Raw genomic sequence first — 144,179 nt, 5'->3', positions numbered from 1 at the left:
GTATAATAAGATCCTAGGTTCCAAGCCTATATTCAAAAGTTCACCGTATCACTACATAAATTCTATAAGCTTTAACTAAGCTAATAAGTACTCACAAAACATAAATAGATTCCCGGACCATACCTCCGTCCGTAGTTAGCCCTTTGAAGTCGCTAGTCCCGGATGACTATAGCCACACCTTGGTTATTCCAGAACCTCTATTATAACCGATAGGTCGCTCAAGTGTATATCTCACACTATATAACTGAAGAAGGAAACTCGGGAATTCGTATTTCAAAATGAAATCGAACGAGCCCTATTTATAGGCAAAATTCCCGCCAGGATCGGAACTTCCGATTTCAGGATCGGAGCTTCCGATCCAGCTCATTGCGTGCATGCAGGACACGCCAGGATTGGAACTTCCGATCCGACGATCGGAGCTTCCGATCTCACCCCCGATCAACACTTGTCAAAACTCGCGGCTGAGTCATCGGGCAAAGCTGGCAGCCGAAGATCGGAACTTCCATTCCTGGATCGGAGCTTCCGATCTCGTGCTTCCGCTGAGCTTCCGAAGTGGCTGGGATCGGAGCTTCCGATCCGGCCCAAAGTCAAAAGCCCAAATCCTCTTCCGAAGTAAAATAACACTCCGAAATTGATTAATTACCAACCCTTAATCATGTTTAACATATTATTATCTTAAAATGGGTTCTGGGTTACTACAAGCGTACAGTACAGTCCCTTCATCCATATATCCCGATCGAATCAACAACCATTGGTACATCGAGAGTCGTTCGAGATTCGATAACTATGCAACGCATCTTGAAGATCAAATAGTGACATCGCATGTGCTACTAGGAAACCAAGTAACCTAAATCACATCGAGTACTCTGGCCAAAGATTTGTCACACTAATATCTCCTCAGATCGCATAGGATATCCACACTCGCAAGCGTGTGGTGAATCCTTGACAACAAAGCATCGACTCCTATATGTGTCATAACTGTACCCAATCCCGACACCTGATGACCCCTTAGAGTCGGTAAACAAGTCAAAGTACAGTACTAGCATATAGAGTCTCAATGATGTTTCAAGTAGTAAGGACTAATGGTGTACAACCAAAACCGCGGACTTATCCACGCAAATAATAATAACCACTTGGAAAGTCCGAATAGGGTAGTTAGATCATTCATCATATGAATATCTATTTGCATGCTTTGAACATCTCCATGTTCATTACCAATGAAACGTGGTACTTGGCATCACAAAATGTGGGACCTCGGTTCTAAACAACTAATCTCGGCTTAAACAACAATTAAGCATACAAGATCCAAGACCAAGTGAGAAAGAAGATTTTTTTTTTTAAAAGGGGGGGTGCGCTCGGGCGGGTAAAAACTGCCGCTCAAGCGCGCCCTAAACTCCAGCGCTGCTGGATTACTCGAACTGGGGTGCGCTCGGGCTGCTAAAAACTGCAGCTCGCCCCCCCCCCCCCCCCACCCCCCTGCAGCAGAAACAGAACAGAGCAGAAAAGCTTGGCATCTCAAACTAAAAGTTATTCCATACATCAAACTCAAATTCATGCATTAAAAACATAACTTCTCCAGTTATTACATGAAATGCTAACGTTGATCAACTACGAACCAGTCTATAACATGCAACACAAGACTCGCATAATCGATACAACCTAAACAACGAAGTTCTAGATCTAAACATGTTCCAAAACAACTAGGTATAAATGCTGACACGACTTCTAAACCGAGTCTCACTACTAGCTCTCCCTCTTGTTGCTAACCAGGCCTTCGCTGACTTGGTCCTGCCCCACCTGTTGCCAAGTACACAAACAAAACAAAGCAACAGCCGGATAAACCGGTGAGAATGATAATCCCAGTAAAAACAACATATCAAGTAATACAACAATAAACATGCTTTCAAGACAACAACGAAATCAATAACGATGTAATGAAATGCATGTCTTTAAACTGGGATATCAAATATGATAACGAGGGATTGTTGTTGTGATTTTGGGATCCCAAGGGTGAGATTACGTAACGACTCACCGACTCACCCAATCGAGGTGGTGCCACGTATCCCACTCCTCTAGACTTTGAACAACTATAATGAGTATGCTAGCACTAGGCGAAACGACTACGACCTAGGTCACTCAATCATAGTTCCCAAACGTCTAAACAAAAAGGGGCGGTTCTGCCCGCTGAAAACAAGATTGGCTCAAGATGAATGCATAACAGAAACATAAAACATAGCCATATAACAAAAGCTCAATCAAAACAACAAAACACAAGTTCCTCATGCTAGAACGAGTGTAGATGCAAGTATGTGATTTTAAGAGAAACTCGAGAACCAACTGTCCCGAGTATGCTATCCCGCTATCGATGTCTGCTTTTACATTTCAATGCAGTAGTTCCAACTCTGGATAAGCTACAACAAAAGGTTTAATCAAAAACTAAACAATCCAACAACAAAGGCAACGGTTCAAGGTAATCTCTTTACCGTTCTTTGTCCAACTCTTGACGAACAATGCTGCTAACACGGGCTTGACAAACTCCAAACGAATCTGTTCAGATACAAATCAAATATCAATTACCATGATCGACTTACAAGCCAAGTTCAACAACTCAAAAACGGTTCGAAATCCCCAAAACTCAAACCGACGGCATAACGGCTATAAACTGAACAAACCGAAAACGCAGACAGCAGTTCAATACTGTTATCAACTCATATCAAAGCCAATACAACCAAAACAAGGCAAACCCAAAAAATCTCAAAACCATAATTTTTGAAAAAGGCTTCCAAAAATCATAACAAATCCGAACGTCGCTCTAATTCAAAACCGATAGATAATAAACGATCAGAACTCTGTCTAGAACAACATACTCGAATCTCGAACGATTCTAACAACATCCAAAAACTAAAATGTATCCGATCGTAGAAGAACTTACAATATAACAGAGCTCTCACTGCAGTGATCGATAATCTGCCTTCAGAAATAAATTCCAACGGCCGGATCGAGCTCGGATTGAAATCTGGAAGCTTGGAAAAGGTTGGAGGCATCTTCAATGGAGCTCACGGTTAGGATGAGGAAGATGAAGACTTTCCCAATCAATTCCAAGTGTAGATAATATATAAAATCCAATAATTGCGTTTTAGTCCCTGAAAAATCCAATTTTTACAAAAAGGACCCTGATCAAAATCAAGTCAGCTCGTGAAATCTGTAATCCCCGATTAACTCAAATAAACTCATTTAAGATAAAAATGGGGCTTTACAATTCTCCCCCACTAAGAAGAGATTTCGTCCTCGAAATCAACGAGAACCACAACTCATAATATAGAATAAAGAACTAAAGACAGTACGAAGAACTCACGTCATCCGAATAACTCTGGAAAACGCTGTCTCATGTCAGACTCTGTCTCCCAAGTCGCTTCCTCGACTCCGTGACGACTCCACTGCACTTTCACTAACGGAATCAACTTGGTTCTGAGTTGCTTCTCCTTCCGATCAAGGACCTGAATCGGTCGCTCAAAGTAGCTCAGAGTCTCGTCTAACTCGGCTTCGTCAGGCTGAAGGATATGAGAAGGATCTGGATGATACTTTCGCAGCATAGAGACGTGAAAAACGTCGTGAATACCAGATAAAGACGGAGAAAGTGCAAGTCTGTAGGCAAGATCGCCTATCTTCTCGAGAATCTCGTACGGACCGATGAATCTCGGAGATAACTTTCCTCTCTTACCGAATCTGACAGTGCCTCTGAAAGGTGAAATCTTCAGAAAGACTCGGTCTCCCTGATCAAAACTCAGAGGTCTACGCCTGACATTCGCATACTTTGCCTGTCGATCTTGAGCTGACTTCATTCTGGTCTGAATGATCTTAACTTGCTCTGCCATATCTCTAAGCATCTCCGGTCCCAAATCTGGTGACTCGGACAATTCATCCCAAAACAACGGAGATCGGCACTTCTTACCATACAAAGCCTGAAAAGGAGCCATACCGATACTCGCTTGGAAGCTGTTGTTGTAAGAAAACTCGACAAGAGGCAAAGAATTCTGCCAACTAGTGCCAAAGTCTAGCACTACCGCTCGCAGCATATCCTCTAACGTCTGGATAGTCCGCTTTGACTGTCCATCGATCTGAGGATGATAAGCTGTACTCAGATGCAATCGAGTACCAAGTGCCCCCTGAAGACTGTGCCAAAAGTGAGAAGTGAATCTAGGATCTCTGTCTGAAACGATCGACTTCGGCACACCATGCAATCTCACAACATTGCTAACATACAACTCAGCCATCTGATCATGACGATACGTCATCCTGTACGGAATAAAACACGCAGACTTCGTCAATCGGTCGATCACTACCCAAATGGAATCGCATCCTCGAACGGATCATGGTAGCTTCATGACGAAATCCATGGAAATGTGATCCCACTTCCATTCAGGAACAGATAGACTGTGCAACAGACCTCCTGGTCGCTTTCGTTCCGCTTTTACTTGCTGGTAATTCAAACACCGAGATACAAACCTCGCTACGTCGCTCTTCATTCTCTTCCACCAAAACTGAATCTTCAGATCGTTGTACATCTTACGACCTCCAGGATGAATACTAAACCGACTGCAATGAGCCTCTCGGAGAATACGCTGTCTCAACTCCGGAATATCAGGCACAACAATACGGTTATTCACTAACAAAACATCATCTCTAACCTGGAATTCAGACTGATGTCCCGATCTGACTTTCTCTACTGAAACCTGAATGCTCGGCTCAGACTTCTGTGCTTCTCTGATTGCAACAAACAACTCCGGCTCGGCTTGAATGGCAAACACTCTGATAGTCTCCCTATCTGTTTCAAACTCTAAACCAGAAGTGCAACAATCATCGATCAACTGAGAAACACCAATAGTAGAAAGAGATAAAGAACATAGCTTTCGGTTCAAGGCATCTGCAACTGCATTCGACTTCCCGGGATAATACTTGATTTCACAGTCAAAATCTTTCAACAGATCTAACCATCTTCTCTGTCTCATATTCAGCTCTGCCTGCGAAAATAAGTACTTGAGGCTCTTATGGTCGGAAAAGATCTCGAAAGACTCACCATAAAGATAGTGACGCCAGATCTTCAGTGCAAAAACGATCGCAGCTAGTTCAAGATCGTGAACCGGATAACGGGTCTCGTGCGGTTTCAGCTGTCTCGATGCATACGCTATCACATGCTTGTGCTGCATAAGAACACAACCCAAGCCTCGGTTAGAAGCATCACAATAGACTGTGAAACCTCCAGTACCCTTCGGAATAGAAAGAATCGGAGCACTGGTCAGTCTCCTCTTCAGATCAACAAAGCTAGCCTCACAATCTGCAGTCCAGACAAAAGGCGCCTTCTTCTGAGTCAGCTGGGTAATTGGCTTGGAAATAGACGAGAAACCCCTGATGAAACGATGGTAATAACCAGCTAAACCCATGAAGCTTCGGATCTCCGGCACTGAAGTAGGTCTTGGCCAATTCATAACTGCTTCAATCTTGCTTGGATCGACAGAAATCCCATCTTCAGAAATAATATGACCGAGAAAGACAACGCGATCTAACCAGAATTCACACTTAGACAGCTTGGCAAACAACTGCTCAACTCGCAAAATTTGTAGTACGGTCCTCAAGTGCTCTGCATGGTCAGTATGGTTCTTTGAATAGATAAGAATATCATCGATGAAGATAATGACGAACTCATCTAGATAGCGCTGAAAGATACGGTTCATCAAACCCATAAAAATCATTGGAGCGTTGGTCAAACCGAACGGCATGACTATAAACTCGAAATGACCATACCTCATTCTGAATGCGGTCTTAGGCACATCTTCCTCTCGCACTCTCAATTGGTGATAACCTGACCTCATATCAATCTTAGAGTAGACAGAAGAACCCTGCAATTGATCAAAAAGGTCATCTATTCGGGGTAAAGGATACCTGTTCTTAACTGTAGCCTGATTCAATTGGCGGTATTCGATACAGAGCCGCATAGAACCATCCTTCTTCCGAACAAAAAGCACAGGAGCACCCCAAGGCGATACACTAGGTCTGATGTATCCCTTGGCAATCAAATCCTCAAGCTGCTCCTTCAACTCTCTCAATTCAATAAGTGTCATACGATAAGGAGCTTTAGAAATAACCTGACACTAAGTCAATGCTGAATTCAATTTCTCGAATAGGTAGCAAACCAGGAACTTCTTTCGGGAATACATCCGCAAATTCTCTAACCACCGATAAATCTACCAAAGCTGGGCTAGATTTCAGTACATCAACTGCATACACCAAAAATCCTTCTGCACCTTTCTGTAGCAAACGAGTCATAGATAACACTGAAATCAAAGGAATTCTAGATCGAGAACCCTTACCAAAGAATTTCCACTCAACTGCCATTTCAGGTCTGAACCTGACAACCTTCAAAAAACAATCGACTGTTGCCCTGTACTTGGTTAAAGCATCTATACCGACAATACAATCAAAATCTGACAGTCCAAGTACAATACAGTCGAATTCTAACAAATTTCCTTCAAAACACAGTTCACAGTTACTGACTAATCTGACAGAAATAATTCCTCCACCCAAAGGTGAAGTAACAGCTACTACTGTAGGCAACAACTCAGTAGGCAAAGCATGCAATAACACAAATTTCTCAGAGATAAAGGAATGGGAAACACCTGTATCTATCAAGACATGAGCAGAATAACCAAAAATCGAACAGTTACCTGCTATAACATCGTCAGGTGCTGCCTGAGCCTGATCCTCTGTCAATGCAAAGACTCGTGCCTGCTGTCTCGGAGGCTGATTTGCACTAGAGTTACCTCCATGTCTGTTTTGCTGCTGAGGCTGGAAAGAGTGCACTGCAGAAGACTGCCTCTCAGGCTGGGCTGCAGGTCTAGACGAACTCCCACTCTGAGCTCTATCTCTGTTATGCTGTGGGCACACTTTAGAGAAGTGTCCCGGTTGCTGACAGGTGTTATAATTACCAAAGACTCCCACACACTGATCCGGTGAGTATCTTCCTCCACACTTGCTGCAGTACAAGGATGATGACCCAGAACTCGGTCCTGAACCGAATTGCTTCGAACCACTGGAACTGTACGAACTGTTCCCCTGCCTTTTGAACTGTTTGCCTCTTGCCTTGTACTGATCCTTTCTATTTCCCCCACTGTTTCCACCTTCATACCTTTGCTGCTGGTTCTGATGCTGCGGTGGCTGATTCTGATACTGAGATGGTTGGTTCTGATACTGCCTCTGCTGCTGAGGTGCTACCTGATTACCTCTTTGCCTCCACAAGCCTGCTTCTGCTCCCTTTGCGTGATTCATGGCGTCCGCAAAGTTGTCTGGCCTAGCAGTGTTCACCAAAGTGAAGATGTCAGGATTCAAGCCATTTATGAAGTGGTCGGCCTTAGCTTCTTCATCTCCGGCAATTAGTGGTGCAAAACGCAACAGACTATCAAACATGGCAACGTACTCTTCGATGTTCAGATTCCCTTGTCTCAAATTGGCAAATTCTGCTCCCTTGTCCTTACGGTACGAGATAGGGAAAAACCGCTTATAGAATTCAGATTTAAAAAGAGTCCAAGTAACTTCCGTACCTCTATTCTCTATTGCTTTCTTTGTCATGATCCACCAGCTCTTAGCAACCCCACGTAGCTGATGAATGACTAACCTGATTCTGCGGTCATCTGTGTAATCAATGGAATCAAACAACTGATCCATATCATCCAACCAACTCTCACAGTCAACTGGATTTTCTGAACCCATCAACAACGGCGGATTGAACGACTGAAACCTCTTCAGCAAGGTTTCCATAGGAGTCGCTGAAGCATCCAACTGATCAACTTCAGTGCTAGCTTGCTCAGTCGTAGGAATAACTGGCGGTGTGTTTCTGTTTATCACTCGACGAGGACCCATCTGATAATCAAAGGTTAGGACACGAGATATCTCAATCGCTACAATCAGTGCCCTTACAACCGCTTGGAATACAAGATACCAGTCGATAACAGAAACAGTTATATCTCAAGTAGATCATGCTTTATAAATTAAATCACATAACCATGTAATTCAATAATTCTCAATAATAAAGCATGCTCGCATGGAATTAAGTACACAGTTAAAATAATTCAAACACATGCGAGGAGCCAATACACGCAGACTCGATCTACCTGCTCACTCTAGTTCAACCAAGAATCTTAACTCTCTGATACCACTTAATGTGAGATCTCGGTTCTAAACAACTAATCTCGGCTTAAACAATAATTAAGCATACAAGATCCAAGACCAAGTGAGAAAGAAGATTTTTCTTTTTTAAAAGGGGGGGTGCGCTCGGGCGGGCAAAAACTGCCGCTCGAGCGCGCCCTAAACTCCAGCGCTGCTGGATTACTCGAACTGGAGTGCGCTCGGGCTGCTAAAAACTGCAGCTCGGGCGCCCCCCCCCCCCCCCCCCCCCCCCCCCCCCCCCCCCGCCCCCCCCCCCCCCCCCCCTACAGCAGAAACAGAACATAGCAGAAAAGCTTGACATCTCAAACTAAAAGTTATTCCATACATCAAACTCAAATTCATGCATTAAAAACATAACTTCTCCAGTTATTACATGAAATGCTAACGTTGATCAACTACGAACCAGTCTATAACATGCAACACAAGACTCGCATAATCGATACAACCTAAACAACGAAGTTCGAGATCCAAACATGTTCCAAAACAACTAGGTAGACACGCTGACACGACTTCTAAACCGAGTCTCACTACTAGCTCTCCCTCTTGTTGCTAACCAGGCCTTCGCTGACTTGGTCCTGCCCCACCTGTTGCCAAGTACACAAACAAAACAAAGCAACAGCCGGATAAACCGGTGAGAATGATAATCCCAGTAAAAAAAACATATCAAGTAATACAACAATAAACATGCTTTCAAGACAACAACGAAATCAATAACGATGTAATGAAATGCATGTCTTTAAACCGGGATATCAAATCTGATAACGAGGGATTGCTGCTGTGCTTTTGGGATCCCGAGGGTTAGATTACGTAATGACTCACCGACTCACCCAATCGAGGTGGTGCCATGTATCCCACTCCTCTAGACTTTGAGCAACTATAATGAGTATGCTAGCACTAAGCGAAACGACTACGACCTAGGCCACTCAATCATAGTTCCCAAACGTCTAAACAAAAAGGGGCAGTTCTGCCCGCTGAAATCAAGATTGGCTCAAGATGAATGCATAACAAAAACATAAAACATAGCCATATAACAAAAGCTCAATCAAAACAACAAAACACAAGTTCCTCATGCTAGAACGAGTGTAGATGCAAGTATGTGATTTTAAGAGAAACTCGAGAACCAACTGTCCCGAGTATGCTATCCCGCTATCGATGTCTGCTTTTACCTTTCAATGCAGTAGTTTCAACTCTGGATAAGCTACAACAAAAGGTTTAATCAACAACTAAACAATCCAAAAACAAAGGCAACGGTTCAAGGTAATCTCTTTACCGTTCTTCGTCCAACTCTTGACGAACAATGCTGCTAACACGGGCTTGAAAAACTCCAAACGAATCTGTTCAGATACAAATCAAATATCAATTACCATGATCGACTTACAAGCCAAGTTCAACAACTCAAAAACGGTTCGAAATCCCCAAAACTCAAACCGACGGCATAACGGCTATAAACTGAACAAACCGGAAACGCAGACAGCAGTTCAATACTGTTATCAACTCATATCAAAGCCAATACAACCAAAACAAGGCAAACCCAACAAATCTCAAAACCATAATTTTCGAAAAAGGCTTCCAAAAATCATAACAAATCCGAACGTCGCTCTAATTCAAAACCGACAGATAATAAACGATCAGAACTCTGTCTAGAACAACATACTCGAATCTCGAACGATTCTAACAACATCCAAAAACTAGAATGTATCCGATCGTAGAAGAACTTATAATATAGCAGAGCTCTCACTGCAGTGATCGATAATCTGCCTTCAGAAATAAATTCCAATGGCCAAATCGAGCTCGGACTGAAATCTGGAAGCTTGGAAAAGGTTGGAGGCGTCTTCAATGGAGCTCATGGTTAGGAGGAGGAAGATGAAGACTTTCCCAATCAATTCCAAGTGTAGATAATATATAAAATCCAATAATTGCGTTTTATTCCATGAAAAATCCAATTTTTTGCAAAAAGGACCCTGATCAAAATCAAGTCAGCTCGTGAACTCTGTAATCCCCGATTAACTCAAATAAACTCATTTAAGATAAAAAAAACGGGGCTTTACACAAATGCTAGTCTCAATCTCGAGCGATCCTTATTCTTATTAGCGGACGACTCAATTGACTAGGAACTGTTTAGAATATACAGTGACTATAAAATGTGTTTCGTAATAGTGATCTCTCTTTATTCACTATCTCATCTTACTTATACTATAGTATATTCAAGGTCTTGATCAAAACAACAATAGTATATCACAATATAACAATATAAAGAAAGATAAAGAAAATGCCATTAATGAATGTAAATTATATTAAACAAAGATTGTTTATACATAGAGTCATAAAAGCTCTTAGCCATAAGTTGGCTAACCGGGCACCCACTCTTTCACCAATGACTCGAGAGTATTCTAATTGGGAGATACTCTCACCTCGATTCTTCGATAGATGTTGGCTTGTATCTATCGGGATTCTAGTCAATGCAGTGTCATTCTTATTAAATTTCTCAAGAATTTTATCCACATAATGTGATTGACTAAGAACCATCCCTTCGGATGTTCTATGGATTTTAATTCCAAGGATGACTTCGGCTAATCCCAAATCTACGTAAAGACATAAAATGACATATATATTTTTAGTGTCCTTAACGTATACACATTTATCACATTCATTGATTTTAAATCCACTTCCTAGCATGACTTTATCAAATTTTTCATGCCATTGTTTTGGTGCTTGCTTTAAGCCATACAAAGACTTCACCAATTTACAAACCTTATTTTCTTGCCCACGTGCAGAAAATCCCTCAGGTTGTTCCATGTAAATTTCTTCTTCTAAATCTCCATTTAGAAAAGCAGTCTTTACATCCATTTGGTGTACTTCAAGATTCCGCAAAGCGGCAATTGCAAGTATCAATTGGATTGAAGTTATTCTCGTTACTGGAGAATAAGTGTCAAAGTAATCGAGCCCTTAACGTTGACGGTAACCCTTGATTACCAATATGGCTTTATACTTATCTATTGTTCCATCTGATTTCATCTTCCTTTTGAAAATCCATTTTGAACCTAGAGGCTTACTTCCTGGAGGAAGGTCCACTAGTTCCAACGTATGATTTTGCCAAATAGATTATATTTCAGAATTTATAGCCTCTTTCCATTGAGGTCCTTCAGATGAATTCACAGCTTCATTGAAGCTTTGAGGTTCACTTTCCATCATGAAAGTGATGAAATCCGGACCAAAGGATTTTTAAATTCTAGCTCTCTTGCTACGTCTAGGTTCAACCTCATGATTGACCTCTTGTTCCATAATCTCGTCAGATCTTTTGGATGAACCTGGTTCTTCCTTAGATTTGCAAGGGAACACATTTTCAAAAAATGAAGCATTTATTGATTCCATTATTGTATTCTTATGAATGTCAGGTATTTGAGATTCATATACAATAAATCGATAAGCGCTACTGTTGTGTGCATATCCAATGAAAGCAATCAACAGTTTTAGGTCCAATCTTGATCTTTTTCGGAGTAGGTACAACTACTTTAGCAAGACACCCCCACACTCGCAAATATTGATATGAAGGTGTTTTTGTTTCCATAACTCATATGGACTTTTATCTTGATTCTTTCGGGGTATCTTATTTAAAAGATAATTAGTTGTTAGTACAGCTTCCCCCCACATGTTCTGTGATAAACCAGAACTCAATAACAGTGAATTCATTATTTCTTTCAAAGTGCGATTTTTCCTCTCTGCAACACCATTTTGCTGAGGTGAATAAGGTGCAGTTCTTTCGTGTCTAATACCATGTTGAGAACAAAACTCAGCAAAAGGTGATTCATACTCACCTCCACGATCACTTCTTAGCACCTTAATTTTCTTATCAAGTTGGTTTTCAACTTCACTTTTATAATGGACAAATTTTCCAATAGCTTCATCTTTACTTTTAAGAAGATACACATAACAATATTTTGTGTTATCATCAATAAAAGTAATGAAGTATTTATTTTTCCCGCGTGTTTGCACTCTTTTTAAATCACATATATCAGTGTGAATTAAATCAAGGGGTCCATTATTTCTTTCAATGGATTTAAAAGATGATCTTGTTAGTTTTGCCTCAACACAAATTTCACATTTGTGGTTTTTATCAATATGAAATGTGGGTATGTTTTTAAAGTTAATTAATCTACGAATTGTATCATAATTAACATGTCCTAGTCTACCATGCCACAAATTGGAAGACTCGAGCAAATAAATAGAAGCATTCACTTTATTTATTTTCAGCTTAATAGCCATTACATTGAGCTTAAACAAGCCATTACAAACATAACCCTTTCCAACAAACATTCCACATTTAAACAAAACTGAAAGAGTGGGTGCCCGGTGAGCCAACTTGTGGCTAAGGGCTTTGATGACTCTTTGTATAAACAATCTTTTGTTTAATATTATTTACACATTTATTAATGGCAATGACTTTATCTTTCTTCATATTGTTATATTGTGATATACTATTGTTGTTTTGATAAAGACCTTGAATATACTATAGTGTATGTAAGATGTGGTAGAACATGGGGATGTCTATCATGAAACACATCTTATAGTCACTGTATATTCTAAACTGTTCCTAGTCGATTGAGCCGTCCGATAATAAGGATAAGGATCGCTCAAGTTTGAGACTAGCATTTGCGATGCGGAGTACCACGTTTCATTGGTAAGGAACATAGAGATGTTCGAAGCATGCAAATGGATATTCATATGATGAATGATCGAACTACCCTATCCGGACTTTCCAAGTGGTTATCACTTATCGAGTGGATAAAGTCCGCGGTTTTGGTTGTACACCATTAGTCCTTACTACTTGAGACATCATTGAGACTCTATATGCTAGTACTGTGCTTTGACTTGTTTACCGACTCTATTGGGGTCATCAGGTGTCGGGATTGGGTACAGTTACAACACATATAGGAGTCGATGCTTTGTTGTCAAGGATTCACCACATACTTGCGAGTGTGGATATCCTATGCGATCTGAGGAGATATTAGTGTGACGAATCTCTGGCCAGAGTACATGATGTGATTTAAGAAATGGTTTCTTAGTAGCACATGTGATGTCACTATTTGATCTTCAAGATGCATTGCATAGTTATCGAATCTCGAGCGACTCTCGATATACCAATGGTTGTTGATTCGATCGGGATATATGGATGAAGGGACCGTACTGTACGCTAACCAAAATCTACTGGTTCTTTTAGGCACTATCAGTGATACCTAGGGAATCATGGGGCGATGTTGCTAGGCGCTCATACCATGATTCGATGGGCAAGTCGGAAATTGTTGTTCCGAGTCATAAGGAGTTGTGAGCCCACGGCTAGCTGTATCCCTGAACCATTGAGGGTCACACAGTGTAATGGATTTTTAATCCCCGTTGAGATAGTTAAATTTAAAGAGTTAAATTTAATGAACGAAGAAGTTGGACTTCTTATTTAAGAGTAGAGGAGTAAGATTTCCTAAAATGACATAGGGATGGCCATTTTTGGAAATCACTGAATTCGGATTCAGAAAAATTTATCTTGACTTTAAAAGGTGCAAAAATGGTTTCTGTGCACATTGGTAAAATCGGTTTATCAATCGGAGTTACGATGAATTTTATATTAATTTCTGAACATGCGGGCTTTGCTTGTCGGGCTTGAACTTATGACTAATTGGCCCTAAGCTGTTAGTGGCCTACATTATAAATAAGTTATTGCAGTACAGAAATTACACACAACAGGTCACAATTTTCGAAAACCCTAAGTATTTTTCTAAAAGGTGGCCGCCCCCTCCCTCTCTCTGTCAGAAAAATCCAGCCTGTGATTTTGAATTACAGTCTGGTTTAACGGATCAAATTCGTTAATCTCTTCGTAGAAAACTTCTGATAGATTTTCTAGTGCAATCTATCAGAGGGATTAAATCTCTGTTCGTGGACCTGATTGAAGAACAGTTCGTCCATCAGTTCCAGGGATATACAACAAGAGCAGAGAAATCTGTTGGTGTCCAAAATCTCGATTCGAGATTAAAGGTAAAAATTTTATAATTGTTATTTAATTTTTACACACACAATTTAATCGTAAGGTTGATACCCATTATGGAATCGTTCCATACAAAATTTTAAACTTCCGCTGCACCGGGTATCAATCATAATTAATCTGATCGCCGCGTTCTACAACAGTGGTATCAGAGCCAGGTTGCTCAGATCAAGCGATTAAATTAATCGATTGTACAAAAAAAATTTTAGGCCTCGGTTTTTGAAACAAAATAAATATTTTAAAAATAAAAAAAATTATTTTTCCGGGCAAAAACCCCGGGCATCGATTGGATCGCTGCCCGGGGCAGGGGCAGAGATCGTCGCTGCCCTAGGGGCAGTCGGGCTGCCCGGCCCGGGAACGTCCCGGGCGGCCCGCGGGAAAAAATTATTTTTTTAATTTTTAAATTAAATTTTAATATGTTAAAATTCTATTTTTGGTCCGATCGAAAATTGTTTTGATTGGTCCACGAGGCGTCGGATCGAATTGTTCGAGTCCGAAAATTTTAAAATTGATTTTTGGATAAATTTGAATTTTTGGAAAATTTTAATATTTTATCCTTTAATTGAATTTTGAAATTAATTATTTTTGGTACAATTGATGATAAGATATGATCTTATGGATATATTGAGTAAAATATGATTTTATGTATAAAATTGGATTTTATAGATAAAATATGATTTTATTTGATAAAAAGATAAAATATGATTTTATATGTAAAATAAGATTTTATGTATGAAATATGATTTTATCCTTTTAAATTTAAATTGCCATTGCATGTTATCCAATAAATTAATTTTGAATTAAATGTTATTGGATAAGGATGATCGATTGCCATGACCAATTTTGTAGGTGTATGTTAGGAATTTACATTTGTTTTATTGTTGTTGGATTTATTAATGGGCCTGGTTTATGGCCCAATATGAATGTCATATGTAATAAAAGTGGGCTTGGTTTATGGCCCGTTCCCACCCCTTAAAAATGTATCCCCTACTTGTCATTGTTATTTATTGTAAATACATTAGATTTAGTGGGAGATCAAGATTTGAAGATGGAGGTGGGCCCAGCAGACAATAAAGACAGAAGAAATGTAAATTGGAAGAAAATGTAATAGGATTGCATTGCATACTGCATATTACCTAGGATTGGACTAAGACTCGTGATTGGAAACCACCGGTCGATTAGAAATGGAATCGATCATCCTATATAATATGTGATATTATAGTTGTATGCATGTTTTAGACATAATTGTGTGAATCCGGCAAGCATACAAAATTTTTAAAAATGATGAGACAAATTTTTATAATTAAAAATCCCTCATTTTAAATATGATTTAAAATTGATATCAAGATAAATAAAGGAAATTTAAATTTGTTTAAATGTTCCTACCTTCCATCAACGATCAATGTATGAGATGCTACCCGCGGATACGGTCCGGCTCATATTATTGGGGGGGCCCGTTCGTCGGAAAGCTGTACATTGGATCGACACATGTTGTAAGTTGGGTGGAACTCCCATGGGATCGGCTCATATTATTGGGGGATCCACATGGCGACCGTCCATCACAACTTAATATTGATGGGTCATCTTGACATGTCACAATAAACGGCGTCATATTATTGGGCCCTTATTGGACATGAGATAAAAACATGGAGGTTGCTTTGGAAGCAATTGGGCTCTACCATTTGAAAATTATGGTTGGCTGATATTATTCGGGACCATAAGTTTGTCAATTGGACTCCATGTTCTCACTAAGGAAAACAGTTTCCCGTTTTCACTAGAGGGTAGTGAAATCGTTAAAATAGTGGGAGTGAGATTCATAAAATAAAATTCGCCTATTTTATGTCTTAGTAAATTGCTTAAACAATCACTGATATTTGTCTGTTTCTTTTCAGTATTTCATACGATGAATTCGCGTAATCCACTTTTCTCGATCCTCGAACAAAATAAGTTGACTGGCGCAAACTATACGGAATGGTTCCGTAAGTTGAAGATTGTCTTGACTTCAGAGAAGATGCTCTACGTGTTAGAAAAATCTCCTCCGAAGGAAGCACCAGCTGACGTAAGTCCGGAGGAGTTAGCCAAGCTTGATACATGGTGGGACCATGATATCAAGACCAAATGCTATATGCAAGCCTCGATGTCTGATGAACTCCAAAGGCGATTTGAGGACACCGTGAATGCTGCTGACATTCACGTTCAACTCAAGGAACTTTTTGGGGCTCAATCGAGGGCTGAAAGGTTCGCTACTGTAAAGGAGCTAATGACGTGTCGCATGCGTGAAGGGACTTCGGTCCGTGATCATGTGGTACGAGTGATTTGGCTCATACAGAAGTTGGTAACCCTTGATTTGGTGTTGGAGCATGAACTCAACGTGGACTTACTCCTTCTTCGTTTGACGGATTTGTGGTAAATTTCAATATGAACAAGATAGAGGCCTCCCTTGAAGAGATGGTCAATATGCTTGTGACATATGAATCCACATTAAAGAAGGATAAACCGGCTTTCTTGGTGGGCTCCTCTTCTTCTGCTAAGAAGGGGCCAAGTACGAAGGGTAAGAAACGTTCTGCCCCACCCAAGAAAATCGAACCCGAGAAGAAGTACAAGACAAAGGCTTCAAACATGGAAAAATCCAAGGATGTTTGCCATTACTGCAAGAAGCCCGGTCATTGGAAGCGTAACTGCAAGGAATATCTAGAGCAGTTGCGAACTGCAAAGGGTATGTTCTATATTGAAATAAATTTTTCACTTAATACTACTTCTTGGGTATTGGATACCGGATGTGGATCTCACATTTGCAATGATTTGCAGGTGATGACAAGAAGTCGCAGGCTTAGGATGGGTGAGACCCAGCTGAGGCTCGGAAATGGTTCCAGAGTTGAAGCAAAAGCCGTGGGAGATGTTTATTTAATTTTGCAGAACGGTTTTAAGTTACTTTTAAGAGATGTTTTATTTGTTTCGGATTTAATTAAAAACATTATTTCTGTTTCTATGCTTGATAGAGATGGTTATTCTTGCAATTTTGTGAATGAGATTTGCAATATTTACAAGAATGAATGTTTGATTGGAAATGGACAACTTGAAAACGATCTATACAACTTAAAACTAAAAGACGTTCCAATAAATTATGTTGATAAACCGGCAACAACAAACAAAAGGAAAATCGATAGCCAAAACCCGGCAAACCTTTGGCACGCTAGGCTAGGTCATATTTCCTCAAGGAGGATGAACAAGCTAGTGGGAGAGGGCATGTTTGATATGTCTGATATTAACTCTCTACCTACTTGTCAATCCTGCCTAAAAGGAAAAATGACTAAATCTCCTTTTAAGGGGAAACCTGAGCGTAGTCAAAATCTGTTGGATTTGATCCATACAGATGTTTGTGGTCCATTTAGAGTTGGGACTCAATATGGCCACACCTACTTCATTACCTTTACTGATGATTATTCAAGATATGGGTATTTATATTTAATGAAATATAAGTCTGAAGCATTTGAAAAGTTCAAAGAATTCAAGGCTGAAGTAGAAAACAAGCTAGGTAAAAGTATTAAAGCACTTCGATCGGATCGAGGTGGAGAATACTTGAGTACCGAGTTTTTGGACTATCTAAAAGAGAATGGGATTCTCTCTCAGTGGACACCTCCTATGACACCACAGCTTAATGGTGTATCGGAGCGTCGTAATCGAACTTTGTTGGACATGGTTCGATCCATGATGAGCTTCATTGAGCTTCCACCTTCGTTTTGGGGCTATGCGCTTGAAACGGCGGTATTGTTGTTGAACAACGTCCACACTAAAGCAGTGGACAAAACACCATACGAGTTATGGAATGGCAAAGCTCCTAAGTATTCGTACTTGAGGATTTGGGGATGTCCTGCTTACGTGAAGCGGACAGTGGGAGATAAGTTGGATAGTCGATCCAGCTTATGTTATTTTGTAGGGTATCCAAAGAATTCAATCGGATATTATTTCTATTATCCTGCTGAAACAAAGGTGTTTGTTTCAAGGAATGCCACCTTCTTGGAGAAGGAGTTCTTATTGGATAAGAAAGGAGAGATGATGGAACTCGAAGAAATTCGAGAAGAACCCGAAATATAAAATAACGATCCTACACCTCAGGAACCATTGCTGGACACGCCTGTACCTAGAAGATCCGAGAGGACTTCTAGACCTCCTATTCGATATGGTCTTCTTCTTGAAGGGGATCAAGATGAACCCGATGTTGGATGTGATCCAAGAAACTTCAAGGAAGCAATTTCTGATGCGGATTCAAATTTATGGCTTGAAGCTATGCAGTCGGAAATAGATTCGATGCATACAAACCAAGTTTGGTCTTTAGTAGATCCTCCCGATGGAATTGTTCCAATAGGGTGTAAATGGATCTACAAGAGAAAGCTTGGGCCTGATGGTAAGGTATTGACCTACAAGGCGCGATTGGTGGCAAAAGGTTATACTCAAAGACAAGGAGTTGACTATGATGAAACCTTTTCGCCAGTTGCAATGTTCAAGTCCATAAGAATCCTTATTGCCATAGCTGCATGGTATGACTATGAGATATGGCAAATGGATGTGAAGACTGTTTTTCTTAATGGAGACATTAAGGAAGAAATCTATATGAAGCAGCCTGAGGGGTACACATCCATGGGAAGCGAGCATAAGGTATGCAAGCTTCAGAGATCAATTTATGGTCTAAAACAAGCATCAAGAAGTTGGAACCAGAAATTTGATGAAACAATAAAAGATTTTGGTTTCATCAAGAACCCGAAGGAACCATGCGTGTACAAGAAAGTAGTTAAGGATGCTGTGACATTCTTAGTACTTTATGTTGATGACATCCTACTCATTGGGAATGATGTAGGGATGTTGCAGTCAACAAAGATATGGTTATCAGGTAGATTCTCGATGAAGGATTTGGGTGAGGCATCCTATATTCTAGGGATACAGATCTATAGAGATAGATCTAAGAGAATGATAGGACTCACTCAATCAACCTACATCGACACCATATTGAAACGGTTTTCAATGGATGGGTCCAAGAGAGGACATCTACCCATGTGTCATGGAGTTTCTCTATCCAAGTCTATGTGTCCCAAGACTGATGAAGAGATAGAGAAAATGACACATGTACCATATGCGTCAGCCATAGGTAGTATCATGTATGGGATGATATCTACCAGACCGGATGTAGCATTTGCTCTGAGTGTCACGAGCAGATATCAAGCTAATCCCGGTCAAATGCATTGGAAAGCCGTGAAGGACATTCTTAAGTACTTACGAAGGACTAAGAATATGTTCATGGTATATGGAGGAAGAGAACTAAAATTGGAAGGCTATACCGACTCTAGCTTCCAAAGTGACGTGGATGACTCGAAGTCAACCTCTGGATTTGTGTTCATGCTCAATGGCGGTGCTGTCTCTTGGAAAAGTTCCAAGCAGGACACCACAGCGGATTCCACCACTGAGGCTGAATACATTGCAGCATCAGCTGCTGCTAAAGAGGCCGTTTGGATGAGGAATTTCGTCCAAGAGTTGGGCGTTATTCCTGAAGTTGTTGGTCCAGTCCCGGTGTACTGTGACAACACGGGTGCCGTTGCTCAGGCAAAGGAACCAAGGTCTCATCAAAGATCCAAACACGTACTGAGGAAATACCACATCATCCGGGAGATTGTGGAAAGAAAAGACATCACTGTCGAAAGAGTGGCCTCTGCAGACAATATCGCTGATCCACTTACTAAGCCCTTGCCAGGACCATTATTTGACAAACATCGCGAAGCAATGGGTCTACGTAGTATGACTAGTTGGCTATAGGGTAAGTGGGAGATTGAAAGAGTGGGTGCCCGGTGAGCCAACTTGTGGCTAAGGGCTTTGATGACTCTTTGTATAAACAATCTTTTGTTTAATATTATTTACACATTTATTAATGGCAATGACTTTATCTTTCTTCATATTGTTATATTGTGATATACTATTGTTGTTTTGATAAAGACCTTGAATATACTATAGTGTATGTAAGATGTGGTAGAACATGGGGATGTCTATCATGAAACACATCTTATAGTCACTGTATATTCTAAACTGTTCCTAGTCAATTGAGCCGTCCGATAATAAGGATAAGGATCGCTCAAGTTTGAGACTAGCATTTGCGATGCGGAGTACCACGTTTCATTGGTAAGGAACATAGAGATGTTCGAAGCATGCAAATGGATATTCATATGATGAATGATCGAACTACCCTATCCGGACTTTCCAAGTGGTTATCACTTATCGAGTGGATAAAGTCCGCGGTTTTGGTTGTACACCATTAGTCCTTACTACTTGAGACATCATTGAGACTCTATATGCTAGTACTGTGCTTTGACTCGTTTACCGACTCTATTGGGGTCATCAGGTGTCGGGATTGGGTACAGTTACAACACATATAGGAGTCGATGCTTTGTTGTCAAGGATTCACCACATACTTGCGAGTGTGGATATCCTATGCGATCTGAGGAGATATTAGTGTGACGAATCTCTGACCAGAGTACATGATGTGATTTAAGAAATGGTTTCTTAGTAGCACATGCGATGTCACTATTTGATCTTCAAGATGCATTGCATAGTTATCGAATCTCGAGCGACTCTCGATATACCAATGATTGTTGATTCGATCAGGATATATGGATGAAGGGACCGTACTGTACGCTAACCAAAATCTACTGGTTCTTGTAGGCACTATCAGTGATACCTAGGGAATCATGGGGCGATGTTGCTAGGCGCTCATACCATGATTCGATGGGCAAGTCGGAAATTGTTGTTCCGAGTCACAAGGAGTTGTGAGCCCACGGCTAGCTGTATCCCTGAACCATTGAGGGTCACACAGTGTAATGGATTTTTAATCCCCGTTGAGATAGTTAAATTTAAAGAGTTAAATTTAATGAACGAAGAAGTTGGACTTCTTATTTAAGAGTAGAGGAGTAATATTTCCTAAAATGACATAGGGATGACCATTTTTGGAAATCACTGAATTCGGATTCAGAAAAATTTATCTTGACTTTAAAAGGTGCAGAAATGGTTTCTGTGCACATTGGTAAAATCGGTTTATCAATCGGAGTTACGATGAATTTTATATTAATTTCTGAACATGCGGGCTTTGCTTGTCGGGCTTGAACTTATGACTAATGGGCCCTAAGCTGTTAGTGGCCTAAATTATAAATAAGTTATTGCAGTACAGAAATTACACACAACAGGTCACAATTTTCGAAAACCCTAAGTATTTTTCTAAAAGGTGGCCGCCCCCTCCCTCTCTCTGTCAGAAAAATCCAGCCTGTGATTTTGAATTACAGTCTGGTTTAACGGATCAAATTCGTTAATCTCTTCGTAGAAAACTTCTGATAGATTTTCTAGTGCAATCTATCAGAGGGATTAAATCTCTGTTCGTGGACCTGATTGAAGAACAGTTCGTCCATCAGTTCCAGGGATATACAACAAGAGCAGAGAAATCTGTTGGTGTCCAAAATCTCGATTCGAGATTAAAGGTAAAAATTTTATAATTGTTATTTAATTTTTACACACACAATTTAATCGTAAGGTTGATACCCATTATGGAATCGTTCCATACAAAATTTTAAACTTCCGCTGCACCGGGTATCAATCATAATTGATCTGATCGCCGCGTTCTACAACAAAAACAACCTTATTTGACTCAAAAACAATACGAAAACCATGCTTATTCAAAAGCGAACCAGACACCAAATTCTTTCGAATTTCTGGCACATATAATACATTGTTAAGAGTCAGCTCTTTCCCGGATGTCATTTTCAAGATCACTTTCCCTTGTCCTTTGATATCAGAGGTAGCAGAATTGCCCATAAACAATTTTTCACCATTCTCTGATTTATCAAGAGTAGCAAATATGTCCTTGTCATAACAAACATGACGGGTGGCACTAGTGTCGATCCACCATTTCCTTGGATTTGATCCAACCATATTCACTTCAGAAATGACAGCACAGAGGTCCATGTTTGAAACCTCTTTAGATATGTCCTCCATGAGATTTGTCTCACGGTTTCTTTTCGGTTTATTGCATTCAAAGGACTTGTGGCCCGGACCGCCACAATTATAATACTTAACAAGAAACTTCTTTTTGAACGTGTCTTTCTTTGGACCCAACTTGGAGCCTCCAGCAGCAAATTTCTTTGCCTTTGAGCTTTTCTTCTGCTAAAAAATATTAGCCTTAGCGGCACTTGGAGAATACACTCGTTTTTCAGAACTTTTGTTGTCTTCCTCGATACGAAGTCGAACAATAAGTTCAACATTCATCTCCTTTCGTTTGTGCTTCAGATAATTCTTGAAATCATTCCAAGCCGGAGGCAACTTCTCAATTATAGCTGCCACTTGAAAAGTTTCACTAAGCACCATGCCCTCCGCGTGTATCTCATGCAAGAGCACTTGTAGTTCTTGAACTTGGCTGGTCACTGATTTAGAGTCAATCATCTTGTAGTCCAAGAATTTACCGACAATAAACTTTTTAGCCCCAGCATCTTCGGTTTTATATTTTCGATCCAAAGACTCCAATAACTCTCGGGCCGTCTTTTTCTCACTATACACGTTGTATAGTGAATCAGCCAAACCATTCATTATATAATTTCTACACAAGAAATCTGAATGGTGCCATGCATCAACAGCACTAGTAGTCTGCACGTCTCCTTGAACAGATTTGGGAGCATCTTCAGAGAGGAACCTTGCTAAATTCAAGGTGGTCAAGTAAAACAACTTCTTTTGTTGCCACCTTTTGAAATTCAAGCACTCGAATTTCTCTGGCCTATCAGCATGGCTTAAAGCCATCGTAGCAGCAGCAACAGGAAGAGTTACCTTTGGAACATTCGAGTGAGTCAAAAAGACGTCCATATATGAACTTGATTCACGTAACCGAATGACACGAAGAAAATATGTTTTAAGTTTGTAGACCAAAAAATATTACGTGAACTTTCCTTCAGAACAAGAATAACATAACCGACAACCGAGGCCTGTAAAATTACAGTTTTCTTAAAATAGATTCGTCATCTCCCGGATGTGCTCGGAGAATCACGACGGACATCTGTTTCCCAGGATACAACGGTAAAACCCTGTAGTCACCTAGCATGAAGGTACTACACCGGCGAACTGAAATTGTATCGTAACGATATCACGTAGAAAAAGAAAAGACCGATGCGTTAGAAACATGCATTCACGAAGAGTAGTGCATGAATTTTGAAATAAAAAGCAACAAGAGCAAAAGCTAATGAGCTTTAACTACGTAGCAAAGCAACAGAAGGCAGCTATTATTCACAAGCAAAAGAAACGATTCATTACAGATGAGTGCGAGAGCAGAAGACAAAGGAAGAAGAATGAACTAAAGCTTCTGTTTTTCGTGAAAGAAAGCAGCCTTCATATAGGCATTAAAGCACACAGTATCAGACAATAGCAGCCAGACAACTTACATCAACCAGCCTAGCATAATTAATATGGAGGGGAAGACAAGCACATGGAGGACAAAGCTTTTAATTCCATTCACATTGTTTAAACTAAATTAGGTCCAACAACTTACGCGAGCTCTTAAATATTGCAAGTCGTCATCTGCATCCTCCGTGACTAATCGCACCGAGGTCATAGAGTCAGAGATAGCCGCTGTGCATTGGTTTTTTAAAAGAACATATAGTCGATGGTACATTTGTGTTACATATACTTTTGGGATCGATCGAGAAATAATGACATAAAAATGAAGTTGTTTGTTTTGTTTTGTTCTTTCCGATGGGGATTATTCTTGTATTGATATAATATATAATATCTAGCCCCACATGTTCTATGCTTTATTGTGATGTAGTGTATAACAAATGGTAAATTGTACACACACATGCATTAATAATGTAATTAAGTAGGACATTTGTGACGTTACACAAAAAAAAGTTGCAGGAGGCTATAGCTAATCAATGGAAGAAGAAGCCATCAACGAAACATTGTTGAAGAAGGAAGAGAATAATCTGAAGCAGAAGTTGTGGAATGAAATCAAGAAAATGTGGGTGGTGGCCAGCCCCAGACATATTCTTTCGTTTCTCCACATTCGGAGTCACCGTAATCAGTCAGGCGTTTATCGGACACATCGGTGCTTCCGAGCTTGCTGCCTTTGCTCTCATCAAATTCACCAACGGATTACTTGTATGTATATATATATATATATATATATATATATATATATATATTATAATATGATATATATCCTCTCCACGACTTTACTATATATGTATATATATGTTTTTTGATTTATATATGATTAAAAATTAATATTGCTGGTGCAGTTGGGTGCTGCTAGCGGATTAGAAACTCTAAGTGGGCAAGCATATGGTGCGAGACAGTATCACATGTTTGGGATATATCTTCAAAGATCATGTGTTAGGAATCAATCCAAAATTTGGTGATCGAGAATTCACCAAGCAAACGAAACACACAGATAAGAACAATAATCCCAGAAAGCAGATAAAACCAACGCACACAGATCAATCAACCAACTCACGTGAAAGCGATTAAACGACGCAAGTATTTACGTGGTTCGGCAATGAATTTGCCTACGTCCACGGGAGAGCAACACAACACTTTTATTAATCACCAACAGAACAACCCAAGCTCAAGAACAGAGCTTATTACAGAGATGGACTCAGACAAACTATCAAGCTAGATACAGACATGATTCAAGCTATTGATACTTGAATCTTCCCGTCACAATCTACGCTTAGTTTTCTCCTCCGAAATCTCTTCTTCTTCTCTATCAATATATTCTGAAGAATTTTGATTTTCTGTTATTCTCGTTGCGGCCAGCTTCCATCTGCTTATATAGAGAATTACACCGACTTTCATCTTGGACTTTAGGTCAACAGTAACTTACGACCCAAATATAAAGTCAACCTAGTCCAGCCCGATAAGCCTTCATTCATCAGTTTGATCTACCCTCGTATTTTGATCTGCATCGATCTGCCTGCAAGCGTATAGCTTTTCGGACACTTCATCTGACTTCTAACCAACTCACAATACTCGAGCAATCTATCTGCATGAACTCATCCGAAGACTCATCTGACCATTACATCAATCTGATCCCAATATTCGATCTGGGCCATGAACTCATCTGATCTGTACTATTCGATCCGATCTCTTCTCTATACCCATTCAATCTGATAGAAGTATACTACAACAATCTCCACCTTGATTCTTTCAGGTTGAATGCTGCTCTCCATCCTAGCCTCTTTGGCTAATTTTCAATCACCGCATTAACTAAGTCCAAACATTTCTTGAACTTAGCATACGGCAGTGACTTCATCATAGCATCTGCAGGGTTTTCTTCTGATGTTATCTTCACAAGGATCACATCTCCTTTTTCAATCACATCTCTCACGAAATGCATCTTCACATCTATGTGTTTTGATCGTTCATGATAGACTTGGGTTTCGTCAAGTGTATTGCACTTTGGTTGTCACAGTGTACTACAACTTGATCTTGTTTTACACCTAACTCCGCTATCATCCCTTTTAACCACAATCCTTCTTTTATGGCCTCGGTAACAGCTATGAATTCTGCCTCAGTGGTAGAAAGGGCAACCACTGACTGTAAATTTGATTTCCAGGTGATCGTTGTGCCATAAAAGGTAAACACATAACCAGTCAGTGACTTTCTCGTGTCTAAGTTCCCAGCAAAATCTGAATCCACATATCCAACTACCGGATCAATCCCATCTTTCTGTTTTTCAAACTTCAACCCCAACTCAGTAGTATTTATGAGATATCGGAGAATCCACTTCAGAGCTTCCCAATGATATGTTCCCGGATTAGCCATAAATCTCGACACGGCACTGATTGCGTATGCCAGATCAGGCCTAATACACACCATTTCATATATGAGACTCCCCACTCCACTAGCATATGGAATACCAGCCATCTTCATCTTTTCTTCCTCACATTCAGGTGACTGATTCGCAGATAGCTTCAAATGCTTTCCCAGATGGGTCAAGACAGATTTTGCTTGATTCATGTTATACCGCAGAACAACCTTCTTCAAATAGTTCTTCTGACTCAGATGAATCTCCTGTCTTTTCCTGTTTCTCAATATGTCCATGCCCAGAATTCTCTTCGCTTCACCCAGATCTTTCATCTCAAACTCTGTGTTGAGCTGTTGTTTCAAGAATGATATCTCTTTCCTACTTTTACTTGCAATCAATATATCATCAACGTAAATCAGTAGGTACAAGATAACCTGTCTTTCATACTTCTTCAGATAGACACATCTGTCATATTGGCTTCTCACAAAACCAATATCAATCATGAACTCATCAAACCTCTTGTTCCACTGCCTCGGACTCTGCTTTAGCCCATACAATGATTTTCTCAGTAAGCAGACCTTATTTTGGGTTTTCTGATGTATGAAGCCCTTTGGTTGTTCCATATAAATGGTTTCTTCTAGGTCACCGTGTAGAAACGCAGTTTTCACATCCATCTGCTCAAGCTCCAAGTTGAGCTGGTTCACAAATGCTAACATAATCCGGATGGAACAATGTTTGACCACTAGAGAATAGACCTCATTAAAATCTATCCCTTCTACTTGACCAAAACCCTTTGCAACCAATCTTGCTTTATACTTGATCTGATCTGTACCAGGATTTCCTTCCTTCTATTTAAAAATCCACTTGCATCCCAATGTTTTCTGATGCTTCGGTCTGTCTACTAACGTCCAGGTTTGATTCTTCTCAAGTGAGTTCATCTCTTCATTCATAGATTCAATCCACTTGTTTTTCTGTTTACTCGCCATAGCTTCATCATAAGTATTTAGCTCTGAATGCTCCACCTCCTCAGCTACTGTAAGTGCATCCCAAGCCAGATCAGCTTCACCAAACCTCTTAGGAGCTCTGATATCCCTTCTGGATCTGTCCCTTGCAAGATTGTAAGTGCTCAAATCCTCTGTTTGATCTCTTGCTGTCACAATCTCATCTTGCATCTCTTCTGACCCTTCATCTGGCACAGAAGACTCCACCTCAATCGGTAGTTTATCATTCACACTGATCTGACTGTCCTTTCCATCTGTATTCATTTTATATCCCAGTTTGGATTCATCAAACTTCACATCCCTGGTGTTGAAGCACTTTGGACCTCTTGATTCCAGGTTCCAAACCTTATAACCCTTCACACCATCCGGATACCCAATGAATATACATCTGACTGTCCTTGCTTCCAACTTGTCCTGTTTCAGATAAGCATATGCAAGATATCCGAATACCCTCAAGTTTGAGTAGTCTGCATGTGTTCCACTCCACTTTTCCATTGGTGTCTTGAAACCAATCGCATTGGATGGACACCTATTGACCAAATAGCATGCAGTAGATAATGCTTCTCCCCAGAAGGACTTAGGAAGAGAAACATTGATCAACATACATCTGACCCTTTCCAGAAGAGTTCTGTTCATTCTCTCTGCCAGGCCATTTTGTTGTGGCGTTCCTGCCACTGTTCTGTGTCTGGTAATGCCTTTCTCCTTGCATAGCTTGACAAACTTATCTGATAAGTATTCCAGCCCATTATCTGTTCTCAGGTGTTTAACTCTTCGATCACTCTTGTTCTCAACTGCCAGCAGCCATTCTCTAAACTTGTCATATGCTTCATCCTTAGTCTTTAAGATGAATATCCATACTCTCCTTGAGTAATCATCTATCAAAGACATAAAGTATTTGCCTCTACCATGAGTTTCTGTCCGAGAAGGACCCCATAGATCTGAATGAATGTAGGCCAATGGTTGCTCAGTTGTGTGACTTCCTTTACCAAACGATACTCTTTTTTATTTCCCAAGAGCACAACTATCACACAGCTCAAGTGATTCGATCTTATCTCCACCTAACAGAATCTGTTTAGACAGCTCATGTAATCCCTTCTCACTTACATGTCCAAGCCTCAGATGCCATAGTTTGGTTCTGTCTTGTTGTTCCTGAATACTTGCTGTACTTTCAATAATCGTTTCACCTTGTAGTACATATAGGAGGTTCCTCTTGACAGCCTTCATAACTACCAGAGATCCTTTAGACACTGAGATACTGCCTGCTCCTGATTTGAATGAATATCCCTGAGCATCAAGTGTTCCCAATGATATCAAGTTTCTCTTCAACTCGGGCACATACCTCACCTTGGTGAGTACTCTGTCGATCCCATCATGCATCCTTATTCTAATATTTTCAGAGCCCTTTATCCTGCATGATTGATTATTTCCCAACAGTACCATGCCCTGATCCGATTCCTCCAATTTTTCAAACCAAGATCTTATAGGACACATGTGAAAGGAGCATCTTGAATCCAGTATCCACTCGTGGTTCTGATCACCTTTAGAAACCACCAATACTTCTGCTAAGTCATATCCATCTGTATCTACGGCCAGAGTACCATCATCCCTGGGTTTTTCATGTTTCTTCCCTTTCCTTTCAGGACAATCTCTTCGCAGATGTCCAACCTTCTGACAAGCATAACACTTCATATTACCAAAATTTCTGTTCTGGTATCTTCCTTGACTCTTCGATCTAGACTTTGGCCTATATTTCTGTAGTAACCCACATTTCTAATTAGTGGTTAATGAGTAATTAATCATGTGATCATGCCTAGATTAAGTAAAACATGATTAAGTAAGTTTCTGTTGGGATAACGGACTTCAGAAATGGATTCAGAGTACTCGAATTAGTTGAATTGGTTCAGCAAGATCGGACGGTCCGAAGAGGAGTTCGGACGATCCGAAGTGGATCGGAAGCTCCGTGCCAGGATCGGAGGCTCCGATCGAGATCGAACGCACCGTCGGCAAGATCGGAAGCTCCGATCTGGACCAGGGCACACGTCATCGCTTACGTCAGCAAGGTGACATCATGGCTGACGTAATATTGAGCGATCGGACACTCCGAAGGTGCGATCGGAGGTTCCGATCGAGTTCGGACGGTCCGAACCGGGTTCGGAGGCTCCGAACGTTGCCTATAAATAGAGGGTCCGAGAATTCATTTTCTCGCACCAATTTCCTCTCTTCTCTCTGATTCCTAAGCCTTCTAACTCAGATCTAGGGAGATCTAGGCATCCTACGGGGAATCCGGAAGTGGCTTAGTGATCTAGACGTCGTCGCGGAGCTACGGCCTAGTTTTGAGGCTATCGACAGCAAAGGGCTAACGACGGACGCAGGTATAGCTTTGGCATCCTAAAAATATTTAGGAGTATGCAATAGCTTAGTTAAGGCTTTTAGAGCTTAATTGTTGATGCATGGATATTTGCATTGTAGTAGCTTGTAGACTGGACTAGTAGGCTTGGAGTCTAGACCAACAGAGCTAGGTTTGACCAGCAGTGTTAGAGGTACGTAAGTACTGACCGAGATAGCCGGCATGATATATTTGCTTATATGTTGCATGAGTATGTGCTATATGTTTTATTATGTTTTAGCATGTTTTACCGTCTTAGCACATACATGATTTTACGCGTGACTGCATCCGGAGAGATGTGAGTCATTGACAGTCTCCATAGGGAACGATGATCTCATTTTGGACTCGAGTCAGGTATGACAGTTTCCATATGGGACTTGTATCTTGTTTTGGATTCGGGTCAGGATGGGGTTGGCTCAGCCCTGATATGGAATATACGAGAACCCCGCGGAGTAGCTCTCTAGCCGGTACTGTATATTCTCGGCGCCATGAGCAAGTGTTTTCACTTGAGTTTTAAATCATCCGTGTGCGCATATTTGTATTTATATCATTGCTTCGTATTGAGCGTTCTAGCTCACGCCCCTGTGTTTGGGTATTGTGTACCTTGTGGCGGGGCAGGTTTGAGGCTGGACGGTCTAGGCGGCTCTCAGCAGGATTGAGCTTGGGGAGTGCGAGGTTGTAGAGGGTAGGGATTTATTTACCCTGAACCTTCGATTTGGTTGTATAACAGTATTTATACACTTGTGATAGCGTCGGTTGTATTCTGCCGATTGGATTTGTTGTATTTTAATTATCCGCACTTTACGCTTTAAGCTTTTATTGCGTGCGCTTTTACTATAACTCTGATTAGGTAGTGGATCCAGGTTGGGTCACTACATTTTTGGTATCAGAGCGACGCATTGCACTGGGAATATCGTAAAGCGGATTAAGTAATTATCTGTTCTTGTGCAACAGATGGCAGATTACTACAAGAGTCATGGTAGCATAGACGGCAGTCGTTGGGGCGATCCAGATGATCGTAGACGTTGGGGACAGCCCGAGGAGCGCAGGCGAGTAAGCATGTGTAGATTCAAAGAAGTTAGCCCGAAGCCTTTGACGGGTGGGGAGATAGCCGAAGAGGCGGAGGATTGGATGGAGAGGATGGAGCAGTGCTTCCAGGAGTTCCGTTGCACGGCTGAGGATAAGATGGAGATTCTTGCCTTTATGCTTGAGGGCAGAGCGAGGAAGTGGTGGAGATCTACTTCCGCACCATTCATAGCAGCTAGAGGTGCAGCTACTTGGGTGGAGTTCCGTACTGCTTATCAAAGATTTTATTTTCCTCTAGTTCTTCGTCAGGCGAAAGCCAGTGAGTTGTTGAGTTTCCGACTGGGGACGATGACGATCGAGGAGTACCAGCAGAAGTTCTTTGATCTGCTACCCTTTTGTCCTCATATTGCTGATAGTTCTATGGCGAAGTTTGATCATTTTTTTCAGGGGTTGAACCCTGACATTCATCGTATGGTTGCTGTGGGCGGCGATGGGACTTACGAGGATTTGGTGGACCGTTGTCGCCAGGCCGAGGACAGTATTCGGAGGAACAGGGGACTTTACTCTTCTTCTTCCAGGCTAGCGAGCTCTAGTCCTTTGGGTCCGAGAGGACAGTCCTTCAAGAAGCCAGGAGGTACTTCTTCTTCCTCTGGATCTGGTGGAGTGCATCGTTTTGGTGGACAGAGACCGAACCGGTGTATTCAGTGCCGACGCAGACATTCGCCAGGGCAGTGTGGTCGATCGGCCACTGCATGTTTCCAGTGTGGCCAGGAGGGTCACATGAAGAGAGATTGTCCTATGCTGATTGGGGCCGCGAGTGGTTTCGAAGGTTCTCAGGCATCTGTCCAGCCACCTCAGTACCAGCAGCCACCTTTCCAGCAGCAGTATTCGCAGCAGCGCCAGCATCCGCAGCAATCTCAGAGACAGCCTACTCAGACTCCTTCTCGGGGTCATTCTTCTTTGAGGCCACGTACCCAGAGTCAGGTCTTTGCGCTTAACCAGGAGCAGGCAGAGGCTGACAGCGATCGGATGATTGCAGGTATATGTAGTTTATGTGGTTTTCCTGCATATGTTTTAATTGATACCGGTGCATCGCATTCTTTTGTCTCAGCACGTTTTGCTAAGAAGTATAGATTGCCATTTATTCCTTTAGACGTGTTGCTAGTGGTTTCTACTCCTATGGGGAGCGAGGTTTTAGCCAAGCGTTTAGTTGTGGGTTGTATTTTGGATTTCGAGGGACATCAGCTTAGTGCTAACCTAATGATTCTAGCAATGGAGGATTTCGATTGCATCATTGGGATAGATCTATTGACTACCTACCGAGCGATAGTGGATTGGCGTATCTTTTGACGACCCCCGATGCCAGTGGTTTCAGCTCTGAAGGCTCGGCGTGCTTTAGAGTCTGGCGGGAAAGGCTATCTTATCTACGCCATTGACGCATCCTTAGGAGAGCCAGATATCCGAGAGATACCAGTGGTTCGCGACTTTCCAGATGTGTTTCCGGAAGAGATTCCAGGTTTGCCACTAGTAAGGGAAATTGAGTTTGGCATTGAGTTAGTGTCAGGGACTACACCGATTTCCAGGACTCCTTACCGATTGGCACCATCAGAAATGAAAGAGTTGCAGAAGCAATTGCAAGATCTTCTTGATAAGGGTTATATTCGACCTAGAGTTTCTCCATGGGGAGCCCTAATATTGTTTGTCAAAAAGAAGGATGGTTTGATGCGGTTGTGTATCGATTACCGCCAATTGAATCAAGCGACAGTGAAGAATAAGTATCCTCTTCCGCGGATAGATGATCTCTTTGATCAGTTGCAGAGTACTTCTGTCTATTCGAAGATTGATCTTCGGTCTGGGTATCATCAGTTGCGAGTTCGATAGGAGGATGTTCCTAAGACAGCATTTTGTACGCGGTATGGACACTATGAGTTTCTAGTGATGCCGTTTGGTTTAACGAATGCTCCAGCTGTTTTTATGGATCTGATGAATAGAGTTTTCCGCGACTTTCTGGATAAGTTCGTTGTGGTGTTCATCGATGACATTTTGGTGTATTCTCGCAGCATGGATGAGCATGCCTACCATATCTATATTGTACTGCAGGTCTTGAGGGAGAGACAGTTGTATGCGAAGCTGAGTAAGTGTGACTTCTGGATTGACCGAGTTGTGTTCCTTGGTCATGTCATTTCTCAGAATGGCGTATCTTTTGATCCTAGCAAGACAGAGGCTATTTTGAATTGGTCACGACCGACTACAGCTTCTGAGATTCGTAGTTTCCTTGGTTTAGCAGGATACTATCGTCGTTTTGTGGAGAATTTCTCTCAGATAGCTAAGCCTTTGACTCATTTGACGAAGAAAGAAGTTTCTTTCGTTTGGTCTGATGCTTGTGAAGATAGTTTTCGTGAGTTGAGACGTCGTCTGACGACAGCTCCAGTTCTTGCTTTACCGTCTAGATCAGGTGGATTTGTAGTCTTCACTGATGCTTCTCTCCAGGGTTTGGGGTGTGTGTTGACTCAGAATGGCCACGTGATCGCTTATGCTTCCAGACAGCTAAAGAATCATGAGGAGAACTATCCCGTACATGATTTAGAGCTTGCAGCCATTGTCTTTGCTCTTAAGATATGGCGTCACTATTTGTACGGAGAACGATTTGAGATCTTCACCGATCATAAGAGTTTGAAGTATCTGTTCACTCAGGCTGAGTTGAACATGAGGCAGCGTCGTTGGATGGATCTGTTGAAGGATTACGATTGTGAGATCAAGTACCATCCAGGTTCTTCAAATCCTGTTGCTGATGCGCTTAGTCGCAAAGTCTATGTGAGTTCTCTTCGTACCAGTTCAGTTTCGAAGGCAGTGGAGGAGTGTTGTTCTTTGGGATTCACGTTTTGTCATAAGAAAGAACAACAAGGGATTCATGTCTCTTCTGTGCTTGCAGAGCCAGCGCTATACAGACGAATCCGGGAAGCTCAAAATTATGATCTGAAGACTCAGAAGTTGGCCCGGCTGGCTGATGGTGATAATACTTCTGGTTTTCATCTGCAAGGAGACGTCTGTTGTGTCTTTCTGGTCGAGTTGTGGTACCCGAGGATTCTACTTTGAGGGATGAGATCTTATCGCAAGCTCACCGTAGTCGATTCTCTGTACATCCAGGTAGCATGAAGATGTATAAGGATCTTCGCACTCGATTTTGGTGGAAAGGGATGAAGCGCAGCGTTTATCAATTTGTATCCCGATGCCTTGTGTGTCAGCAGGTCAAGGCAGAGTTTAGACGACCCGGAGGGTTACTTCACAGCTTAGAGATTCCTGAATGGAAGTGGGAGCATGTGACGATGGACTTTGTCACCCACTTGCCTATGTCTTCCAGGAATTGTGATGCTATTTGGGTTGTCGTGGATCGGTTGTCGAAGTCAGCGCATTTTCTTCCCTATAACTGCGATTACACCTTTGATAGGATGGCGCAATTGTATGTGCAAGAGATTGTTCGATTGCATGGGATTCCATTGAGCATTGTCAGCGATAGAGATCCGAGATTCACCTCAAGATTTTGGGGTAGTTTCCAGCGAGCTCTTGGTACTACTTTGAGCTTAAGTACGGCTTATCATCTAGAGACGGATGGACAGTCGAAGCGTACTATTTGCACTCTAGAGGATATGCTTCGCGCGGAGGTGATGGATTTTGGTCCAGCATGGCATGATCATTTACCCTTGGTGGAATTCGCCTACAACAATAGTTTTCATCGCAGCATTGGCATGGCACCATTTGAGGCTCTTTATGGATGCCGTTGTCGTACACCTTTGTTTTGGGATGAGGTTGGTGAGCGTCAGGTTGAGGGTCCTCAGATGATTCAGCAGATGATTGATGCAGTAGAGTTGATCCGATGCAGGATTAAGGCAGCCCAGGAGCGACAGGCTAGCTACGCGGACGCCCACCGCAGGCCACTTCATTTTGAGGTAGGAGAGTATGTTTTCTTGCGTGTGTCACCTTTCCGGAAGGTGATGAGGTTTGGTCGCAAGGGTAAGCTAACACCTAGATTTATTGGTCTTTTTGAGATTCTCGAGAAGGTTGGGGATGTTGCTTATCGTCTGGACTTACCACCCGATCTTTCGGAGATCCACGATGTGTTCCACGTGTCCTTGTTAAGGCAGTATGTGGCGGATGAGTCGCATATTTTGCATCCGACCGAGGTAAAGGTAGATCGAGATCAATCGTATGTGGAGAAACCCTTGAGAATTCTTGACAGGAAGGACAAGGTATTTCGTAACAAGCGCATACCGTTGGTTATGGTACAGTGGCAACGCAGAGGGACAGAGGAAGCTACTTGGGAGTTGGAGAGCCGGATGTTAGCCGAGCACCCCGAGTTATTTTGAGGTTTTGTACTTCTTTGTATCGAGTTATACTTGTTCAGTTGTAATAAAGAACATTTGGTTGGCTATTTATGTTTTTCTCTAAGACTTAAATTTCGAGGACGAAATTTCTTAAGTGGGGGAGAATGTAGTAACTCGCATTTCTAATTAGTGGTTAATGAGTAATTAATCATATGATCATGCCTAGATTAAGTAAAACATGATTAAGTAAGTTTCTGTTGGGATAACGGACTTTAGAAATGGATTCAGAGTACTCGAATTAGTTGAATTGTTTCAGCAGGATCGGACGGTCCGAAGAGGAGTTCGGACGATCCGAAGTGGATCGGAAGCTCCGTGCCAGGATCGGAGGCTCCGATCGAGATCGGACGCACCGTCGGCAAGATCGGAAGCTCTGATCTGGACCAGGGCACACTTCATCTCTTACGTCAGCAAGGTGACGTCATGGCTGACGTAATATTGAGCGATCGGACGCTCCGAAGGTGCGATCGGAGGTTCCGATCGAGTTCGGATGGTCCGAACCGAGTTCAGAGGCTCCGAACGTTGCCTATAAATAGAGGGTCCGAGAATTCATTTTCTCGCACCAATTTTCTCTATTCTCTCTGATTCCTAAGCCTTCTAACTCAGATCTAGGGAGATCTTGGCATCCTACGGGGAATCCGGAAGTTGCTTAGTGATCTAAACGTCATCGCGGAGCTACGGCCTAGTTTTGAGGCTATCGACAGCAAAAGGCTAACGACGGACGCAGGTATAGCTTTGGCATCCTAAAAATATTTAGGAGTATGCAATATCTTAGTTAAGGCTTTTAGAGCTTAATTGTTGATTCATGGATATTTGCATTGTAGTAGCTTGTAGACTGGACTAGTAGGCTTGGAGTCTAGACCAGCAGAGCTAGGTTTGACCAGCAGTGTTAGAGGTACGTAAGTACTGACCGAGATAGCCGGCATGATATATTTGCTTATATGTTGCATGAGTATGTGTTATATGTTTTATTATGTTTTAGCATGTTTTACCGTCTTAGCACATACATGATTTTACGCGTGACTGCATCCGGAGAGATGTGAGTCATTGACAGTCTCCATAGGGAACGATGATCTCATTTTGGACTCGAGTCAGGTATGACAGTTTTCATATGGGACTTGTATCCTGTTTTGGATTCGGGTCAGGATGGGGTTGGCTCAGCCCTGATATGGAGTATACGAGTACCCCGCGGAGTAGCTCTCTAGCCGGTACTGTATATTCCCGGCGCCATGAGCAAGTGTTTTCACTTGAGTTTTAAATCATCCGTGTGCGCATATTTGTATTTATATCATTGCTTCGTATTGAGCGTTCTAGCTCACGCCCCTGTGTTTGGGTATTGTGTACCTTGTGGCGGGGCAGGTTTGAGGCTGGACGGTCCAGGCGGCTCTCAGCAGGATTGAGCTTGGGGAGTGCGAGGTTGTAGAGGGTAGGGATTTATTTACCCTGAACCTTCGATTTGGTTGTATAACAGTATTTATACACTTGTGATAGCGTTGGTTGTATTCTGCCGATTGGATTTCTTGTATTTTAATTATCCGCACTTTACGCTTTAAGCTTTTATTGCGTGCGCTTTTACTATAACTCTGATTAGGTAATTATCCGCACTTTACGCTTTAATCCTTGTTGTATCAGGATTGCCCGCATCTTAATTCTCCAGAGCGAGAAATCGTTCTTGCCCATAAACTTCTCAATATCAAACTTCGTTGATCCCACCATCTTTGCTTAGTTTCCCACAGACGGCGCCACTTGTTAAGAATCAATCCGAAATTTGGTGATCGAGTATTCACCAAGCAAACGAAACACACAGATAAGAACAATAATCCCAGAAAGCAGATAAAACCAACGCACACAGATCAATCAACCAACTCACGCGAAAGCGATTAAACGACGCAAGTATTTATGTGGTTCGACAATGAATTTGCCTACGTTCACGGGAGAGCAACACAACACTTTTATTAATCACCAACAGAACAACCCAAGCTCAAGAACAAAGCTTATTACAGAGATGGACTCAGAAAAACTATCAAGCTAGATACAGACACGAGTCAAGCTATTGATACTTGAATCTTCCCGTCACAATCTACGCTTAGTTTTCTCCTCCGAAATCTCTTCTTCTTCTCTCTCAATATATTCTGAAGAATTTTGATTTTTTGTTATTCTCGTTGCGGCCAGCTTCCATCTGCTTATATAGAGAATTACACCGACTTTCATCTTGGGCTTTAGGTCAACAGTAACTTACGACCTAAATATAAAGTCAACCTGGTCCAGCCCGATAAGCCTTCATTCATCAGTCTGATCTGCCCTCGTATTTCGATCTGTATCGATCTGCCTGCAAGCGTATTGCTTTTCGGACACTTCATCTGACTTCTAACCAAGTCATAATACTCGAGCAATCTATCTGCATGAACTCATCTGAAGACTCATCTGACCATCACATCGATCTGATCCCAATATTCAATCTGGGCCATGAACTCATCTGATCACCGAGCTCATTTGATCTGTACTATTCGATCCGATTTCATCTCTATACCCATTCAATCTGATAGAAGCATACTACAACATCATGGGTCGTTTTGCTCTTAACATCGACTTTGATGCTCCCTGTTTTCACAATTGCTGGCTCCATTTTCAAAGCTTTGGGACAGGACAAAAGGATCGCGAACATGGCGGGAACTGTTGCTGTTTGGTTCATCCCCATCATATATTCCTACGTCGCGTCGTTTAGCTGTCAAATTTTCCTACAATCACAGAGCAAGAACACGATCATCTCATATCTGGCTGCTTTTTCGTTGTGCGTACATGTTCTTCTCTCCTGGCTTCTGACTGTTAAATATGAGTTTGGGATTGCGGGTGCCGCCGTATCCACTATTTTGGCATACTGGATCCCCAATATCGGCCAACTTATGTTTATCATGTGTGGAGGATGTAAAGAAACTTGGAGAGGTTTTTCGATTTTGGCTTTCAAAGATCATTGGCCTGTTGTCAAGCTTTCTTTGTCTGCTAGGTGTCATGGTCTGGTTAGTGATCTTTTATTCCTCGATCGCCACTGAACTACAGTTCAAGATTGATAATCTCCAGGGATGTTCAAGTTGGTGGAGTAGAACCCTGTGCGCATCGAAGGTAGCAGCTGCGGATTCCTTAGAAAAAAAAAAAAAAAGATTGATAATCTTATGGAAATGGTTTTATTGACTGTTTCGTTTGTTTGATTTATTGGTGGCAGTCTTGAAGTGTGGTACAATTCCATATTGATTCTCTTCACAGGGAACTTGAAAAACGCCGAGGTCGAAATCGACGCGCTGTCCATCTGGTAGCACTAGTTTTTCCCAGATTCTTTATGGGTTTTGTTTTTTTTTTTTTCCCCTGTAATCATATTAGCTATATGTTATAATTTCTTGCAGTCTCAATATCAATGGGTGGGAGATGATGATATCTTTTGGTTTCTTGGGCGCAGCAAGGTACCAATATGATTTGTTTTTATATATATATGCTCCATACTAATATTACCACATAAAAATCGATTTCGATACCTTCTCTGCTTCCCTTGTTTAATTGTAGTGTTCGTGTCGCGAATGAGCTGGGAAGGGGAGACTCTAAAGCGGCGAAGTTGTCGATTGCAGTGATAGTCGTGACGTCGTTTTCGATCGGACTCGTTCTGTGTGTTGTTTTCTTCCTCTTGAGGGGACAGGTAGCTTACATCTTCACCAATAGTGATGATGTAGCGACGGAAGTGGCTCGCTTGTCCCCTCTTCTAGCATTATCCATGCTTACTAACAGCATTCAGCCAGTTCTTTCTGGTAAAATTAAGCTTTGCGGCTTCTTGTTACATATATATATATATATATATATATATATATATGTCGTGAACAAAATGATGTTCGCACTATTCGTCTCACAAAGTTTAATGAAATATGAATTGTTTAGTTAGAACTGCTTAATTTCAAAGGGGTTGCAATCGGGGCGGGATGGCGGAGCACTGTAGTTTATGTTAATTTGTGCTCCTATTACCTGATTGGAATCCCACTGGGAGTTTTTCTTGGCTATGCTATCAAATTGCAAGTCCAGGTTGGTTACTAATTACAGTTTCATAATATTTGGTTTTTCTTAATATTTTTATATAGAAAAATGCTACATGTACACGCATCGAATTTTTTACGAAGATATGTGTGTTTTGTAGGGTGTTTGGATTGGAATGTTGACGGGCACACTTGTCCAAACTATTATACTCGTTGTAATCACTTGCAAAACTGATTGGGATACACAGGTACTACTTGTTAATGATTGATTAATGACTCGAGCCTGAGATTTTATTTTCGATATTTCTTTTAGTGTTTTGATTCGTCCCTTCTTCCATTGTGGTAGGTAATTATAGCTAAATCGCGAGTTGACAAATGGTTTGTGGATATTGAGCCTAAAAATAGTGGCTCTGAATTAGGGTTAAGTTTATAGGTGGCGTGACGGATTTTGATTGGTTGAAATCAGTGGACCCCACATGGGACTCACTGATTTTAACCAATAATGGGATTACACGTTGAATTAGATGCATGATTGGTCGATGCTACCTATGGGATACTATACTATGGGTAGCGTCGAAGTATTTTATTGGCCAATCATGTGGGCCCTATATCAAATCATGTGGGGCCATATAATTTAAGCCAATAGAAACCTCACACGTTGCAATGCATGATCGAATTTTTCGTTTGGAATACAATAATTTATCTTTACATTATTATTTTTTTCTTTTGCAGGCTTGAAAAGGAAAAATAAAAATTACAAGAAGTGATAGTTGGGGTCATCCTAAACTCGTTATATATTTTTAGTTTAATGATGGTTAATATTGTCTATTTTAAACTGTAAACCCCTGACATTGAAGTTAACATTCAAATTTCAAAGGCTCTGATCCATGTATTATAACACGGTCTCACAGATCAATTTTATAAAATACATCTCTTATTCAATCTAACAAACAAAAAAATACTAAATTTTATATCAAAATTATATCTCTTCATTCTACATAGATTTTATTCATCAATATCACGGATATGGATATGTGACATCATGATAAAATATATACCAACTCTTTTATATTATGTTGAATACGATCATTATATTGATTGTAAAATAATAATCATTGATCTAGGGCTCTAATGATTTTCTTTTTTAAAAGATATTTCGTTAATATTAATGATAATAATGAGATTTAAATATCAAATATAATCGACACTATCATTAAAAATCTAAACTAGAAAAAATAAGTGCAAATTGCTCAAAAATCTCCAATGCAAACATGTTTTGCTCTGCACTCCCTAGCCACTTTTTTGTACCACATTTTTTGTTAATTTGTACCACATCTTGTATGATTTTGTACCACATATTGTATTGTTTTGTACCACATTTTATGACTAGGGACCCCAAAGCAAAACATGTTTGCATTTGGGGATTTTTGAGCAAATTGCCCAAAAAATAATCTTCTAATTTCAAATCTATTAAAATTAAAATAGAGAAAAAGATCAACAGAGGAGTGCGCGCTATTGCAAAATCAATTAAAAATTTCACTCGATTTAGGCCCCGTTTGGTTTCAAAAGTCAGGCCAAAAAAGCACTTTTTTAAGTGCTTTTCATTTAATAAAGTGTTTGGTTGACCAGAAAAGTGCTTAAATAAGCACTTTTTTAATTCAAAATTCGAGCTTTTTCAAAAGCCAAAAATTATAGCTTAAAAAAGTGCTTTTTTTAAAAAATATCTACCAAATCCAAACGGGCCTTATTTGGATAAAGGAATTTTGGAGTAAAGGTTAAAAAGAATTGAAACAATTCATACACTCAATTTACCATTGTTTGGGTAACTTATAAAAAAAATGTTCCTTGACCATTTTTATATATAGTTTTTTATGTTATAATTACATTCACCAAGATATTTTTTCGAAATTTTTCTGAAATAAATTTTACATATTATTTTTAAAACATATTTCCATCACGTGCACTTTATATTGCACGCATTTTTAAAGTGGGCCATTTTTTATATTGATTAAAGCCTAATCCAAATGTATTGCATGTATTATATTTTCACATTTCTAAAACATTTGAGAAATTTTTATTCTAAAAATGTTGGATATACAGAAAGAGAAATAATAAACTTGGGCCAAAATGAGAATTGGGCTCGCTGTTAAATTATTGAAGCCCAACCCAAAGGTATGTCGAATTAATTTATTTATTTAACAGCACAAGTTCTCTTTTTGATGGCGATGTATAAATTCGATTTGATGTATTTAATTTAGTTATTGTTTTCTGTGTTTTGCTGCAGATGGTTCCCCGAAGAAGCAAATGATTTGCCCGGATCTAGTTTTCTCGATGGGTTCGATTATGGCTGATTTTCAGCCGGCCGCCGTTTGCGTCGTTCGGAATTTGGTGATGGATGTGATCGACAGAAGGAAGTTTAAAGATCATAATGATTTTTTGAAAAATTACACATAAAATTTCAAATTTTTTATCTAATGGGATTTTCCCCTGCCCGGCTTAGTACGCCCTACTTGCAGAAAATCGCGAAGTGGGTGTCTGCGCTAATTTTCGGTGGCTTTCATTTTGAAGAGGTAGTTTTTCACAGCTATTTACTTTTTTTAACTCTACAATGCATTTGATTCTGAAGTACCTATTTCTGATCGACATATATTAATTACATGCCTATCTCAATATCATATGGTTTGCTGTAAATTCCCATTTCTTTTTTGGTAAAATTAGAGTAAAAACGAAAATGGTTCTAAATTTCTAAATTAGGCAAAGCAGTGATCCAAAAGAAAAATGACAATTTGTGCATGTGTTTTCATTTGCGTTGTTATGAGCAATCGAAAAAGAAGATATAAATTGACTGTCCTGTTGAAGATCCTTTGCTGATTGTGAAGATATATTTTTTGACAAATTGATGGGAAAAATACATAAAAATTTTCAAATCCCGGATAGGTTGCCATTTAAATTTCTAATAACACTTAGAAAAAGGTTGTAAAAAAGATGAATATTATATTGGGAGAGGAAGGGAATCTTGGTATCTGTATGGTTTAATATCTTGGCTGCATTAAAATATATGTGCATTAAAAGGTTCCCGGAAATTAGTCATATTTACCTTGAATAGATAGCTACAAATGGGGAAAATAAGGCTTCATGTCATCGCATAGCATGACTTGAACTATCCATTTTGTTTATCCACTCATTGAAAATTGTTGATGGTACTGGAATTTCGTAGAGCCATAGCTTTCCTCAAATCTCATGATTGTTCTTTCCTTAGATTGCATGCAATTCCCTAGTTTTTTGGCTTCGATCAAATGAACTTCACAAGGTCTAACGGAATGCTACTATGCCATGGTTATTAGAAACACATAGGAATTGATATGTGAAGGTATATCAAGTGCAAGGTCTAATGTGAGGCACATGTTTTACTTAAATTTATGTGCCAACATCTAAGTATTTTATGAAATTTCCATTACATCATTTACTGTACAACATATTCAATGACTGATAGTCAAATAATCATCAATATATTAGTTCACATCAATTGCAGTTATTTTGCATTTCCTTTTTATTTATTATACTTACTTTGAAAGTCGACTTGATACATATTGCTCTCAAGCTTGGGGATTCATGTCTAAGGCGTATGTTTGGTTGGGTGCTTGCATTTTTCGTGTCAAGGAGTGACGATTGAGCTTCACTGAACGTCGACCTGAAGAAATGCATTGTGGAATTTCATAACTATGCGTTAGGTGTCAACTATATGTTTAGGAAATGAAAAAAACGTGGGACAATACTGGTTGCAGCATCTTGTTAGATGGTTGAATTGATTCAAGTGGTCGAAATATCGTCAGTATCTTGGTCTATTGTCCATGAGGTGTGGTTTACCTGATGGTGCAGATGGAGAGATGGATTTGAAATCAATTGTGTTATTTTTTACAATGAAACAATATATCAAATCTTAAATTCACACATTTGTAGTAGATTGAATGTTTATAGTTTTACTTCTCTCTTGAGTATGTTTGAAGTTCTTTGGGACGTTGGAGTTGAGAATTTGGTTCAGATAATCATATACACAAAGTTCTAATTTTACGGGATTATGTTTGGATGGATAGATTTCATATGACTTTCAAATACAATGATTTCGAATTCTCTATTTGCTCGTGGACAAAGTCAAGTGAATTTCGATTCCAATCTGTATAAAACTAATGCAATTTGAAATCAGTTAACAAGCTTCTATTGGACAAGTACAATGCATACACTTGTGTCTATCTGATCCTTGAGAAATTCAGAATTATGAGTTATGTTGGAAATGTGGTGGAGAGGTTAGAGTCATCATGGATTTGTTAAGAATCGTGCCTATGCTTCGAACATTTTCAATATCCAGCTGGGCCATTCTAGCTTTAGTTTTTGCATTAGACTTTCTGTATAAGAACAATAAAGCCACAAAGTGGTTTTCCATACGGAATGATTTCCTACTCCAAGTGGGGGAAAATTGGGGTTTAACCACAAGGAGTTGTATATGCCATTTTTTTAAAAGAGAAATAGACTAGATTTGCATTATCCATGAGGCTGGAGGTCTCTTCATTCAAGATTTAGTAAAGCTCCGAATTAAATTGAAAAGTACAAAACAAAGCCAAAGGCTCCTCATTGAGATGCACCGGACAAAAAGACAGACTAATGGGTGTATCTTCCTCCAGGTCTTTGTGATCTTATTTTTTCTAGAGGCTAATTTGTTCATTAAACAATCTGTCTTACATTCAAATTTTTACCGTTGAAATTTGAAGGTCATTCCATGGTACATCCTAAATTGCAAATACGTGTCACTCATTCGTCTTCTTAGGACATCAACAATTTGGAAGTTGGGACATTTCTCCCAACAATTCGTGAGCCCAACATTGAACATCATCTTTTAAATATACTTCAATATCTGATATCTCACATCTCACAATCAAATATTTACCAATCAAATATTTATGAGACATATTGTCATTTTATCATTTTCACATCGTCTATATATCTCACAGTTCAAATTATTTAAAATTGTTATTTTATTTATTTTTTTACTTTAATTAATTCAATTTATAATTTTTTGATTAAATTTAAATTTTTTTTCAAAAAAAATTTATGACTAATTTAGCAGTTGTACAAACGTGTACAATTCAACGACCAAATTCATAAAAGTAAATAATAAAAAAAAATTAAAAACTTTAGGTGAGATGTCCACCCACGGAAGCTTCTCACGTGCGCATGCTAGGCGTACAGCCTGAATCAATTTTTTTTAAAAAAAATTATTGGGTATGATGTCCGGGACTACCCGGTACCCTGTGGATTGCGTGGCGGATTTTGATTGGTCCAAATCAATGCACTTCACGTGGGACCCACTGATTTGAACCAATCACGAAGAAATAAGCTGCTCATAGAATACTATCTTATGGCAGCATGTACAAAATCGATGTGAGGACACAAAGCAAGAAATGTTTCCCTTAAAAAAAATATTTATGTCCGGACATTACACCTAAGCAAGAAATGTCCCACCAAGTATCCCTTGTTCTAGATGCCCTTAGCAGACTTGTGACGGTGCCTCAAAATTCTCAACCTCGAAAGCAGCTTTGCAGAGCAGAGCTGTGAGCTGATGCTGACGAATGAGATTGATGAGTCGGGAGATCTATCCCACAAAATTAATTATTTGACATTATTTGTTGAAATATTGTCCCACATCGGTAGGATAGAGTACCGATAGAGTACTGAGAGCCCTTAATATAGACAAAGGCAATCCTTACCTCTTGAGCTAGCTTTTGAGGTGAGTTAGGTCCAAGTCTAATTTCTAATATGATATCAGAGCCCAGGTCCTCCGTGTGTTGGGCTGCCTATAATTAGGCCAAGCTCCAGATGTTCATTCCTGGGCATTTAGATCACCCGTTAATATCTCCACGCTTTAGATGGGCAATCCTCACCTCTTGAGCAAGCTTTTGAGGTGAGTTAAATCCAAGTCTAATTTTATTTAATATGAAATTTGTGATATCATTTTGTATTTTAAAAATTTATAATGTTCCAGTATTTACTTGACTTGAGCTACATGCAGCTGGTGCTTCGTCAGACAAAGATCAACTCATTGATAGTCTTGTGTTTTGTGCCTACCTTAATTTATCTACAAATTTCGCATTAATTTAGAATTACAAAAGTCATCGAAATTTAACATCTTAGAGAAGGGATGTTGCTAGAAATTTCCACGTTGCAAACTGAGGATGAAAAGATCAACTATAAATTTGTACTCCAAAAATACACGAGGCAAAGACGAGAAAGGGGATGATACATTTATTTATTATTAAAGTCCTGGGCTATTCGTTTTTAAATGTTTGAGAACCATCAAGAAAACAAATTGCACCACAAAATTTTTTGTTTGATCTTTAAAAAGTGAGATCCAGCATCCATTCTATCACAATATGTGAACTACAAGGCAAAAAACATGTAGGGGTCCCGACCGATGCTGTACATGTGACAGAACTAACCAAATTAAGTTGGGGCAAACACCAGAACTCTCGGACCTGAGCATATCATATCAATGCTGCATCAATTGAACTCCTCGATCATGGCAATGATGAATTTGGAATATGATCGACACAGATACGCCGAAACATCAGTCATAAAGGCCATTCACTTCCATATTCCAGTGTCCTCTTCATGGCCAACGAGAAAAGTCCATATAGTTAGTAAGGTACCTGATGTGAAAGACCCTCCGTGCACTGCGACCAACAAATAATTTGAATTATTTATATCCATTACTGATGCACGAACACAAGAAACCACACGATGTCTGATGGTGGTGCTTGAAGCGGCAAATAAGAGTGGACCGAAGGGATATCAGAGAAAATGACAACAGTTCAAACCACGTAGTTCCAGAAGTTGAATCACCTCTTAAACATATTATTATTGATCACACTCTTTTGTTATCTATGCTTTTTAAACAATCAAAAGCAATTATCATGAAGCATCAATCACGGGAATCACAACAAATCATGGAAAACAATAGTTTAACACTAACTCGCAAAACTGAAAGTCCCCCAAAATTCTGAAAAAACTTGAGATAAGAAAAATGAAAACTGAAAACCTATTCTACAAAGCATTTTCGAGTTGTACAACTGCTGCATTTTCTACTCAATACCCCTACTGAAATGCTAAACACTGCATGATAAACATCTAAACATTTCAAATGAATACCACCAAAGGTCTAAATCCATTTTGAGATTTGAATATCTATAACTTGTATACTCAGGCATAGCATAAGAGACCGACAAAATTTGGTGTGTTTGGTGTGGTCTTTAATGCAGGCACAACTTTGCCCTTCACTTTTTTCTCTGCCTTCCACTTTTTTGTTTTGTTTTTTTGTTTGGAAAATACAGGGCCACGTGGGAGTTTACATAGGCCAATGGAATTCGCACTTTTGATTAAAATATTTATTATTCAATTTACTAATTGATAATGTGATATACTGATACAAAGTATAACTTTTTTTTTAATAAGAAACGAAGATATATTAATATAAAAAGTTAATAATTACAAAAGGCTGGCAACAAATCCGTCGCAGACAAAAGGGTAAACAAAAGCCCCATCACATCAACAACTTAAAAACTTCCAATCCCTCAAAATATCCGAAATCGAAATCGAACAATTTCTAAATTCTAAGCTCTTCTTTATACTGATACGAAGTATAATTGATAAGTTTTTTACCAAAATTGACTGAACTAAAAACAGTAAAACACTAATAAAAAAACGATTGACTTAATTAAAAATTAATGATAAAAAAATCGATTGTACAAGTACACAACACGTGCAAAAAGGCGCTAGTTTTTATGAAGTAACTGAACACAAAATCAAAAGAGCAACTATTGGTTTTGTAGATTTTTTTAATCATTATATATACAATAATACAAAGTAAAAGTAAATGAAGTGTATTTTCCAACCATGGCATTAATGTTCTCACATCTTGTCACAATTATTTCAACAATAACTTGTTTATTTATGACAACTAAAGGAAGAATTGGTAGGCGAAATAATTATGAAGAACTAAAAATTAATCGGTCTGAGTAGATAGGGCCTAGGGGATGGTCGAGGACTCGAGAGCAAGAGCAACTCTATTATGACTATTTCATAGCAGGAGGATCATCCTAAAGCAAATCGTTACAGCCTTACGGACAATCATTGAAATTAAGATGGAGAGTGTGAAAGGTCATTTACCAAAGAAAGAATAACCAAACTAGGGAATAAATTGATTGCACTTTAAGTTGTATTCGATAGAAATAAAACCTTATTTAACATAAGCAAAACGTAAAAGGATTCTGTAATAGCATTGGTCAGTAACCAACGACTCAAATAAACTAGAATGTCCCCTCCCACGCCATTCAACCACCCATGCTCCAGCCTCCAAATCAGTGTGCACGTTACACATGGAAATGGCAGACAAGATCGAAAACAGAATATAGTGCCACGTGTTTCAATCAAATGAATGTTGGATTAACACTAGAACCCTAGAATTATTGAGATACAACCGAAAAAGAATGAAGCATCGTTGAAACAAAACTCAGAATGGTGAAATGTGTACCTTCAAGTCAACCTGCAGCTTTTAGATTTATTTTGATATTTACAGCTCTCCATATGAGAGGCAACCAATAAATCCAATTTCACTATCCATAACGCAACTGCTGAATATGTATGTGGCACGGTTGAAAAGTCTGAAAATAAGTAGTCTTGGCTGCAATATGAACCAGAAGTATTACTATTTTGATAAAACCAATCTTCTTTGATAGCAGCAACAAAATCAGCTAGAACCTGAAACATTGTAAAGTAGAAGAATTTTATAATTATAGTATTCTGAAAGTAAATATCTGTTAGAGAAAAAGTATCGGATGCATTATTAACCACCTGCAAAAATTCAGCTAAAGTTGAGGCTCGTCGTAACCTATTGACCCAAAGATTGTGAGCAGATCTCTTCCAAGAGCCAAACAAGGCATCTTCAGGTACAATTAACTGCAAAGTCATTACATGCTTAAACTATGTATAAAATTTTGTCCAAACATTTGGTTTGCTCATCTCATATGAACACAAAATCAAGCGGCAAGAAACTAATAAATGCTTCCAACTAAACGTATTACATAGTTTAAGGGAATGGGAAGAGCAAATAATGAAAGAAGTGAACTGATAGGGACAGAAGTTTGTTTTAAACAAGTTAATGGGAAGAGCAAGACAAAAACTGAAAAATAGGTGCATCTAAATGTTTAGAATGGATCTTCATATAAAACAGTTGGGTTGACTACAGTTGCCTTTCTAGAAAACATCTTGGGTATACACTCGAGTCATTGAGAAGTGTGTGAGTCATTGAAAAGTGTGCGAGCACAAAGCCGTAATCTCGAATATACATGGTGAAATTTAGTTGCATGTAATCCACAAACTGCTAAGGTGTGTCCAAGAAGCAGGCTCATGCCAATAAAAGTTTAAGATCTTTGATTGTGTTTTATTCATGTGCATCCTTAATATAAAATAAAATGTTAAGCTTGAAGAAAGCCTACCTCAATTGCATAGATTGCAGCTTTGAGCGCCTGCAATCGGGAAGATAGAACCCTTGGTCGTCGGCATTTACTAGCATCACTATTGGCTTGGCATACTGCATAATGGATTGCATATCTCTCTTCTAGATCAAAATCAAGCTCAAATGTTGTATGGCAAATTCTACAATGCTTTTCATCTCGCCAGTATAAGTCATGGCATTGATCACATCTTCTGAGTGAATCAAGATATGCCTTCTTCGTATTTTTAACAGTTTTGAGTTTATGGTAAAATGACTTCCACAGATATACATCAAAAGCTAATGAATGACCTGATATCTGAGTCTGTCCCCCTTGCAACCCATCTTCAACTAGTGCTGTGCCAGTAGAAGAAGGATTGTTTGAGATTTCATTCAAGTTTAAATGGTTGTCTACGTCAGACACTGGTGAGGAACTAGACTCCCTGGAAGTATTAATTTCAGATTGATCAAATGGGACAAGCTTCCCGTTTTCAACATCATTATGCGTATTAGACATTTCTGGGAAAAGAAATGCTTCTCGTTTCTCCAAAGATGCCAGAAGCTGGGCCTCCCTGGCACCTCTACGGTTCAAAGTCGACATCAAAGTGCACAGAGACTGAAATCAGATGACAAACAAGAAGAGAAGCAATTAAACCCAGTCACGAAAAATATTTGTGTTATAATCTATTTAAGGAGAGAAAGCAGCAAAGTTCACCTCTCGCGTATCAATCACCTCCCAGTGGCCATCCTCAGAAGATTCAAAGTAAATCCTCCTGTGTCCAGGATCTGTTTCATCACAAGGCCCCAAGAACACCCAGTATCTATTGTACCTACGATCAGAACCGAGAAAGATAGACTGCATAGGATGTATATAGTCATCTATTTCGAATTCCTCCGCAATCGTTTTCATGTTTTCACACTTTTCTTCATCACTAATTTTTGACATGGTAACCAAAGAATCAGTAGGTTGCTCTGATGTACCAGTACCAAGGTTACCAAGTGTTTGCCCACAACTTCCTATTAGTGGCAAATTACATTGCTTCGTGGTTGATCTCTTTATTTTTGCTCCAGAACCATAAATATTGATATTTTGAGAACATTCTGTGATGGATGCCAGAGGATCCTGTATGAAAAGTGTAACAAACGATGAAAAGGTAATACAGATGACAAAAAGGCACTTCAACTTTTTTAATCTTGAGCAGCATATTTCCTCGCTAAACAAGAGACACCAAAACAATAAGGTGATGAAACAATTTAAAAGCTCAACGATATTATACAATGCACGATAAATTTAACATCCAAAAGATATAATAACACCAATTCATCTCAATTTAATTTAAATAGAAAAATGGACGAAAACCATTCAACTTTTGTTAGAAGTTAAAGAGCACGTAAAAAATGATACATGCTGCAAAGTTTCATGACCAGTCCCCTTTAACAGAAACATTGAGCAGCATCCAGTCCATTTGGTCAAGAAACGTGGAATTATTCCAGCAAAGTTTCTCCAAACTCTTGATCTAGAAAAAAAGACTTAGCTTCTGGTTCGGTGAAACCTAAGATGTGAATCTACCAATAATTTATTTAATGCAGTGGACCGAGAAATAATTCGCTAACACTTTTTATAGATCATATAATTTATTTTGTAAACAGGAGTCGTGTCTTTTTACCGTGTTTTACCAAAAAACTAAACATTGCGATCACAAGAACTGCAAAACCTCACTGAAACCCTAATATTCTTGCAGTTTAGTTGATCATTAATTTACTCAATCCTGGTCAGCATGCGTGTGAAAGACATTAGGTCAGACGAAGAAACTTCGCGGTTTTAGCTGAAATTTCAAAATCACAACCTCCATTACCTTTCAATCTCTATCCTCCTTGGTACATTACAAAAGTTACAACCATAATGGTCAACTCCTTTAGTTGCACTTAAACCAAAGAATTTCAAATTTCAATGTTGCTCACACGTACAATTATAGAATCAGTTGTTTGGCATCATACCATTAGTTGTAGCTTACGGTAATAGTATAATTTAAATATTTTAAAAGGTAGATCAGACCAAGTGTCATGTCTAGGTAGCTACAGGGTTCAATAAGGATATATGACTTTGGTTTTGATATCGGTGGTTGATTACATCTGTCGTTGTACCAAAAGCAAGAGGTAGTGATAGTCGTACCATTCAAATAATTTAAATGACGACTATCAAGCAACATGGTTCAATTGTTGTGTCGCATAGGCGGCTACACTAAACATGGATAATTGTTGCTTCCACCAACCTTCAAAATCTCATCCTATCCTTAAAATATACTCCCTCCGTCCCAATTATATTGTCTCTGTTTCCTTTTTTATTTGTCCCAAATATATAGTCATATACCATATTTAGTAATATTTTTTTATACTTCTTTACTAATATACCCCTATTAACTATACTTTGAAAATTGTGCAATCATTTTTTAATACATTAAATAGGGATAAAATAGAAAATTTATATAAAATTTGCTTTTCCAATACATTTTTCTTAATCTGTGTGAAAATCCAAAAAAGACATTATATATGGGACGGAGGGAGTATTAATTAATTGAAGGATATTTCTCACCAGTTCCTCCAAAAGCTTTCTCCTCAGTTTTGCTATCTTCTACGCATCTCCACATGATTTATATGATTGTATAACAATTCACAGACGAGGAAGAAAATGTGTTTATTGTACAAGTTCCTTCTATAAAGCCTTTTCCCTCTTGATTGTGTTGCGACATTTGATAACATGTTGATTGATCACTTGACAGCTTCCATCATTTAATCACAGAGATAGATAAACAAAAACAAGCTTATTTTAATTATCAATTTATAAGATAATAAGTTTCTATCCAGTGAATCCTTAAAAGTCAGGCCATGATCTGATTAGAGTGACTTAAAGGATTTTGTACAAATAATCACGTACTAACACACTTGAATGGATAGTCCTTTAACACCTGCAGTAGCAAAGCAAATGCAACAATAAAATACAACAACCGAACAAGATATAAAACTCTGAGGAGCAACTGACTGACAAGGACAGGCATAAACTTTATCGAAAAAGATACGCAAAACAATCCAAGGGATTACCTCCATCCTGACAGTGGATCCACCACTAAGTAGATCAATCAATGCGGATAAGGCACTAAGCTTCTCGTCAATGTTTAAATCTGAATATTCACCCTCCATGAGTCCTAACAACCACACTTCTCCTGGATAGCTCTCATCAATTTCATTGTACATTATCAACATTTCAGATCGATTTCTATAAACATTTTGCCCAAGTTCAAATGGACTGGAATCCCTAGAACCATGCTCATAATCATTCTCATTGTCTTGTCCAATACTGACTTCAGAAATATCATCTACGCTCCCAAAGTCTTCAGAACCAGATGGGCAATCTTCACATTCTTTCGCAGCAGCATTGATCCGCAAACGATATCCAGACGAGGAAATCTTTTCAAACAATGTCATGTCACCCGACAGAGTTAAGGTGATTAAGTTTTCCAAATCGTTTAATGTATCCGCAAGGCTCAACTCAACAATCTGCAAAGAATAACAGACAGTACCACTAAGAGCCACAATACCTAATTATCTGATATTTTTCACTCTATCCAACAGGAAAATGAATGTTTGCTTATAATTATCATGGTTATATACAAACATACAGATGAAGATTGTGCCAACTCTGAGACCATCATCCCACCGTTTCCTTGGTTCAACAAGATATTGAATAGTTCTCCCTTCAATGTACCGGGACTTAAGCTGTACTTTTCCATTAGATTAACTTCCTACAGAGCAAAACCAAGATTAAGATAAAACAAAATATATTCAGGCAGACAAAGGTTCATAAGATACATGATCTCTTACAAAACAATATGCTAAAGTAAATGTTGACAAGTTATGATGCAGATGCTCCATGTCCAAAATGCAAGAGTGAAAAGGGCATATGTATATGCATAGGAGAGAGAATAATGTAGCAATCGATTATTATAAGTTAGGTGTGATCACGCCAGAATATAAGTAAAACCTTGTCGCTCGCTTCCTTAGGTTCCATGCTGAGCTTCGGACCAAAACCAGCAGCAACCAATACCTGACGAAGTATTTCCGCCCATGTAAGGAGGTTTAATGAATTCTGCCACAACTCTAGAACAGATGTGTGATGTTCAAGCTGACAAAAAGTGAAGGACGGAAGGTTACAACAGCGACATTACAATCATGTCAGATTAATTAACTAGCTTTGACAGCAGAAATCACCGAATCTTTAATCCGTACACCATTGCTCAAATTATGATTTTAGTTGTTAATCTAATAGAGTAGAATCCTTCAGCCACTTCTTCAAGTAGGATGTATAAGCATAACAAGCAAATAATTTGAAAACACATTTTGCACAACTGAATACGCACAAAAATCCCTAGGGGTTTGCTATGCTTCAACATAGCGCAACTCACCGAGTGGAGTAACCGCAAAAACTTGCAATTTTTGCTGGCATGAGAAAGAAATCCTCTACCAAGCTCCCTATCAACATCTTTCAAAAGTAGCTTCAGAAGGGCCAAATGTACTTGCCCAAGTAACAAGGAATCCTGAAAACCAGAAGGAGAGTACATAGAAAACCAGAACTGTTAAAATGAATAACCTGTGGACTTAAACATACCATGTTAAATACTAATAAATAGAATATTGCAGTGACATCAAATTACCTTATCATGAAAGGCATGTGCAAACTCCTCTAATGTGAATGAGTACATGCTGATTGTGCAAGCATACGTACAAAGAAACTGGAAAACCTTCAAATAAATCAGGAAAAAAAATAGTAAGGACTGGTGCGCGAAGTCCTAATTGTGGAAATGTCAAGCAAATGATTTTTAAGTCGGTGTAATAAGAGTAGATAATGCAGGAAGGTGATCACAAACAGAAAAACAATTGATAGACTTACTTTCTTTAAATTATCAGAGTCTAATGTTATGCATAATACATATAAAATATGCTGATAGTAACTGGGCATGTAGTTTAAAATGATGCTATAACCCTCAGCTAATTATTGTACATCTTAGCTGAAGATTTCTATTTTCTACAAACACAAACTCAAGTTTCTATTAGCAATCACTGGACTATGCTGTCTTACTTTCTTCAAGACTCCGCAGCTCAAATCAAAAATAAATTCTCTGAATATTAAAGATTCAGCAAAAAGAAAAAAATAGAAAAGCACAGCAGTTTCCTGCTTGTGAAATTTATGGCAACTACTTCCTTTTGAAGAGAAAATAAGGTCTCTCTCAAGCTTGAACTAGAAGCACAGCTCTTTAACCCACAAATTAGCATTCACCACAATAATGGGTAATTTGAACAGATAAATGAGAATGTCGTGAGGTACAATACTTACTGCCCTGCTGAGATAATATGTAAAATATATTTACACATGAAACATGTCAAGGTGGGTCACAAATTCCAGGATTACGAACTGTCTTAAGAATAAAGATATTTTATTCATGTCTTATAAAAAAAAAAGATAATTGCTTTAACATACATAAAAATTGGGTGAAGCTTAACAATTTGCATCCATCCATGGTCAAGTGCAACATGTGATCATAACAGAATTAACAGCTGATACCTTAAAAAGTTTACTCATAAGCTCTGGTGAGGATGCCCAAGGTTGTATAAATAAGGGCTGCTTCATTGTCACGGATCTTGGAGGAAACTTGGCAAGCAAATCTATAAATGTATGAACGTATCGTAAGGATGAACTGAGGGGCATATTAAACTCAGTCTAACTAGAGCGTGTTTATTGCAAGGCAGTGGTTTGTTTATTCAGTTTATTCTAAGTGAAACTGTGATAAACATTATAAATGGAAAAAAGAGCAGTAGAATAACCTTTGCAAAGTGAACAACCACGTGATCCATTGGTCGGAAAGTGTGCAGAACAGGATAAGGGATTTGGTCCAGCCTGCAATTCTTGAAGCTCCAGTTCTTCGTCATCAAGTAGCACTGCAAAATGTTCAGTACTTTCTAGACATTTCACATCTTCGAGAGCAAGATCACATTTTTCTTTACAAGGCTGTTTCTGTTTTTGGACTTTCTGGCATTCCACCTGCCGTTATAGAATGGTAAGTGTGAAACTATAGATCATTGACCAGTCAAAAATGGGTGAATTTCCTAGTAAGATAAATACAAAAGCATGAACATATTTTACCTTTCTACCTCTCAGGGAAGTCTTCCTCCTAGTCTGTTCTTTGCTAGCTAATTTTCTCTACACACGGAATGACTGACTTTTATTTTGTTTTCGAGTGATGTAAAATTCAAATATTTAGATTAATATGTATTTAATCAACTCTTCATAGAACAAGAAAAGATGCATAATCATCACAAGCCAACTGTAAATAGGTAGAATAGTGAGCAAACCACGATAGCCTGTTGTCGTTGCAATCTTTTTTTCTTTTTTTGAATGGTGCTCTCACTGAAATCAACACCATATGGAAAATCTGTATCATCGGGATTTGTCACTCGCCAAACGGTCATTAAACTTTTCCCTTTGCCATGTTTCTTCCCAGGAGCATTGTTTTCAGACATGAAACCTTTGCCCATGCCATGTTTCTTAGTTAAAACACCATTTGCAGCCATCGGACCCTTTCCAGCACCATGCCTATGCCCAAGTGAACTGTTCTCACAACAAAGTTGGTAGTCTAACATGGCATGCATTGAAGCCTAACATAAATAAAAAAAAATTTGTCGAATGAATATAGGTCAAAGAATGTTTGGCCAATCATTTCCTAAAATTTCCTTAAAAATTGTATTTCGTACCTTTCTTTTCCTATGGGTTAAACGCCCATTCTCTTCATGATGAGGCTTTCGGCAATCTGGACATGGAGAATATAATCAATAGAATGATTTTGACAAAATGCACAAATTTGTAATTTGTAATTTTGAAGAGGACAAGGCAGTATAGTGGCACATATGTGGAGAAAAGTTGAGGAAATTGAGAGATTAAACTAGTTAGAAAAAAATATATCGTTCTGTTTCTCACTTAAGACCAAGCTCTCTGAGGAATTCAAATACAATATGCAGCTCCATCCTCCATGAGAATGCTTGCACATTTTTTCTTCCACGTGATATTCCAAATCCAGCTCCACTATCTACAGTCTCATTTTAGTAGCTAGCTCGGGTAAATAAATAATTTTATAACTTTGAATAGAATGGCTCCCTCCAAAAAACCACTAGTTAGGTTCACTTCACAAATAAGACGCAGCTGGTGACAATCTATATACCTTTCCATTGTATGCCAAAAGTTAAGAAAGAAGTCAAATCTAAGCTAATCCAAGGCCACTCATAAACCTTACCATTGGGAAACCTCTTTAGGAGTCGAGAATTCAGATAAGGAAAAGGTGTTAAACATTCAAAACCATCCAATCTTCACTTTATCAACCAAGATTCAGCATTCGATCATAAAAAATAAAAATAAAAGATACTTGATTTTAAAAAACGTTTATGTAACACCTAGTCAAGTGAGCAGAAAATAACAATGCTTTCTACCACCAATCAATAAGCTAGTACGCTCTTTTCTAGAGACCATTTTCACTTCAAAGCAATGCAATTATCGGAATTCATAATTCATTAAGTTCACCCATCATTTTACGCTGTGAACTACAAAATACAATCATCTGGCAACAAACCGCATCAGAAATAAAACTCTTAACCACCTCCAAAACTCAGATTCACACTCGTCACACAAATAAAGAGACGGTTGCTCATGAATCTATTACCGGGGAGAAAAGCAATGGATGGAAGGGAATCAAACTGAGCACCCAGCGTCGGACCATCCTTCCTGAAAATTTTCATCAAAATATGCTCCGGACTGTACAAAACCTCTTGAAGTCGCGTCCTGTAATCATTTTCGGTCATAAAAAGCCGCTGCCGATCATGCTTCCTGCTTTTCCTCTTCTTAGAATCATTTCCATCACAAGTGAATCCATTTCCACATTCAGCGGAATCCTTCCGGCTGCTAATTGGCCTTTTATTAACCATAATTAATTATGGAAATTCCAACTCCTCAGCTCAATCAACCATCGGAGAAATGGGTGAGGAAGATAAGGAAAAGCTCAGTTTAAGAGTGAGGAATGGAATGGAGAACAGGGTTTTAACTTTTAAGTAGTAGGGTTTTGGGTTTCTTGCTAGCTAGTCTGGTGACTGATTATATATATATATATATATATATATATATATCTATATATATATTGCATATTTCCATTTTCTTTTCACCTTTTTTATTGCACACTGGGGAAAATATCTCCCGGTTCTGTTCGACCGGTTTACGTATTTGTTTTATTTATTTTAGTGCTTTCGAGAAATATTGGGGTATGGTTTTGAAAAATAAAAATGTTAAGACTTCGAGACCATTTGAAATATGTTGGGACAAAATTTTTATAAAACGTTTTCAAAAATTTTTTTTAAAGAATTGTTCTAATTTTTAAACAACAAATTAGATGTATTTTTTTATGTTTTTATAATTGATAGCAATGATTAAAAAAAATGAAGCATACTATTTTTTAATTGTGAAAACGATTTTATAAAATAATTGTTCAAACGCATATTTATTTTTAAAATAATTGATAGTATCATTTGATTGTTAATATTGCAAAACACGTGTGATACACTATCATAAGTTTAACTCACCATTTCAAAATCCTACAACACGATCAATCTCATCTCTTAAAGTTCATCGGCCGCAGAACTATAGACTCGATCGAGATTTGGTAATAATACTTCAAAAAAACTAATAAACATTTGGCAAGATTTGAAATTGGACGTGCTTATATTATAAATATAGTGTGGCAGACACGTTAATTAATTAAGGTTAAACTATAAATACAATTGTGTACAGATTTCGTTAAGTTATTTAAATAATAATAAATAAATAAATTTATACATAACAAAATGTATTGCAATAAAAGGTATAGGCTTAAATCTGAATCCTTGTTTAAATTAAAATTATAAGAGGAACTAATTAGTAATTAATATGTCCAAATGATGTTATCGTCACCAATTTATGCATAAATCATGCTCATAACATGTGGAAGAGTAAACCTAGTTTAAGCAGTGAAAAATATTTCCGGAGAAGGACAGCACGCAAGTTTTCCCTAATATACGAGGAACTAATTTGTATTTCATAATTTTTGTTGTAACATGCATATATAAAATAATTGATTTTTTCACATACAGTGTTTGATATGACGAAATGGAGATCATATTATTAGATCGAATGTTTTATTATTTCTGTTTATTCAATTTTATTTTATTTTATTTTTGTAAAGAAATCAGTTGAACAAATTAAAAAAAACACATCAAATCAAATAAAATGATTTTTTTTTCAATTCAATTAATTTTATATTAAATTTAATTTCACATCAGATTTTCCATATAAAACTTCTTTATTTTTATAATTCGGTTGTTTCGATATATACAAATGTATGTAATTTAATATTTCAAATGTTCGTGTTTTAATTTAAAAATTATAAATGATAAATTTTTATAATTATTACAAATGGGTTCTTTAAAAAAGTTTATTAAAAAGGAGCCCAAGTGAAATGGGTTTTTTTTTTTAATATATGCAACCTTGTTTCATAAATCACACGGAAAATCAAATTTTAATAGGGGTGAGCAAAATTTCGGTTAAACCGAATTAACCGACCGAATCGAATCAATTCGAAAATTCGATTCGGTTAATTCGGAAATTCGCTTTTTATGTTATAAAATTTCGGTTAAATCGGTTGACCGAATCGAATCAATTCGAAAATTCGGTTCGGTTAATTCGGAAATTCGCTTTTTATGTTATAAAATTTCGGTTAAATCGGTTAATTCGGTTCGATTTTTGGTTTTCTTAAAAAAAAATTGGTTAATTCGGTTAACCGAATTATAAATAATTAAATTTTAAATTTTTTTATTAGGCCTTATATATAATTTATAATATATTTTAAATGTTTTTATATTTAATATTTTACTTAATTTTTCTTATTTTAATTTTTTAAGCTCAATATATTTTTTATAATGATAAAAATATCATATTTAAATTATTAATATTATAAAAAATTTAATTTTTTAATTTTTTTTTAAAAAATCGGTTAATTCGGTCGGTTAACCGAATTAACCGATTTTTAATTCGTTTCGGTTAAATCGGTTTTAGTATAAATTAGGTTCGGTTCGATTAACCAAAATGCAATTCGGTTAATTCGGTTCGGTTTCTGACCGAATTAACCGAATGCTCACCCCTAATTTTTACAACTTCACGTACTTATATATTAAAAAAAATTTGTTATTTTGGAAACTTGTAAGTTTACACGTTCTAATGTGCATCAGGGGTAAGTCTATGCTACATTCGGAGTGTTTTTCCCCTTATTTCAATATCATTAGATCACGTGGGACTCTTATATTTTTATGGAAATTGACATGCGTGTTGATGATCCAATTGTTGTAATTTGATCACATCATGAAGGGAGAATTACTCCAAGCGTAGCATAGAATAATTCTGTGAATTAGATGACATGTATCCAAATTGGGTGGGCTATTGCTTTGTTGGATTTCTTTCGAAGTTGGCTAGTTTGATATTGGCTAGTTTGATAGGTCAGATTGCTATCCAACTGGTGCCCGGATCAAAAGTTAAAATCAATACAAGAACATTTAAGATTGGATTTTAACGTAGGTTTTGACGAGGCTAAAAGTAATTTCAGTGTTGGATCTATATTACGAGACTTCAAAAGATGCACATAAAAAATAATGAAAGCTTTCTATTCGGCATTCGGGGTCGGTAGGAGCATAGTCATCCACAATTCAGTTTGACATACATTTCTGCTCAAGTAAAGACTTGTCAAATATATGCATATGTTCGGATTCCATTAGAGCGATTCAAGTTGTTACAAATCCATTAGAAGATCTTAGATCGGTGGGGGTGATTGCTTTCGATGTTAGGGATCTCCATGTGCATATAGGGCTGTCAGCAAATGAGGTTACACACAAGTTAGCTCATGTGGTTCTGTCTCTGAATTCAAGTATTGAGTTGTTCATATTTGCCTTCGTGATTGTCTTTTATGATCCAAAGATGACAGTATTTGATATAATGGATGTTTTTTTTATTTAAAAAAAATTAAAAATTACACCCATAATATGTATGGTGCTCTCATCAAACAAGTTATATCTAGCTAATTCATGTGCCACGCCATTGGCATTCCTAGTTCCTACAATGATGGTGGATAGAAGATGAATGTGCGACATAACATTTTTATGATATCTTCAACAAAAAATTTCATCGACTTAGTAAGAATGATGATTTTAATAATTTGAATGACATGATAAATTAAGCGTATGTATCAACAATACAATATTGTTTTTAATTTGTTTTGTATTGTGATTGAAACTCTTTTCTTTATCACAAAAAACTCTGATTAATAAGGTGTGAAGCGTCTTGGAGATACGTCTCTTGTTAACTATGTTCATCACGCCAAGGCGGCCATCGGAATCAGCTACTACAACGTCCACATTGATTTGATTTGCCTGGACATGTGAGGCTGCCAAGAGCATTGAGTTATTAAATGGTGGACCGAGCTCAAATGCATATAAGATTATAAGTTATCTGGAAACTCGCCTTAGCATAATTAGCATGTTGCACAACCAATAAATTTAACGGATTGTTTCCTTAAAAACTCTCATGTTTCAATTACTTCCTATACTCCAATACAATACAAAATTCTCTAGATATGTCACTAACTCCTTGTTTTTTCACCCAACAAAGCATATTAATAAACGAGCCATGAGGAAACTTGGATAACATTCCAAAGTATTAGCATCTTCCATACTTTTTTAACGTTCGAACAATATCGAAGTGTGTGAAAGAGATATCTTCGTCATGATAATATAGACATTGATTGTTCATTTTAATCTTGGTCAATAGAGGTGTCAAAATAGGTTAAAACTGTCCCGTCATACAAAATAAGTGGATTGAGTTGACAACTTCCTAACTCACCAAATAGCAGGTCGATCAGCCCCGTCCTGTTTATTGGTGGGCTGCAGCTAGTTGTGGGTCGACAGTCCAAACCCATAAAATTACACATATACTCGTCAGATTGGCTCGCTCTGCCACTTAAAATAGGTGTGTTTTTTTTCAACCGTCTAAAAGATGGTCAGCATGCCCTGCTCCGCCTAATGATAGGTTGTGACGGGTTGTGAGTCGACCTGTTCCATTATTCTATTTTGACATCTCTACATGTTGAGATCATATTAGAATGAAGAATGAGGTTAAATATTGATCGTCAAAAGTCTTTTATTTTCCCCAAATATTTTATCAAACTTTTTACAATTTATTATATTATTTTAAAGAGTTAATTGGTTAAAAAAATCCTCATATCATATGTTTGATTAGGATCTCGTATATGTCATAATTTTATTTTTCCTGCACTTTCTGATTCATAAAAAATGTGTTTGCATTCCCTGGGCTCACAAATCATTTTCGAAGTAAAACATATGTATAAAAAATTGAAATAAAGTACAAGTATATGAAATTTCAGTATTAACTATTTCAAATATGGTATAAAAACAAATTTTCTAGACATAAAACTTGTTGCATTATATTTCATCTCTCTAAAACTAAAAATATAATCATGATTATGTACTCAATTTGAGACAATTGATCTCATAAATATATAAATCAATACGTAAATTAAATATTTTGTATTCAAATTTCTTAAATTAATGCACACAAATTCTTAATTTTCGTGATGTTCAAAATATCAATGTATGTACTGATTAATAATGAACAAGTATTTTAATATAAAATATTTTGTACATAAACATGTATGTAGGATAATCTTTTGATATTAATAAATATGTTCCAATGTCACTCAAAATTTTAATTTTGTAATAGATCTGAAACTATTAGTAACCAAATATCATATATTAGAAGAATATATTTAAATTTTTGTACACTTTTCATCGATGGGTGACATATCGTACCATACCAAACAATGCATATTATATACCGTAACGAAAATCACGGTATAAAATTTTTTATATTGATACCGTACCGAATATTTCGATATACCAAAAATTTCGGTACATGTAACTAGCATAGATAAGCTCTCAAGGCTTGTTAGTCTAGTGGCACAACAATTAGGAGAGGTCTTGGGTTGATGGGTTCAACAATTTGTAAAACCCCAATATAAAAAAAAAAAAAAAAAAAAAAAAAAAAAAAAAAAAAAAACCAGCGATAATCTTTAAAAATATAAATATAAATAATAAAATAACACAGGACGGAAAAAAAATCCCAACTCCTCATGGAAGCCAACATTAATGACGGCAGCAGCGGACTTCTCGCCTCTTACTACCACCCTCAACTCCACCACCAAACACCGCCGTCCACCGCCGTCGCGCCGTCGAATGGATTACTTTACCCTCACTCGGTCCCCTCATCGGCGATTCCTTCGACTCCGGAGACCGTTAAGAGGAAGAGAGGAAGGCCGAGGAAGTACGGTACCCCCGAGCAAGCCGCGGCGGCCAAGCGCACCTCTTCTTCGGCTTCCTCAGCCGCAGTGGCTTCCGCGAGGAAAAAAGACGCGGGTTCTCCTGGTAGTAGCGGCGTCACTCCTGGCACTGCCGCTCATTCCTCGAAGAAATCTCAGCTCGCTGCTCTCTGTATTTATATTCTCTCTTACTCTGTGTGCGCTTTTAATGTGTACGCATGCATGTATGATGTGAATTGGATTATGTGTACATTTTGTTGATGATGTTAAATTGCACGATGCATGTTGTTCACTGGCACTTAAACTAGTACCAAAGATAAATGGATTATTGTACCAAATTACCAATCATGACATTCCAATCCGAATCAATGTCATCTGTGTCAAATTTGTTGGTGTGATTTCTATTTCATCTGGTTTTGGGATACAGCACAAGTAGATATTTATATCCCGGTGCTTGTTTGTTTACATTTAACCAGCAAGAAAGTAATTTAGTGCTCTAAAATGAATCACCATTTGTGAATACGCGTAATCATCTAAAGTTATGTCATATGTGCTTGCCTGGTTGATATCTTTTAGTTGTTCGGTTAGAACATAATTTTGGAATTTGAAAAAAACTTCGAAGTTCATTTATTTTCTGGGCACTCTACAAACCAAGCATATTTTGAATTGAAATGGACTGTGTTCTCGGAGCTACCCCGCCCTTTGACCTCTATATAAGTTTTTGTTTTTATTTCAACTTTTTAGAAACTTATATGCTGTTTTCTGCTCATCTTTCCTTGAGCTTCACTTTCTAAGTTTGAGGAGACATTACTTTAGTTTGCGTTGCAAGTAAATATTCAAAGTCTCTGCTTGTTTGATTAATTGATTCAGATGTAGGATTTATATTTGACAATCGAATTCATGCAGGTCATAGCCTTCTTATTTGGAAGTTTTATCTGTTGCTGGAATAATTTATATCATTCCATTACTACCACTCTCTTGTAATAAAATTATTATAATCTATTTTGAAAGTTTTAAGCCTCTAAATACATCTAAAATAATGTGTAATAAAACCAATTGCCCTTCTTTAGACGATGACTGACTATTTTTTTATGGTATTTCTGCTATATATGGTTTTTTTTTCCTAATCACACTTTATATTATACATCCTCTTTTTGTTGCCATTATAACAAGCCCAGGCCTTGTACATTACCGTGTCAAGCTATTCATTTCACACATTGCTCATTTTATCTTGATGATGTAGGCGACGTGGGTCAAAGCTTCAGTCCTCACATTATTACCCTGTCTGCAGGAGAAGTATGTTTTTCAATATTGATTTCAGAAACTTCCACACTTTTTTTTATGCTAGTGCAAAATCAGACTATGTGAGTTATTTCATTCCTCAAAGAAAGTGGTAAAAGTCAAGATATGGATTTTTCCAGGATGAATGCATGTTATTGTTTCAATTTTGGAATATTTAAAGTGGGTTTATTTTTAAGATGAAGAGATTTTAATTGCTGTGATCCTAAATCAATCAGACTAAAGTTACTGGTTGATTAACTCATTGTCTTGAATATCTGGAGCTATTATCATATACTTCGCCACTTATTTATGTCAGATTGATTCAATACTGAGCATGGAATATGTTGTGTACTTGTGTATCTTATTAGTTTCTCCACATGTCACAAATAATGGTGTTTTTACAAACTAAAATTTTGAAATGGACAGAACCATCCAAAATTGTTTAATGGGAAATGAGATGTTTAACTTATTCTCAGATACATCTTACTGTCCATTCATCTAACCAGAGTCGGTGTTGGGCTCGATTGAGGGTCAAAATTCGACCTGGCTCAATTCGTGCTTAATTGAACTAATGGGTTTTTGAGCTTCAACTAAAAATTCTTACTCATAAGCTTGTGGCTCAAAAGTATTTTTTGAAATGTTTTTTTATATATAGATGATATAAAACAGAATTTTTTTTAGTATTATAAATAATAAGATTATTATGCAAAATATTGATATTATTTTTGCACATAGAGATTGTGAACTTGGTCGTGATTTCAGGCTCACGAGGTAAACTCATAATTTGAGCACATGTTCATGATCAAATTTTGTAAACACGATCTGAACTCATGGCTCGAGCTCCTTTATTTTGAGTTAGTTACAGGAGCTTGATATCATTTTTTCATAGTCAAGAAACAGTCATGAGTTTGCTTTATTTAGTCCGAGTTTGCAACAGTGTTACGTCACATGAATATTAGAAAGTACATTTTTCCTATTTCCAAGAATAAACAAAGGACCGAGTAATTAAAGTTATGGATCTGGAGAGAAATCAGGAAAGATATTAATATCAAAGCCAACCATATGGCTTTGCTGTTACTTTCTGCTTCAACTTAACTCATTGTCACACATCATATCATCTTTCAATATAACATGCGTCACAAAGCGATTCTCCCATCCAGAGTCTCTATTGAACTTGGGTATTCTCCAGTTAGTGAGTGGTGTAGTCTCCTTGTGGCTACCTTTTATTACTTATTTTCTGCTCTGAAGTTCTAATTTTATAATTAGGCTGTGGTTTACACTGTGGTCTGAGTAAAAGTTTATTTTCTCTTTGTTTCTTATTTTCTCAATTTTGAAAGGCGTTATAGCTTTTGCTTGTTTCACTTGCATTTATACAATTGATGAAGTTTTATTCCTTTTATTTTCATACTGTCGATGTTTTCCACCTTTTTAACAAAAGGGTTTAGGGCATGGACCTGGACCTGGGCCTTAACCAGTTCCTTAAGAACATAAAGTTTGCCTGCACATTTTGTATTTTGCAACCTGACATGGCTGGTTGTTCTTGATAGGATGTGAATAGAAAAATCATGGTGTTTATGAAACAAAGTAAATGCGAAATTTGCATTATCTCAGCATCTGGTTCAGTATCTCATGCAACTCTGTGCCAGCACGCCACCTCTGGTGGTAGTGTTTCCTATGAGGTAAACATATTTTCTTTCATAAACATTATTCTCCACCTTCATCGTCTAAATACTTTTGTTTGACAGATAACTTTATTGTAATAATTTTGTCTGTAGTGCTTTACATCTTACATGATAAACATATCTATCATGGTTAAATTTCTCAGGGGAAATTTGACATCCTTTCTCTATCTGGATCTTTCACCCGCGCTGAAGGTGGAGAGAGAACTGGAGGACTTAGTGTGTGTTTGTCCAGTTCTGATGGCCAGATTATTGGTGGTGGAGTCAGTGGACCCCTGATGGCCTTAGGCCCGATTCAGGTAACTTTTCGAAATGATTATTCTCGAGGATGATATCTCTAGTTCTTTTTTTGTCACGTCCTGTTCTATTTTCTTTATTCACGGGTCTGAAATTGAATTAAATCCTGATTTGATTCAGAACTTGACAGCAAAGATTTGCTAAAACAAAAATCTTATCTTTAATGACTATCAACTCCAGTCATCTACCTCCTATCGGGATGGGATTGGATTTAACTTCTCTTTTTCTTTTCTTGAGTGCAACTGCTCATATTGTGTGTGAGAACACACTAGAAGGAATGAGGAGCTCCCAAAAAATTTGTAAGTGGGGTAATTCCATGCAGATATTATGAATTCATAGGTTGGTGGGAAAAGTAAATGTGTTGGATTATGACTCTGCGATTGTTCATGTATTTTGTTGTCGTCAACAACTGTATTTTCCATGGTCTCAATTGTATTGCTTCCTTTCTATATACCTTAAAGTTTTAATGTATGATGCCATATGTAAACTGCATGGGATGTTTCTCTGTGTATCTATGACTTTGGTGTACAAATAATTCACTTTTTTCACTATTGTCATTTCATTTTCTGCATAAATTTTAGGAAAAATACGGTAAAGGCGTCATCTCTTCATTATTTGCGTTATTAAAGGTGTCATCTCTTCATATTTCACATTATTTTTCGCCAGATTTTATTCATCTTATTTGTGGTGTTTGATTAGTTTGTTAAAAATTTATGTAAGAATGCTATTAACCAGAGTTTTCAGTCCAATTTTTTTTTTTTTTTTTTGAGATAAACAAACTCATTAAAAACCAACCAAATTTACACAACGTCGTCTTTTAACCAAGACGGGATAAAACCTAATGTCCACGACATAGTCCAAAATTTTTTTTACCCAGACAGAATGACAGTGGAGTAGGTCTGGGTGCAGGATATATTTGCTATTGATAGATATTTTCAGAGTTTGCATCATGTAACCGGGTTTTCTTAATGTGGGAGTTTGATAGGTGTTGATTAGGTTTAAAAACTGAATAATTGGCTATGGATGCCCTTGGTTTGAACCTTATATAAAAGATACTTTTTGTGTTTTTTTTTTCTTGAAAGAATAATTTTTGTGTTTTTAAATACACTATATTCACTCGTCAGTGATTGAAATGAGTGATTGTGTGGTTAGTCAGTCAACACATCTTTTATTACGCATGGCAGATAATTGTTGGTACATTTCTTATCGACCCCAAGCGAAGCATCAAAGGTGATGCAGCATCCAGAAAGTTGCCATCTCCAGTTGCTGGCACGTCAGCGCCCGTTTTAAACTTCCAATCGCCTGATAATTCTCCTCATCAAACAGTAGGTAGCGGTCAGTTTTATGGAGCAACACATGACCATGCAGTTGACTACTCTGCATTCAGTGGAACGGAGAGACTGCACAGCTCATGGAACGCTCCAATCTCCTGAGAATGGCGACGAAGTGATGGTCTCCTGCTTAAAAAGTTAAAGCGGAATCGTGTTTATATCCCTAAATATTCTGCAGTTGTAGATTTCGTTTATTCGTTTGTGCAGTTTGTCGCTAATATTTAGTGACAAAAGTTTATTCTGCAGTTTATATCACTAAATATTTGTAGATTTCGTTTATATCCCTACTGCATTTTATATCCCTAATAAACAAAAGTTTATTCGTTTGTGCAGTTTGTCACTCAAAATTTTCTGGTGAACTGTACAGTATGGTAATTTCAAATATTACGCTAGTTTATGTGTTGCATAATCTCCTACATTGATTGGATTGTAACCAGAGATGTTCGTCTGTATTCTAGTTTTGATTAAAAATTTAGAAAATGACTGCTGATTTCAGTGGGTTTTGTCTTTGTCTCTAATGTCTCATGAAGTCATGAGCAATAGCTTGTAGGAGGATTCTAACTCATGACTCATCAAACTTAAATGATCCATTTCGAATACTCAATTTAACATTATGTGTGATAAATATGAAATCCACCTCCTTAATTCTAGCACACACACCACACGTTCTTTTTTTTTTTTGAAACTCAAGTCCATGACTTGGTTGGATCCGCCGGGTTTGATGCGGGGCGGGTCTGGTCTTATTTCTTGGCGGGGCGAGTTTCAAGTTTGGCGAAACCCGTCCTATTGCCATCTATTTGTTATCATGTGAATGTGATAGATCGTTTTATGATTTTTTTTAACTATATATATGAAGTAGAGTGTGATTCTATGAATTTGGTAGTAATATAGTGAATTTTTTCTCTTTATTTCTGTTTCATTTTATTAATTTTGTTTTATTTGTTAAACTAGGATGTCATCGAACCAAATTACACATAAATATCGAATATGATTGAGTTTAAACACAACACGAATTCTATTTATTGTATTATTTTTTTCATATCTAAAATCTTGTCTATAAATAAAACTATTGTACACATATAAATAATTTTTGATTGAATAACACTACTGTGAAACTAGATTCGTGGGACGGATCCATGAGACGGATCAATCTAAGCAAAATATTACCCGGTCCAATTGTCATCTGGACCCTGTTCTAATCTCTCCTCTCACCCCCATCTTCTAATCCCCAATCTGTCGCCTGACTCATGCCCCAATTCCATCGCAATTTCTTAATCGCCGCCACATCGCATAATCAATAGGAAACCATGGATTCACACTCGCCGCTCCATCTCGATTCGATAGGTTCAAAGTGAGAAGCTCGCCGACAACTTCGAAGATGAAGATTTCTGCTTATCGATCCGCTCTCGAAGGTTTAGTTTATATCTGTTTACAATTAATTTTCCAGGTTTTCATAGTTTGGATAGCATATTCTATGTGTAATTTTCCATTTCACTACTAAAATCTTGTGAATCGTAAGAGTGAAAGGATTTCTGGGTATTTGAAACATTTAATGGTTTGTTATGCATCAGCATAGGTTTTTTTAGTGTATCAATGATTAAAAAAAATGGTTTGCTTGCGCTCATGAAGTGTCTTAAATTTAATTCATACTGTAAAGCATCGATTTTATTTCGGAGATGAAGTAGAGTGTCTTGAAGACATGATGGAAAAATCTCATTCGTCCGAGGTGATAAACTTGAGCCAGGCTGCCTATTTTTTAACTAATAGGATCATATGTCGAGCAGCATTCGAGATAAAGCATGACAAATTGGGTAAAGAAAATTCAGTGATGTTTTTAAAGAAGCTCAAGAACTATCAATATCCTTCTTTTTTTTGTCCATCTTGGCTTGATTCTCACGATTATTGATCTTTGTGATTGATTGTCAAATTGGGTTTTTGTGTTTCCTAAAAAGCTCGATCGTTTGGTATTTTTTGGTTGATTTTTTTTAACTATGCACTGGCGCATGGTGTTAGATTTTGGTTTTCTCCTTTTTGATTGAATTTTGTTGTGATTTCTTGATTAGTCTTTCATTTACTCACGTGTACAAATTTTTTAGCATTGCTTGATCTTTTTTTTAATTTACTTGTGGCTTTAGAGTTTTTTTTTTCCTTCTGGTTAGTTTACAACTTGGGATGTTTATGTTTGGTATTTATGGATTCCGGTGCACTTACAAGTTGGATGCGAGAAGTCGGTTGAGGAATTGAAGAGTTTGTATAAATCTCCTACTGTCGTATTTTCTTTTCTTTTCTCGTTTTTCTGTTTCTAAAACTGTAGTTGGATGTGAGAAGTGGATCGAGGAATTGATTTTTATTGTGTCATGTCCGAAGGTGGTACTATGTTTGGCTCTAGCTCGTTACGAAATTCGAGTTCAATAGGTTTGCTTGAAAATTTATGTTTTGTAGACGGTGTATCAGCCCATTCAAGTCTCAAGATTCCTCATTTCGTAAAAAGATAAAATCTTGCTTGCTTCTGATTTTCACATCTCCTATGTTTTTGTAATATTCAATCTTTATCAACTACAAGTCGAGCTTGTGAATTGTGATGCATTTTTCCTGAAGATTAAGTTATCGATGTCTCACTAATGATGTAGTATTCATACATTATTTAAGTGTAAATACTATTGTTGAGGTACTTTTTATCTGTCCAAACTTCTGAAAAACTGATTTCTTACATAGTACTAGAGCGCGAAATCACAAGCTTGAATGAATAACATTGAGTCAGCATTTGGTATTGTTGTCTGGATGAAATCATTCAGTTTTTGAAATGTAGGTGAAGCACTTCAATTTACTCGTGATGCAACTTATTATTCTCTTATTTTTATTTGTACCTTGAATGATTAATTTGATTTTATAATGCGGCTTTGATTCTGAAAACTCGATGGTTCCTTTGCACCTGAGCTAATTTTGGCATATTACTGTTTCTCAAATGATCACACCATAAAACTTACTTATGCCAAACTAAATGATATCTTGGATGCAGGATTCGATAGTCCTCTGGCTTTAAAGGACTAATGACGAGAGTATAAAGTAAGAGAATACAGTAAAATGTTTCAAGAATGGAGAGCAAAGATTAAATTGTTGGTGTTTTAGTAGTTGTTCATCTCTTTTTTATGCTCTTCCTTTTGTAGGAGAAGATACATTAATCATTTATTTATGTGTGCGATTTGGATTATAGATATGCTAGACATGTTTTCGTTCTTTCTTTGGTTCAAAGAATAAATAAGAAACAAAATCTCATAATTTAATAAAGATGGCACTTAGAATAAATTTTTGTGTTTGAAATTGTCTCAGAACACTCGACCACATTCATAAATGTTTTGAAGATTGAGTTATGTTAAATGTATTACGTATAACGTATGTTAATTTGACATAATTATTTTTTATGTGAAATATTATCTTTTATGTTAAGAGTATTAATTTTTATGTGAAAAATATTACTTCTAAAGTACTTAAGCTTAACATAAAAAGCATTACTTTCTTTGTGAAAATTATTATTATTTTGGTCAAAATATTATTTTTTATGATAAAAGTATTATTTTTAACATATGTTAATTTGAAAAAAAAAGTATTTTATTTTTATGTTAAAAATATTAGTTTTAATGATAAATGTATTATTTTTTATCTAAAAAATATTATTTTATGTTAAAAATATTAATTTTTAAGATAAAAATAATAATTTTATCGTATGTAAGTTTGACATAAAAAAATATTATTTATTTATATGAAAGATATTTCTTTTTTGGTCACATGCAAAAGATATATAGAATCTCAATCCTTGATGAAAACATAACTATAAGATACATTTACAAGGCAAGTATGTCCATACAATTGAATTGGTTGCGTCATTAATAGACAGAGTATGATACTCCAACATGCGCCATCAATTTGGTGAAATTTACAGAACGAGCAAATCCACAGAAGCCAAGTATGTATTATTTAACCAGTCCTGAGATATGGGCAGAGCAGAATGGCTTCCGGGGAGGTGATCAAGAACAAGTAGAGTCGTGCAAGGATGTGGATTTGTTTGGTTATGGCACAAGATTCGAGTACGATGCCGCCAATTCTGCACTTCACATCTAAAAAATGCACAGTAGTTATAATCAACATATGCAACGGTATGAAGATTTCGGATGTTCAGATCACTTGTCTCGGGATGTTGTCTGGCCATGGAATTTATCTCACGAGAATGAGTTCAGGCATATTGTTAAGGATAACTCAGAGAGAATCGAACATGAGAGGAAGGGAGCTTTCTTGTTTCATCCAGCATCATTTCAGATTTTGAAGAGATATGAAAGCATGTGCAGAAAGCTAGAAGATGAATGATGCAAAACCCGGAATGTTTTCATGAATAGTATGTGACGTCTTAAAAAGATAAGAAACATAACCAGAATCCAGTTCGCCATCAGAAGTATTCATTTCATGAGACACAAAGGCCCCATCTTTTTTTGGGGGTTTGCGTTTAAGAATAGCAACAGAAACGACGAGTGCTCTCATATTTGCATTCTGCAGCTTCTACACCTATCATATACAGAGATATCAAGTCTGCAAATATATTTTTTTTCCAAGCTAAATGGTAAAAACCAATGGAATAATGACTTCTCTTGTTGATTTCATTTATCACTGCAAGTACACCACGTAAACATGATAAAGGAGCTCTGATATCTGGTTTCCAAAATACCAATTATGCACCAAAAAGGCAACAGTCTAGACCAAGACTAGCAAATTATTAAAACAATCGACCAAGAACAGCTAGAATGAAGCATTTTTTAGATTTTTCCTCATACATGATGACATTCTAAAGAAGCTCATTCAGTCAATTGCTTAAAGTTTTCAATATTCCAGCTCCCGGGTTTTTTTTAAAACAACCAAATTGATGCTATTCAAGCTAATACTACATATAAATGGTCTTCCTTGCTTGGTCTAGCTCTTCTTTTTCAATCTAATTCAATCTTTGTCCAGATATTATAGGAATTAACAAGTATGTGTTTTCAAATGGGGGAAAAAAACAAATCAATGATGATTTACCTGTTCAACTTAAAGCATTCAAACCCATAAATGTCCAGAACTCCAATTTGTATCTCAAAGTCCAGATCTTGCTCAACTGATCTATTAGTCTTGTCAACAAGCCTGAAACGTATAGAACTCGTCCAGACCAACATTCATGTAATTAATTTAATCAAGCGCTGTATCAACGATCCATAAAATATTCAGCCTACCAATCGAACAGTCGAGCATAAACAGTCTTGGCTAAAGCATCCCGGCCAGCTACAGCTGCGTTACAGTCTAGAGCTTTCACTATTATGCATAAGTTTGAATTGAGAGCGTGGCAAAGTGTGTCTAGCAAAAGATTAACATCACATCTGATGAAAGAGAACAACAATTTATTCTGAAAGCCAATGAACCAACCTCATAAAAAAACAATAATACTACACAGGTAACCAACACATAGATAAGCAACAAAGCAAAAAACCGGCAAGAGTACGAGTAACAAAAATATAATCAAAACTATCCAGGAACAAAAAGGCTGCCTACATAAAAAGATCAGCATCAATCTGCAAATGCATAACAGAATTCTGATCCTTCATGACTGATGAATCGTGCTCTTCATGACTGATGAATCACGCTTAATCCAAAATTTAAACTGACAGCAACTAGGAGGAATGAAAAATATCAGAAAATTAGTAGAATTCTGAGGAAGCCAACGCAAACCCACAATACAACAAGCAAAATCAATTACCTTTCCCTGTCTCTCAAGCAATTATTTTATTGAAAACAAGAAGAACAAACGGGAAGCGAGTTTCATTTGAAAAGATCGACAAAAGACAACCAAAAGCTTTGCATCAGATTTCAGTTCCAGCATATTAACATCATACAACAAATTTAATTTTGACAAATGAAATCGATTTAAACATCATACGGGGAGAGAGTTTCAGATTTTTTTTAAAAATGAAATCTTGACCTCGATTTAATCTTCGTTCTTCAATATAGCAGCGATCTTCTCAGTAGATGGCAGCGATCTTTGTTCTTCAATGTAGCCAGAGATTTCAGATGGATGGAAGCGATTGAGAAGCTGGGAAAATAGCAGCGATCTTGTCGGTTGAAAGTAGGCCATTGCGGAAGCTCAAAAATAAGTAGGCCAATGCGAAAAATTGGGAGAAAATAGAGTCAAGAATCAGGGTTCAGACTTGAATACTTGAATCTCACGGGTTAAAAAGAGGGTTAATCCGACCCGGATTCGTTGCATGAACATGCCCCTTAAAACAGTCTCATATAAGTGTTTGCTTTTTTGATTTGGTAGAGAAATTAAAACTTTGGGTCCGTTTGAATTTGATAGATATTTTTTAAAAAAAAGTATTTTTTTAAGTTACAATTTTTGGCTTTTGAAAAAGGTCTAATTTTAACTTTAAAAAAATATTTTTTTAAGCATTTAAATGGCCATCCAAATACCTTGTTAATAAAAAAACATTTTTTTAACTTTGTCTACTTTCTTAATCACCATTCTCCTCCATCTCACCGACTCAATTATGGGAGGGATGTCGAAATACTTTGAAAGGGAGGGGCGTAATGGCAAAATCAGCATACTATAAAGTCTAAAACCCTAGAAAAACCCTATAAGTGTTAAGGCCAGCAGCCATTTCAGTCTGTTCATTTGAAGAAGCAAAAAACGAAAGTTGCATCACTCACCAAAGGACAAAGGTCTTAGGTGAGAATCCCTTTGTTTGCCGCATTCAATTTGAGTTTCAATCGATTTGTATGTGTGGCAGCACATATCGAAGGCCTCATAGGTGTTGATTTCCAGAAGCCTGTGGGGCTCAAAAATTGTGCGACATTAAAATTCATTGTATCTTCCGTAGTTTGTAATCCTCTTGATGTTAAATGTTGATTCATCCAAGAGGAATTTAACATCGGATGAACATTTGTTTTCCATGTGACGAATTGGTTTCGGGAAAAATGTTTTGAACTTTTTTCCCGAAGTTTCGGTGGGATTTTTCTTGGATCTGGTGTATGAATTTGTGATAATATGTGGTGTTGTATGCGATTTGACTACGTGAATGATAATTCTTATTCTCAGTACAACGTTTTTTAAAAAAATTTACGTGATTTTGTATTTTTTTGGGTGAAGTGTTGAATTTGAAAATGGGCAACTTGTTAGTAAATCATGTCATTAGTTTACTTTACATACAAATTTAGTATGTATGCTGCATTGCCGCTGTAGCGCTGTTCATCCTGTTTTTTCTATAATTTCGCCGAAGTTTTACAAACTTAGGGCTGTTAAAGTTGGATGACTAAACCATCCAATTTTAGATGAGCTTCCAGCCTAAGCATTGCAAACTTGTAATGTCTTTTCTTTTTTACACCTCTAATTTCAGAGAGATGAAGAACCCGAAGGTATTCTTCGACATTTTGATCGGAAAGGCGAAAGCTGGGCGTGTCGTGATGGAGCTGTTTGCGGACAGCACACCCAAAACTGCTGAGAACTTCAGAGCCCTTTGCACCGGGGAGAAAGGGGTTGGAGCTTCTGGGAAGCCATTGCATTACAAGGGTAGTAAATTCCATCGTATTATTCCAAGTTTTATGTGCCAAGGAGGAGACTTTACGAGAGGTAATGGAACTGGAGGAGAGTCGATTTATGGGATGAAATTTTCTGATGAGAATTTCAAACTGAAGCACACAGAGCCAGGCCTGCTATCAATGGCAAATTCTGGGCCGAACACCAACGGTTCACAATTCTTTATAACCACTGCAAAGACAAGTTGGCTCGATGGTAAACACGTCGTATTTGGGAAAGTTGTGGAAGGCTATGATGTGGTGAAGGAGATGGAGAATGTTGGTTCTCAGTCAGGTACTACATCGTCTACTGTTGTAATCGAGGATTGTGGTGAGCTATAATGAAGAATGCTATTGTTAATTGCGGGCGATGTTGGCTAGAGAGTAGGGGTCGAAACTCTGTTTCTGTTACCCAAATGCGGAGATGTTAATTATCATTTATCGGCTGTGAAATATGTACTTATAAGTTTTTTTCTTAGGCTCGACATAATAAGTTGTTAAAACAATTTATTCGTATTTAGTAACTTGATACAGTAATAGAAAAAAACTTTCAAAAAAATAATGTTTGAAAAACATTCCACAGATTTTATTATTTAAAGAGAAACATATGCCACAGATTTTATTATAACAAATTTTCATATAAGAATCTGCTTACAATTAACACACAACCTTGTGTTTATCTTCCATACAAAATCAAGTAACCTCATAAACAAGGTGGACAAATTAGCGAGTCTAGCACAAACAAAATAACCAAAATATTATCTTCAGTTTACTCTTTGATGTTTACACAAACATCATTAAAAAGTGAAATTCATCCAAAATTTTATCAAAAGTATAATCTAAAGTGTGACAATAGTTTGCTATAAACCTTTGTGCTCTATTTCCTCCCACAATTTTCCACCACTCCAACGCTCCTACCACATCCTACACCAAATATAGCAGAAGATCTAAGGAGGTATATCCTAATCCCAATCTTGGGGAGCTGATTGATCTTCATAGTCATCTCTAGGTGGCCTAACAATCAAAACCACAGTCCCCAAGCTGTCCCCCACCCCTATCTCCTTCAACTTCAGGCCTCTCTCAACTCTCAACCCCTCCTCGCCGCTCCCATTGCCACCACTCACGACCAAATAATACGCGTCATCCAGCGCCACCTCCCTCCTCCCTCTATCCGCCACCACCAAGATTTGCTCCTCCTCATCCCTCCTCCTGCCTCTCCACTGCAATGCATCACCCGCCCTTTTGAACGCCACCGCCACCCCTCCTCTCTTCAAAATCGCCACCGGCTCCCATCCGGGTAAAACCACCCACCGGTTCCACCCCTTCTCTGCCTCAACGACCCCGAAATCTCCCAACATTCCACTTTCCCATGGCGCCTCCTCCACCTCCACTCCCTTCCCCTCCGCCTTGCAAACAGGTAAAACCGCCACTGTGGTGGACTGTGACACCTCCCCCACTGACATCCTCACAACCGGAACCTTCACAACTTCAGCAACAGCACCATCTCCTCCTTCCTCTCCGGCCTTCCCCTCTAATTCCACCGAGACTCTCTGCTTGGCGGGTGCCGATTCTGACACCTCCAATGCCTTCTCCAATGTAACCCTACTCAGCTCTAGCAAAGACGCCGATTTATGCTCTTGGGCTTGCCTATAATACATGAAACCCAGACAATCCCCCGGTAAATTCCCATCAAAACTCTCCCACCCTCTCTCCGCATACCTCCGCGGGAAATCTTTCATTGATTTAGCCAACTCCCCGGCTCTCCTCCCATCGAAACCATTCTTTATGATGAACTCCGCGGAAGAGGCGCGTTGTGGGGTGCTCAAGATTCGAATCTCGTAGAGAATATCGGGGGATCCCGGGGTGTCAAAAAAAGACACGGTATCGGAATCACAACACTCGACAATAGAGTCTCGAACCTGCGACGCGACAAGGAGTCGGTTCTGCTCGATAGAAGGGATTCCGGTGATCTCTTCGAGAGTGGTGGAAATGAACCCTTCTTGATAAAGAGAGGTGACTAGAGGGGCGTACTCGAACCAGAGCCCTAATCTATTGGAAAGGATATCTAGTCGGGCGCTGGTGTCGAGGGATCGGTATTTGGGTGGCACGGGGGACGGCGGCGGGCGGTAAGGCTGGTAGAGTTGCTGTTGTTGGGACCTGGAGGCGGAGGAAGAGGAAGGAATAATGATGGCGGATATGGATGTGGACTTGGCATGAGAGGGTGGTGGAGGCGGCTTGTGACGGCGGAGGTGGTGGTCGGCGGCGAGGAACGAGGTGGAGAGCATGGCCATTGGAAGGATAGGGAACGTTATCTAGTGAGTTGGATTGGACGATTTTTATGAAATGGGGAATATATGCATAAATCATAAATAATATCTTATTTTAGCATATTCGAAAGTAAAATATCTTCCGGCAAAAATAAATAAATAATAATCGACAAACCAAAAATATATTTAAAAAATCGAATTGAATTTAATTATTTTATCACATGATTTATATTTTAAAAAGTAAATTTTATTTTGAAAATTAATGGTATAAAAATTTAATCGTGGGAATAAATAACTAAAATTTAATTGTGTGAAAAAAAACTTGTTTTCAAATAAAATTAAAAATTATCTTATCCACAAAGATAATCATAGTTATGTGAGTGTCAGTGCTGCAAAAATTAATGTGCTTATGGCCGAGATTGGAAATACCTCAATTTTTTATGTTAGGAGATCGGTTAATGAAGTGGCTCACTCTTTAACTAATTTGTTGTTTTCCCTCATCACCTTTTTTTTGGGTGGTTGGAGATTTTCCTAGTTGGATGATTAAACTTGTAATTTGTAATTTCGGATCTCTCAAGTATGAAATAAAATTACAAGTTTTATTTTTCAAAAAAAAAAAACAAATAATTCATTCATTGTTAAAAATGTATTAATGTTTTCCATTTTTTTATTTAAATTAAATAAATAAAGACCAATTTATATAATTAGCGAAAGATTACTTGTGAGGATCCGAGTACTAATCTCTCATTTCAATACAATTAACCAAATAATCATAATAATTAGTCAAGCATCAAAGACTAAATAAAATAAACAATTTTTTTTTTATAAATAGAGCACCTCGCTCGATCGGTGAAAAACACTCGATCGAGCGAGCCCTGAAGCCAACTTCTCGGGTTGAGAATATTTTGGCCTCGCTCGATCGGTTAATCTTCACCGATCGAGCGAGCCCAAAATGCTCACTCACTGTTTCCAATATAAGGGCCTCGCTCGATCGGTGATAATCACCCGATCGAGCGGGCTCATTTCCAGAAACCTCAACAGATGCCATTTTGCTGTCAACACAGGTTCTTTCACTCATTGATCATCTACCTTCAACTCATACAAGTCTTTACATGCACATAAGCTAGTATCAATACACATTCTATCTTGTAGATCATTTCTAGCATGAAACTTAACATAATATAAGTTGATAGCACAAAATCATGACAAAGCTACTAAGTTAAGCTCAAACTAACCTCTTATATCAAGCAAGAGAGATTAAGATACAATATCAACATATTACATCAAAGAACTTCCATTCAATCATGTACAACAAGTCTTGGCAAAGGTAGCTACAACATAATCATGCCTCTAGTGTTTACACTAATCATTGACAACACAAAGAACATCTAAACTCGAATCTCCACTCTAACTCTCAATCTCTGTTCTTCATGCTCGCGTCTGTCCTGATCCCGAACTACCTGTTGTCATGCACACATACAAACACAACAACAGCCGGATATCTCCTGTGAGAAATACATTTCCCAGTATAAGCAACATATAGCATGCTATTAAGTTCAAGTGTAATTACTATCATAATTAATTCATAAAAATATTCATGAACCACAATACATGCTATAATTCAAAGCATATAACAAAGGCATGCTATAAATCAAAGCGTAGCACAAAAACATGCTATATTCAAAGCATAACATATTCAGCCACACAAAGTCATCTATCAAATCTAAGTAGTGTCTTAGTCTTGACTCTACTTTTGTTTTTGTATGACTTCTTGATCTTGACTCTTAGTCTTAACTCTAGACCAAGACTTGAATATTTTCTCAACTCTCATCTAGGGATCCCGGTTTGAATAAGAACGCAACAAATCTCCCACCTACTCTCCCATTCGAGGTGGCGGTACGTTCTTATTCCCAAACTTTGGTCCACTATATCGATCTTCGGTCATAGGAGTCGATCTACTCCTACGCATATCGATACAAGTCCAAACATTCGGTAATTTGGCACATCTGCCTTCCTAAGACATGGCACATCCGCCTTCAACTCTTTAAGATCTAGTGGCTTATCAAGATGCAACCAATTCTAGAAGCATTAATCTAAGCCACCTACAAGAAACAAGCTAATCTAGCAAGGAAATGCAATAGACTTATCTATCTATGCCATCATCTATCTCATACAATTCATCTATCAATTAAACAATCAAGAACATATATCTATGGACTTGAAAATAAATCAATTCCAACAAGAAACAAATAAGTATGTGGTTTAGGGAAACTCAAGTCAATCTAACTCGAGTTATATATCCCATGGTTCGATGTTGGTTTATACTTTTCTTGTCTTGGTTTCAAGCTCTTCAAGGCTATCAAAATCTGCTCCCAAATCTGGTCAAGCCATACAACATAATCTTGTATAAAAAATCTGCTCAAACACTACTTGATTTTCAAGGCACAACTTCATAAATCTTGGCCCCATTCGATCCCGGTTCGAAGCTGAAGGTTCGAGTTTGATCCCCCTGTTTTCAAAACTGAAAACACAGCAAAAATAACTCATAATATCAGCAAGAACTCACTTCATCCACAATTCCATCATAAGCCATCAAAACAGTTTCAAATTCTAAACCGGCGGAGTAACGGTACAAACTTGGTAACCGAAACTAACTTCTATCAATTCTAACATTCATATCAACTTCATCACCATACCATATCAGCAATAATATAACATATACCAACATAATCAGATGGTAAGAATTTTGAAATAATGGCTGGACATTTATATAGAAAGCAAACGACGCTCGTTCTTCAATCTACCGTTGATATAATCAACATAAAAGCTCAAGAACTCATAATCATGCTCAACTCTAATTCCTGCCCCATCACTCAATTTTGAAACACAATAAATCTCTGCAATACTTACATCAATAGATATCCCTTCTTGCGAGAAGTCCAGAACTCTTTTCGGAATTGAATTCGGACAATCGGAGCAAAAGTTATCAAGTTTTTAAAATGGAGAATGGACTTGGAGCTGAGGTTTCCGATTTCTTGGCTGAAAAAGATAATAATTCTGAAGATACATACATGATACACGTATAAACTCATATTCAGACAAGTGTCCAAGTCAATTTTCTATATTTGCACTTTGGCCCCTCAAGTCTTGCTTAATTGCAAATCGGTCCTCGGCAAATCTTTTTAATTTAATTTCAATCCTAAATAATTTAAGAATATTAGAATTTAATTCAAAACTCCAAAATTTTCAAATTAAATATACTCGGATTAAAATTATTTAATTTCGGATTAAATCAAATAATCCCGGGCCTTACAATTCTCCCCCTCTAAGATCGGATTTCGTCCTCGAAATCTCTTGCAATCGATACACACATAAGATAAGGAATAAGAAAAATACTGAATAAGAACTCAGATCAGGAGAATAACTCAGAATAACACTGTCTCATATCAGATTCATCTTCTCAATAACTTCTTCAGTTCTACGACGAATCCACTGATTCAAATCTGAGTTGCCTTTCTTCCTCATCAAATAGTCATATCATTTGCTCGACATAGATTAATGTCTCGTCAAACTTAATTTCATCTGACTGAAGTACATAAGCAGTCTCATTCTAATATGTCGCAAATATCAGATAGAAATGGAGGAAATAAAAGTCGACAGACAAGATTTCCTACTTCTTCAGAAGTGTCATCGGATTCAACAATTCTCGGAGATAATAGTCGTCGCTTGTTAAATCAAACAATACATTCGAAATCAAAGAATTTGCAAACATACTCAATCTCCCTGTTCAAAGCACAAAATCGGTGTCTAATCTGCGTATGTTTTGCTTCTCGATCATCAACTATTTTCATTTTGTTCTGAAAAAGCTTCTCGTTCTCTACCTTCATTGCGACACATAAAAAAAAATCTGATAGCTGTTCCAGAAATTACCATCTCCAAGTGGCAATATTAGTCAGCTAATACCAAATCAGGTATTAGGATTCTGAGCATCTCCTCAACTTTTGGATAGTCAATTCAGACAATCCATCCATAAGAGGATGGTAGAATGGAATCACATACAACCAATTACTCAAAAATATCTGACAATCGATGCCACAGTCTATCAAATAAATCTAAAGTCTCTAACTCGACAATAGATTTTTAATACTTCCTGACATCTCATCATGTCATTAACTTCTTTTACAGCTATCTTATCCTATCCGTAGCATAACCAATATTGCATATTCGTTTATTTGTCGAAATCTACTTAGGTAAATCGCAAACTCAAAACGATCAATAGCGCATCAGTACCATACAACTCAAAATAGTACTCTGACACATTAGATTTCAACATCTTTGCAACATCATCGAGTCATATCAATTCCAGAAGCAAACCCTTTTGGCAATTTTTCATAGCAAGGAATAACATTTCTTGTATAGATCCTAGCTATTTCATCATATTGTATAACGTCAAATACAACATATCATGCTATCTGTAAGAACTATCAAATATGATACCACAATCTCATACCAATATAGATAGTTTTCAGAATAAAATTCAACGACATTTAATCTTCTTTCGATTCTGAACTACAAATATGTTCATAAAGCATTCAATTGATCTCGCTCAGTCTAATTAATTGACAGTCTAAGCTTTAGAACCAAGAATTCTATTACATCTGCATTCATTTCTCATCTGTTAGAATCGATAAATTCTGTAACTGCTCAAATCAATCAGCTAGTCAAGGCAAACAATAGCAAGTCATCATTGTGGCCTTATTCAATTTTTGATCATTAGCCCAAAATCTCACTGGTCTGTATTTCTTTCAATTCTTGCAGTTCTGTTGGTGCCATTCTAAAAGGTACTTTCGAAGTCAATAAGATACCTGACATCAGTTACATATCGAAGTCCATCTCACAGACTGAAAGTAATCCAAGAATTTCATCTGGAACATATCAGTAATTACCTAACCATTGACAGATTAGTCAATTTTGGACTAGCTTTCATCATATCTGTTGCATAATAAAGAATTACCTTGCTCTTTCTGCAATCATCGATTCACAAATAGATAGATAGATATCAAAGAAATTCAAAATTTCAAACTCTTATCGTAGAATTCCCATCCTTTTATCAATTCAGTTCTGAATCTCATACTTTCTGAATCAATCTACGACATCCTTGTACTTGGTTAACATATCTAAACCGATAATTCAGTCATAATCTGACAAATCAAGCACAATACAGTCTCTATCTCTCACATTACCTTCAAACTGTAGTATACCTTTCCTGACAACTCTGACAGAAATAAGACCTCCCCTCCTAAGTAAAGAGATCACAACTACAGAACATAATGGCTCAGAGGTAATGCAGGCAACATGACAAAGTGCTCAAACAGAACATATGCGAAGGATAGGTATCTCGCAATATAAAACTAGGCAATAGAACAATTACCTGCTAAACATCATCTGAGGTTTGGCTTTCTGACTGAGTCTCAGATTTTGAAGACTCCATACCTTGTGATCTTAGAGAGTCTCGCTGGGGACACACTCTTGAGAAATGGCCTGACTGACGACATATGTTGCAATTACCAGAGACTCCTTGGCATTGCTCAGTCTGATGTCTTCCTCCACATCGATTACAATACACACCGGTATAATTGGAACTCACCTGTCTTCCACTAGAACTAGGGAAACTACTCTCTATTTTCTTGAACTGTTTCCCTTGAGCTTTCAGAAATTTTTTCCTCCCATTGTTGCTGCTACCGCTCTCATATCTGGGGAATGGAGATTGAAACTGAGCTGATTGTTGTGGCTGTAGTGGTGGCTGTGAGACAATCGATGTTCTTCGCTGTCTAAGTAATCTAGCCTCTGCTCCCTTTGCTTGATCAATCGCATCAACAAAAATATTCGGTCTCCCCGTGTTCACCAAAGTAAACACATCAGAATTCAGTCCATTAATGAACTGATCAGCCATTGCCTCATCACTATCAGCAACATGTGGAGTAAAGCGTAGCAAGGTAGAAAACTTTGCAACATATTCTTTAACATTTAAATTCCCCTGGTTCAGATTGGCAAATTCAGCACCCTTGTCTTTGCGATAAGATACTGGAAAGAAACGTTGGTAAAACTCAGTTTTGAAGACTTTTCAGGTGATCACTGTACCTCGATGCTCCAAGGATCTCTTGGTTGTAAACCACCAACTCTTTGCAACTTCATGCAATTGATGGCCTATCAGTCTGACTCTCTGTTCATCACTGCAATCAAGAGAATCAAACAGCATTTCTATATCATCAAGCCAACTCTCACAAGCTACTGAATTTTCCGTCCCCTTCAAAATCGGCGGTTTAAAAGACTGAAACCGTTTCAACAGTATTTCCATAGGTGAAGCTGTAACATTCATCAAATCATCGGATATAATGATCTGTTCTATTCTCGGTGCTTCTGGTGTTTGTGGCACTGTCGGGGCTACATTCACCTGTTCTGGAAATGTCTGTGTTTCATTTTCCTGTTCAGGCTGAGGATCTGCCACTTTCTGTCTAGTAACTGGTCGTCCTGGTTGTCGAGACATATCTGATTATCAACATGGTTAGGATACCATAATCATTAAATCTATCTCAGTCCTCCTCTGATCATCTTACCTCTGATCAAGAATCAGTTCTGATTCAATCTTAAATAAATAATCAAGGTAAGAATACCAAAACATGCTTCCAATCAATTCAGATAGTCGGGTAACATGTCATAAACCACATAACACATGCTTGAATCATGTCAGATATTCCAAGAAATATGTGTCTTTAACCATCATATCATACTTTCAAATAAAATAAATACAACATCATATAAGTAAATAATTGAAAGTAAACCATGCTAGCATTTACAACATATAATTCAATTATGTAAATAAATCTCAACATGATCAAATAAGTAAGCAGGGAATAAGACTCGATCTACCCCACTCACTATCTATCCTAGTCCAGAATTTTCTTGCTTTGATACCACCTATTGTGAGGATCCGAGTACTAATCTCTCATTTCAATACAATTAACAAAATAATCATAATAATTAGTCAAGCATCAAAGACTAAATAAAATAAACAAATTTTTTTTAAAAAAATAGAGCACCTCGCTCGATCGGTGAAAAACACCCGATCGAGCGAGCCCTGAAGCCAACTTCTCGGGTTGGGAATATTTTGGCCTCGCTCGATCGGTTAATCTTCACCGATCGAGCGAGCCCAAAATGCTCACTTACTCGAGAATATTTTGGCCTCGCTCGATCGGTGATAATCACCCGATCGAGCGGGCTCATTTCCAGAAACCTCAACAGATGCCATTTTGCTGTCAACACAGGTTCTTTCACTCATTGATCATCTAGCTTCAACTCATACAAGTCTTTAAATGATATACAAGATAGAATGTGTATTGATCATCTAGCTTCAACTCATACAAGTCTTTACATGCACATAAGCTAGTATCAATACACATTCTATCTTGTAGATCATTTCTAGCATGAAACTTAACATAATATAAGTTGATAGCACAAAATCATGACAAAGCTACTAAGTTAAGCTCAAACTAACCTCTTATATCAAGCAAGAGAGATTAAGATACAATATCAACATATTACATCAAAGAACTTCCATTCAATCATGTACAACAAGTCTTGGCAAAGGTAGCTACAACATAATCATGCCTCTAGTGTTTACACTAAACATTTACAGCACAAAGAACATCTAAACTCGGATCTCCACTCTAACTCTCAATCTCTGTTCTTCATGCTCGCTTCTGTCCTGATCCCGAACTACATGTTGTCATGCACACATACAAACACAATAACAGCCGGATATCTCCGGTGAGAAATACATTTCCCAGTATAAGCAACATATAGCATGCTATTAAGTTCAAGTGTAATTACTATCATAATTAATTCATAAAAATATTCATGAACCACAATACATGCTATAATTCAAAGCATATAACAAAGGCATGCTATAAATCAAAGCGTAGCACAAAAACATGCTATATTCAAAGCATAACATATTCAGCCACACAAAGTCATCTATCAAATCTAAGTAGTGTCTTAGTCTTGACTCTACTTTTGTTTTTGTATGACTTCTTGATCTTGACTCTTAGTCTTAACTCTAGACCAAGACTTGACTATTTTCTCAACTCTCATCTAGGGATCCCGGTTTGAATAAGAGCGCAACAAATCTCCCACCTACTCTCCCATTCGAGGTGGCGGTACGTTCTTATTCCCAAACTTTGGTCCACTATATCGATCTTCGGTCATAGGAGTCGATCTACTCCTACGCATATCGATACAAGTCCAAACATTCGGTAATTTGGCACATCTGCCTTCCTAAGACATGGCACATCCGCCTTCAACTCTTTAAGATCTAGTGGCTTATCAAGATGCAACCAATTCTAGAAGCATTAATCTAAGCCACCTAAAAGAGACAAGCTAATTTAGCAAGGAAAGGCAATAGACTTATCTATCTATGCCATCATCTATCTCATACAATTCATCTAACAATTAAACAATCAAGAACATATATCTATGGACTTGAAAATAAATCAATTCCAACAAGAAACAAATAAGTATGTGGTTTAGGGAAACTCAAGTCAATCTAACTCGAGTTATATATCCCGTGGTTCGATGTTGGTTTATACCTTTCTTATCTTGGTTTCAAGGCTATCAAAATCTGCTCCCAAATCTGGTCAAGCCATACAACATAACCTTGTATAAAAAATCTGCTCAAACACTACTTGATTTTCAAGGCTCAACTTCATAAATCTTGGCCCCATTCGATCCCGGTTCGAAGCTGAAGGTTCGAGTTCGATCCCCCTGTTTTCAAAACTGAAAACACAGCAAAAATAACTCATAACATCAGCAAGAACTCACTTCATCCACAATTCCATCATAAGCCATCAAAACAGTTTCAAATTCTAAACCGACGGAGTAACGGTACAAACTCGGTAACCGAAACTAACTTCTATCAATTCTAACATTCATATCAACTTCATCACCATACCATATCAGCAATAATATAACATATACCAACATAATCAGATGGTAAGAATTTCGAAATAATGGCTGGACATTTATATAGAAATCAAACGACGCTCGTTCTTCAATCTACCGTCGATATAATCAACATAGAAGCTCAAGAACTCATAATCATGCTCAACTCTAATTCCTGCCCCATCACTCAATTTTGAAACACAATAAATCTCTGCAATACTTACATCAATAGATAGCCCTTCTTGCGAGGAGTCCGGAACTCTTTTCGGAATTGAATTCGGACAACCGGAGCAAAAGTTATCAAGTTTTTAAAATGGAGAATGGACTTGGAGCTGAGGTTTTCGATTTCTTGGCTGAAGAAGATAATAATTCTGAAGATACATACATGCTACACGTATAAACTCATATTCAGACAAGTGTCCAAGTCAATTTTCTATATTTGCACTTTGGCCCCTCAAGTCTTGCTTAATTGCAAATCGGTCCTCGGCAAATCCTTTTAATTTAATTTCAATCCTAAATAATTTAAGAATATTAGAATTTAATTCAAAACTCCAAAATTCTCAAATTAAATATACTCGGATTAAAATTATTTAATTTCGGATTAAATCAAATAATCTCGGGCCTTACATTACATTACTTGATTATGTATATGGTTGTATTATAACAATTAAATGATTTTATTTTTATTGCTTGCAAACACAAAATGGTATGTTTGATTAATATTTATAATTACTTCTTACATATCAATCAGCATAACAAGCTCATTTGAATGTTTCATAAATTATTCAATACAGACCTAAGATATTGAAACTCATGAGATAATAAATGTAACGCCCAAAATTATTTAATTTTAATCCGAGAATAATTAATTTGGGAATATTTGGAGTTTTGATTTAAATTCTAATATTCTTAAATTGATTAGGATTGAAATTGAATAACATGAGAATGTGAGGACTGAATTGTAATTATTGCATAGTTGAGGGACTAAAGTGCAAAATCTTGAACTTTAGTGGGACACTTGTTATTTTATTGGATTGCACGTGTGATTATCTTGCAATTCCATCAGATTATTCAGCACAAGGAAAGAAAGGAACCGAGAGCAAGAGCAAAGAGATCTCCAAGTTCAATCTTAATCTTCAAATCCTTATATCTTGAGCTACGATTATCCGATTTCAATTCCGAAAGATGTTTTGGAATCCTCTCGACGAAACCTTTGATTTGATGTAAGTTTCTTCTTTGTTCATCAGGGTTTGGTCATTCGAACATAGCAGATATCAGATGTTGTATATGATTTGTGATTGTTGAGCTTCTATCTTTGATAATCTTGAAGTTGGGTTGAAGATTGATTTGTATATCATGTTCTTATGAATTTCCAACTATGATTTGATCCTTATACCTGCTGATATGTTGGTTGTGAAGCTTCAACAGCTGATATACATGTTAGAAATGTTGTAGATATGTTCGGAATCGCTGAGTTATACCGATATGTCGTCGAACTCTTGATTTGAAGCAATTTGCTATTGTTCTTGAACTTAGATGTTGCTGGATTATTAGCTGATGCTTCCTTGGGTTGTATGCTATGTTTTCAGCGCATAAACAGGGCATGTAAACTCGAGAACGTCGACTCCAAAACCGATTGAAGATAGAACAAGGTTGGTAGAGTTTGCCTTGAAGTCTTGTTGAAGTTTGGATTGAATTTGAGCAGATTTTGAGATGAGTTTTTGGTGATTGATCTTGTACAGACTTTGACAAGTTCGAAGACATCCTAAACACCATATTTGAAAGGTAAAAGTGGACTACTAATTGATTGGGAATACAACTCGAGATGGTTTGTATCGAGTTCCCCTAAATCACATACTTGTTTGCTTAATTGCTCTTATGTGTTTTACCTTGAGTTATTGAATAAGTTGTTGTTATAATGAATGCTTTGAGAATGATATATATATGTTGCATTCATCTTGAATACTTATTCTTTGATTTTGAAATGAACGGAAACGTTCGAATAGACGATTTGAGGAATCGTATATGTATGGCCTGGGTGGTTGTTTTAGCCTAGAGTCTGATTTGCATATATGATTGCTTCAAAGTCTAGAGAAGAAAGATAAGTAACCCCACCTCGATTGGGAGAGTCGGTGGATTAGTTATGATATCTACTTCTCGGGATCCCAACCGACGAATGACGAAATGAACCTTGTTTTGAAAACATGCATTGTACTTATTTTATATCATGATCTTGATATATATTGTTATGCATGTTTAGTTGCTTTTACTGGGAAATCTTTTTCTCACCGGAGTTATCCGGCTATTGTTTTGTTGTATGTGTCATGGCAATAGGAGGGAGTGAAACCGGGCAAAGGCGTACTTAAAGAACAAGGGATGAGATGAACATAATGTGATGATCTGAGTTAGATGAGTTGAGTGAGCTGTCATGTTGTAGAGTTGAATTCTAAACATGAGCATGTTTTAGATACTTGTATCAAGACTTGTAAATGATCTAGTTGTTGTCTTGTTGATGTCTATGGGATTTGAGATTTGATGTAAATCCTTAAAATACCATGAAGTATCTTGATCTTGTTATATAGCAATGTGTCTTGCATATTTTGGAAAGTCTTGATTATTATGATTGTAAGGCTTGTTATGATCTAATGGTATCCATTGTATAGCATGTTAGAATGGATGTTAGATGTTGCTATGGATTAGATCATGAATAAATCCTTGTTTGAGTTGATCTTGGATGGAAATACTTGATGAACCATTTTTTACAGCAGCTGAGCATTTTTTTTCTGGTGCAATGGCCGGCGCACGGGTGAGCAAGTACTCGCGCACGCGCGAGCCAGCTCTTGAGATCTCGGTCTCATTGGCCGGCGCGCGCGCGAGGGGTGATGCCCGCGCGTGCGCAGGGCAATCTCTTTTAAAAAAATTTTTTTTTATTCTTTTGTTTAGACATTGATTGTTGTCTATTATTGTTGATTAATGTTTATTGAGAGATTAGAACTCGGGTCGTCACAATAAATATCAAATATGCAAATAGAATACCGAAGCCTAATAATTAAACGGGGAGCTTGTAACATCCGAAAATTTTTATACGTAAATTTGCATGCATAATTAGGGAAATTTAATTATTTAAATTTTATAAATTCTGTTTAAATGATATTTATGTGTTATTATGTGATTTATATGCATGATTTCATTTATTTTAGCAGTTAACCCGCAATATTAGAATTTCTGGATTTTTGAGAATTTTATTGATTTGATCGCGTAGACGGGACCGTGAACGGACGAGACACCAATATTTTTAGCCAAAAATATTTTATGAGTTTTATGAGCCTTAAAATAATATTTTAAGGTATTTTGTCAAGAAAATTTTAGTATTTAATTATATATTTATTTAAGGGTTGATTTTTAGCCAAAATTAGTCCATGTATTGACTTTTATTGAATTTTAAAAATAGCCCATTTTAATATTTCGGGATTTATACTTTTATATCAGATTAGTATGTATTTTTAAGGGTTTAAAATTTATGTTTTTTATTCTATATTATCTATTTGATTAAATTATATTATCCATTAACCTAATCTAACCAAAATAATCCCAAAAATCCCTCTCTACCCCACGCCTAAAAACCCCATCAGCCGCCTCCACCCCCTGGCACCATCCTTCTCATGTTTCCAAGCAACTGTAGCAGCCTCCATAGCCAAGCTTCAAAGCTTTTCAAAGGGTTTTTGCCGGTTTGTCGTCCCGGAGCCCGAATACGCAATAGTCTTCGTTAAATAAAATAAAAGGAATGTCTATTTCCTTCGTTTGGACACCATATAAGCTATGTATGCATTATTGACAGATTTTTATTGTTTGATATTGAGGTTCATGATTAATATGCAAGAACTTGATGGTATTCATGGTTTGATTCATGTGTTGGTTGTTTTCATGGTTCATACTCACGTTTTTATGGTTATGGGAATGCATGGCTGCTGGTCAGGGGTCTTAGGGGTTCCTTTGGGTCCCTATGGTTGAGTAGAGTGGTCGGTTTGGGTTTGGATGGGTCTAAAACGAAGCCCTTCATTTCTGGTGCACAACTCGCGCAGGTTCAGGGTTCTGAGGAAGAAGACTTCGTTCTCCTTCCTCAGGCCACTATTTTGGGTGAGGTTTGAAGGGTTTGAACCCTATAGATGTTGGATAGGATTAGGAAGTGGTTTCACAGTCATTGGTGGTCGGATCATGGAGAACGATCGAAAGTCCCGGCGTTGCTCAGGTATGCACGCGAGTCGAGGATAGGCCGACTTGCAGAGGTTCGTTCTCCTTTGTTAGGACATGATTTTTTTTGGTTTTTAGTTTGTTGGAAACGTCTTTGAGTGTACTACATTTGGACGGTGGTTTCACGGCCAAAGGTTGCCGGAGCAGGTGGCATGAACGAATCTCGTGGAACTGCTCAAGCTGCTGGCTGAGAAAGGGGTAGGGGGAGGAGTTTTGGGCTGGGCTGATTATTTTCGGGCTGGGGCGGTCCGGGTCGGGTCTGGAGAGTTATGGGTCGGGTCAGTAGGGTCCGGGTCCGGGCTCGGGTATTTTAATTTCTAAGCAATTAATGAGCTTATTATTTTTTTGGGCCAAGTAATTAATTAGAAAATTATTTGGGTTTTCAAATAATTTTATTTGGGCCTTAAATAATTTATTTAAGTTAGCCCAATGATTTTTTTTATGGGCTTGGGAGCCCATGGGAATTTTTGGGCCAGTCGGTTGATTTTTGGGCCAGTCTAGAGTTTTATTGGGTTTAATTAAGTTAATGAGCTTAAATATTTTATTTAGGCTCAGTTAAGTTTAATTAAGTTATTTGTGCTAAAATATGATTTTTGGGCTTAGCTTAAGTTAATGGGCTTAAATGTTATTATTTAGGCCCATTTATGATTAATGACATTTAATTAAGAATTTATTTCTATTGGGCTTTTATTTAAGTTTAATGGGCTTAGAGTGAGTGATCAGCAGTCTGGACCAACCCATAAAAATTACTAATTCTGAAATATATATTTAATTTATTTTATGCATGAAAGTATTTTAAGTATAAGACTATTTATTATGAAAATCAATTATATATATATTACGGACATATTTTCAGTGCATGCATTCATGAAAATTTACTTGTTATGATTATAATCAAGTGTTGAGCAGCAAAATATTTTTTATGATGGGAATTGATGTAGTGTGACATAAGGGTGGTTATCCACCATATGATTTATGAGGTAGTTTACTACCATAGGAGGTGATTTATCACCGCCACGTACGTTGGTTCAGGAGACTGATCTGTTGGCACAGTTAAGGTCACACTTACGGATATGACCATAGACTGTTTCAAAATAATGCCATGCTCAACTATGTTATGTATGACGAAGAAAAGATTATGATTATGTTTAAGATTATGATTCAGCAATTATGTTATGAAAATGTTTCCATGGATGTTCATGTATATGTATTAGTATGATTATGTGATGCATTATTTTAAACCTTGATATTCAAGTTTAGACATGTTTGAGCCCCTAGGCTCACTACGCTTATATAGTGCAGGTGAGACAGATGATTTTTATGTAGCTCCTACCGATGGTGAGGATGTATGAGCTCACGGATCAGTGGCCCCGTGACCGTTGCTGTTTTTAGATGATGTTTTAAGATACATTTATTTTTATGATGTTGAGTCTTTAAACAAATTGCATTTTTCTATTTATTATTTCCGCATATGAGAGTTTCAAACATGTATTACTTACTATTTTTGTTTTATGCATGAAACCTTTTTAAGTTGCTAGTTGTTTATTATTATTTGAGGTATTTTATTTAATAAGATATATTTCTCTTGCATGTTTATACATATGTGTATGGGCATATATGTATAGTATTATTTTTAGTATTTAAAAAAAAAATTCCGCATTTAGTAGTAGTAGGTGTTTCATTTGGTATCAGAGCACGATCCTTGGAGGGTGTCCTACTGCCACGTGAAGCTCAGAAATCTCACTATCGGTCTGTAAGTTTTAAATGTTTTATTATGATTTATCAGGAGCATATGTTATGACTTAAGACTTTATGTTAGCAAAGTTTTAAAATACTTAGTTATGCATTGCGATTTACGTGAAGAATGTGTGGTGATGCAGTATGCCCCAAGACATGTTATACGACAAGTTGTCCACAAGGAATTTCGAATTTGGGAATTCGGTTTTATTTTTGTTGAAACTAAGTTTGATATTTATGATATATGGGTTGTCATTCGAATTTTTGTAGTAACTTATTGATTTTAAGTTAGAATGATTTTATTGGTAAATTATTGGGTTTGTGCTGGTAAGAGGTAGCGGGCCTATCTAGGAAATTTTATAAAGGTATAGCAAAAGATAGAACAATAAAGGTAAATTCCTATAAGAGGTATTAAGTTTATTTGAGAATTATTGCTTGAGGCGAGAGTAGGATTCCTCGCAAGAATGTTTAATCGAGGGTTGTATCATTTTCTTCTTTGGTGAATTTAAAATGTTACTTTATAGAGGCTAGTATATATGTTTGGGAATTAAGCCCACATGAGTCAAATTATGCTAGTTGGGTTCCCAGATATCATATTGTCATTCATTTAACTATTAAGGTTTTTCCTTTGACGAAAAAGTCGTGATTTTCTTGGAGATGACACTTGTACCATGAGGTTATAGTTTGATGGTTTGTGGTTTTAAGTTTGTACTCTTAATTATATGAGGTATAAATTGATGATAAGTATGTTTTGTATTAGGTTCTTGAATCTTTGAGAATAAGAATAATCATGGAGTTAGTTTGATAAAGAATTGGATAATCTTTGATAAGACTTAAGGGTTCGCATGGTTGGTGTTAATTGTATATAAGTATTGGTATTGATGTTCTTTCAATATCCTTGAGTTGTATAAATTTGAATTACGAGGTCATGTTATAGGTGTGTCTCCACCAAGATTTTTGTGATGCATGAGCAAAAAAGTACTAGTTGTGTTTTGACTATACATGGGACCAACATGTAATACTTGTGAGCGGATTATTCAGTTTATTTGGTGATTGACTTAGTATTTTGATTTTGAGGAGTTCAGATTCAATGGACTATAAGTAGAGGCAACTAGGAAACGATATGGAATTAACTACCGAATGTTATATGTTTACGCTATTTAGAGACGATGACATGTAAATACGATTCGGGGAATTTCACTCCTCCAATAGGAAAATCTAAGTGCCTTAAGCCTAAACTATACACAGAATTAGAATTCTTATATTTTAAGCATATTCCTGAGGTTATGAGAAGTTATGTTGTACATGACGTTTGCTACTAAATTCACTTTTTGGGTTTCATGGATTTATAGCACCCGAGATTTAAGACTTTCAAGTGTTCAATAGTTGGAAGTGTAGTGGTAAATGGATGAGTTGAAGAAAATTGCGATGAATGGCAGATGTTTGACTTGTTATAGAAGGCTAGTGTGTGGATAAGTTTTACAAGGTGAATTTATTGGAGTTGATATTGTAATCCTATGCTTTATTAAGCAAATTTGAGAACAAAAGTTCGGCTCACGAGTGCTGGAGGATTGATAAGTAGACTATATAAGCATATAAAATCAGACAAGTTTTGGCATAGTGCGACTATTGTGTTTAGGAAGATGAATAGTAGAGTTAATATTTGAGTTTTACGTATAAGTTGAGGTAAGTAGGTGGTTATACTTTCATTATAGTACTAAGATTTGTATAAAATGTCAGATTTTGTTTACAGTGGAATGCAAGTAAATTGTAATGATTCTCTTTATGAGGTGTTTCAGTAGAGAAAGTTTATAAATGTAGGTTTGATGTAGATGAAGAGGACACCTCGTAAGGATAAAATACTTTGTTTATCAGAGTGCGCAGTAGAAGCATGACTTTTGGGATATTGAAGCTTGGGAACTAGATAGGTAATCATAGATTTAGTAGATTGGGTTTTGAGAGACTCCGTTATTAGAGTTTGATCAGTCGAATTTCGAGGACGAAATTTATTTTAGGGGGTGGGGGGAATTGTAACACCAGAAAATTTTTATACGTAAATTCGCATGCATAATTAGGAAAATTTAATTATTTAAATTTTATAAATTCGGGTTAAATGATATTTATGTGTTATTATGTGATTTATATGCATGATTTTATTTATTTTAGCATTTAACCCGCAATATTAGAATTTCTAGATTTTTGAGAATTTTATTGATTTGATCGCGTAGACGGGACCGTGGACGGACGAGATACCAATATTTTTAGCCAAAAATATTTTATGAGTTTTATGAGCCTTAAAATAATATTTTAAGGTATTTTGTCAAGAAAATTTTAGTATTTAATTATATATTTATTTAAGGGTTGATTTTTAGCCAAAATTAGTCCATGTATTGACTTTTATTGAATTTTAAAAATAGCCCATTTTAATATTTCGGAATTTATACTTTTATATCAGATTAGTATGTATTTTTAAGGGTTTAAAATTTGTGTTTTTTATGCTATATTATCTATCTGATTAAATTATATTATCCATTAACCTAATCTACCCAAAATAATCCCAAAAATCCCTCCCTACCCCACGCCTAAAAACCCCATCAGCTGCCTCCACCCCCTGGCACCATCCTTCTCGCGTTTCCAAGCAACTGTAGCAGCCTCCATAGCCAAGCTTCAAAGCTTTTCAAAGGGTTTTCGCCGGTTCGTCGTCCCGGAGCCCGAATACGCAATAGTCTTCGTTAAATAAAATAAAAGGCATGTCTATTTCCTTCGTTTGGACACCATATAAGCTATGTATGCATTATTAACAGATTTTTATTGTTTGATATTGAGGTTCACGATTAATATGCAAGAACTTGATGGTATTCATGGTTTGATTCATGTGTTGGTTGTTTTCATGGTTCATACTCACGTTTTTATGGTTATGGGCGTGCATGGCTGCTGGTCAGGGGTCTTAGGGGTTCCTTTGGGTCCCTATGGTCGAGTAGGGTGGTCGGTTTGGGGTTGGATGGGTCTAAAACGAATCCCTTCATTTCTGGTGCACAACTCACGCAGGTTCAGGGTTTTGAGGAAGAAGACTTCGTTCTCCTTCCTCAGGCCACTACTTTGGGTCAGGTTTAAAGGGTTTGAACCCTATAGATGTTGGATAGGATTAGGAAGTGGTTTCACAGTCATTGGTGGTCGGATCATGGAGAACGATCGAAAGTCCCGGCGTTGCTCAGGTATGCACGTGAGTCGAGGATAGGCCGACTTGCAGAGGTTCGTTCTCCTTTGTTAGGACATAGTTTTTTTTTTCTGATTTTTAGCTTGTTGGAAACGTCTTTGAGTGTACTACGTTTGGACGGTGGTTTCACGGCCAACGGTTGCCGGAGCAGGCGGCATGAATGAATCTCGTGGAACTGCTCAAGCTGCTGGCCGAGAAAGGGGTAGGGGGAGGAGTTTCGGGCTGGGCTGCTTCTTTTCGGGCTGGGCCGGGCTGGGGCGGTCCGGGTCGGGTCTGGAGATTTATGGGTCGGGTCAGTAGGGTCCGGGTCCGGGTTCGGGCTAGGTGGGCCGGGCTCGGGTATTTTAATTTCTTAGCAATTAATGAGCTTATTGTTTTTTTTGGCCAAGTAATTAATTAGAAAATTATTTGGGCTTTCAAATAATTTTATTTGGACCTTAAATAATTTATTTAAGTTAGCACAATGATTTTTTTTATGGGCTTGGGAGCCCATGGGAATTTTTGGGCCAGTCGGTTGATTTTTGGGTCAGTCTAGAGTTTTATTGGGTTTAATTAAGTTAATGAACTTAAATATTTTATTTAGGCTCAGTTAAGTTTAATTAAGTTATTTATGCTAAAATATGATTTTTGTGCTTAGCTTAAGTTAATGGGCTTAAATGTTTTTATTTAGGCCCATTTATGATTAATGACATTTAATTAAGAATTTATTTCTATTGGGCTTTTATTTAAGTTTAATGGGCTTAGAGTGAGTGATCAGCAGTCTGGACCAACCCATGAAAATTACTAAGTCCGAAATATATATTTAATTTATTTTATGCATGAAAGTATTTTAAGTATAAGACTATTTATTATAAAAATCAATTAAATATATATTACGGACATATTTTCAGTGCATGCATTCATGAAAATTTACCTGTTATGATTATAATCAAGTGTTGAGCAGCAAAATATTTTTTATGATGTGAATTGATGTAGTGTTACATAAGGGTGGTTATCCACCATATGATTTATGAGGTAGTTTACTACTATAGGAGGTGATTTATCACTGCCACGTACGTTGGTTCAGGAGACTGATCAGTCGGCACAGTTAAGGTCACACTTACGGATAGGACCATAGACTGTTTCAAAATAATGCCATGCTCAACTATGTTATGTATGACGAAGAAAATATTATGATTATGTTTAAGATTATGATTCAACAATTATGTTATAAAAATGTTTCCATGCATGTTCATGTATCATGTATATGTATTAGTATGATTATGTGATGCATTATTTTAAACCTTGATATTCAAGTTTAGACATGTTGAGTCCTTAGGCTCACTACGCTTATATAGTACAGGTGAGACAGATGATTTTTATGTAGCTCCTACCGGTGGTGAGGATGTATGAGCTCACGGATCAGTGGCCCCGTGACCGTTGCTGTTTTTAGATGATGTTTTAAGATACATTTATTTTGATGATGTTGAGTCTTTAAACAAATTGCATTTTTCTATTTATTATTTCCGCATATGAGAGTTTCAAACATGTATTACTTACTATTTTTGTTTCATGCATGAAACATTTTTAAGTTGCTAGTTGTTTATTATTATTTGAGGTATTTTATTTAATAAGATATATTTTTCTTGCATGTTTATACTTATATGTATGGGCATATATGTATAGTATTATTTTTAGTATTTTAAAATAAATAAATAAATAAAAATTTCTGCATTTAGTAGTAGTAGGTGTTTCAGAGCTTCTATGCTCCACCGGGTGTTCTTCACCCGGTGGATCTTGGCCCTTCATGGGGCTTGGAGCCCACAAAAATGTGTGGGCCCCATGTCCCATGAAGGGCAGATGCTGCACCGGGTGAAGAACACGCGGTGTAGCATAGAAGCTGCCTAATTAAACAAACACGCACGAAAACAAAACTATTGGATATTTTTGTTCGTTTCATATTGCTGTTGTTAAGTTTGATTCAAAAATCAAACCCCATTTAAATAAAAACACACAGAATCATGTATATAATCATCCTCAATATTTTGTGTTGGAAATGTTGAATGAATTGTGTAAATGGGCTTGAAAGACTTATTTGAATTGTGTTGGAATAGTTTGAATTTGATGAAATAAATTGGAGGAAAAAATTGTTTTGGTTTGTCCCACATTGAAACATGTTCAATGTATTGTTCACCTTATATAATCTAACTTTGGATTATGGGATTGGGCCCTTAGGGCACTGGATATTTTGTAAAGGGGCAAGACGCTAATAAATGCAACAAACACACACGCGCGGCCGGCGCAGCGATGCGAGGTTTTATAATCAATTATTCTTTTTGAATAAAATTTGGTTAAAAAAAATTAAATAAATAAAATTTATTATTTTTAGTGCGCTCGATCGGTGGATTTTTACCGACCGAGCGCAGCCCTCACCTTGCGAGATAGTGGGCTTCAGAAAAGTTGGGCGCTCGGTCCGCCAAATTTTACTTACCGAGCGCACCTTTATTTTTCCGAGGCAGAATGTTTTGCCAAGGTAGGGCGCTCGGTCGGTCAAAAATAACCGACCGAGCGCGCCTTCTGCAGACTGAAAAGTCACGACTTTTTTCTGTGATTTTTCTGTCATGGGTTGCATCCTTACGCCTTCAAATGTGTTGTTTCGTGTATAAAACTATATATACGGTGGTTATAACACAGAAAAGATATACAGAAACATCTGATAACGTATACATCAGATTTCTGAAAAATCTCTCCCTCACTTTCTAAAAAAAAAAGTTGAAACGTATTTTCGTTCGCTGAAGTTCGTGATATTTGTAGTGCTGCTATATCACGATAGTTAGTCGTTGTATCTTAGGGACGATTGCCGCCAACGTTGAGCACTGTTAACGGGCAATTTCGTCTTGCGGATAGAGAGTTTCTCTCGCCTCGACTTTGTTCATCTTTGTTGCTGCTGTTATTGCTGTTGACGTACAAATTTTCAGGATTCGGAGTACACCCTCATTATATTTTGTGGATTACAAGTGGTTAGTAAGTTGCGGATTTCAAATTTTTTATTCAAATGTATCTTTCTTGTTTAGAAAATTAAATATGTTCATAGTCTTTAAATATGATATGTTTATATAGTAATATTTTATGTTAATGAGAAGAATTTTAAATTCCTCCAATGATATCATATTATTTATGCGTAAAAATTAAAATATGAGCTTAGAATTTGATGAATTTGATAAATTGTTTCGCCGTAAACCATTTAGTTAATTGAAGTTATGGATTTCAAAATCTAATTATGTTTTAACTTCTACTGTTATCGCAATTGGTCTGCCATGGTCAACGGACACACGTGCACTAGCTTTTCTTTACATATTTTGTTTTCACACACACATATATAATTTATAAAAGACTAATAATTTTGCTAACTTTATTGATATTGCTTTTAAGACCACTTTATTTTTCACGTTTGGGGCAAACAAGATAAATCAAACCCTTCAATCATCAAATCCAGACTATTTATTTAATTATTTTTTCCCCTGTTTGGTGCTTTTGACCACTAAGTAAATCTTTGAACTTCTCATGACTTTCAAAAACTTCTGGAATTTGTTGACCATAATACTTACAAAATAGTACCATATATTTGTTCATTAAAATAAAAGTTTCATACATGCATCTTGATATAGCCGAACCCCTAACATGTTTTAAAATTTTCGATAAGTATAGGAAATTTTTTTTTGATATTAGATATTTGTCTCTTTATGATTTCACTCTTCTATATTATCAAATTTCGGTTTTGATTCGCTATTTTATTGTTTTTGTCAATTTTAGTTCTCTTTCGATGTGACGTTGATGTGTCACTAATACAACGGTGACATAAACTAGTGTGTGTTAAAATCTGAAAACATATATGATCAAAATTACCAAGTTACAAAATTATCATATCAGAACAACGATTTTCCCGAAATTATAGTTATCAATGGTTTTTGACCTCATCGATTGCAGTGTGAAATGTGAATCTCCTAATACAATTTCTAGTTTATCTCATTAGATATGAATGTAAATGACACGTCTTTTTAAAAAATTAATTCAAATGTCCATCACTTTAAGAGTGAGAGCGTCCACATATTTGCAAATTGCAACAACACGATGTTTAACATGACTATAAAGTTGGCAAAAAAAAAAAAAACATGACTATAAAATGATGCTATCGAAATTAGGGATATGATTAGTCCGATCAAAGCTCGACTCAAGGTTAAGTAACATTAGCTCGAGCACCAACTTCATATTTTATTTGAAAATTTAAGATAGAATGACAACACATAATACTTTTGACCATGCACAAGTAATTATCAAAATGGTCAAACTTCCCCACAAGTTCAAACCATGCACAAGTAATTATCAAAATGGTCAAACTTCTCCACAAGTTCAAATAGCTAGTAACATTACTAATGTATGTACATGGACATGTGAGGCCAAGCAGCCAATTAATTCATCATCACAATACTAAAGTTCCCCACTATATCAATCCATTTCACAATATATATATACTATATATAAAGCGTGATACACTTGTACTAATCGATTTGGTCCATCAAGATAACATCAAAATCAAATTACATATCCACCCTTAAAAATACTCATCGATTTTTAATGATAAATGACAAAATAGTCGGTCAAAATTACAATCCCTGTATTATCTGATAATATCCATTATAATTTTCAATTTAAAAGAACCGCTTATCAAAATAGTCAATATCGAAATTGCACATGTACCACAGGTGCATCGATAGCCAGTGATAATTAAAAGTTTGAAACCCCACGTGCGCGCACACATTGGCATACACACATATATACATATTATTAAATAGAATTAGGATTTTTTTTTTTTTTGAAATAAAAATAGAATTAGGATTTAGATTTTACTATTGTAGTTTAAACCAATTTTAAATTAGAAATATTAAATTTTCAAATTAATTGCAATATTATCGATGTGAATGGTAACAATATATATCAGATAATTCGACAACCGATTTAAATAATCGAACTAAAATATAATATTGATGGGCCTACTTTTGGATTGGTGCCTGTGAAATCAATCATGGCCAATTGGCCACTTCACAAATCACCCTTCTTTCCAAGTGGACTGTGGACCAAATAGTAGCACAAACCACACCCCACCTCAACCCAAACCCCTTGCTGACGTCACCACATGCCGCCACGGTCAAACTATGCTTTGACCCACGTGCAACCAATTATATATTTAATAATGACGAAGATATAAATTTTGTAGACCATTATTACAAGAACGTAACTTTTGTCCTAGCTAGTACCACTGCATTCCCCGCTCCCTATATATACTTGTCTGAAATTCCAGAAACTAGAATTCTCACGTAACCAAATTAGACCAACTGAAATCAAATCAAAACCAAGACTTCAAACACCCCTAGTACTCCAAATCTGTATCTAATCAAGCCAGCTATAGCCTATATATCTATCTATATACACAAGACAAACTTTTCATATTCATTCATGGATTCTTCCTATCTACATTACCCATTCTCTCATTTCGTACCCGATTCGTCTTCGTATTCGTATTCATCATATGGTGCACCTCATAATTCTCTTGAATCCCAGTTCCTTCCTTTCAATGAGAACGACTCCGAAGATATGGTTCTGTACGGAGTTTTATCCGATGGTCACGATCAGGTCGACCCGTACCACTCGAGTAGTAGTAGTAGTACGGGACAATTTGTCGAGGAGTCCGTCAAAGAACCGATGTATCGAGGTGTTAGGATGAGGCCGTGGGGGAAGTACGCGGCGGAGATAAGGGACTCCTCTAGGAACAGCGTGAGAGTATGGATAGGGACGTTCGACACCGCGGAGGAAGCGGCGCTGGCATACGATCAGGCGGCGTTCGCTTTGCGTGGCAATGCGGCGGTGCTCAATTTCCCGGCGGAGGTGGTGTATGAATCTCTTAGAGAAATGGGGTGGTGCACTTTCGAGGCCGGGAGCTCGCCGGTGTTGGCATTGAAGAAGAGATACTCCATGCAAAGAAAAGTTAATAGTAAGAAACAAAAGACATACCAAAGTGGTGAAGTTAGTGTTAAAGAGAATATGTTGGTTTTGGAGGATTTGGGGTCGGAGTATTTGGAAGAATTGCTTGGTTTGTCTGAGAATTCGGGGACCACTCAATCTTGTCTGAATCAGCAGAATTTTTATTTTTAGAACGATATTAAAATATAAACAAATTAAGAAAATATGTTTATTTCAATGTTAATTATAATCACCATTTCTTGGGAGAAATAGTTTTATGAAGGGTAATTTGCATTCACAAGTATTATAATATAGTTATATTTTATGTATTTATTTAGTTTAATTTAAGACTTGTATCTTTTATAATTTTTGTGGAGATAAATATATGAAATTGCACGTAATTAGTCAATATTTGATTTTCTGTCTCCACCTAAGAAATGGATATAAATATAATAATTATTTTAATAAAAAAGGTGCTCAACTAAGAAATGGATACAATCATTTTTCAAAAAACATATTGGAGATGGAATAATCACACTTTTTTTCTAGGTAGAAATTAATAAATACATAAGTTCAACATGATATATTCTATCAAAAAAATATCGGTCCTAAAATTCAAACCTGTGATAATTTAACTACGAATTCAATTATTTCACCAATTCAAACAACACGAACAAATCATATTATTGTTTTTTTTGTTTCTAGTGTTGTGTCTTTTGAAAAACATATTATTTCTAGAGTGGATGACCAGAAAATTTATTTAGTATAGAAACTAACTTAAACGTAAACCAAAGAAAATGAAATTTATGTCTTAAAAAAAACGAAACTGGAATTTATAGATATAAAAATTATTTAACGATTAGAATAAATTTAGATTAAATAGAGCTAAAACAAATGACATAATCGTGTCCAAAAGCAAATTGATACTAATGATATGTCAATGTTTTTAAACTTCGTTATCTTATCCCATTTAAATATTTTAACAATTTATTTATAAATTGTCATAAATCATAAATTCACAAAATATATAACATCATGAACTACTGAAATAAATTTAACCAAATAATCGAAATTCGGGAAAAAAAATCCACCATAAAACCTGAACCCTAATCCCCAATCTACTAAAGTCGACCACATTTCCTACAAGCACCAAAATTCCTCGAATTCATGGCTTTACCAGGGATCCAAATCCCCAACACTTCGCAATTGCTTCCTAGGAGATGCTTCCTCAAAGGCGGTTTACCTCCATTAGGTCAATTTCCCACTTCATTTCTCAGGTACAGCATTTGTAGTGCCATGAGAATTCACTTTACCTTAGTTTAGTTTTTCCACTCCGTTTGAATTGAGGATATCGGTGTTATTGTCTTCAGGATTTCAAGGATTTACCCAGTGAGCAGCAAAGGAGTGGTGTGTGCTGCATTCTCAGCCGCCGGTAGTTCCGGCGCAAACAGTGATTTTAATCCATACGAGGTGATTTAGTATGCACATTTACCTATTTGTTTGCTACATTTGTGTTATCTAGGGGTGGCCCAGTCACTTGGATTTACAGATATTTTAATTGCCAACTTCGAAAATGTTTTTCTCTAGGTTGCTCCGGGCTCCCAGTATGTCCAACCGCTGTATAATTGCTTGACTAATTTGTGTTTTGCATCCAGGTTATAGGTGTGAATCCCCTCGAGGGATTTGATATGGTAAAGGCAGCTTATACAAAAAAGCTAAAGGATGCTAACAGGAGAGGTGACGAAGCCACAGCCACCCGAGTAGGTTAATTATAAATCTATTTTACCGTTATAATTTTTGTTAAATGTATTCAGAAGATGTTTGTATGTTCTAAACTTTAAATTCCCACAAATTTACTCATAAATTGTCTGTTTCAGTTAGAAAAGGCCTATGACGCAATAATGATGTCGCAGCTGACGAAAAGGAAGAAGGGTGAGACAATCGGTACGTTTAAGGTATGGATTTTGGTATGCTTCTCAATTTTTTAATATTGAGATCAGTAGCCTCATGAATTACTGGTTACGGATTTGCCTCCTTAACATAACTTAAGGAAGAAGGTTAATCATGCAATGTCATATGTAAACAAGTTAATTCCAAGTACTCTTTTATCTGTAAGGCTGCATTTGCATATATTAGTTTGATTTGACTGGAGAGATTTGTGAGATTGATCATGAAATCATAATGGATTTACTTTATGGATTTGAAATAATTTGATTTCAAAAACTTAAACTTCAAATGTTTCTTGAGGGAATATATATCAGAGAAGTCATTTCGTAAAGTTCTCCGTCTAAGAAATTGTCACTCCTCAATCCTACAAGAAAGAAAACCTCAAACACAAGCAAAAGGCATTAGCAGGACAGTTAATCTCATGGAAGGACCATATGCTAGTCTTATGTGGATCCACCAAAATTTTCCCTGGAAATTGTGTTTGGTGGTTAGAAGGTGCAAACTTTGTGTTCTGGCAATTTAGAGCAATATAAGTTTAGGGTTTAATAAAGAAATAGTTCATGTGTACACTTTCTCAGGAAAAAAACAACTTAATTAGGAATCTTAAGACCAGAGACGGACCATAGTGGTGGGCTAGCCTTGGCTCTAGCCCAGGCTAGCCCACCATGCTTATTGGGTTATATATATAACCCAATAAGTTAACTTGCAAAAATTATACCCAAATTTATGAAAATATTATATATAAGTTAACTTTAAAACATATTTTAAAAATAAATAATAACAAATTTATTTCATCAAACCTTTAAATAAATGTTTGTTAAAGAAATCCAAATATTAAAATACAATATAATACTATTTTTTAAGCATAAATAATCAAATTTAGTTTTTTTTGGGTTATTAAAAGTGTTAGTGGCCTTCAAGAAATCAGGAAAATAAATTAAGAGCCTGATAACACAATATATATAGGATAGTCCCTTAATTTTTTATCGATAAATTTTTTAATATAAAACTTAGCCCCCCTCGACCCAAATTTCTAGTTTCGTCCCTGCTTAAGACGCTTGGTGCCAAATATGATTGTCTATCAGCAAGTAGATCTTGTGGTCGATAAGAATTCATTTCTTGTACACCATTGTAGTTTGCAACCAAATGATTCTTTGTTAATATTTGATTCCTTCGATCTAATATTTGCTTTTTATTTTTATTGTTTTTTTTTTAATTTTGTTTTTTAACAAATTTCAGGTTTCAAAGGATATAAAGTATGCTGATAAGCAGCCAATTGTCTCATGGGGCCCAAGGTATGTCTTTATCAAGCAATGCCAACATGTATTTTGGATATTAATCCTATTGCAAGTTAGTCAACTGCTTGTTGTCTTTAACCTTCATACCTCATTCTTTAATTTAGAAAAATGAACAAAACTTTTAGCTTGACTAGCTAGTAACTGTTATTAGATCATTCTTACTCTAGATTATATATCATTATTTGGTTTTGTAAACTCTTTCCATGGATCTGTGTGATAGATATTCTGGTGATTGGAAATAGTGTTGTTAGCTTTCAAGTTTTGATTCATAGTTCTATTTTACCTTTCCATCCATTTCTCATTTCCTCATGCAGCTTAGAAACAGTTTTTATTGCCATAACGTGACTATCTTCTATTCTTTCATCAATATTTCAGGTTTTCCAAATCTGAGGTTAAAGATATGCGAATTAACATGGCAATATCAGCTGTATTCGTAAGTAGGAATTTAGCAGTGGTTTACCTTTTTTGTTGGGTTCCGTTTTGTTTCCCATGCTGGAATTTAGGAGGTAGAGTGGGACAGATTGACTATTATTTGGCATTTCACTGGGTCACTGACTGATCACTACATATTCTCCTTATTTTGCAGACAGCTTGGATATTTATCAAGCGTAGCGCAGAGTATAAACCTTTGCAATTTATAGCCTTTGTGTTTGTCTATCGAATTTTTGAGAAGTTAAAAGCATTTGAACCCCCCTCATCTCCCACTTTTACGGTAAAGTTGTGAGACAAAATTGTTGAATGCTTTTACACGTGTGGTTGATTTGTCCCTAAAAAGGCTTATTTTCTCGTTTTAGGGAAAGATCGACGTAGAATAATTTTCAACGTGACGCTTATAATTTATCTTTATATGCAGGAAGAAGGTGAGGATGAAGGAAGAATGCTGCGAATGGGAAAAAGGCTACTCCGATCTCTGGCCCTGGTTTTTGGTACCGTAGCTTTTGCTTCTTTGGTAAGCTTAGCAATTATTTTTTTTTTACCTGAAGCTTGTATTGACACCATGTGCATGTGAGATGCCTGAATTTAAAATATTGGATCTATTTATGAGTTCATGGTCAGATGAAACGTATAATCTTATTTGTAATGAGGTCACATTTCTGATTTGTATTGATCTTTCCGCTGTTCTATGTGTTCAAAAGGTTAGTTGGTGAAAAATTAAGTTTCATTAATATATACTAACATCTTGCTAGATAACATTGCATTTGGCATGAGCGGACAACCTCCACACCCTTCCTTATCCGACAAGATTGAAATGAAAATAAAAATGTATCAAGATTGACAATGGCATCGTGGCGAGTTCTTTGTCATCGCTTTTAAATTGGCTATAACTTGAAAAGGATACACTCAGTTGCCATGAACAACTATAATAGCCATGCAGTGTCCTTTTGTTCTCTACTTATCAAATCTTTTTTATCGGTAGCAAGTTCCCCCATGGGACCTGACCTTTTCCATTGAAGGTAGTAATACATCGAGTCATTTTAGGTGTTTCTGATAATATTTCAGGTTTCTCTTTTTGCTTCCTTATTCCACATACTAGTGACAGATGCCCATTATCTGATCTGTGACAAATTTTCTATATTCAGTTTAAAAGTTGGCATGACTTATCTAAGCAGGATTTGCAGTATTTGATTCATTAATTATTATTTTTACGATAAACTATTTCTCAAATGATCACCAGTTTCCTGAATCATTATGGTTCGTTCATCCTTGCGTAAATCAGATATGCTCAATGATTTACAAAATCCAGTTATTTAGGTTAAAGTTGTATTCTGCCTATTTGGCTCGTTTGAATAATTGACAGTTTCGCTGATGTTGAATTGCAGGGGTATACTGGTATTCTGAATGTAGTTGAATACTCATTTGGCCATATACCAGTTTTCTTGTACAACAACCAGGTAATAACCATGTCACTCACCACACTTTCTTTGGATTAGATATTTGAAAATGGCCAAATCAGAGATGCATTTGAAAGAATGTTCTGTACACACCAACTGGATGTTCGTCGTGCCTGATAGTCATAGAATGGGGCACGTGGGGAAAATTTATTAAATTCTGCCTCTATGAGGCACGTGGGGAAAATTTAATAAGTTCTGCCAAGTGTGACACGAAATGTGATAAACCGAGTGAATGATTTGTTGTTCATTTAGATGGCCTAAACTTAGCATTTGCGCAAAATGACATGCATCATAACATTTAAAAAATTCAGCAAATTAATTGCGATTTAACTCTGTTCGTCTCAGGAACTGCTCGTAACTGCCTCAACAGCGCTCATGCTCTACGTTCTAGCCTCGTTCTATCGGTGATAATGTTTCTATTGGGAGTTTAAACAGGGTAGATCATACAACAAAAAAAAGGCTAGATTAGAATGTGGTGATAGATGCAATATTTACCTTTTTATTATCTTGCATGTTGCTTTTAATTTTAATGGGTAATGAAATTGTGATTTTAAAGTTTATCATGCATATACATGTTAGCAAAGGTTGTAAAAAAAGTGCTAGGCGGTAGGTGGGCAGGCGGTTGGCCGCCTAACGTCCCCAGGTGCCTAAGCTCCCGCTTGGACAACGTCTAGATGATTTTTTTTAAAATAATTTATATATATATATATATATATATATATATATATATATATATATATATAGAGTTTTGCTATCCTGCCCACCCATCGTGCCCACATAATGTGCCCACCATGAGGTGACACTCAACTATTGGACGCACAATTCATCACATCCAATAGTTGAGTGTCACCTCATGGTGGGCACATTAGGTGGGCACGGTGAGTGGGCAAGATAGCAAAATTGTATATATATATATATATATATATATATTTATATATATTTAATATTTTATAATATCCAAAATTAGTCAAAATATTCATAAATTTGCAAAAAAAATTCGTAAGTTTTTTCCAACCATGTTTATTAACGTACATAAGTTCTTTATGTATATATTTTATTTTAATAAAATTTGCATAAATTTGTTCAACCATGTTGACATGTTAAAAAAAACTAATAAAATTATTATTATTTTTAAAAAAAGTAGTTCGAATTGCTTAAGATCAGCCATTTGCCACTCGTTTAGGTGGGTTTTGAGCTGTTTATTGATTTTTCCAATGAAATTTAGAGGTATCGAGTTTCTAAAATTGCATCGGTCGATTACCACTGTGGAAACACTAATCTCTCGTAGGAGCGCACTGATTGGTGTCAAGAGAACGCTGATATTACTATTTTTCGCCTGTGCGTTTTATTTTTGTAATGTAATGCTGTAGCATGATTACAATTGTAGCAGGCCCCGTCCATTGAAACAAACACTCATTCTTTTTGCTGTGGCCTAGAAATAACTAAATTGCTCGTTTCTAAAAAAAAATTCTTGAGATTTTCTCCCATGTGTATTCAGTGGCTGATATTCGAATATTGTGTTTTAACAAAATGTTTGTGCATACGCAATTTCATTCTCCAATACGTCATATGTCTTGGGAAAATTAATGATGTTCAGATTACGATAATGATGAAAAGGGTGATACTAAAATTGAATTGGATCAGGCAAAACTGAATATGAACTGCATTTGAAACAGTAATGGAGAAAAAGCATTGCATCAATCATATTTTGTTCCAATTTCCAGATAAAAAACAATACCGCTGGAGAAGATTAAATACCTTCGAACAAAAACATGAGCAATTCCCAGAAGTTTAACTCTGCTTGTACCTCAGATATCCTAACGTGCTCACTCGACCGAGGCTTGATAGGTTTTGGTTCATTTCATGTTTTTTGACTCTTGCTCTCCCCATATCTTGGCCTTGATTTGACGTTCTCTCATGGGCATCAACCCACACGCAATCAGATGGTATGTGGAAAGGGTCGACTTCATCAAGAAGCTACGGCACTCGTTATCACTCGACGGTCACGGCTTCCCCACATCAAAATATTTTCTTCGATCACTTGGGGATCTCCTTGCTCTGAACACGTCTAAATATACCACAATCCAAATATACCACAAATATATTAGAAGTTTCAGACACAAAATGTTGTAGTATGCTAGTGAACTGGTTGCCTTGTGTCACCAAAAATTCTGGCTAGTAGTTACTCAACTCAACAGTACTAAGTCCAGCTTCCTTCTTTCCAGATTGCTTAGATTTCACCTTTTTCACCATCTGATCATCTCTCCCCCACTCATATCCATTCGGTGGTATCATCCCCGCCACGACATAGGTACTGCTGACACTAAGCAAGTCAGCAGGATGTTCATTACAAATTTTGTCCAATTCTCGCTTCACACGCCCCACCAAATCAACTTTCCCATACACTCTACACGCCCCAAGCAATGCACGCCAAGCAGTGGAGTCCTTCTCTAATGTCAACTCCTTCATCAGATCATACGCTTCTTCCAGCAATCCAGCACGTCCCAAAAGATCGATTAGACACCCGTAATGTTCAGTCTTCGGCTTCAGGCCATACCTCGTGACCATTATTCTAAAACAGCTTATCCCCTCCATTACCAGTCCTCCATGACTACAAGAACTCAGTACGGCCAAGAACGTTACCTCATTGGGCACACACTGTTCCTCCATTCGGTGAAATAACAGATTTGCTCGTTTTGCTTGGCCATGAACCCCCAAACCCAAAATCATGGCAGTCCAAGTTTTTACATCTTTGTTCTCCATCTTGTCAAAAACATTGGTTGCCTTCTCGAGCAATCCAGTTTTCGCATACATGTCGACCAGGGCAGTGCCAAGTACCACATCTAATTCCAACCGTAGCTCTTTCACATAATCATGTATATATTGACCAAGAGCAAGGGCCCCGGATGCAGAGCAAGCAGAAAGCAAACTTACCAGAGTAGAGGAATTAGGTTTCAACCTGCTCTGCTCCATTGAACGAATCAATTCCAACGCCTCTTCTAAAAGGCCAGTAGTCACGTAACCATCGATTAAAGAATTCCATAAAACAACATCATTTTTGACATTGGTTTCATCGAAGATCTGGCTAGCTGAATCAATGAATCCTTGTTTCCCGTACATAGAAATCAAAGAAGTGGCCACGTTTAAATCCAACAAAAACCCAAGTTTTAAGCAGAACATGTGTATGCACTTTGCTAAGGAAACATTTCTTGTTTCACTAATAGCTGATAAAACGCCAAGAATTGTAGTCACACTAACACTAAAACCATTCCTATACAATTTCATAAACAAATCAATAATCACATCAAATTTAGACGCACAAAGATAGCCACCCATTAAAATGTTCCACGACACCAAATCCCTTCTGTCACCCAATTCAACAAACAGCCGATGGGCATCTTCGATCCCCCCACAAACACAATAAAAATGTAAAAGCGAGTTCTTCACATTGACAAACAAATCGAACCCAGATTTCAGAGCAATGGAATGAACCCCAATCCCAGTCCAACCCGCCACCAAACAAGCACAACATTTCAAAACGGAAACATACGTGAACTGATCAAACAAGAAATCTGGACTCTGACACTGAACCCTCATGCGGTTGAATAAAACAATACCCAATTTCGGTTCGTCGCTGATTGAATACCCTCTAAGCATTACATTAAACATATAAATGTTTGGACTTTTTACATTCTCGAAAATAGAGTCTGCGTAGCTGATGTCTTGCAATGAAGAGTGTGCAAGAAGCTTGCTCAATGGAAATGGAACGTGGTCGAGACCAGCTTTGATCATTGAAACGTGAATCTGAGCAGTTTGAGAAGTTTTCTTGCATGATTGTAACAGGAAAATGAGCTTTTGCTGGTTATGGTCTGAAGAAATTGTGGTATAATATTGGCGATTCGTGGACCAAACCTTGAATTTTTTAGACAACTGCGTGTTTATATATCTTATACTCATGAGCCGGAAGAGCAACTATCAGCAGGGATTTTGCTTTAAATTTGGCTTCCATGCAGTTGAAACTTAAAGGTCAAGCCCACAAAACACACTGAATAAATAATTTGTTGGGTTTTGTATTTCTGCTGTCAGATTGAAAATCCTGGTTACAAAGCTAATTGCATCAATAACTTGTCTAAAAAAAATCAAAAATGCTTCCTAAAAATTCTCAAACACTAACTAAGACTGTATCAGAGATGTAAACTTGCCAAGATACGCCTAGTAATTAATTTTATTTTTTTTTTTATCATTCATCTTTAGAAAACCAATTTTGGGAGATTTTATGAATAAGTGTGCAATTTGTTCGATTGAAAAAATGATGATGTATTAGCTTATTAATATCTTTAAAAAGTTTTATGTTTTTTAGAAATTTCACAATAAGATTGGTGCAATTAATTAACCCTACGTTAGGCGACCCCCAAGTTTCCCTTTACAACAAGTGTTGTTTATTATTTAAATAAATGGTGTTATTAAAACATGGGAAAAAAAAAACGTACTTGCTCTTAGTGGATGAAGCTTAATTCATCAACTCTGTTGCTGTCATTTTGGAGTTGGAGCCGGTAATTTGGATTTCTTGTGAAAAGTATGGTCTTCGTGTTTATTAGGAGGAATGAGAAGCAACAATCCATTCAAGAGTGTGCACCACTTGCAAATCACTTGATAGAAGTGAATATATATGAAAGGATGTGTGCGTCAACTGAAGTCTCTATAAACTCAATTTTGTGTTTGGAAACAAATACACTAACAAAATGGAGAAAGGGTTTTGAAAAAATTTGACCAAGCAATTTATGGTTGTATACTGTCATGTTTCCTTGCACAGTATGTGGTAATCCATGAAGGGTGTGCTGTAATTAGTAGAATTGTAATTAGACACATGTTGGGTTTATAAGGTTTTTTCCAGTTACAACAAGGAATTAACCCCAGGAGACCATATTGTGTTCTTCGACCGCACATCACGATCCACATGCTACACTCGGTGGATGGATCTGAATATTGATGTAAATCGAAAATATTAAACTTTTTTCACGCAAAAACAACATTGTCAATTCTTACTTCCCCATTTCCTCTTGTCAAAACAAAGTTAACAAACTAAACAAAAAAGTTACACGCGGAAGCTTTGCAGGCAAATGGTTCGACTTCAAGCTTTTGAAACATTAGTTTGCATTAGACACGAGTAAGAATGATCCAACAGAAACGAAAAAAGATCGAACTCTTGTTTCTTAAAAGATATTGCGAATACAAATGCCTCTCTCTTACTCTAAAAAAAAAAAAAAAAAAAAAACAAAAAAAAAAAAAAACAAAACGAATGCCTTTCTCTTTGATATGTTTGTTTTAGAAGCAATCTGCAGAAGTGCTAGCTCCCTGACGGTTGCATTCAGGTTTCCATTTGGTTTAATTGATATTGTCGTAGACACACTAACGAGCATGCTCAAGAATTTAATGGAAAGAGCAACCACAGAGTGGACACCCACTAGATTACTCAGAATAACATTCTTCGGGCTAACATCGTTTATATCATATCAACACAAAGTCACTCTTTATCCAAACACAAGTCATAAACCCTTTGGGGGAGAGGTGTAGAGGTGTGTGGGTTTGAACTGAAAGCGAAGAAATCCTTCCTCCACTCCATCCCAATGTAAAAAGAAAAATAGTCATATCATTACCATATCATTCATAAATTATACATCCCTGTAATTTGTACATCTGTGTCCCAACATCATAGCCTATCACTAGACAAGTACATGACACAGTGATAAGCTGATACCGCGTTGAGAACAAAATTATGCATCGTCATTTGCAGCATTTGTGTCAAAAACAGGACCAAATAGTACATGAGATATGATCAAAACCATGAGAACATGTAAGTCAAATAACCGTGTACATCAATGGCAAGATCAAATAATAAAGTCTGTGTGTCAATACCAAACCTGGCCTCCTCGGCAAGATGCTATGATCGATCCAAAACATACATGATGTGAACTACGATTTCTTAGCATAAAGCTCACAGGTTAGTATGTCATCCATAGAAGCCGCAGACCTTCCAGCACCCAAGACAGGAACAAGGTTGAATATTGGTTCTTTATCTGTGTCTATTCTCATGCTCATCTGACCGAATTCATCGAATACACGAGTGAAGATCGTCAACAATTTTCCATGGGAGGTGTGAAGGGTTGTTGCGAAATAGATTTTCAGAGTCTACAGAGAATGAAGTATGAGTAAGAAGAGGAAAAAATTAGACATAACAGCATAAGAAACACACATGAAGCATGGGAAGTAAAAGCATTCTTCAGTCATGCTCAATAATTTGGATGGAAACCAAAGTAAAACATTTTCAACCTAATATTTGATTATGAGACATTAATAGTTACACTACTTGATCGACCATTTTATGTTGCCGTACAAATTATACTTACATATGCATATTTCTTAATTGATTTATGAGAATCGGGATTTTTCGGAGAACAAGATAATAATGCCTTGACTATAATTAGTCTCAACAGAGAAGAACACTAACCACAATATCATCCCAAGAGAAATCATTCTCCAAGAGGACTTTATCAACAAGATAAATACAGAATTCTGCCATCCTTGCAATTTGATGTTCACGATCAGGTTCGCAATCTGATTCATTGTAAACACTTGCAGATAGAGAGCAGATCTTAGCCACAACTTCCTTTGAAACAGATATGACGGCAGTGACTAATCTTCCAGGAACCATACACTCCTGACAACAATCATTATGCCAACTTTCATGCTGAAATCCCCAATAAGCTTGCCTTGTATATGACTCTTGTTTGGCGACCTCAGTTAGAATCTTAACATTCTCCCCTGTGTAAAGCATGGGTTTCACTTCCACCAAAGCTCTGTAGATTAAATTGACGACAATCACTAGAACATCAATCATGCACTCCACTTTATTTTGTTGCCACATATTGACATAGGTTTGAAGCAGACGTGCACCATAGGCAAAGACTAGAGCATGCACTTAAATATAATAATATGATAATCTCAAAATAATTGTCCATTCCTTTTTTAATCCTCTTTTTGTCTGGGAAACGACTTGGAAATCACACAAACAATGCCGCAAGTTATCTAGAATAAGTAGGCAGGCAGGTACATAGGTTGGTCACCTTTTAGGCAGATCAGGAACAAGAACATATAAAACAATGGGGTCACTCGCAAGTGGCATGGACCTGCTTTGACCATCTGAGCGTAACTTCATTTGCATTAGGCAAACATTCTTCTGATTCTCAATGGAATTTCTGTCCGATGAATTCAAAGATTTCGAACAGTAAATGATCAGGAAAAGGGCAGACAAAGATATTGAACAGTTGAAACAATTTGCCACAGCTTCACAACTTTCAAGAGCTTGTTTAAGCTCAGAAGCAGGACCTTCATCCCCAATCAACATCGTCGGCGGGTCAAGCCCTAACTGTCCCGCCATATAGAGGACATCATGGTGCAAGGTAGCCTGGAACATTTATAATATAATTTAATAAATGAGTGTCAACTAACACAAGTTGCAAACAGAGTTAAGGGATAGGAATCTTTTAACTGCCAAAAACAAGTTGCCGTGAAGAAATTAGATAATCATTTAGTATAGCAGTTCTAACATATCCTTGCCTCAAGGGGCAGGGGCATCTCCTACGGTGCTAGACCAACAAAATACATGGCTACATTTCACCTTGTTTAGGAGTTCGAGGATAGATTCAATCAACTTCTACATTATTCGCTGCATCAAATTAAAGTTACGCAAGAAAAAGTAAATTTGATATTTTAAATACAAGGAAAAATCTAATCTAGGTTAAAAAATTCCAAAAAAAAAGGGGGGGGGGGAAAAACTTCAAAGCAAGTTCTCGTGACTATCATTGACAGAAGCTGGTCAGAAATATTTTTATAAAGTGGGCCGCATGTAAAAGTAGGGCAATCCAACTCCTAGCTAATGTTGAAGTTCTAGTAAAAAGGTTTGACTTTTAATCACTCTTACATGTAACAGTTCTAAGAATTATCAGCAATGTAGCACTTGTAATTTTACTATTTAGATTAGATTTCCTAAGACGTAACAACCTGCTGTAGAACAAAACATATTTCAGAACTGCACATGGCATGTATCACACTATCAACAATCTCCCAGTCTCATTGACCTCTAGAAATGGAAAGAAACAACTAACAAGGATTAATCAAGGAAAATCCATCATGCCATCTACACTATGCCACTCTCCGTAGTGGCAAAAAAAGTTGAAATTTAACAAACAAAAGAAGAGAATAAAGAAACTTATCAGTCACCAAAGCTTCATGAGTGCAAAGAAAAAGAAACAGTGACAACATATTGCCCTTGAAAGACATCTAACCTGGCTGTATGGACCAATACAACTAGGAGCCCAGCACGAAATACTCTGAACATGCAAAACATTCTTAGTAAGATCACTCGACACCAAAACTTCAATACAAGCTTTTCCCAGACCAACTTGTGATAGAGGAAGTTCAATAGTAGAACGTGACGGTACGCCAAAACGACAATTTTCCTGTCTAATGAATTTCACATAAGCTTCATTTGCTCGTGCAAACTCATTCATCTCGGCTATATATAGATGAATATAAAGAACATTCTCCCAAGAACAAGAAAATTTGCCAAGAAGCAATTCAAGTTTTGTTAGAACCGCCTCCATATCTACTTGCAAATCTGTCAAATTAAGCAAACCAGAAAGCTTGCACTTAGGATCGACACGGGAATTTACTATTGCCACTGAATCATTCCATCATATTTAATCAAACCTGCTGAGGTTTCAGAGGCATCTTGCAGCCAGCAGGCAATGGAAAAGGTATCGTTCTTCTTGGATTTTGATATGTGAAATTCTTGCTTTGTGTCCAGTGAACAGTCAGAAATCACATCACTTTTTGGGCATTGGGGTTCACAAATATTTTGGCAGTCTCCCAGTACTTCACATACCAAATCAAACTCCCCCATAGTGACCTTGTTGTTTATAGCACTATCATTGGCAGGCACTGATCCCATCTTCTTCTCCAAATGGTACTCTAAGGGATGGAGGACTCCGACAGGAGCTATTTGATCTGGCGAATGTAAGAAAACTTCAAATTTATCCAGCACGATTCGAGCATTCTGAAAAGGACCTATACTTTAATACATTTGATGAAAAGAGGTACCCCCACCTCCCGCACCCTCACACAAAAAAAGAAGAAAAAAAAAAGAACTAAGCATAAAATCTTCCAACAGAGAAATAACAATGAATTAGCAATTATGATGCACCCAAATTGTACCAACCAACACCATCAGCTTAAAAACTAGAGAAGGTTTTTGAAGGGAAAAGGGTAAGCTTACTTTGAAGAGAGGACAGTCCAGAGTGAGAGTTTCATATTCTCCACCTTCACCACAAACATTTATCCCATACAACCTGCCAATAAACCATTGAGATGATTATTGCTGCAAAGATAAAAACAGAATTTCAGTTTATCAGACAAGCATACTTTTTTAGCTCGTGGAGATGGGACTCCAACTGTGTTATTTCCTTCCCCAAGTGCTTTGATGGGTTCAAACCTATAGCTGCTACCTATAAAAAAAATAGACGACAAACATAAACAAGTTTTAGACCCAAAAAAATTATTTTTCATAGCTTAAGGAGGATCAATATCTACAAGTCAAACCAGGGATAAATAAAAATTTGACTTTGAGATTAAATGTTGCAAAGGAAAAAGCTGAATTATGATTCAGGCATCAATCAAATTGTAAATGTTGTACATCAAATAAAATGCAGGCTATAATAAATCATAAGAGGTGCACAACAGAACAACATCACTACCGCTGATTCTAAAATAAAAAAACTAAAAGCTAACTGAAGCTTATACCTTTACCGTGATAGCGATAATTCCACTTCTTATCTGGATACAACGAAAGGCATAATCAATTGGTGTTATAATTTAGTAATTCTTACCATTTTTTAAGCAAACAAAAGAATTAGCAATGATGATTCACATTGTATAAGCGTCAATATCATGGATAAAGTTTACCATTTGTTGAAGGAGAGACGACTGATCTTGCTTCCACAAATACGCCAAAGAAACAAGACCTAACCTAGAACATACACTTTCCACACGCAGTCTTTGATAGTCAGATGCAATTGCACCAGAGGAGACTGCTGAGACGGAAGGGATCCGTCGTTTCACTTCTTTTAAGAGGATCAACATATCTTCAACTTCATCCCCAGGAGTTCTGTTGTAATTAAGGCCCTGATGTCTGACAAGCCCAAAATAACAAATTACAAAGTGGAAATGCCCTGTCAAAAAATTGGAAGTACCAGTAAATATTACACAAACTTCATAAGGTGCATCTCTAGAAACTAATAATATTCACATGCGACAATAAGCTTCAAGCATGTCACATAAACCAGCTCAAATGTCAAAATAATCATCGAGAAATTAGTAGCAGATAGAAAATAAAATATGTTACTGGGGCCGCTAAAATAAATTGATTGATTAGCTTTGACACATTTAGAAGGTGACCACTTGTGAGCTCTTCTGCTTAGTGGACAGAAATGCAGCTTACACACACAGGGCACCTGACATTGTCCTCGATGCCTTTTAAGTCTGATAGTTCTTGACTCTTGAGAGACATAACAAGTGCCTATGTTAAACATATATAGACGACAACTTTCAAAATTGTAAGATGAATTGCTAAGATGTTTCGAGTGTGACATGCAGCACTTACACCGCTCATGGACACGAAGACAAACACTGCTGACTATATCTGATATCAAAACTCTGACACGAATATAGAGATATGGATGTGTTTACTTGTCACAGAGAGTTACTTTCACTTTCTTCATTCCTCATGGCTTTATAAAAAAATCTTTGAAATGTTAAGAATAAATTCAATAAATAACTCACGGATGATCTCAAGTATATAATTATTTTGACCCTTATATTATTCAAACCAGTTAGGTGTGGTTAGAACTAAGAAAAAAACTTCAAAATGAAATATCTCGATTCCAAAGACTGCGACATTGTAGCAGTAAATATTCAGTATCACAATTCCACAGACCCTAGCATCAGTAAACAGGATCTCCCACTCAACATGCTAGGCTGCTAGCATGGAGTTACAAAATCATAATATTGTTTGCTGGGCACTGAAACAGATTGTTTTGCCAAAATCTCCCCAAATAAATTACTTGCCTGGTAGATCCTTGAATTCGTCTCCGAAATAAGGGAAACCCCATACATTGTGCATAGCTAACAACTACCTGGTGACCAACCTGCAAAACACATTCAATGCTTGTGAGATAACTGGTATGAATAACAGAATCAAATCATCGATGATTTTGCATAGCCAGTGTGATAAAGGTGCCTTCAAATACATGATTCCTCCTAGTTGACGTAAACTAATTTTCATAGATATCTCCAGAGGTGGTTGCAGGTTAACATATGCAAAAGTTGAATGCAATAATTACAACTTTAATAGTTCGCACTACTATTCATAACGGATAGCTGATAACATTAGTCCATTATGCCACTGCATGGTCGATCCAGAGGCAATTTGTAAATGTGACAGAAACGTGCATCAACTGCCATCAATTAATTGAGTTGATACAGAACTTAAACTTACTGTTTGATACATGTAACTATCAAGCTCGTCTTGGGCATCATCAACGGGCATCAAATTCGCCAGTGCTACAATCTGCAATTGCTAATTGCAATTTCAACAAATAAAAACGCATAATCCAAGTTAAATTACACGCGTAGTATGGGAGAGGAGAGACCTGGTGGCCGTATTCTTGGCATTTCATCATTGCGTAGCAGCTGTCCTTGCCACCGCTGACTAGCGCTACGACCTGCATTTTTCCTTGCACTCCGCCGGTTGACTTTGACAGACTAGGGTTTTGATCCGAAGAATGAACAAAAAAACAAATTTATAAGAACGATTATTCGTAATAAAGCGGGGTGGACTGCGCATAAAATACATGGAGCGACCGCAATTTGAAACCTCGCCATCTCCTTTTATTTTCTTTTTGTTTTTTTTTTTCTCTAGTTATAATTATAAGACAAGAATCAGAATACACGAAAGAACAACAATTATACAAATGTAGTGTTTGGTATAATTTCTAAAAAAAACAATTCTCAATTTTTTCTTAACATTAAAATTTTTTTGAGAAAAAACCAAGAAAGCAACTCAATTAGCTCTCCTTGCATGATGGTCAACATGATGGTCAATAACATGCTAACAGCTAAATGGTGTTCCAAAAGGCCAAAAGCAACTCTTTTATAGAACGTACGAACAATGCTTCCATTGCAAAAGGTGTACAATTAAAGAGTCGGTGAATCACATTAGTAACATCAGATTCAATAACCCACCTCGACCAATGGTAAGAATTAGCTAACAAAATTCCTTCTTTGATAGTCATCATCTCCACCACATGTAGAGTGAACGAACCTTGAATACATTCAAGCGATGAGACAATCACCAAACCATTTGCATCACAAGCAACAACTCCAACACCACAGTGTGACTGTGTGATAAATCTGATCGAACTATTGCATCCACATTTAATTTAACACACCCCCGGGTGGCTTGCTCCATCGGCTCGGGGCAACATAAATGAGCTTGGTGATGACGGTAATCGATACAAAATTCAAAAGCTCCCAAGAGAGAACTAGCTCGATCAAATATCTGTGTCACCATCTTGTCGAGATTCAAAAACGAACTTATTACGGTTCATCCATAAGCTACAGGAGATCATTGCAAAAAAATTCCAGTCATTTGACTGTTAGAAGTCACACATTCCCACAAATCAAACATAGTGGATCCCTTGAACCGGACCAGCAAAGGCCAAATCGCCAAGAGAGTCCTGACCCTTTGAGCCGCCAGGCACTGCCACTGTAATGGGCTGGGTGCGTCCATCTGCTTCTGGCTCATCTGGCCTTCTGCTCTGGGGGCCCAGGCGTACCAGGATTGAGTTGAATTTAGATATATGCATGATGGTCCAAGTTCGAATCCTGAGGAGGGCAAAAACTCTCCTTCGAGGTGGAGAGAAGACCATGAGTATGGGCATGAGCCCCCAGAGCATAAGGCCAGATGGGCCAGAAGCAGAGGAACGCACCCAGCCCATTACAACCACGTAGCATGTAAGTTATTTTTTTGGAAAGGAGTGGCATCGACCCGTAATCATCAACTTGCACATGCAATGACCCGTACAAGGACATCTAGTATTTTATTTTAATGACATGCATAATAAATTGATTAAAACATAATCAAATAAATAGCAAAAGCATAGATATTGGTGTTATACAACCCCAAAAATGAAATAGTTATAACCCAAATAGTTATGACCCAAATATAACACACAATGTAGGAGCCATAAATTGAAATCTATCCGTTGTATAAATTTTTTTTGGGAATAATACATTCAACTATTCAAGTACAAAGAAAAAAAAATTCCGCCAAAAAACATACAGTACATCTCTATTAGAAAAATTTGTCTGAAACACCGTATATCATAAAAAATTTTGAACTCTTATTATTGATCCATGAGTGTGGATTCGTAGGCTAATACGTTTATTTTATTTGGGCTCGTATGATTGATCCATGTGTGTGTACTGGGACAATACATTTTAGTTGAACTTTTTAATACATTAATTTTGGACCACCCGGGCTAATCCCAAAGTGACCAAAAAAATTACTCAAAAATATAAATAAAAATTTCACACAAATTGGACCATCCGGACGTGGCTCCGCCCTTGGTTATACAACCATATAGAATTACAAAACCAAAAACATAAACGGATACACCACATAACATCTTCCCGCTGAAGATATTATTAGCGGCTCACGGTCTGTTCCTATCAGGTCTGTGATACAACACAGAGGATGGCAGCGCTAAGTCGTATCGCGCCCAAATTACCCAACTCAATGAGATAACCAAGAATATATAGTAGTGTGAGTAGGGATCGTTCCCACGAGGAAATGGAAATTTAATGTGTTCTAAATAAAACAAAGGAGGTTTTTGAGCTTTGGGATTAACTACTAAAAATTAAGCAATTAAAGATAAATATAATCACTAACATGCATGAATGAAAATTTAACTGGAGAGATCAATAAGAGACAAGCCTTGGTATCGGTCGACTACACCCTTGATATTTATTCATTCAATCATCGATTCCCTAAAAATAATTAATCCTATCAAATATTCATCATTGAAAATCAAATTTCTGTTTCACCTTAATCTTAGTTAATTAGACACTAACGTTCTAGATTAACCCTTACCAATAAATTAACCCGGATTTCAGCGATTTAGATTTAAATTTAAGGCAGCATTCAAACAAGTAAAACTGACGAATCTAGACAACACATACACCAGCGGCTGTATTTAATCTAGTCAAAAGTTGTTCCTACGATTTAATAAATTCAACAGCAGAAAATATTAAGCGTAGTTGCTTCAAAAATTAGTTAATTCAAACAATTACAGATTTGAATTTTAATTTAGCTATAGTTTGCATAGCAAAATCCTAAGATGGCCAATTTGAAATTTCGCATACAAACATGAAATAAAACAGATCAACTATTGATACTCAATAAGAATTAAACACTGAAAATCGAATCTCATGAATAAATTATATCAAGATTTCGTCTCCCTCAACCAAGAATAAAAGTTTAGCTACAACGATTCATCAAAAACTCAAGAAAAATTCAAAAGAAATGAATAAATCTTAAGAGAGAGTTGTCAAACAAAATCTAGCCGCCTTAGACATATGTCAAAGTCTGATAATCCTCTCCCAAAAACAGAATAAAAGCCTAATAAAAACTAGATTCCGAAATAAAAGAGTTTTCAAAATTACAAAATCTTTCCCGAACAGACTAGCGCTCGATCCCATGAGTTCCTTGGATCGAGCGCATGAAAAGTTACGAACCCACTGTTTTGAATTTCCTCAATCGCGCTCGATCGCGTGAGTTCCTTGGATCGAGCGCATGAAAAATGTGTTACCTACTGCCTTGAATCTTCAGATGTCGCGCTCGATCCTATGAGTATATCCGATCGAGCGCATGAAACTTTGAAAAAATCCGATTTCTTCTTAAAACTTGATAATTCCTACACATTAAACCCGGGAGTAGATTATGTAGCTAAATGCATGCATAAAACATAACTACGATTAAACATGAACAAAGACATATGAATGTATGCAAAACACTAACAAAATGACATTAAAATATGCAAACAAAACACGATTATCAAATACTCCCACACTTAATCCTTGCTCGCCCTCGAGCAAGTTATGCAAAACAAAATGAAACACAACAAACTCATAAGCAATGACGATCATGCATAATATAGCCTCAGAAAAATCTTCCCACAAAAACAATTGCACATGTACTCTCGATCTTCAATGATACACCTTCAGTCGAATGTGAACGTGTGTGTGTGACATGTTACCTCAGCTACATGCAACTTCAAAAGACAAAGTGTCGAGACTGTTCGCCGACCTAAAAACATTTCAGTGTAAGTTTCACAATCAATAACTCTCCTCACAACAATCCATCAACAAAACACAAACTCTCTTAAGCAGATTACACACCAATTTTATTTTTTTTTTACAGTCCTAATAATTACCCGCATACTTAGCTATGAAATAGTGAATAGGATTTCATTTACATTCCAAGTTCGGATGGAACTGATGTCTTACTAATTTTTTTTCAAGGCTTAACCCCATTTTATCCGCAAACTTAGCCACAAACAAGATGAATAGGATTTCAAACATCTCGCTCGGAACCCGGATGGAGTTGATTGCTCATAAACATGTTATAAAAGTTTGTTTTATTTATTTTTTTATTCTAAAAGTACCCAAGAGAGTAAATGCTATATCAACAAGATCATCGAGACTCGAGAACCATCAAGTTTCACAAACACCTATTATCGTGCAATGGTCCAACAGACATCCATAGTATCTAATACATCGCTATACTTTACTGGTTAAACAAGCGTGCTTGGAATATTCAACAAACAACCTACGGTTTCTCAATCTGATCAAGAGCCAAAAATTTTCAAAAATTTTCAATTTTCTCATCATAACTTCATCATAGGCTAACAATCTCATCCTCAACTAACAAAAAAAACGAAAAATAAATACAACACTCATTCATGCAAATGCAATACACCCCCCCCCCCCCCCCCCCACACACACACTTAAATGAAGCATTGCCCTCAATGCCTCAAACACAAAACACAACAAAGAACTAAACAAACAAAACATTAAACACAACAAATAATGAAATGTCAATGCAATGCGATGCTATAAAAAATATAAAACAGAACTCCCCTGGTCTAGCGGTCGGCGGCGTCCTCATCATGCTCTGGCGGAATCACGGGAGAATCAAATTGAAACTTTGACTGTGGAGGTGGCAGCATTCGGCTTCTGAAAACAACAAAAGTAACAAAAACAAAAAAAAAGATAAAAACTAAAAACAAACACTGGGTTTTCTCCCAGTCAGCGCCTCTTTTTACAGTCGTCGGCCCGACTGCATGCTTTAGTTCCTCAAGGTGGTTCATATCTAGTTCCCTTGTCCACCTTCACGCACTTGAGAAATTTTCCAGTTAATTTCGTCCTATGCTTTCTCTGCTTTGAATTCTTGGGGATTCCTTTTGATCGATCCGAAGGAAGTTTCAGCTTAGTTTTAGGTACCTGCAAAATCAGAGATAAAAATTTCAGCAATAGAATTTTTAGCAAGTTGTGCAATAACTTCCTTCAACTAACCCTCATTCACAACTTCCTTGTGTTCTTGCAACAAGTGATTAATGACATCAAAATTATTAACAACACTTTTACAATCAGGAATTTGCAGAGTATCAAAAATATGAAACTTAACAATCTCCCCATCAAACTCCATACTGAGAGTGCCACTGTTAACATCTATGATGGACTTTGAAGTTTTAAGAAATGGTCTTCCTAACAAAATAGGACTATTTAAATCATTGCTTTTCATGTCAAGAACATAGAAATCAGCAGGGAAGACCAAATTGTCAACTTGCACAAGAACATCTTCTAACAGACCCCTAGGATAAATAGTAGATCTATCAGCCATTTGGATAACGATTGCAGTTTCAGTCGAAGGCCCATAATTTAATGAAGCATAAACAGAGTACGACATGACATTAATCGATGCTCCTAAATCTAGTATGGTCGTATCAAGTTGAACATCTCCTATTTTACAAGGAATAGAAAACATACCTAGGTCCTTGCATTTTGTGGGTACCTTTCTTTGAATTACGGCAGAAACCTGTTCTCCCAATTCAACTTTCTGACACCCCTTCAGTTTGTGTTTTCTCTTCACATTACACAATTTTTTCAGAAATTTAGCATATCGAGACACTTGTTTAATAACATCTAACAAATTAATATTTACCTCACATCTACGAAAAACTTCATACAACCCCTTAATTCCTTCATCCTTCCTAGACTATTTCAATGCTAAGGGAAAAGGGGCTACGGGTTTATATTCAGAAAGGAGAGGGAACTTACCTTTTGGTGCTTTTTTTTGAACTATCTCTTCCTCCTATACCTCGGATTTCTCCCCATATTCATTCTGTATCGGTTCTTTCACTACTTTTTCACTAACCGTCAACTCTTTTTCATTTCTCAAGGTGATTGCACTAACATTCTCCTTCGGATTCACCACAGTCTATGATGGTAAGCTGTTCGAATTTTGTACATCCAACCTGTTTATTGTGGTTGCCAACTGCCCCACCTGGGTGTTCAAGTGTTGGATACTTACTATCGTTTCCTGTTGAAAAGTGACAGTATTAGTAGCAAGATCCTTAACAATATTTTAAAGAAACTCACGCTGTTGTTGTTGAGGATACGGTGGCCTATAAGCTTGATTGTGCGGTGGTGCTTGAGGCCCAGATTGGTTTGCCTGAGGGTTCCCATATCTCAGATTTGGATGATCCTTCCAACCAGGATTGTATTTGTTGGAATAGGGATCATATTTCCGCTGTGGTGGTCCATAAAATCCTCTAGTAGCATTGACCTGTTCAACCAACTCTTCTTGAAGTGTGGGACACATATCAGTAGCATGTCCCACTGCAACACAAATCACACACGCCTTTGCAGTTTGTCCATTCCCTACAGCCATCTGACGCATAAGAGACGTCAATTCAATTAATTGTTGCTCAAGGAAAGAGACATTTACCTCATTGTTCTTCTTTGGCACATGCTCATTCCTGTTGGTGCCGAATTGTTGAGAATTGGTAGCCATATTCTCAATTAAATTCCTCGCTTGTACCGGCGTTTTATCCATAAATACGCCTCCACTTGCTGCATATAGCATACTACTGTCATGAGGTAACAAACCTTCATAGCATAATTGAATCAATTGATTTTCACTTATCTGGTGTCGCGGACAGCTAGCACAAAGCTTCTTTGTAGTGACCCTTACCTGGATCACCTACTAAACAAAACTTAGGCATGCAATTAACTTAATTAAACAGATATCAGAATAAACTTGCGGAAACCATAAACAAATACAATCTCAAGGAAAGGAATCTGTAATTTATCCAAATATTATACAACCAAATCGAATAGCTGTATCAACCCAAAACAACAGAAATAAACCTAGACGAAGCTCCAGCTGGCCAACCACTGCCTAGCCCCTCTTGGATCCACCCGCCTCATCCAATCGCAAACTTGCCTCATGGAATAGGGTGTCCAAAAACACAGAGTACGAGACGTGAGCATAAAACGCTCAGTACGAGAGTATGAGTATACATGCATGCAAAGCGAACTCCCTATAAACTTGAGGTCAAGGATCAGATAACAGAGACAGACCGGGCCCTGATATGTAGCACGCTGTGCCGTCGCTTCAGGAGGTGGCTCCCATACCATAATACCAGTGGATATGCCGGACCCAAATCGATGGAAGTCCAACCACTATCAGGATAGGGAAAAACCCTACTAACAGACATCTAGAAGAAGATAGCTCAGTATGCAAATGAATGCAGCATAAATCAATGACATATAAACCATGCAGTCACATAATACATGCATACTCAGTCAGGATATCTCGAACAGTACTTCCGTACCTCAAATCAGTGCAAGCTCTACCAACTCTAGGTCCACGCCTATAGTCTGCTCTACACTGCCAAATGATACTACTATTATTAAAGTGTTCTAAAAGCCTTAACTAAGCTATTGCATACTCCTAAATATTTATAGGAAGCAAAAGCTATACCTTCGTCCGTCGTTAGCCCTTTGATGTAGAGTGCCTCAAAACTAGGCCACAGCTCTGCTACGATGCCTGGATCGCTATGCCACTTTTGGATTCCCTACGGGACGCCTAGAATTCCCTAGATCTGAGTTAGAAGGCTAAGGAATTGAGAGAGAAGAGAGGAATTGGTGCATTCAAATGTGAGCTCGGCACCCCCTATTTATAGATGACGATCGGAACCTCCGTTCCTCGATCGGAACGTCCGATCCCGACATCGGAGCTTCCGATCTCGCTTATCTGCCATGTGTCAAAATCTCACTGGTTGACTTCGGATAGAGGTGATCGGAGCTTTCGATCCTGCCACATTGTGGGGACCCGGGTTGCTAATCTTATCTTAGGGCAATTTATTGTAATTAACAATTAAACAAGTACTTAAAAGAATTAAAGAAATAAGAGCTAAAAAAAAAAAAATTTTAAAGAAGGGTCTCGCTCGATCGGTAAAACTTGGCCGATCGAGCGAGCTCAAATACTCAAAAGCTCTGTTTCCAAATTCGAGGCCTCGCTCGATCGGTAACATTCTACCGATCGAGCGAGAACAAAACTCGCTCCCTCTGCCAAGCCAATTAATGGCCTCGCTCGATCGGTAAACTTTAACCGATCGAGCGAGCTCGAAATGCAGAGAATTCCGTTGTCAAACTTCTGCTGTCAAAGTATGGAAAAATCAAATATAAACATTTATACATGCTACCAAAGAAGATACATGCTATCTCATAATATCTTACAAGCTTCTAAACATAAGATACATAAACTACCATGTATTCCAAACCACAATATACAAAGTTCTTGTATTATTTCTCGCATGGTTTAACAACTCAAAATACATGTCTTGCTACTAAAACCCGTGTCCTCACTTGCTATGCTTCTATCTTGAGCTATCCTTGTCTTTTCTGACTAGCTCCTGCCCCACCTATTGCCATGCACACATACAAAACAAAGCAATAGCCGGATAACTCCGGTGAGAATACAATCCCAGTATAAACAACATAACATGCAATAAAGATAGCATCTCATCTAATGCTATAACATACATGCAATGCATGTTTAAAGAATAGGCTATCAAAACTGCTATCAAAGGCTTGGTTCTTTGGGATCCCGAAGAATAAAATAACTATCAAACCATCGACACTCCCAATCGAGGCGGCATCAAGTATTTTAATCCTCTGAATTTGGTGCAATTATAGAGAGTCTTCTGGCTCTAAAAGCGAAGGCTGCAATCCATGCCACTCAACTACAATCCGCCAAACGTCATATGCACTATAGGCTTTGAACCCTCTGTGCTTATTAGGCTGGAGTTCAAGATGAATGCAACATATACTATATGCATTAAAGGTTATAAAACATCTTGAACAACTAATCACATAAGCAAGCAAAGCGAGTAAAACATCTAATCACATAAAACATATAAACAATTAAGTATGTGATTAACAAGGGAATACTCGAAACGATAGCTATTTCGAGTGTTCTATCCCATCTGGATTAGCTGTCATTTATACCTTTCAATAGCACGTCTGAAAGTACTTCAAGTCTGCAATGACATCAATTATAAAGCATATCAAAAGGTTGCTCAATTTCTCAACTTAATCTCAAATGCAATGCTAGCAAACCTTGCTTCAACTTCTTCTCGAGTCAAATCGGAACTCTCGAGTCGTCAATCTTCGATTGAAAGCTGAGAAAGAACATATCAAATAGCTAACAAGATCAGATGCAACTCAACTATGCTTCTTTGAATCAAGAATATCAAAGTCTTGACATTTTGCGAATCGACGGCGTAACGACTATAAATCGGCAATCCAAACAATATCCAAATCAATATAAAAATCAAGATAACTCATCATATCCACTCAATCCCATCAAAAACATCACAATCACATAGTGTAGGGTTCGAATATTTGCTTCTTAAAATCATAAGAAATCCAAACGACAGTCTTTTTCCGAACCGTCTGCGAATACACGATCGATACAGCTGATATACGCATATATCTTAAAATCATAAACTTCCATCTTAAACATAAAAATAAAATCTGAGAAAAATGAATGAAACTTGTACCAAAACGAAGGTCTCGGAGCAGTAATCGTAGATATATATTTCTTTCGAATTTCTGACTACTGGATCGCGAGTTATCGAAGCTTTTGCGGAATGAAAACAATGAAAATGGCGTTTGGAACCTTTCAGCTGTGTTTCTCTGCCTTTCTTTTCTTTTCATCTGATGATACACGTGAAGAGGAGATAAATATAAGCATATTTGCAGTTTAGTCCCTGAACTTTTGACTATTTGCAATTCAGTTCCCGGAAAAGAGATTTAATTCAATTTCAATCCTTTTCAATTTAAGAATATTAGAATTTAATTCTAAATTCTAAATATTCCCAAATTTAATATTCTCGGATTAAAATTAAACAATCCCGGGCCTTACATCTCTCCCCCACTAAGACATGAGTTCGTCCTCGAAATCATAAGCAAGCTGTATAGACAATCTGTATACACATAAGAGAATGAATAACATAAAGCAGAATAAGAACTCACATCAATGAAATAACTCTGGAAATCTCTGTCTCATGTCTGACTCAGTCTCCCAAGTTGCTTCTTCGATGCCATGTCGACTCCACTGAACTTTGACTAGCTGAATTGTCTTGTTTCTGAGCTGTTTGTCTTTGCGATCAAGAATCTGAATAGGTTGCTCAAAATAACTGAGAGTCTCGTCAAGTTCAGCTTCATCAGGCTGGAGAATATGGGAAGGATCAGGCTAATACTTTCGCAGCATAGAGACATGAAATACGTCATGAATACCAGACAAAGATGGAGGAAGAGCGAGTCGATAAGCAAGATCGCCTATCTTCTCGATGATCTCGTATGGACCAATAAAACGCGGAGATAACTTTCCTCTCTTGCCAAATCTGGCTGTACCTCTAAACGGGGAAATCTTCAAGAAAACTCTGTCTCCCTGATCAAAAGATAGAGGTCGTCGTCTGATATTTGCATATTTTGCTTGTCTGTCTTGAGCTGTTTTCATTCGTTTCTGTATAAGCTTCACTTTCTATGTCATTTCTCGGATCATATCTGGCCCAACATCTGGTACGTCTGAGATATCATCCCAATACAATGGTGATCTGCATTTCTTTCCGTACAATGCTTCAAAAGGAGCCATCACAATGCTAGTCTGATAGCTGTTATTATAAGAGAATTCTGAAAGTGGTAATGAATCTTGCCAACTAGTACCAAAATCTAGTACTACAGCTCGTAACATATCCTCAAGTGTCTGGATAGTCCGCTCTGACTATCCGTCTGTTTGAGGATGATATGCTGTATTCAGATGCAATTGAGTACCAAGAGCTTGTTGCAAGCTATGCCAAAAGTGTGATGTAAATCTAGGGTCTCGATCTGAAACAATAGATTTAGGCACACCATGTAATCTTACCACTTTTCTGACGTAAATCTCTGCCATCTGATCATGTCTGTACGTCATTCTGTACGGAATAAAACATGCTGATTTCGTCAAACGATCAATAATCACCCAAATGGCATCATACCCTCTGGATGAACATGGTAGCTGTGTAACGAAATCCATGGAAATGTGATCCCATTTCCATTCTGGAACTGATAAACTATGCAATAGACCACCTGGCTTCTTCCGTTGAGCTTTCACCTGTTGGCAATTCAAACATTTGGATACAAATTCGGTCACATCTGACTTCATCTGTTTCCACCTATACTGCATTTTCAGATCATTATACATTTTTCTGCCACCAGGATGAATACTAAATCGACTGCTGTGAGCCTCTTTCAATATTTGCTATTTCAAAGCTGAAACATCTGGAACAACAAGTCTGTTATTCACATATAAAACCTCATCAGCACTGACCTAATATTCAGATTTATGTCCAGATCTGACCATAGCAATAGAATTCTGAATATTCTGATCCTCTTTCTGTGCTTCTTTGATTCGTATCAAAAGTTCTGGCTCGACGTTTATAGCACAAACACGGATCGGTAGCATATCTGTTGCAAATACTAATCCAGAAATACAACAATCTTCCACCAATTGAGATACACCTATCGTAGACAAGGATAAAGAACATACCTTTCTACTTAAGGCGTCTGCAGCTGCATTAGATTTTCCTGGATAATATTTAATCTCGCAATCGAAATCTTTCAATAAGTCAAGCCATCTACGTTGTCTCATATTCAATTCTGATTGCGAAAACAGATATTTCAAACTTTTGTGATCCGAAAAGATTTCAAACTTCTCACCATATAGATAATGTCGCCATATTTTCAATGCAAAGACAATAGCGGCAAGCTCCAAATCATGGATAGGATATCGAGTCTCGTGTGGCTTTAACTGTCGTGAAGCATAGGCGATAACATGACCTTTCTGCATAAGCACACAACCCAAACCCTTGTGAGAAGCATCACAATATACAACAAAATCACCCGTACCTGATGGAATCGTCAAGACAGGTGCACTTGTAAGTCTTTTCTTCAACTCCAAGAAACTAGTTTCACAAGCTTCAGTCCAGACATACGGCTTATTTTTCTGAGTTAATTGCGTAATAGGCTTTGCAATGCTGGAAAAATCTCGAATAAATCGTCTATAATAACCTGCTAAGCCCATAAAACTACATATTTCTGGCACTGATGTAGGTCTAGGCCAATTCAGGACAGCCTCGACCTTGCTTGGATCTACTGAAATCCCATCACCTGAAATAATATGCCCAAGAAACACAACTTTCTGCAACCAAAATTCACATTTCGACAATTTGGCATATAATTTCTCATTTCTCAATGTCTGTAAAATGATTCTGAGATGTTCAGCATGATCATGTACATTCTTGGAATAGATCAAGATATCATCGATAAAAATAATGACAAAGTCATCCAAGTATTTCTGAAATACCCGATTCATCAATCCCATAAATACTTCAGGAGCATTGGTTAAACCAAAAGGCATGACGATGAATTCATAATGTCCATACCTTGTTCTGAAAGAAGTTTTAGGAATATCTTCATCTCGTACTCTCAGTTGATGATATCCAGATCGTAAATCAATCTTAGAATAGATAGCTGAACCCTGTAGCTGATCAAACAAATCATATATTCTAGGCAGTGGATATTTATTCTTGATGGTTACCTTATTCAGTTGCCGATAATCCATGCATAAGCGCATGGAACCATCTTTCTTTCGTACAAACAGTACCGGAGCGCCCCAAGGTGAAACACTCGGTCTAATGTACCCCTTGGCTAACAAATCTTCCAGTTGATCCTTCAACTCCTTCAATTCAATAGGTGCCATTCTGTAAGGAGCTTTGGATATTGGTTGCGTACCTGACATTAAATCAATACTGAAATCTATCTCTCGGACTGGAGGTAAACCAGGAATTTAATCAGGAAATATATCCGCAAATTCATTCACAACTGGAATATCTGTTACTGCTGGACTGGATTTCAACACATCGATTGCATAAATCAAAAATCCTTCCGCCCCTCTCTGCAATAAACGGGTCATAGATAACACAGATATCAAAGGGATCTTGGCTCGAGAACCCTTACCGTAGAATTTCCATTCTGATGTCATTTCTGGTCTAAATCTGACCACTTTCTGGAAACAATCCACAGTCGCCCTGTACTTGGTTAACATGTCTATACCGACAATACAATCAAAATCTGATAATCCAAGTACTATACAGTCGATATCAATCACATTTCCGTCATATTGCAAAGCACAGTTTCGAATCATTCGAACAGATATAATACCTTCACCCAAAGGCGAAGAAATAGAAACAACAGTAGGCAATGGCTCAGAAGATAAAGCATGCATCATAACAAATTTTTCAGAGATGAATGTATGAGATGCACCTGTATCTATCAAAACATAGGCAGGATAACCATAAATAGAGCAGTTACCTGCTATGACATCGTCAGGTGCCGCCTGTGCCTGTTCCTCAGTAAGTGCAAAGACTCGAGCCTGTTGTCTAGGAGGTTGAGTCACAGTCTGGCTTCCTCTTGCTCTAATCTGTTGCTGAGGCTGGAATGAATGCACTGATTGTCTTTATGCTTGAGGTGCTGGTCGAGAAGAACTTTCACCCATAGCTCGTTGAGGACATACTTTGGCATAGTGACCTGGTTGGCGACAAATATTGCAATTACCTGACACACCTCTGCACTGTTCGATAGCATGTCGTCCACCACACTTACCACAAAACACTCCTGATTCACCAGTTCTCTGACCTGTACCAAACTGTCTCTGTCCACTAGAACTGGAAGAACTACTACCTGCCCGTTTCAACTGTTTTCCTTTAGGCTTGAAACGAGAATCCTTTCTGCCACTGCTTCCTCCCTCAAATCTGGGAGATGGTTGCTGAAACTGTGGTGGATTCTGTGGAACTGATGCTGATACAGGCTGTGGAAATGGCTGGGGAATGAACGGTGTTCCTCGTTGTCATAATATACCTGCTTCTGATCCCTTAGCTTTGTTCAAAGCATCAACAAAAGTATTAGGTCTTCCACTGTTCACCAATGTAAACACATCCGGATTAAGGCCATTGATAAACTGATCTGCCATTGCTTCATCAGTTGCTGCTATATGTGGAGCAAACTTCAAAAGACTTGAAAATTTGGCCACATGATCTTCGATATTCAAATTGCCTTGCCTTAGATTGGCAAATTCAACACCCTTATCCTTCCTGTAGGAGACTGGAAAGAAACGTTGATAGAACTCAGTTTTAAAGACAGTCCAGGTGATAATCGTACCTCGTTGTTCTAATGCCCGATTTGTAGTAATCCACCAACTTTTGGCAACTTCGTGAAGTTGATGTATTACCAGTCGGATACGACGATCATCAGTATAATCAATTGACTCAAACAGCTGTTCAATATCTTCAAGTCAATTCTCACAATCCACTGAGTTTTCTGTTCCTTTCAATGTTGGCGGGTGGAATGACTGAAATCGTTTCAGTAAAGTCTCCATTGGAGTAGCAGTAGGATCCAACGGGTCAGTAGATGTACTACCCTGTGCATTCTGAGGTTCAACAGCTGGCGGTGGTACTGGTACTGGTTCAGCTGGAGGAACCATTAATGGCTGTCTAATGGCCGGTGCTTTACGGGGAGGCATATCTGATTGTCAAACAGATTAGTGCAAAAACAAAATCATATACAACAATTTATTCCATCCTTTACTGATAAGCATTCTCATGCATTCTCACGAGAATTCAAGTTCTGACTGAGGATAATCTGGAATACAACTTGCATATATAGCATGCAGTAGCAATGCAAACATATAATCATGCAATCACATAATTAGTGCAATATTAAGCATGCTAACATATAATGCACATAATCAGATACCACATATAATCCTATGCAATATCAAGCAATCAGACAGACTCAATCTACCCCGCTTATCAACTTTTATCTGAATCCAGAAACTTACGCTCTGATACCACCTGTTGTGGGGCCCGGGTTGCTAATCTTATCTTAAGGCAATTTATTGTAATTAACAATTAAACAAGTACTTAAAAGAATTAAAGAAACAAGAGCTAAAAATTTATTTTTTTTTTAAAGAAGGGTCTCGCTCGATCGGTAAAACTTGGCCGATCGAGCGAGCTCAAATACTCAAAAGCTCTGTTTCCAAATTCGAGGCCTCGCTCGATCGGTAACATTCTACCGATCGAGCGAGAACAAAACTCGCTCCCTCTGCCAAGCCAATTAATGGCCTCGCTCGATCGGTAAACTTTAACCGATCGAGCGAGCTCGAAATGCAGAGAATTCTGCTGTCAAACTTCTGCTGTCAAAGTATGGAAAAATCAAACATAAACATTTATACATGCTACCAAAGAAGATACATGCTATCTCATAATATCTTGCAAGCTTCTAAACATAAGATACATAAACTACCATGTATTCCAAACCACAATATACAAAGTTCTTGTATTATTTCTCGCATGGTTTAACAACTCAAAATACATGTCTTGCTACTAAAACTCGTGTCCTCACTTGCTATGCTTCTATCTTGAGCTATCCTTGTCTTTTATGACTAGCTCCTGCCCCACCTATTGCCATGCACACATACAAAACAAAGAAATAGCCGAATAACTCCGGTGAGAATAAAATCCCAGTATAAACAACATAACATGCAATAAAGATAGCATCTCATCTAATGCTATAACATACATGCAATGCATGTTTGAAGAATAGGCTATCAAAACTGCTATCAAAGGCTTGGTTCTTTGGGATCCCGAGGAATAAAATAACTATCAAACCACCGACACTCCCAATCGAGGCGGCATCAAGTATTTTAATCCTCTGACTTTGGTGCAATTATAGAGAGTCTTCTGGCTCTGAAAGCGAAGGCTGCAATCCATGCCACTCAACTACAATCCGCCAAACGTCATATGCACTATAGGCTTTGAACCCTCTGTGCTTATTAGGCTGGAGTTCAAGATGAATGCAACATATACTGTATGCATTAAAGGCTATAAAACATCTTGAACAACTAATCACATAAGCAAGCAAAGCGAGTAAAACATCTAATCACATAAAACATATAAACAATTAAGTATGTGATTAACAAGGGAATACTCGAAACGATAGCTATTTCGAGTGTTCTATCCCATCTGGATTAGCTGTCATTTATACCTTTCAATAGCACGTCTGAAAGTACTTCAAGTCTACAATGACATCAATGATAAAGCATATCAAAAGGTTGCTCAATTTCTCAACTTAATCTCAAATGCAATGCTAGCAAACCTTGCTTCAACTTCTTCTCGAGTCAAATCGGAACTCTCGAGTCGTCAATCTTCGATTGAAAGCTGAGAAAGAACATATCAAATAGCTAACAAGATCAGATGCAACTCAACTTTGCTTCTTTGAATCAAGAATATCAAAGTCTTGACATTTTGCGAATCGACGGCGTAACGACTATAAACCGGCAATCCAAACAATATCCAAATCAATATACCAATCAAGATAACTCATCATATCCACTCAATCCCATCAAAAACATCACAATCACATAGTGTAGGGTTCGAATATTTTCTTCTTAAAATCATAAGAAATCCGAACGACAGTCTTTTTCCGAACCGTCTGCGAATACACGATCGGTACAGCTGATATACGCATATATCTTAAAATCATAAATTTCCATCTTCAACATAAAAATAAAATCTGAGAAAAGTGAATGAAACTTGTACCAAAACGAAGGTCTCGGAGCGGTGATCGTAGATATATATTTCTTTCGAATTTCTGACTACCAGATCGCGAGTTATCGAAGCTTTTGCGGAATGAAAACAATGAAAATGGCGTTTGGAACCTTTTAGCTGTGTTTCTCTGCCTTTCTTTTCTTTTCATCTGATGATACACGTGAAGAGGAGATAAATATAAGCATATTTGCAGTTTAGTCCCTGAACTTTTGATTATTTGCAATTCAGTCCCCGGAAAAGCGATTTAATTCAATTTCAATCCTTTTCAATTTAAGAATATTAGAATTTAATTCTAAACTCTAAATATTCCCAAATTCAATATTCTCGGATTAAAATTAAATAATCCCGGGCCTTACACGTCATGCCTGACGTAATTCGATCGGAGCTTCTGATCGCTCCTTCGGAGCTTCCGAACCATTCCCAAGTAATTGTGATTAATTCCTTAATTACTAATTTTGGTTACGGGCTACTACATTCTTCCCCACTTAAGATATTTCGTCCTCGAAATCAGATCTTAAGTATTGAATGTAATACAAAAATCAAAAACATTCTTTATTCAAATCAAACGTTTACTGAGTTTGCAACTGAATACAACTTAAGAATGAAATCAAAAAAACTCAGGATGGTCTTCATGCATCCTGTCCTCAAGCTCCCAAGTAGTTTCCTCAGTGCCTCGGCGCTTCCACTGAACTAAAACCAAAGGAATGACTTTGTTCCGCAAAACCTTATCCTTATAATCCAGGATACGAATAGGTTTCTCAACATAGGTCAAATACTTGCTCACCTGAACCTCAGACCGTTGCAAAATATGGGACTCATCCGCCACATATCGTCGCAACAGAGATACGTTGAACACGTCGTGAATACTGGAAAGATGTGGTGGCAAAGCTAGTCGATAAGCCAAATCGCCAATGCTCTCCAAGATCTCAAACGGACCGATAAATCTGGGAGACAACTTGCTCTTAAGGACAAATCTGAGAATTTTGCGAAAAGGTGACACTCTCAGAAACACTTTCTCCCCGACATCGAACTGCAAAGGCCTACGCTTAGTATTAGCATAGCTGGCCTGACGATCCTGTGCAGTATTAATCCGTTTCTTGATCTGATCAACAATGTCTACCGCCTGTTGGATAAACTCCGGTCCCTCAGCCTGTCTCTCCCCCACTTCTTCCCAGAAGAGTAGAGTACGACAACGTCGTCCGTACAACGCCTCAAAAGGTGTCATCCCAATACTAGTATGATAGCTGTTGTTGTACGCGAACTCGATCAATGACAAATGATCCTGCCAGGCTGAACCAAAATCCATGACGGACGCTCTAAGCATATCCTCCAAAGTAGGATAGTGCGCTCTGACTGACCATCAGTCTCCGGATGATAGGCAGTACTCAAACTGAGAGTAGTGCCCATCGCACGCTGAACACTCCCCCAGAATCCAGAAGTAAACCTGGGGTCCCGATCGCTGACAATGCTCACAGGCACTCCATGAAGTCGAACGATCTCCTGAATGTACAACCGAGTCATACGATCCACATTGTACTCCCGGCTATAGGCAATGAAATGCGCTGAATTGGTGAGTCGGTCCACCACAAACTAGATAGCATCACAGTTCCTTGGGGATACCGGCAAATGGGTCACAAAGTCCATTGTGATAAACACCTATTTCCATTCAGGAATAGGCAGACTGTGAAGCAATTCTCCAGGTCGTCGGTGCTCTGCCTTGACCTGTTGACACACCAAACATCTCGAAACAAACTGATAAACACTGAGTTTCATTCCCTTCCACCAGAAACGAGTACGTAGATCCTTGTATATCTTGTTGCTCCCAGGATGAATACTCAACTTAGTGCGATGCGCCTGAGACAAGATCTTCTCTCGCAACTCTGCATCCTGCGGAATCACAAGTCTACCAGATAAACACAGAAATCCATCTGACTGATAATGAAATCCAGACGAGCTACCCTCGTTAGCTAGACGAGCCAAACGCTGGGTCTTCGAATCAGACATCTGAGCATCTCGAATCCGCGAATACAAAGCTGGCTCAGATAATATCGCAAACATCTGGATACTCTGCATACCTTTCTTATGCTTGAAGGTATAACCCGAAGTACAACAGTCACTGATCGCACTAGACATCGAATAAGTCTGAAGTGCGGATAGTCGCACCTTGCGACTCAATGCATCGGCGGTGAGATTAGCAGCTCCCGGATGGTACTTAATCTCGCAATCATAGTCCTTAAGCAAGTTCATCCAACGTCTCTGCCTCATGTTCAACTCCGCCTGAGTGAACAAATACTTGAGACTCTTGTGGTCGGTAAAGATCTCAAATTTCTCGTCATACAGATAATGACGCCAGATCTTCAAAGCGAACACAATGTCTGCCAATTCCAAATCATGGACTGGGTAGTTGTCCTCGTGAAGCTTCAACTGTCTAGAAGCATATGCGATCACATGCCCATTCTGAGTCAGGACACAACCTAACCCCTGAAGAGAAGCATCAGTGTATACCACATACCCTCCAGATCCTGACGGTAATGCCAACACCGGCGCAGAAGTCAACCGCCATCGAAGCTCACAGAAATTTTCCTCACACTCGGAGGACCACTCGAAATCCACACCCTTGCCGGTAAGCTGCGTCAAAGGTCGAGCTAGCTGAGAGAAGTTCAGAATGAAGCGATGATAATAACCTGCTAGACCCAGAAAACTACGGATCTCAGCAACCGTCGTCGGACGTGACCAATTAAGCACCGCCTCAATCTTGCTTGGATCAACAGAAATCCCCTCCCTGGATATGATATGACCAAGAAAGGCCACTCGATCCACCCAGAACTCACACTTGCTCAACTTGGCGTACAACTGCTCATCTCGAAGAGTCTGCAGTACCAACCGCAAGTGAGAAACATGCTCTTCCGTATTACGCGAATACACAAAGATGTCGTCAATGAATACCACGACAAACTTGTCCAAATACTCCCTGAAGACACGGTTCATCAGATCCATGAATATAGCCGGCGCATTAGTCAAACCAAATGGCATCACTAGGAACTCGTAATGCCCATAGCGAGTACGGAATGCAGTCTTAGCTACGTCCTGATCACGGACTCTCAACTGATGATACTCAGATCTCAAGTCAATCTTGGAGTAAATAGAAGTACCCTGCAGCTGATCAAACAAGTCATCAATGCGAGACAACAGATACTTGTTCTTCACTGTATCACGATTCAGCTGTCTATAGTCAATGCACAGCCGCATCGACCCATCCTTCTTCTTTACAAAAAGAACAGGAGCTCCCCAAAGAGATACACTAGGACGAATGTACCCCTTGTCCAAAAGATCCTGTAGCTTATTCTTCAACTCACGCATCTCTGATGGAGCCAGACGATACGGTGCTCGAGAAATAGGTGAAGTACCCGGCATCAACTCTATGCCAAACTCGACTTCCCTAACAGGAGGAAAACCCGGAATCTCATCAGGAAAAACATCTGGGAATTCATCTACAACAGGAATACTCTCTATCCCAATGCTCTCAGCGGACAAATCAACTGCATAGATGTAGTAGCCCGTAACCAAAATCAGTAATTAAGGAATTAATCATAATTACTTGGATAGAGTTCGAAAGCTCCGAAGGTGAGTTCGAAAGTTCCGAACAGGATCGGAAGCTCCGATGGTATTACGTCAGGCATGACGTGTGGCAAGATCGGAAGCTCCGATCACCCCTATCTGGAGTCAACAAGTGATATTTTGACACGTGGCAGATCAGGATCTTCGGAAGCTCCGATGGCAGGATCGGACGTTCCGATCGAGGTTCGGACGTTCCGATCGAGGATCGGAAGCTCCGATCGTTGTCTATAAATAGAGGGCCGAGGCTTTATTTCCAATTTCCAATTTCGAGTATTTTCCTCTCCTTTCTAGTCTATTCGAGTTGTTCTAGCCTTCCTAGGCTTGACCCGGCGGTCGGCGAGGCGTTCAGAAATCGTAGCGGAGTTGTGCCCAAGTTCGGGAGGCATCGACATCAAAGGGCTAACGATGGATGAAGGTATAGCTTTTGCTTTCTATGAATATTTAGGAGTATGCAATAGCTTAGTTAAGGCTTTTAGAGCACTTTAATGATAGTAGTATCATTTGGCAGTGTTGTTGTGAAAAATTACTCGCAAGCGTACGAGTGTCAAGTTTTAGTAAAGTGAAAAATAGAGTGTCGATCCCACAGGGAATAATTTGAAAATATTCAATACTTGCAATTATAATAGTCTTAATTTTATTTAGAAAATTACACTTTAAAGAGTTGATGACAAAGTAAATAAATATTGAAAAATGATAAACGCACACAAACACTATCCTGTAAAGATTATCAATCAAAGGAAAATAGTCTAGAGGTTTGATTTCACCTGGTCTCAACTATATTTAATCTCAATCAATCTATTTTCATGAATTCATGTAAACTAATAACCAAGAACACATAGATTATACTATTTCCCTCTCCCGAGTATCAAATAGAATGTATCAATTACAGATCGATTTCAATATCCCTATACAAAATCTACTTGTAATGATATGTGTGAAACAATGTTCTTTTTAAGTTCTATTAAAGTTATGAGCTCTCCCGAGTCAAATAAACAATTAACAGTGTGAATTCTATTGATCCTATTCTAAATCCCCTCTCCCGAGTTCCGGATTCTGAATAAATATGACAAATCAATTTATGGCCAGTAAATTGAAAATACTATCAAACCTAAAATTACAATTAATTTAGAAGAATTCATTCATAAAAATCAACCATTCATAAATATGTCTTGACCAGGCTACATCTACCTCTAGACTTAAAAAGTTTAGTTCATAATAAAATTCATAAAAATATAAATCCTATTCAAAAATTCAAACATAATTCAATCTCAAAAGAAAAAAAATAAAGTAAAGATAACAAATCCGAAGTCTTTCTTCCGTGTCCGGTCGAAAAGTCTTCGTCTTCGTTCCAAACAACTCCAAATCTCGATCGAAAACCTTTTCAACTTTTCTCTCAAGATAATTTTTTGTATAATAGCCGCCGCCTCCTTAGGTCTAAAAAAAATCCTTAAAATATACCCTTAAGATTCGTCCAAACACCTTCCAAAAGTATCCAAAATTTCCCAAAATTAAACACAGCACTTCGTAATACAGACTCCGACGCGCGGGCGCACAACAACAGGCGCGGGCGCGCATAGTCTCCTGTGGATAAATTGTTGAATCACTTCTGTTGACGCGCGGGCGCTCCACTACAGGCGCGGGCGCGCATAGTCGTCTGTCCAAATTTCTTCAAACTACGAACCATCTTCGCTTACTTCGCTCTTTACTTGACTTCTATGATTTCTTTTATCATACTTTCATTATTTCCTGTAATTCCTGACATCCACAAAAACAACAACATCTTCCACATAATACAGCTCGAAACCAAGCAATTATCCAATAATATCAACACAAATTACGTGCACAAAATGCACTTATCAAATTCCCCCAAACTTAATTGTTTGCTAGTCCCGAGCAAAAATTCATTCAAGCCTCAAACACAAAATACTAACTATTCCACTCAACAAATCAAGACCAACCAAGAATTACTATGAAACAATGGCCTTAGCAAAATATTCAAAAAATTTCATCCAATCATATCAAACTAACATTTTTCAAACACATGTTAGTGACCTCCAGAAATTACAAATCCCGCAGCTCACGTGCAAAATACTCTTATCTAACTCAATTCACATATTCATAGATCATGAGGACTTTAACAGGTGAAAGGATCAAACACATGATAATTACTTCTGAAACCCACACGAAAATCAGGTTATTTCACAAAAGAAACTTGTGTGCGTGTTTCGGTCAAAAATTCATATTCATTACGAGTGTCAATCAATCATCCATATGCTAGATTCTCGCAACCCTTCTTCACTAGTATATTGGGCAACTGAGACTCGGTCAATAGGACTTAATTGACTTATAATGTAAGGCCTGGCTCATGGCTACAAATGAAGGATAAGAATTCAAAATAAGGAGTAATTTATCATTATCAAACTCAATTACGACTCCTTTTTCATTCACAATTTCACATTCTTTCAATTCACTTCATTTCTCAACTTTTTCACAACTCACTTTTCAGAACTTTTTTCAACTCTCTATCACATTTTTCAACTCTTTTATTACTACCTTTTTTTTTTCTTTTCAATTCATCCACCACACCAATCCTTTTTTTTTCACAAATAAAGCTAGGAGCATACAACATTTTAGCATTCAAATTACTCCCTTAAAGGTAGGAAATAGTGTATAGGCTAATCAGGTAGTCAATATAGGACCTTGAAATAATGACGAATGGGGGTATAATCACACGTTTACACGCATGCCATTCGATTTTCAATAAGGCACAAACAAGGTACTAGGGATAAAATAGTAGTAGGTAGCTTGAAAGGCTCAAACGAATTCAGAAAAATCGCCTAAATCATTCCCAATCTCAGTTTTGCCCGTATTTCGCCTCAAAGGGTGTCCGAACTAGTTCTAGACAAACTCAATTCACAAGTAAATCACACAAATTTTAACCAGTGCAGAAAAAATAATCATCAACAGAAAACGATGATTTGCAACTCAGATCACGTACCTAAAGTACTCATGTATATCTTGTGAAAGCTCAAAGGGCAACTAATGATACAATACTTCAAAAAAAAAATCAAGCCCAAAAATCTCAAGAATTGCCTCATTCACTTCTATGTTTGTATGTTTTAATTCAGACTTAAGCAAGAGCACAGAATGTATAGGGATTCATTCATCTCAGTGGTCTACTGATAAAAAATTCTTTTAGTTCAATCATGGAGTAAAGCTAAAAAAAAATTCATTTGCATCATTGGCCAATGTATTTTCATCTCTTTCATGGTTTCTTGGATGTAACTCACATTCACTCAAAAATTCACCCTTTCACAACCTCACAAACTAATCCAATCTCGCAAATGCATTCCACCACTACACAATACCGAAAACTAACACAATAAACAGAAAAAATAATAAAACAAAATAAAACATATTCAGCACATTGGAATCATGACGAAAATCCCCCCAAACTTAGTACAATCAGTGTCCTCAATGATATAAACAAGAAATAAATAAGACATGTACCGCAAACAACGACCATCAGTGGTCGTCGCCATCATCACTCATATCATGACTATCCACAGCAGGTGTCGGGTTTGAAGTACCACAAGCAGGTGGCCACTGCGGAAAAGGGGGAAACGGATGAGCCGAACTCGCCGCTTGAGGAAATTGGTGGCTTAATGCACCAGTGAATCCCAGCATATAATCGATGAAAACATCATGTCTTTGCTGAAATTGATGGAATTCTTGACGATGTTGGCGCAAACCTTCCTCAATGGAAGTAACCCGTGCTTCCAAAGAAGGAGGCGTCGTAGACTGTGATGCAGAAGTTCGACTAGCAGCAGCTCGAGCATTGAAAGATCTTCTAGCTTCACGTTCTCTTTGTTCACTAGCATATTGGCGGCGAGAGGACGAAGAACCACCGGGTATGAGAGCCGTAGGCTTCAACAACTCTTCAGTCGGGCTCCAATCAACCCCCACTGCTTCACACAAATCAGTAATAATGGAAGGCAAAGCAAGGCCCCCCCTTGATCGACCAGTAAACACATTTTGAATCGTCTCTTGACAGATACGGCCCAAATCCATAGCCATTCCTTCCACGATGCAATAAACAAGAATCGCCCTTTCACGTGTGACCTCATGATCATGGTCGGTGGGCTTCAGTCGAGCACAGACGAGAGCGTACCATCTCTTGGCATCATTTTTCAAATCAACCTTTCGCAACTTGGAAGGTTTAAAATCACTTCCCAATCTCCACACAGCACCCTCCACACAGATAGATTGGATAATAGCATCATAATCAATGTCCCCAGATCGGTATGCCACATACTCATCATTCTCTATTGGCGGAATCTGAAAGAGAGTATTAATGGCAACTGAATCAAATGGCACCATATGTCCTCTGACTAAAACTTTGAAGTCAACGTGTTTAAATTTCAGATTGGCATAAAACTCTCGCACCACTGAAATAACCGCTTCTTGAGGCTGCTTAACAAATTGAAGCCATTGACGCTGTATCGCCTCATCCCCAACATCGCATCTACTAATTCCATTTGGCTCAAAACCAATGGTAGTGTCAAATCCTCTCTCAGGCAGAATATTCTTAGAAAGCAACTCTTGATAATTTGCTTCGGCCGTTGGATTCCAAAACCGATGATTATCAAAAGTAGGGGTGGAAGAAGAAGATTCTCCCAACTTTGTCTTCTTCTTAGGAGCCATAAAGCAAACACTTGGCAGGCACAGTAGAAACTTGCAATTCACAAGAACACTTCAACAATCTTGATACCCACAACTAATAATTCCAGTCACCCCACCTCTACACGTCAATGTAACACTAATACAATTGATTCACCCCACGAAATGACAAATCCACTCCAAAAGCTCTGTCTAGTTCAAGAACTCAATAACCAGAAAATTGGGCACACACGTGAACAGAGAGCTTACCACTGGAGCAAGAGAAAAATCTACAATAACCCAAAAATGTATAGTCTTGCACCAAGCGTGATGCCTCACCTGTGACGAGAAGTTAGAGATTAGAAGAACGAAAATTTATAAGGTAGAGATGATGAATTGAGAGAAGAGAACAAAAATATAGAGATAAAAAGGGAAAACAATTACAAAAGACGAGGAAAAGGAAAGAACAGCGTAATCTTGGAGAGAAAAGATTTGAAAGAGAAAGAAATATAAGGTAAAATTAGAAAAGGGGAATGAGAGAACGAAGGGAAAGAAATCGGGCAATATGATTCTTCGGGGCGGGCGCGCATAGAACCCTGCTCATGTTATTTTATGCGTACAGCGATGCGCGGGCGCGCTCGAGTGACCGGCGCCCGCGCATAGCTCTCTGTAGAACTACACTTGTGTGCATTGAGTTCGGGCGCGGGCGCGCCACTATTGGCGCGGGCGCGCATAATGCACTGTAAATTATGCTGAGATTAGCCTTTCTTCGCGCGCGGTCGCGCCACAGTACGTGCGGGCGCGCATAAATGACTGGACCAGTGACGCATTTGTAATTTTCGGGACACGCGGGCGTACCACGACATGTGCGTGACATTTTGGAATTAATTCCTAAAAATGAAATAAAGGAAAAAAATAAATAACTAACAAGGAACTGACAAAAATGCAAAGCAGAGACTTAAAATTAAAACGAAAAGGACCAATGGGTTGCCTCCCATTTAGCGCTTGTTTTATAGTCCTCAGCCGGACTTGCACCAGTATTAAGCCGGGTCTGTGAGGAGAGTACTCTCAGTACTTCTTACTTCAGTACCATAATAATGTTTCACCCTTTGCCCGTTCACTTTGAATATTCTTCCATCTGTACATCGCAGCTCAATCGCACCGTGCGGATATACCTTTTCCACCATAAATGGTCCAGACCATCTGGACTTCAATTTTCTTGGAAATAGTTTTAAACGTGAGTTAAATAACAATACTTTCTGACCTGGTTCGAATTCGCGAGGTATAATATTCTTATCATGCCACTTCTTTGTTTGTTCTTTGTAAATCTTGGCATTCTCATATGCATCATTTCGAAACTCGTCCAATTCTGTCAACTGTAATTTACGTAACTCCCCCGATGCTTCGATATCCATATTTAGCTTCTTGACTGCCCAAAATGCTTTATGCTCTAACTCCAAGGGCAAATGACATGCCTTACCGAACACCATCCTATACGGTGACATCCCAATCGGTGTTTTGAACGCAGTGCGGTATGCCCATAATGCGTCATCCAGCTTGAGTGCCCAATCTTTTCTATTTGTCTTCACCGTCTTCTCTAATACTTGCTTGATTTCTCGGTTAGAAATTTCCGCTTGACCATTTGTTTGCGGATGATATGCACACGCCACCTTATGCCTAACACCATACTTAGCGAGTAAGGTATTAAAAATTTTATTACAAAAGTGCGTACCTTCATCACTGATTATTGCTC

At 37.6% G+C, this 144,179-nt stretch overlaps 9 protein-coding genes, 2 long non-coding RNA genes and 1 pseudogene across 19 annotated transcripts; 7 read left to right on the top strand and 5 right to left on the bottom strand.

Annotated features, from left to right (window-relative positions):
• Nucleotides 1–24,195: 24,195 nt before the first annotated feature.
• On the top strand, nucleotides 24,196–47,447 carry LOC140861772 (protein DETOXIFICATION 21-like; annotated as a pseudogene).
• On the top strand, nucleotides 41,128–42,823 carry LOC140866925 (uncharacterized). The gene is made up of 2 exons (XR_012144995.1): nucleotides 41,128–41,444; nucleotides 42,476–42,823. It is a non-coding gene; the product is annotated as an uncharacterized lncRNA (long non-coding RNA).
• On the bottom strand, nucleotides 45,144–56,580 carry LOC140866890 (homeobox-DDT domain protein RLT3). 2 transcript variants are annotated; one of them, XM_073271951.1, is made up of 16 exons: nucleotides 56,179–56,580; nucleotides 55,220–55,275; nucleotides 54,821–55,123; nucleotides 54,612–54,668; nucleotides 54,293–54,509; nucleotides 54,033–54,133; nucleotides 53,125–53,211; nucleotides 52,876–53,007; nucleotides 52,455–52,595; nucleotides 52,093–52,215; nucleotides 51,515–51,970; nucleotides 49,131–49,538; nucleotides 48,420–49,031; nucleotides 47,776–47,880; nucleotides 47,456–47,682; nucleotides 45,144–45,599 (listed from the first exon to the last, which is right to left on the bottom strand). In XM_073271951.1, exons 1-15 carry the CDS (start codon nucleotides 56,438–56,440, stop codon nucleotides 47,458–47,460), a joined length of 3,285 nt encoding a protein of 1,094 aa, XP_073128052.1. In that variant the 5' UTR covers nucleotides 56,441–56,580; the 3' UTR covers nucleotides 45,144–45,599; nucleotides 47,456–47,457. The 2 variants fall into 2 exon arrangements, with proteins under 2 accessions (XP_073128052.1, XP_073128054.1); XM_073271953.1 differs by having other exon boundaries at nucleotides 47,456–47,605.
• Nucleotides 56,581–61,723: 5,143 nt separating this feature from the next.
• On the top strand, nucleotides 61,724–66,954 carry LOC140864472 (AT-hook motif nuclear-localized protein 14-like). Its single transcript, XM_073268673.1, has 5 exons — nucleotides 61,724–62,092; nucleotides 63,164–63,216; nucleotides 64,749–64,880; nucleotides 65,027–65,179; nucleotides 66,362–66,954. Exons 1-5 carry the CDS (start codon nucleotides 61,735–61,737, stop codon nucleotides 66,608–66,610), a joined length of 945 nt encoding a protein of 314 aa, XP_073124774.1. The 5' UTR covers nucleotides 61,724–61,734; the 3' UTR covers nucleotides 66,611–66,954.
• A 702-nt stretch (nucleotides 66,955–67,656) lies between these two features.
• On the top strand, nucleotides 67,657–69,745 carry LOC140894348 (uncharacterized). Its single transcript, XR_012153791.1, has 2 exons — nucleotides 67,657–67,920; nucleotides 69,528–69,745. It is a non-coding gene; the product is annotated as an uncharacterized lncRNA (long non-coding RNA).
• A 561-nt stretch (nucleotides 69,746–70,306) lies between these two features.
• On the bottom strand, nucleotides 70,307–72,708 carry LOC140864331 (protein OPAQUE1-like). Of its 7 annotated transcripts, none has more exons than XM_073268450.1 (5): nucleotides 72,507–72,708; nucleotides 72,080–72,198; nucleotides 71,764–71,907; nucleotides 71,573–71,674; nucleotides 70,307–70,623 (listed from the first exon to the last, which is right to left on the bottom strand). In XM_073268450.1, the coding sequence occupies exons 2-5, from the start codon at nucleotides 72,130–72,132 to the stop codon at nucleotides 70,443–70,445; spliced, it is 480 nt and encodes a 159-aa protein (XP_073124551.1). In that variant the 5' UTR covers nucleotides 72,133–72,198; nucleotides 72,507–72,708; the 3' UTR covers nucleotides 70,307–70,442. The 7 variants fall into 7 exon arrangements, 3 of the variants coding, with proteins under 3 accessions (XP_073124551.1, XP_073124552.1, XP_073124553.1); XM_073268451.1 differs by having other exon boundaries at nucleotides 71,764–71,884; XM_073268452.1 differs by having other exon boundaries at nucleotides 70,307–71,065; nucleotides 72,080–72,708.
• A 408-nt stretch (nucleotides 72,709–73,116) lies between these two features.
• LOC140894347 (peptidyl-prolyl cis-trans isomerase CYP19-3-like) lies at nucleotides 73,117–74,608 on the top strand. Its single transcript, XM_073302843.1, has 2 exons — nucleotides 73,117–73,250; nucleotides 73,918–74,608. Exon 2 carries the CDS (start codon nucleotides 73,922–73,924, stop codon nucleotides 74,435–74,437), a length of 516 nt encoding a protein of 171 aa, XP_073158944.1. The 5' UTR covers nucleotides 73,117–73,250; nucleotides 73,918–73,921; the 3' UTR covers nucleotides 74,438–74,608.
• Nucleotides 74,609–74,842: 234 nt separating this feature from the next.
• On the bottom strand, nucleotides 74,843–76,425 carry LOC140894346 (rubisco accumulation factor 1.1, chloroplastic-like). Its single transcript, XM_073302842.1, has one exon. The coding sequence runs from the start codon at nucleotides 76,384–76,386 to the stop codon at nucleotides 75,058–75,060; it is 1,329 nt and encodes a 442-aa protein (XP_073158943.1). The 5' UTR covers nucleotides 76,387–76,425; the 3' UTR covers nucleotides 74,843–75,057.
• A 23,512-nt stretch (nucleotides 76,426–99,937) lies between these two features.
• Nucleotides 99,938–100,870, top strand: LOC140863291 (ethylene-response factor C3-like). The gene has a single exon (XM_073266612.1). The coding sequence runs from the start codon at nucleotides 100,058–100,060 to the stop codon at nucleotides 100,751–100,753; it is 696 nt and encodes a 231-aa protein (XP_073122713.1). The 5' UTR covers nucleotides 99,938–100,057; the 3' UTR covers nucleotides 100,754–100,870.
• Nucleotides 100,871–101,622: 752 nt separating this feature from the next.
• Nucleotides 101,623–106,258, top strand: LOC140866065 (protein CHLOROPLAST J-LIKE DOMAIN 1, chloroplastic). Its single transcript, XM_073270934.1, has 10 exons — nucleotides 101,623–101,838; nucleotides 101,932–102,031; nucleotides 102,217–102,321; nucleotides 102,439–102,516; nucleotides 103,748–103,803; nucleotides 104,182–104,239; nucleotides 104,393–104,518; nucleotides 104,660–104,755; nucleotides 105,627–105,698; nucleotides 106,044–106,258. Exons 1-10 carry the CDS (start codon nucleotides 101,729–101,731, stop codon nucleotides 106,104–106,106), a joined length of 864 nt encoding a protein of 287 aa, XP_073127035.1. The 5' UTR covers nucleotides 101,623–101,728; the 3' UTR covers nucleotides 106,107–106,258.
• A 1,125-nt stretch (nucleotides 106,259–107,383) lies between these two features.
• On the bottom strand, nucleotides 107,384–109,951 carry LOC140865424 (pentatricopeptide repeat-containing protein At1g26900, mitochondrial). Its single transcript, XM_073270068.1, has one exon. The coding sequence runs from the start codon at nucleotides 109,653–109,655 to the stop codon at nucleotides 107,874–107,876; it is 1,782 nt and encodes a 593-aa protein (XP_073126169.1). The 5' UTR covers nucleotides 109,656–109,951; the 3' UTR covers nucleotides 107,384–107,873.
• Nucleotides 109,952–111,348: 1,397 nt separating this feature from the next.
• LOC140860171 (diphthine--ammonia ligase) lies at nucleotides 111,349–117,700 on the bottom strand. 2 transcript variants are annotated; one of them, XM_073263020.1, is made up of 12 exons: nucleotides 117,464–117,700; nucleotides 117,310–117,381; nucleotides 116,880–116,959; nucleotides 115,719–115,944; nucleotides 115,557–115,589; nucleotides 115,179–115,261; nucleotides 115,033–115,105; nucleotides 114,468–114,813; nucleotides 114,044–114,375; nucleotides 112,823–113,163; nucleotides 112,207–112,555; nucleotides 111,349–111,887 (listed from the first exon to the last, which is right to left on the bottom strand). In XM_073263020.1, the coding sequence occupies exons 1-12, from the start codon at nucleotides 117,539–117,541 to the stop codon at nucleotides 111,672–111,674; spliced, it is 2,229 nt and encodes a 742-aa protein (XP_073119121.1). In that variant the 5' UTR covers nucleotides 117,542–117,700; the 3' UTR covers nucleotides 111,349–111,671. The 2 variants fall into 2 exon arrangements, with proteins under 2 accessions (XP_073119121.1, XP_073119122.1); XM_073263021.1 differs by having other exon boundaries at nucleotides 115,719–115,984; nucleotides 117,464–117,530.
• Between the last annotated feature and the right edge of the window lie 26,479 nt (nucleotides 117,701–144,179).

This window comes from Henckelia pumila, chromosome 4 (assembly GCF_033568475.1).
Source record: "Henckelia pumila isolate YLH828 chromosome 4, ASM3356847v2, whole genome shotgun sequence".
Classification (NCBI taxonomy): Eukaryota; Viridiplantae; Streptophyta; class Magnoliopsida; order Lamiales; family Gesneriaceae; genus Henckelia; species Henckelia pumila.
Note: the sequence above shows the minus strand (reverse complement) of the source record. Positions and strands in the feature narration are given on the sequence as shown.

Coding starts and splice junctions, on each gene's coding strand:
- LOC140863291 (XM_073266612.1), top strand. CDS start 100,058: ATGGATTCTTCCTATCTACATTACCCATTCTCTCATTTCGTACCCGAT.
- LOC140864472 (XM_073268673.1), top strand. CDS start 61,735: ATGGAAGCCAACATTAATGACGGCAGCAGCGGACTTCTCGCCTCTTAC. Junction 62,093..63,163: donor ATCTCAGCTCGCTGCTCTCT/GTATTTATATTC, acceptor TTGATGATGTAG/GCGACGTGGGTCAAAGCTTC. Junction 63,217..64,748: donor TTACCCTGTCTGCAGGAGAA/GTATGTTTTTCA, acceptor TGTTCTTGATAG/GATGTGAATAGAAAAATCAT.
- LOC140860171 (XM_073263020.1), bottom strand. CDS start 117,541: ATGCAGGTCGTAGCGCTAGTCAGCGGTGGCAAGGACAGCTGCTACGCA. Junction 115,945..116,879: donor CGAATTCAAGGATCTACCAG/GCAAGTAATTTA, acceptor TGGGCTTGTCAG/ACATCAGGGCCTTAATTACA. Junction 111,888..112,206: donor TCTCTTGGGATGATATTGTG/GTTAGTGTTCTT, acceptor CATTCTCTGTAG/ACTCTGAAAATCTATTTCGC.
- LOC140865424 (XM_073270068.1), bottom strand. CDS start 109,655: ATGAGTATAAGATATATAAACACGCAGTTGTCTAAAAAATTCAAGGTT.
- LOC140866065 (XM_073270934.1), top strand. CDS start 101,729: ATGGCTTTACCAGGGATCCAAATCCCCAACACTTCGCAATTGCTTCCT. Junction 103,804..104,181: donor ATTGTCTCATGGGGCCCAAG/GTATGTCTTTAT, acceptor TCAATATTTCAG/GTTTTCCAAATCTGAGGTTA. Junction 104,240..104,392: donor TGGCAATATCAGCTGTATTC/GTAAGTAGGAAT, acceptor CTTATTTTGCAG/ACAGCTTGGATATTTATCAA.
- LOC140894347 (XM_073302843.1), top strand. CDS start 73,922: ATGAAGAACCCGAAGGTATTCTTCGACATTTTGATCGGAAAGGCGAAA.
- LOC140894346 (XM_073302842.1), bottom strand. CDS start 76,386: ATGGCCATGCTCTCCACCTCGTTCCTCGCCGCCGACCACCACCTCCGC.
- LOC140864331 (XM_073268450.1), bottom strand. CDS start 72,132: ATGAAGGATCAGAATTCTGTTATGCATTTGCAGATTGATGCTGATCTT. Junction 71,908..72,079: donor ATTGATGCTGATCTTTTTAT/GTAGGCAGCCTT, acceptor CTCTTTCATCAG/ATGTGATGTTAATCTTTTGC. Junction 71,675..71,763: donor TATGCTCGACTGTTCGATTG/GTAGGCTGAATA, acceptor TATACGTTTCAG/GCTTGTTGACAAGACTAATA.
- LOC140866890 (XM_073271951.1), bottom strand. CDS start 56,440: ATGGTTAATAAAAGGCCAATTAGCAGCCGGAAGGATTCCGCTGAATGT. Junction 52,216..52,454: donor CTAAGGAAGCGAGCGACAAG/GTTTTACTTATA, acceptor TTTGCTCTGTAG/GAAGTTAATCTAATGGAAAA. Junction 47,683..47,775: donor CTTTAGCTGAATTTTTGCAG/GTGGTTAATAAT, acceptor ACAATGTTTCAG/GTTCTAGCTGATTTTGTTGC.